At 36.4% G+C, this 144,179-nt stretch overlaps 8 protein-coding genes and 2 pseudogenes across 12 annotated transcripts; 5 read left to right on the top strand and 5 right to left on the bottom strand.

Moving 5' to 3' along the window:
- Window positions 1–33,254: 33,254 nt before the first annotated feature.
- Window positions 33,255–34,064, bottom strand: LOC133799376 (probable sugar phosphate/phosphate translocator At1g12500; annotated as a pseudogene).
- A 526-nt stretch (window positions 34,065–34,590) lies between these two features.
- On the top strand, window positions 34,591–36,188 carry LOC133801939 (purine permease 21-like). Its single transcript, XM_062240168.1, has 2 exons — window positions 34,591–34,705; window positions 34,959–36,188. Exons 1-2 carry the CDS (start codon window positions 34,669–34,671, stop codon window positions 36,113–36,115), a joined length of 1,194 nt encoding a protein of 397 aa, XP_062096152.1. The 5' UTR covers window positions 34,591–34,668; the 3' UTR covers window positions 36,116–36,188.
- Window positions 36,189–48,418: 12,230 nt separating this feature from the next.
- On the bottom strand, window positions 48,419–51,999 carry LOC133799377 (uncharacterized). Its single transcript, XM_062237399.1, has 2 exons — window positions 51,106–51,999; window positions 48,419–49,746 (listed from the first exon to the last, which is right to left on the bottom strand). Exons 1-2 carry the CDS (start codon window positions 51,128–51,130, stop codon window positions 48,419–48,421), a joined length of 1,353 nt encoding a protein of 450 aa, XP_062093383.1. The 5' UTR covers window positions 51,131–51,999.
- Window positions 52,000–53,992: 1,993 nt separating this feature from the next.
- On the bottom strand, window positions 53,993–55,355 carry LOC133799378 (probable sugar phosphate/phosphate translocator At1g12500; annotated as a pseudogene).
- A 506-nt stretch (window positions 55,356–55,861) lies between these two features.
- Window positions 55,862–57,804, top strand: LOC133801940 (purine permease 21-like). Of its 2 annotated transcripts, none has more exons than XM_062240170.1 (2): window positions 55,862–55,976; window positions 56,255–57,804. In XM_062240170.1, the coding sequence occupies exons 1-2, from the start codon at window positions 55,940–55,942 to the stop codon at window positions 57,409–57,411; spliced, it is 1,194 nt and encodes a 397-aa protein (XP_062096154.1). In that variant the 5' UTR covers window positions 55,862–55,939; the 3' UTR covers window positions 57,412–57,804. The 2 variants fall into 2 exon arrangements, with proteins under 2 accessions (XP_062096154.1, XP_062096153.1); XM_062240169.1 differs by lacking the exon at window positions 55,862–55,976 and adding an exon at window positions 55,977–56,088.
- Window positions 57,805–60,248: 2,444 nt separating this feature from the next.
- Window positions 60,249–62,240, top strand: LOC133801941 (probable purine permease 10). Its single transcript, XM_062240172.1, has 2 exons — window positions 60,249–60,423; window positions 60,677–62,240. Exons 1-2 carry the CDS (start codon window positions 60,387–60,389, stop codon window positions 61,831–61,833), a joined length of 1,194 nt encoding a protein of 397 aa, XP_062096156.1. The 5' UTR covers window positions 60,249–60,386; the 3' UTR covers window positions 61,834–62,240.
- Window positions 62,241–65,354: 3,114 nt separating this feature from the next.
- On the bottom strand, window positions 65,355–70,970 carry LOC133800863 (uncharacterized). 4 transcript variants are annotated; one of them, XR_009876643.1, is made up of 8 exons: window positions 70,770–70,970; window positions 69,816–69,956; window positions 69,570–69,709; window positions 68,709–68,855; window positions 68,551–68,610; window positions 68,225–68,438; window positions 67,467–67,576; window positions 65,355–65,842 (listed from the first exon to the last, which is right to left on the bottom strand). XR_009876643.1 is itself a non-coding variant. In XM_062238951.1 (7 exons), exons 2-6 carry the CDS (start codon window positions 69,952–69,954, stop codon window positions 68,262–68,264), a joined length of 663 nt encoding a protein of 220 aa, XP_062094935.1. In that variant the 5' UTR covers window positions 69,955–69,956; window positions 70,770–70,970; the 3' UTR covers window positions 66,931–67,576; window positions 68,225–68,261. The 4 variants fall into 4 exon arrangements, 2 of the variants coding, with proteins under 2 accessions (XP_062094935.1, XP_062094934.1); XR_009876644.1 differs by lacking the exon at window positions 65,355–65,842 and adding an exon at window positions 66,941–67,317; XM_062238951.1 differs by lacking the exon at window positions 65,355–65,842 and having other exon boundaries at window positions 66,931–67,576.
- Window positions 70,971–78,850: 7,880 nt separating this feature from the next.
- On the top strand, window positions 78,851–80,137 carry LOC133799379 (probable purine permease 10). Its single transcript, XM_062237400.1, has 2 exons — window positions 78,851–78,887; window positions 79,008–80,137. Exons 1-2 carry the CDS (start codon window positions 78,851–78,853, stop codon window positions 80,135–80,137), a joined length of 1,167 nt encoding a protein of 388 aa, XP_062093384.1.
- Window positions 80,138–83,970: 3,833 nt separating this feature from the next.
- LOC133802287 (probable starch synthase 4, chloroplastic/amyloplastic) lies at window positions 83,971–102,866 on the top strand. The gene is made up of 17 exons (XM_062240565.1): window positions 83,971–84,203; window positions 86,104–86,287; window positions 86,690–86,857; window positions 88,071–88,152; window positions 88,269–89,334; window positions 89,414–89,465; window positions 90,160–90,282; window positions 90,372–90,447; window positions 90,523–90,707; window positions 90,812–91,006; window positions 91,102–91,173; window positions 100,251–100,460; window positions 100,923–101,048; window positions 101,377–101,526; window positions 101,769–101,830; window positions 102,058–102,133; window positions 102,267–102,866. The coding sequence occupies exons 1-17, from the start codon at window positions 84,064–84,066 to the stop codon at window positions 102,444–102,446; spliced, it is 3,147 nt and encodes a 1,048-aa protein (XP_062096549.1). The 5' UTR covers window positions 83,971–84,063; the 3' UTR covers window positions 102,447–102,866.
- A 272-nt stretch (window positions 102,867–103,138) lies between these two features.
- Window positions 103,139–104,137, bottom strand: LOC133802288 (chlorophyll a-b binding protein of LHCII type 1). Its single transcript, XM_062240566.1, has one exon. It carries the CDS (start codon window positions 104,046–104,048, stop codon window positions 103,251–103,253), a length of 798 nt encoding a protein of 265 aa, XP_062096550.1. The 5' UTR covers window positions 104,049–104,137; the 3' UTR covers window positions 103,139–103,250.
- Window positions 104,138–144,179: the final 40,042 nt, after the last annotated feature.

Consider the following 144,179-nt stretch of genomic DNA (forward strand, 5'->3'; position numbering starts at 1 on the left):
AAGGGAGTGCTATAATGCCTCAATCACTAAGGCCAAGAAGGGTATGTCGAGGAGTGCTTCCTCAGAAGAGTTGCAAATGGCCATTAATGTACAAGCCCAATCAGGTGATGAAGTCACCAAATAGGGTGTTGCCCAAAGGGAGGATAGAGACTTAAATCCTCGCTTTGGGGATTTTGAAGAAGATATAGGACCTGTCGAGGACCTTGAAGAGGTCCAACTTGACGAAGAGTTTCCGACCAGAGTTGTGAAGGTCGGTAAAAATTTAGAAACAACAACCAAATTCGCACTGGTGGAATTTTTTAGAAAGAACCAGGAAGTTTTCGCCTGGTCGCATAAGGACATGGTTGGGATAGATCCTGCGGTAATCAGCCATGTCCTGAACGTTGACAAAATCTTTCCACCCGTGCAACAAAGAGAAGGCTGCTCGATAAAGACAGATCAAAAGCCTTAAAGGAAGAAGTTGAAAAACTGAAGGAGAATGGGTTCATCAGGGTGGCGTTTTATCCATCATGGGTCTCTAATCCAGTATTGGTTCCTAAGCCGAATGGAAAGTGGCGGACCTGCGTGGATTTCACAAACCTTAACAAAGCCTGCCCTAAAGATTGCTTCCCACTCCCAAGGATCGACCAGCTAGTCGATGCAACTGCAGGCCATGAGATCCTCTCCTTCATGGATGCATACTCAGGGTACAATCAGATTAGTATGCATCCCCCTGATGAGGATCACACTAGCTTTCAGACCGATACAGGGATATACTATTACAAAGTAATGCCCTTCAGATTGAAAAATGCTGGTGCGACTTACCAGCGACTAGTTAACCACATGTTTAAGGAGTTAATCGGGATAAACATGGAGATATACGTTGATGACATGCTAGTGAAGTCAAAAAAGGCAGAAGGACATGTGAAGGATTTACAAGAGTGTTTCAATGTTCTGAACAAATACCAGATGAAGCTAAATCCTCTCAAATGTTCCTTCGGAGTAGGATTGGGAAAGTTCTTGGGGTTCATTGTCAATTCGAGAGGAATCGAGGCTAATCCCGAGAAGATCAAGGCCCTGATCGATATGAAATCTCCAATGAAGATCAAGGATGTGCAAAGTTTGACTGGAAGGATTGCCGCGCTCAGTAGATTTATTTCAAAATCAACAGATAAGTGCGTCCTTTTCTTTAATCTACTTAGAGGCAACAAGAAGTTCGAGTGGACTGAAGACTGCGAACAGGCTTTCCAAGCCTTAAAAGCCCACATGGCGCAGCCTCCCATCTTATCAAAACCTGTAGATGGGGAAACTTTGTTCATATACCTGGCGATCACCGAATATGTTGCTAGTGCGATGTTGGTAAGAGAAGAAGAAGGCGTACAAAAGGTGGTATACTATGTGAGCAAGAGGTTGATCGGAGCCGAATTGAGGTATCCTCCCATTGAAAGATTAGCCTATTGTCTAATTTTGGCCTCAAGGAAGTTACGTCCTTACTTCCAAGCCCATCCAATCGGAGTCTTGACTGACCAGCCCCTTCGGCAAGTTTTGCAAAAGCCAAAGGCTGCTGGTCGTCTGTTGAAATGGGCAGTCGAACTTGGGCAGTTCGATATAACATACTCATTGCGAGCAGCAATAAAAGGACAAGTCTTGGCTGACTTCATTGCTGAATTCACTGAACTCCCAGATTACGAGCTGGATGAAAGGCCTAATGCACCTGAGCCTCAAAATGAAGCTCATTTGTGGAAACTATTCACAGACGAATCATCCAACAAATCCCACACAGGAGCAAGAGTGATATTGATAATGCCAGAAGGGCATCGATTTCACTGCGCTATTAGGTTTGATTTCACTGCTTCAAATAACGAAGCTGAATATGAAGCCCTACTCGCTGGATTAAGGTTAGCCAAAGACATGAACAAGTTCTTTGGTTAAAAACGTGCTTCTAGGTGTTATTAATAGGTTAAGGTGGAAAACCAATCAAAAGGAAAGGATATATTTTATTTAAAACATAAAAATGTTCATGGGCCCATAAAAATGTTTACAAGTTATTTACAATGCAAAATGGTCATTACAGTTTGAAAATTTACAACCCGCCGATTTGAGCGGCAAAAATAGGGTAAACCTCCTAGTTCCCCTGAGAACTCCTTGGCCGTGGTGGTCAACCGGCCGCATATGTACACAGCACCACCTAAGCTCTCCACTCAAGGCTGGGTGAGCTTTTCTTTCCCTTTACCTGTACCACATAGCACCCATGAGCCAAAGCCCAGCAAGAAAACATAATAATGCAAGTATATAATATCAAATGATGATCATGATAATCATACAGAGCTTATAGCTCTTAATCAGATGAGTGATTTAACACTTAAGGTTACATTAACCATGAAGGAGCTTATAGCTCTTAATCAGATGAGTGATTTAACACTTGAGGTTCTGGTAAACCATAATGAGTGACTGATGAGCAAGTCACTAGCTTAAACCAATGAGTGACTGATGGGTAAGTCACTAACTTAAATAGATAAGAGACTGTTGGGTAAGTCTCTAGCTTAACAGATGAGTGACTGATGGGTAAGTCACTACGGGGCTCGACACCCATAGCCATGTGACTAAACAGTCACCGGGGCTCGCTGGCCCTGGCTCTAAATGACTAGCCTTTGGCTAGACAAGCGCTTATAGTATTCATCGAACTTGAGGTCGGTCCGGCATTAATGCTCATTCGAGTCATTCAATGCAGATGTCGATTAGATCTAATCTTTATTGGCTTGCGTTAACATGCTAAGGTCGTTCTTGACTTATGAGTCAATCCCATTTGACCAGTGCTCAGTACCACTGCTGAACTTGGCTAATGAGTCACAGCTTCAAAGTTGATACTGACATCATTGCCAATTCTGACTATTTAGTCAGTTCCATACACAAGTGAGCAAGATTTGCTAAGCATTCAATATTCAACCCATGCCCACATTTAAACATTCAACATGCCTCATGAATAACCATGCATGTCACATATGGGGTGCAGTTTTCTTACCTCTGATTCGAGCGAGAATTAGTAAAAGAACGACCCTTGAGAACGATCTGTCTTTAGTTCCTTAGCAGTCACCTAGTCATAACCAAATATGAGATTCCATCAATAAAAAATGAATAACAAAGGTTCCCGAACCAAGACCTAGCCTCTGAGACATCGAATCCCACTAAACTGGTAGTAGGAACGATCCTGAGGCCTAAGATTGAGTTCCCATGATCAAAACATCCATTTGGCCTCAAAAACCCTCAAGAGTCGCGGCCCCAAAACCCTGAGCTGCGGTCCCCAGCCAAAACAAAAACACCAGGGGCAAGCGTCGCGGCGCCCCTTACCCAGTGCCACGGCACGGCCCCCAACACGCACAACCTCCACCGCCCTCAACACCCAACTTGGGCCGCGGCGCCCAAGAACAGGGTCGCGGCCCCCACCCGGGAACCAGCCATAACTCCATTTTCTCACATTTTATTCATCAGGGTAGCGTTTTATCCATCATGGGTCTCTAATCTTGTATTGGTTCCCAAGCCGAATGGCAAGTGGAGAACATGCCTGGATTTCACAGACCTTAACAAAGCCTGCCCTAAAGATTGTTTCCCACTCCCTAGAATCGACCAGCTGGTCGATGCCACTGCAGGGCACGAGATCCTCTCATTCATGGATGCATACTCCGGGTACAATCAGATCAGTATGCATCCACTTGATGAGGATCACACTAGCTTTTGGACTGATACAGGGCTTTACTGTTACAAAGTAATGCCCTTTGGTTTGAAAAACGCTGGTGCGACTTACCAACGACTAGTCAATCGCATGTTCAAGGAGCTGATTGGTACAAACTATTTGGGTTTTATGCCCTAATTAAAACCCAAATTCTTTGTAATCTCATTTTATTATCAATAAAAGAATAGAAATCATTTTTTGACTTGGTCAATCACTTTGCTCACATGTTTTATTTTCATGATTATTTGTTTAATATAAACTTCTATTAAATCCCGAGCATATAGCTAATCTTATTTATAGTGACATAATCACAGTGGAATATAAATATGATTATATGTTCAAAATAAGTTAGTCCTAAGATTAGTCAGTGCACCGGATTTACACTGACTTGCCAATCTACGATATGATCTACTTACAGATTACAATGTTATGTTCTTTCCAGAACATTAGCAAAGTAGATAAGATCGGATGTATATGTTACATTGGACAGGACCGATATTGACAGTTGATAAGATAAGTAAACATACCGTTATTATTTATTCTAGTCATATCATATAGTTGACCATAGGTCAATTCAATCTCAATTCTGAGTGGTTAGTATTCTAACTGATTGTATTATTTGAGTTCTTTGACTTGTTCGTTACCAGCTTACCCTACAGACTAGCCCATACTTACATCTTGGGAACTCGGTAGTATGATTGAGTGGGAGTGTTAATCATAGATATGAACATCTATAGCTTCTGATGAAGAAGTGAAATGATGGTTTCCTTTTAGTTTGGTTCAAGGTGTTCAATGATAGAGATCTCATTTCAGTAATTAAATTAGTTTACTGAAATATCATTTACAAGGAACTAAGTGTTTTAAGGATAAAATACAATGAGGGGTAAAATGGTATTTTAGTCATATCTCATTGTAGACCGTCTATAGAGGATTGAGTGACAATTATGGTTGTAACAATGGATAATTAATAGTGTATCTATATTTGTTATAGAGCGTTCTATGAATTCAAGAGTGCAATTCCAAGTCTATAGTGGAGTCACGATGAATTAATAAGTTAGTAAATTTATTTGTTAGATTTATAATAACTTATTGGAGCTTGATTTCATAGGCCCATGGTCCCCATTGTACCTTGGATAAAATCATCTAGATAGTCTCAATTAATTTATTTAATCATCAATTAGAATTATCAAAGTTGACCAGGTCAATTTTGGATAATTTCACAGAGTTGTGTAATTTTGAGAAGAAAAGAGAAATTATGGCAGATTTATTAATTAAGATAAATTGGTATCTAAATTAATAAATAAGTTTAAATCAAGGTTCAAATTATAAATAATTAATTTGATAAAGGATTTAAATAATTATTTAATTAATTAAATCAATAGAAAATAATACAGGCCTTGATTTTAAGTCCAATGGGCTTATAATCAAATGGGAAATTTCACGGGCCTATAGCCCATGATAATTTCGACCTAAGGCTTCAAAATAGCTGTTATTTTATTGATTTTTTAATTAAATTAAATGGCCTAATTGAGTCTATAAAAGGAGTGCTTAGAGAGAAGATTTAAGAGACGGCAGATAAGTCACAAGTCAGATTTTCTTATAGTTTTATATTCTTTCTAAACACAAGTCCTTTTCTATGCCACTTTGTTATTTTCTCTTCTTCTCTCTATATCAATCTCATGTGTTGAGAATTTCCCACACTAGTCTAGGTGGTTCTAAGGATACATTGGAAGATCGTGAAGAAAATAGAAGATCGGTTCAGTTTCTTGATAATACTCTGCGACAGAAAGGATACAAGAGTTAGAGAAACTGAAGGAAGGACTCTTAATTCCGCTGCGTATACTGTAAGTATTATATTATTTGTTTCTCTTTGAATTCAATTTTAGAAACATGTTTTAGGCTATCTCGTATTAATTTTTTTAATATTAGATATACATGAAAATAAATAAAGATCCTGTATAAGCTTTTTCTAACACAAACATGGAAGTATATGTTGATGACATGCTCGTTAAGTCAAAAAGGGCAGAAGGACATGTAGGGGACTTGCAAGAGTGCTTCAACGTCTTGAATAAATATCAGATGAAGTTGAATCCCCTCAAGTGTTCCCTTGGAGTTGGATCAGAGAAATTCTTGGGATTTATAGTAAACTCACGAGGAATTGAGGCCAATCCCGAGAAGATCAAAGCCTTGGTTGATATGAAATCGCCAACAAAAATCAAGGATGCTCAAAACTTAACCGGAAGAATTGTTGCTCTCAGTAGATTTATTTCCAAATCGACGGACAAATGCATCTCATTTTTTAATCTACTCAGAGGCAACAAGAAGTTCGAATGGACAGAGGCATGCGAGCAGGCTTTTCAAGCTTTAAAGACTCACATGTCGCAGCCACTGATTCTATCGAAGCCGGTTGATAAAGAAACTTTGTCAATTTACTTGGCAATCACGGAATATGCTGCTAGTGTTGTTCTAGGAGAGGAGGAGGGTGTGCAGAAGGTCATCTATTATATAAGCAAAAGGCTAATAGGAGCAGAACTGCGATATCCTCCTATTGAAAAATTAGCCTACTGCCTGATCTTAGCATCCAGAAAGTTGCGACCGTACTTCCAAGCTCACCCGATCACAGTTTTGACCGACCAACCTCTACGACAAGTTCTGCAGAAGCCAAAAGTCGCAGGTCGATTATTGAAATGGGCGGTTGAACTTGGGCAGTTTGATATCTCTTACTTACCACTAGCAGCTGTAAAAGGACAAGCTCTGGCTGACTTCGTTGCAGAGCTCACTTGTCTTCCAGATAGCGAGCAACCATAAGGTGTTATATTATTTTATAATATAATGTAAAATTATATTATATTATAATATAATGTTTTAGATTAAATAAATGTGACAAAGTGTATCACATATTGTAACATATAATAGATAGTTACAATATTTAGATATATGAGATATATCCAAATAATGTAACATATTTGGTGTTACAAATTTGTAACTTCCAAATATTACCCTTTATTGTGTAAAATTGTTGTTACACAATATTGAGATGAATTTCATAAAGCCATATGTGATATAGCTGTTAGAGATATGATTTTAACCCCAATAATGTGTTTTGAGAGTTACAAAATCATTTGGGAGGGTTTGGAACCGTTTGGAAAAACAGCACAATTTTTTGTGCTGAAATTGGTCAGTGGCTGCGGCCTGTGGGACAGAGACCAGTGGCCGCGGCCACCAATGTCTCTGGCCGCGGTCACAGGCCAAAAAATTGACCAATTTTCAGTTTTTTCAATATTTGTTGAACGGCTCAAAAAACTCAAATAACTCCCAAATCTCTTTTTTAATTCCATATTAATCCAATTAAACATTGGTAACAGCCATGGGGTTGGTGGAATTTGAAATTCAAAGGGTGTCTCTAAACTCTATAAATAGGAGCCTATAGCTCACTTGAAAGACACAATTTTTCTATCCACTAGAGCACTTGGCTAGAAACACCTTGAGGCTTGATAATTCTAGAAAGCATTTCCTAAATCTGAGAGAGATCCCTTAGTGCTTGAGTTAGGGGGAAATAAGCTTTTGGACAAAGGTTTCAAACCTTGTTCAAGTTGGTGATCCTCAACACTCTTCACTTTGGTTGTGTGAGTGAGAGTATCTTATTATTTTGTTCTTGTTCTTATTTTCTTCTATTGTTTTTTCTTCATATCATTCTTGTTATATTTACTTGTATCTTTGCTTAAGAGTTGTAATCTCATATACATCCTTCCTTTTACTCCCTCAAGTTTATTTGTATCTTTTTTGTCAAGAGTTGTATTTTCTATTTCAATCCTCTTCTTCTTCTTTCTCTATTTTATTTGTATTTTTGGTTATAGAGTTGTAACACTTTATTTAATCAATCCTTGTCTATTGTAATATTATTGCTTAGAGTTGTAATATTATAATCATTTCCATTGAGGCAAAACAATATTTTCCTAACATTCAAAAGCTTATCCTTTTTGTTTCAATGGAAGGGGAAACCATCAAGATCATGAACCAAAACCTAGTAAGGTTTGATGGATCCAATTTTACTAGGTGGCAAGACAAGGTGAGGTTTCTATTAACCACTCTCAAAATTGCCTACATCCTTGAGTCTTCCTTGGCTCCTCTAGCCGAGCCATCCGACAAAGACACTCCCGAGGAGGTGGAGAAGAGAAGGAAAAGGGAGGAGGAAAATCTTCTTTGCAGGGGTCATATCCTCAACGCCTTATCCGATAGGCTCTATGACCTCTACACCGAGACCAAATCGGCCAAGGAGATTTGGGATGCACTTGAGAAAAATTTCAAGGCTGAAGAGGAAGGTACCAAAAAGTTTTTGATATCTCAATACTTTGATTTCAAATTTTTTGGTGATAAACCTATTCTTCCTCAAATACATGAATTTCAAATTATTGTTAATAAATTGAAAGTGTTAAAGATTGAACTTCCCGAGGCCTTTCAAGTTGGTGCTATAGTGGCTAAATTACCACAAACTTGGAAGAGCTATAGGAAAAGAATCATTCATAAAAATGAGGATTATTCTTTGGAGGAGATCCAAAAGCATATTCGAATTGAAGAGGAATCGATATGTAGAGATAAACTTGTGGAGGGGTTTAATGGAGAGACTTCCAAAGCAAATGTGGTGTCACAACCAAAACATCCCAAAAACAAAGGGAAAAGGGTAATGAGAAACCTTTGGGTCCAAAAACCAACCCAAACAAGTTTAAGGGAGAGAAAGGTCCTTGCTTCGTGTGTGGGAAAAAGGATCACTATGCTAGAGAGTGTAGGCATAGAAAAGACCAACAAGGACCTAAGGTGAATGCAACTCAAGAGGAAAACATAGTTGCTACCCTTAGTGAGGTGAATGCGGTCCAAGGCAAGGTGAAAGGGTGGTGGTATGAAACTTGTGCCACCGTCCATGTCACCTATGACAAATCATTGTTCAAGACCTTTGAAGAGTCAAAGGGCAACCATGAGATACAAATGGGCAATGAGGGAAAATCCAAGGTACTTGGCAAAGGTACTATTGATGTCTACTTCACCTCCGGCAAGAAAGTTACATTAGTGAATGTACTTTATGTTCCCGAAATGAGTAGAAACTTGGTAAGTGGTGATTTTCTTGGCAAGCCCGGCATTAAAGCCGTTTTTGAGTCCGGTAAACTTATACTTACCAAATCAAATGTATTTTTGGGAAAGGGGTACTCTTATGAGGGTATGGTTAAGTTGTGCACCAATGATGTAACTTTCAATGTTATCAATAAAAATGCTAATTCCGCCTATATTTTTTAGTATGATTCATTATTTTTGTGGCATCTTAGACTATCGCATATAGGTTTTTATACCATGAAAAGAGTAGTAAAATGTGGTATGATTGCATGCAATATTAAAAACTATGGTAAATGTGAAACATGTGTTAAGGCGAAAATGATTAAGAAACCCTTTCCTAGTGTAGAAAGATCATCTAATTTACTAGATTTAATCCATAGTGATATTTGTGAATTAAATGGTGTTTTAACTAGAGGTGGTAAAAGGTATTTTCTTACTTTTATAGATGATTTTAGTAGATATGCCTATGTGTTTCTTTTAAAGCATAAATATGAGACTTTTGATGCTTTTAAATTAAATTAGAAGTTGAAAATCAACTAAATAAAAAGATTGAGGTGCTAAGAAGTGATAGAGGAGGAGAGTACTTCTCTAATGAATTCAATACATTTTGTGAAGAAAATGGTATAATTCATGAGTGCACTGCACCTTATACACCACAACACAATGGTGTTGTCGAAAGGAAAAATAGGACTTATCTAGAGATGATAAATTCTATGTTGGTGTTTTCTAAGTTGAACTTCAACTTATGGGGTGAAGCGCTTTTAACCGCTTGTCACATTCTTAATCGAATACCTATGAAGAAAAATGAGATATCTCCATATGAGTTATGGAAAGGAAGAAAACCCAACATAGGGTACTTCAAAGTGTGGGGGTGTCTTGCATATTGCAAGAAAACCGAACCTAATAGAACAAAGTTAGGTTCAAGAACCATAAAGTGTGCTTTTGTTGGTTATGCCAACAATAGTAAAGCTTATAGGCTATTAGACTTAGAGTCCAATATTGTGATTGAATCTACAGAAGTTGAATTCTTTGAGAATATGTTATGTGACAACAATTCTCAAGCTTCAACATCTCTAAAGGAGAATTTGTTATATGAGAACAATTCTCAAGTTTCTACATCCAAAGTTGATTCTCAAGAGGAGAATTCTCAAAAGGATGTAAAGCAACCCATTTGAACCTAGAAGAAGTCAAAGGCTTAAAAATCATAAAAGTCTAGTTGTGGATGAGATAGATTCTTAACGAATTTCATTCTACATGGTAGAAGGAAATAGAGAGGAAGTCATTAGGAAAATTCCTATTGTACTTCTCGTTGAGGATGATTGATGGACCCAAAACGGGTATGTTTTAAATATTTATACTCGCAAGCGCACAATCGTATTTATAGAATAGTTTTCGTGTAAGCACGAGTTCGAACCCAAAGGAGTTGTCTAAAATCAAAAGGAAAACTATTTTAAATCAAAAGTAATAAATTCTAACCTAGCTCCAAAGATTGATGAGTTTTAATATTACGAACATAAAATGAAAGATTGAAAAATAAAGCTATTTAAGAGAATGAAAATAAACCAATTATGATTTGACAATAAGTGTTAAAAGAAAAGATTATTAAGATACTAGAATCCACAAAATGTAAGTTTAATAATTTTTATTAGTATATTGATTCCCAAGTTTTAGTGATAGTTAAAATAATTCAAACTATCATTTTCCAAATAGATTTATAATTTTAAGCACAAATTACTTCTAAAAAGATAGGATTTTTCTTCACTTTTCAAAATTATAATTTAAAAGCATTTAGTGTAAATCAATCTAATGAAATAACAAATAAATCAATGAAAATTATTTATAAGGCAAAACATAATATTTTTGTTCTAAGCATGGATGTGTACAATTTAATGACACATCTTACACAAAGAATATTATGTTTTTGCACTAATGAAGAACAAACTGTAAATATGTTCTAACAATCTAAAATACAAGATATTTAAGATGAAAGAAATATATGAAGAAGAAAAATCCATAAACTTTGTTGCATTACAAGGGAAATCAACATACAACATAAATATTACCTAGTTACAAGTTGTTTCATCGTGATCTTAATAATCTTATGAAAAATATTAGAAGCACATAACTAGAATAGAAATTACAAAATAAATGACATACATACTTGCAAAATGCTCTTGAAAAACCCAAATGGAAGAGAGAATGGTAGAGAGAAAATGGGAGAAAAAAGATGGTAACCAAAAATTAAGCACCCTAAAATGGTCTTGAAACTTCATATTTATAGCCAAAATGAGATTATTAAAATAATCAATTTAAATTAATTAAATTGATTAGTTTAATGAAATAAAATAAATATGGTATGTAGAGGTAAATTATAGGGTGTAATAATGATGTTGTGGTGAAAAATGTGTAGAAGTAGGTAAAAAGTGGCATTTTGAGCATAGGGGACAAATGGTACACTTAGGCAATTTTAGGCTAAAAAATGGGAAAATGTAGCTATTTGGCTGCTGGTGGCAGGCGGCTGGCATGCGCTGGGCTGGTGGATGCTTGGTGCCAAGCGCAGGAGTGGAGAAGTGGGCCTAGCTAGTTGGGCTTCGGAGCTGGGCCTGGGAAGGGAAGATGGGCTGTTGGCATATGTGGCTGAAGAGGGAAAGGTGCAAGGCATTGCTGTGAGGGAGATGCTTGGGGCGTGAGGTGGCAGGAGCTTCATTGATGCTGAAGGCTGGTGGAGTTGAACGTGTTGGGAGAATGCCAAATGGTGAAGGCATCAGCCATGTGATGAAGGCAGCAGCTGAGACAGGTGGCGGCTGGAGAGATGGGTGAAGGAGTGGCAGCTGGACACATGGCGGCAGTGGGAGAGAGGCTTCGTGGGCCTGGGCTTTGGCAGGCTTCCTTGGGCCTAAGAAAAATACCATTTTTCTTGTTATTTTCTTTCAAAACTACCACCTTTCCTTTGATTTCCTTGCTTTTCAAGAGCCACAAATGAAATAATTTTGCTACAAAATAAAGTATAAACTAAATTAAAATTAAATATTTTCATTAATAAAATATATCATATAACTCCCATGAAAACATTAATTAAAATTTAATTTACATAACATTTAATTTCAATAAAATCATATTTTTAGCATTCAAACTAACAATACTAATTTTAAATAATTAAACTACAACATATTATAATAAAATATCTATAAAAACATATAAAAATCTAGAAAACTACACTAAGACTAATAAATTAAAAATTACATAAAAACTTAATAAGTTAATTAAAAACTCAAGAACTAAGCAACAATTAGCATGTAATAATATGGTAAAATAACTCTATTTTGTAGAGTTATCAATGATCCTAAGACTTATAGAGAAGCTATGCAATCGAGAGATAGTGCATTTTGGAAAGAAGCCATCAATATGAGATGGATTCCATTCTTTCCAATAACACTTGGGAATTGGTAGACCTCCCACCGGGGTCTAAGCCAATTGGGTATAAGTGGGTATTTAGGAGAAAATACCACACTGACGGCACTATCCAAACATTTAAAGCTAGATTAGTAGCTAAAGGGTTTAGGCAAAAAGAGGGTATCGATTATTTCGATACCTATGCGCCTGTTGCAAGAACAACTTCTATAACAATTTTGTTCGCTTTAGCTTCTATACACAACTTGTATGTTCATTAAATGGATGTCAAAACGACATTCCTTAATGGTGACCTCAATGAGGAGGTCTATATGGAACAACCCGAATACCAAAATATGAACATAAAGTGTGTAGACTTGTAAAATTCTTATATGGATTGAAACAAGCTCCTAAGCAATGGCATGAGAAATTTGATCAAGCCATCATGTCTAATGGATTTAGACATAACAATGGAGACAAGTGTTTGTATTCCAAAACTTGTAAGGGATATGTGATCATTGTTTGCTTATATGTGGATGACATGGTTATTCTAAGTAATAGCATGAAAGGGATAGATGAAACGAAGAGGTTTCTATCATCAACTTTCAAGATGAAAGATCTTGGAGAAGTTGATACCATACTCGATATCAAAGTAAAGAAACATAGTGGGGGTTTTGCGTTAGGGCAAGCCCACTATGTTGAGAAAGTATTGAACAAATTTAATCATCTCAAGGTTAAAGATGCTAATACTCCATTCGATCATAGTGTAAAACTAGGGAAGAATGAAGGAAGAGCGGTGGCTCAATTGGAGTACGCTAGTGCTGTAGGGAGTCTTATGTACGCTGCCGAGTGTACTAGACCTGATATAGCATTTGCGGTAAGTAAACTTAGTAGGTTTACAAGTAATCCAAGTGTGGATCACTGGAAGTCAATTGGAAGAGTCCTAGGTTATCTTAAGAAAACCAAAGGACTAAGCCTTCACTACTCCAAATTTCCTTCGATTTTAGAAGGATATACAGATGCAAGTTGGATATCCAACTTGGGGACAACTTGTCCACAACTGGTTGGGTATTTACACTTGGTGGAGGTGCAATTTCTTGGGGTTCCAAGAAACAAACCTGTATATCTCATTCCACTATGGAAGCAGAGTTCATAGCTCTAGCTGCTACCGCCAAAGAGGTCGAATGGTTAAGGGATCTGTTGATAGAGATTCCCCTAATCAAAGATAATGTATCTACTATATCGATACATTGTGATAGCCAAGCGACATTGGCTAGAGCATACAGCGGAGTGTATAATAGGAAGTCTAGACACATTAGTCTAAGACATGGATATGTAAGAGAATTGATTCAAAGAGGAGTCATCTCAATATTCTATGTGAGAACAAGTGAAAATCTGGCGGATCCTTTCACTAAGCCACTAACGAGGGATTTAGTGGCTGCATCATCTCGAGGGATGGGACTTAAACTCCCTAAAGAGATTCACGATTGATGGTAACCTATCTTAACACTAGTTATTCAACTAGTGTTAGGTTCAATAGGTAATAACAAGTCAATCAAGTGAATATTAGTTGTACTCAAAACAAGTCCCATCTGAGATATTGAGTACTTGTGTGTTACCAAGCGGAGGGTTAAAACCGAAAGGTTTTTTTTAATAGAGTTCAGTCTTGTGAAGACAAGTATTTTTGGTAACAAAATAATGTAAGAATTCTACCTATATGGACCTAGGGGTGGTGCCGCCTCTCATGAGAATTGGGAGTATTCTCAAGAACGTCCATGAATGGAAAGTGCACATGGCCATTAACGGTGCAAAGCGAGACATAGAGGTCTCAAGTGAACATCACAAAGGTGTGTGTGTTATCACCGATTTTTCATCATGAAAAGATGGTTCAATGCCTAGTGCAACCTAATTTTTGACAAATTTTGTGATAATTACACTATAGTAAAGTTCAAGTTGAAAAACACTTTACTTTATGCACTAATGCAATGACTCCTATAAGAGAGAGTTCTTATTTAATCAAGTGGGGGATATGTTATATTTCAAAATATAATGATTGATTAAATAAGTGTTACAATAGATAAATATTTAATCTTGTGGGGGAATGTTATATTATTTTATAATATAATGTAAAATTATATTATATTATAATATAATGTTTTAGATTAAATAAATGTGACAAAGTGTATCACATATTGTAACATATAATAGATAGTTACAATATTTAGATATATGAGATATATCCAAATAATGTAACATATTTGGTGTTACAAATTTGTAACTTCCAAATATTACCCTTTATTGTGTAAAATTGTTGTTACACAATATTGAGATGAATTTCATAAAGCCATATGTGATATAGCTGTTAGAGATATGATTTTAACCCCAATAATGTGTTTTGGGAGTTACAAAATCATTTGGGAGGGTTTGGAACCGTTTGGAAAAACAGCACAATTTTTTGTGCTGAAATTGGTCAGTGGCCGCGGCGTGTGAGAGAGACCAGTGGCCGCGGCCACCAATGTCTCTGGCCGCGGCCACAGGCCAAAAAAATGACAAATTTTCAGTTTTTTCAATATTTGTTGAACGGCTCAAAAAACTCAAATAACTCCCAAATCTCTTTTTTAATTCCATATTAATCCAATTAAACATTGGTAACAGCCATGGGGTTGGTGGAATTTGAAATTCAAAGGGTGTCTCTAAACTCTATAAATAGGAGCCTATAGCTCACTTGAAAAACACAACGTTTCTATCCACTAGAGCACTTGGCTAGAAACACCTTGAGGCTTGATAATTCTAGAAAGCATTTCCTAAATCTGAGAGAGATCCCTTAGTGCTTGAGTTAGGGGAAAATAAGCTTTTGGACAAAGGTTTCAAACCTTGTTCAAGTTGATGATCCCCAACACTCTTCACTTTGGTTGTGTGAGTGAGAGTATCTTATTATTTTGTTCTTGTTCTTATTTTCTTCTATTGTTTTTTCTTCATATCATTCTTGTTATATTTACTTGTATCTTTGCTTAAGAGTTGTAATCTCATCTACATCTTTCCTTTTACTACCTCAAGTTTATTTGTATCTTTTTTGTCAAGAGTTGTATTTTCTATTTCAATCCTCTTCTTCTTCTTTCTCTATTTTATTTGTATTTTCGGTTATAGAGTTGTAACACTTTATTTAATCAATCCTTGTCTATTGTAATATTATTGCTTAGAGTTGTAATATTATAATCATTTCCATTGAGGCAAAACAATATTTTCCTAACAAAAGGGACAGAAGAGCCTGAACCTCAAAGCCAAACTCCTTCTTGGAAGTTGTTTACAGATGGTTCTTCTAATGAGCACCACACTGGAGTCAGAGTGATTTTGATAACGCCTGAAGGGCATCGATTCCACTACGCAATCAGATTCGACTTCACGGCGTCCAACAATGAAGTTAAATATGAAGCGCTGCTTGCAGGATTACTGTTAGCTAGAGACATGCACATAAAGTCACTTGAAATCTACAGTGACACTCAGTTGGTGGTTAATCAGATCATTGGGGAATATCAGGCTCGAGGTCTAAAGATGGTTGCCTACCTAAATAAAGAAAAATATTTGTTGGCCCAATTTGAGAAGTATACTCTCCAGCAAGTACCTCGCGACCAGAACTCAAACGCTGATGCTTTGGCCAAGTTAGCAAGCGCCAAGGATGTTGACACACTAAATATAGTACTCGTTGAGCGATTTTCCGCACCAAGCATCCAGGTAGAAGAAAACTCTCTGGTGATTCAGGCGGCAGATACTTGGATGGCACCTTACATAGAGTACCTGACACATGGGGTGTTACCGACGGACAGAAACAAAGCCAAGACTCTCCAACAACAAGCTGCTAGGTATATCCTAGTCAATGGGATCCTGTACCGAAGGGGCTATTCAATGCCACTCCTCAGGTGTATTACAAAAGAGAAGGCCAAAGAATTGATGAGAAAGGTCCATGAAGGATTTTGTGGGGACCATGCTGGGGGCAGAGTTTATAAAAAAATATCCTAAGGCACGGATACTTCTGGCCAACAATGAATGAAGATTCGATGGAATTTGTGTGAAGATGCGACGAGTGTCAGAGATTTTCCAAGATTCCGCGAGCAGCCCCTAATGAACTAAAACAAATGCAAAGTCTGTGGCCATTCGTAGTCTGGGGTATAGACCTAATTGGATCTTTGCCTGCAGGGAAAGGCGGCGTCAAGTACGCCGTGGTGGCCGTTGATTACTTCACAAAGTGGGCTGAAGCTGAGCCACTTGCAACCATAACGACCAAGAAAGTACTGGTTTTCGTGGTCAAGAACATCGTGTGTTGCTATGGATTGCCAAGAAAAATTATCTCAGACAACGGCACACAGTTTGATAGTGATCTGTTCACGGATTTTTGCGAGCAGCATGGAATTATCAAAAAATTTCCTTCAGTTGCTCACCCTCAGGCGAACAGACAAGTCGAGGTGGTCAATAAGAAACTAATAGATACTCTGAAGAAAAGACTTGAAGAAACAAAGGGGGCATGGCCAAAGCAATTTCCTGAAGTCCTCTGGTCATACAGAACGTCCCATCGCACAGCGATAGGCCATACCCCATTCTCCTTAGCCTATGGATATGAAGCTATGTTACTAGTTGAATTAGATCCGCCATCGCATCGGAGGATGGCATACAATCAAGGCTCTAACAGCCAATTATTGATGGAATCTTTGGATTTGGTCCATGAGAAGTGCGAGCAAGCCCAGCTCCGAGTGGCAGCTTACCAGCAAAAGGTCACCGGGTATTTCAATTCTAAAGTACGAGAAAGGAAATTTAACGTGGAAGATCTTGTGCTCCAAAGAGTTTTCCTTAACACCCGGCGACCAAGCTGCTGGAGTACTAGGACCGTACCAAATCGAAGAAGTCCTCTATCCAGGCACTTATAAACTTGCTCGCTTAAATTGAAATCTCACCTCGCTATTGGAATGGAGAACACCTGCGCAAGTATTAATTTTACTTTTTACAAGTTTATGAACAAGGGTTAGTCATTTTTATGATTGATCGCTTATAAGTGTAAGGTCATTTTATTGATCACTCGTACAGACACGATTTGTCCATTTATTACGATAAATAAAAGGGACTGTGCGCAGCCAGTAATCTTGCCAAACTATTGTATTTATTACAAGTATTTGCTCAATACGTGTGTTGTTTTGCTATATTTTCATTTTTACAAGTATTTATTCCGAGCAGAAATGTTCGAACAGGTCCTAGTCAAGGCAAGTGACCGAGGACCTAAAGCTCCTCAATCACTTGGGGGGCATATAAGGTACCTAGTAAGCAAAGCATATCAAAAGGTATGTAAACACACGAGCAAAATAAGTGAAAGCATGCTAGGGCACTTAGAGTATTTTTCAAAATTTTGTTATTTTGTTAAATCAAACCAAAGTACTATGCTAAGTTTGGTCATGCGAACAAGTGTTATAATAGAATGCAAATATTATATATTATAATACCAAAAAATGAATCTCTTTACACCGTGAGCAGTTACTTCTCGGATGTAATTGTTTGTTAAAAGGAAAAAACTGCCCATGCAGCAATAACAGTTAAAAATTGTCTTTACATCATGACCCGTAGGTCGTGTATCTCAAAAATAAAAGAAAAAAGCAGATAGAATAATGAGGCGGTCGGAGGGTCCTACGAAGACTCTTGTTGCTACTGGTCAACAATAACTCCAGCGTCTTCCCGGGCGCCCTCAATGCCTGTTGCAAGAGAGATCTCGGGAGACCCTTGAGTATTTTCTTCTTCTAAGCGAACAGCACACCTCGCCAGCTCTGCCTCCCTTATATGATCTGGTAGATACAAAAATTTGGCGTTGGGATTGCACTTCCAAAACATGTAGAAGCATTCAAACGCCGCCCCCTCGTAGTGTTCAAGGTTGCGAGCATTCGCCTCCTCCAGGGCGGCAGTCTCCTTGCGGCTAATCTCTAGCTCTGCTTGCAGCTTGTGGGCTTCCCGATGATTCATAAGCGAGGCCTCTTTGTACTGATCCTTGGAAGCGGTGATCTTGACAATACTTGCTTCTTTCTTCTTCAGCTCCTCTTCGAGGGAGGCAAGTTTAGCCGCAGCCGTTTGCTGCGCCTCGGTGTGTGTTGCCTCGATCACCTTGAGCGCCTCAGAATGCTTCGCTTCAACCTCCTTGAGTTGCTCGACGTGTTGAGCTTCGATAGCCTTAAGCTGCTCAGCATGTTGGGTCTCGGCTGTGCCAAGCTGGTCACTAAGTCTTTTCTCAAACTGGGCAGTTAGTGTCCTCGAGCTCCGCCAGCCAAAACTCATATTGAGAACTCCCTGCGATCAGAAAAAGATAAAGCTGTTAGTAGGAATAAATTGACGAAGAAAATTAGTAAAGTACGGTAAAAACGGCAACTTTTAGCCAACAATTCGTTCAGTGCACGGTTGAAGACCTGGTCGACCGCCAAAGAGCTAGTTTCTTGGATCGCCTCTCGGCTACGATGGTGCTTTGTTATTCTGATAAGCCTGTCTTTGACTTAATTGAGCACCACACTCTTGAGATCTTCTCTCGAGGCTTCTTCTCAGCGACCAGCATGCGTCTGATCGGTGGAAGCTGGAGGAGTGAGGTCGGCAAGAGCCACAGGGGGAGTCTATTCGACTGGAGCTGGGAGATCTTGGTTCACAGGAGTTGGCAGAGTTGTCTCTTTGGCAGGAGCTGGTGGTGGAGTTGTCTCCTTTGTGGGAGTTGGCGCAGGAGGGTCCTCTGTTCGAGTCCTCTTCGCGGAAGGGTTGCTACAGCCTTCCCCAGGCTGGCGCTTGCTGGACTTTTTCTTGCTCGCTGATTTGGCGTACAAGTCAAAGGCTCGGTCAGCAAGCATGTCTACAAAGGAGAAACAAACGAACAGTCAAGCAATACAATAAAAGGAGCTTGCTAAGTTAAGGAAACAAGGGCAAAGAAATTAAAAGTATAATACCTGAGCTATAATTATTGGTCACTACACTATTTACTTTACTAGTGCTACACTCACTCTTTGGCCTGAAGAAGTCTGAATTTAAAGTAGGGGTGTATTTAAAATTCTCATCCCCATCGAATAAGTAACAGGGAATAGGCAGACTATCTAAAAGTGAAAAATCAGTACCGTTCTTATCTGATGATTCAAGAATAGGCTCGGAGGCCTTCTTCTTGCCCTTCCCTAAAGGGACTGAAGCATCAGGTCGCGGGGTGCTGGATGGTTCATTAATGGTCACGTATGTTGCCCTCCTCGTCGGGGGTTGTGACACATCTTGTTGTTGTTTGGGGGCTTATGCGCCAGTGGCACTCCCCGCAGTGGATTCCCTCACATCCTGGTGAGGTGCCAGAAGGCCGACCAGCCTCAGATTGGCCTCTGTGACCAGCTGTTTGATGCTTTTTTCTACGTCGATCATGCTGGCCAAAAGGGCCACCCTTATCTCCATCTCTGGAGTGGGAGCTGGTCGTAACCATGGACCTGAACGGCATAAAAGTTATAATAAACACATGGGAAAGCTAAAAGGAATTTAAGCGACCAGTGAATAAAGAATTTACCTCCTTCAGTGAATGCTAGGTTGTTAGCGACCAGGTCTGTGGTTAAAAAGTACTCCTGCAAGTACTTTCCTACATTGGATTTGTAGGAGGTTTCACTTAGGAAAACGCGAGTTGATTCTTGGTGGCAGAAATAAAAAAAAACCCCATGTTGTTCTGATTGGGGTTAGACTTGAGGTCAAACAAGTAGTTGATCTCATGTGGCATAGGGACAGGCCACTTTTTATGGCTATAGAGGATATAGAAGGCAGAAAGCGTTCTATACCCATTTGGAGTTATTTGAAAGGGAGCGACCCCAAAATAATTGGCCACTCCCTAGAAAAAAGGATGGAGAGGCAAGATTGTTCTTGCCTCGATGTGGTATCTCGACCAAGCGCCGCCAGGCAAGTTTGCCCATTGGTCGATGGTGGGTTTGAATAAAGTTACCTCAGGGAGTCCGTACTTCCTAAGGTAATTGGTGAGCATCCTGGCAGTAATATTGCTAGGGGGTGCAACGTACCACTCAATGTCTGGTCGAAGGACGTCTCGGGGTTTGGCTTGTGTTTGGATTCTTGGCTCAGGTATATTTTCAGCTCGACCGCTGGTCGAAGGAATCTCAGCTCGAGGAGTAGGCTGATTTGCTTGAGGGTTGGTTGATTTCTTTTTCTGGGCGATGGATTTTACTCTACCCATGTTTGACGGACTGGTCGAAGGTCTGTTGGATGGGGTATGGGAAAAAGGAATCCCTGGAATAAGTAGTGACGGTTGTTCTTCGTCCTCGAACAGCTGAGTGAGCAGGTCGTCGTCGATTGGCCTCTCACCTCCCCACGGATCGTGCATGAAAATCTGCGAACAGAGAAGGGGAGATGAGAATCTACAACTCAAAAGATCAAGAGGTGTGAAAAAGCTGGGATAACGTTGCTTGCGTATAAAAGTTAGACTTTTATACGACCAGCAGCATTCTAGCAAAAACACTAAGTTACATACGAGCAGTTTGGAAAACGGATCAAAAAGGAGAAGTAAAAAGTTTTTCGGGAAAAAAAATTTCGACTTTGAAGGGGCAGGAAAAACCCAATTTTTCTACAAGCTTAAAAATCGAATTTTTACTTCGATTTTACGCCATAAATTCATGATCCTAACTACCAAACTGATCCCTAACCCCTACCAAGTATTATTTCAAGCTCAAGTCTACGTGCCCTTTTACCCCAAAACAAATTTTTTCAAGAACAACCAAAAATACTCAGGAACTCAAAATAAAAAATAGAGATAAAACAGATATTGCATGCCATATCAACAACTATAAAAGTTTGAGGAACTTACTTGTATAGAGGAAGGAGTAGAGTTCTGAGACGCTTTGGCTGGGCAGAGGCTTCGTGGATCGTCAAGAACCGTCTGAAATTCTGGGGGTTTTATGGCTTGTTCTTCGGTTTTCTTGAGGTAAAACGTAAAAAGTGAATATTGATTCTGAAGGATTATTTATATTAGTCGATGAGCAGTTACCGAGGTAATCATAAAGGGTAATTTTTCAAGGCATGGGGAAGTGTAGTAGCCGTCAAACCACTTTTGGGAAACCGAAAAGACATGATTAGTTGCCTTTTTCGAGAAGGCATGGATGGCCCTGACAGATTTGATGGGGCATGCGAAGGGTCGGTCTCTTAAGTTTACTTTATGCTGGTCGCAGTAAAATAAACTTGGGGGCAAATGTTTACCCAGAAATGGCTCATGATGACGTGGCAAGGATTTCATTCACGTGGTTGGCACGTGGCAGTTCTGAGTAAGGGGATCATGTTCGGTCATCGACCAGATAATTGTTGGTTTGTTAAGTCTCGTGGTTAAGTGCAACCAGTCTGGTCGCATGCTTCCATTTACTTCCTTTGAGATATGCAATCTTGTAATAATTATATTCATTATATTTTATTTTATTACCTTGATACACTAATCTTAAGTAGAATTAAGGCCCATCGGCTCATGTAACCCCCTTGAGCCTATAAATAAGCATGAGAGGGCTCAAGGAAGGGACTTTTTTTTTAAACTTTTAATATTTGTATTCAGAGAGAAAAGTAAAGTGTGATTATCCACTGAAAGTTGTATTACTCCTAAGGCTTGTGAAACTCAAAAACCTTAGTTATTTGATCACAGTGTTGAGATTCAATATCAATAAGAACACTAAGTGGACGTAGGTCATTACCACCTTGTTGGGGCCGAACCACTATAAATCGCTTGTGTCACTTTCTTCCCATTTGATTCTTTTCTTGATTTCTTTTTCGTTCTTTGTCGTTTATTTGACTCCATATCGTTGGCCAAATCAAGGGTCAGCAGTAGTCTTTTTCACTCTAACGATACACATGCTTCTTATATGGGCATGTAGAGTTGTTTTCACCCCAGTTGTTTTTTTCACGATGATGTTCATTGTAGTTATAACGAATCTCCTGTAAGTTTTCAATAAATTCTGAATAATTTACAGTGCTGAAAACAAAGTTCAAACAGCCGCTTTTACATACGTATAGAAAAAAAAACAAGCACAACTGCAATAAGTTGTTTGAACTATGTTTTCGACATTGTAAATTATTCAAAATTTCTTGAAAACTTGCTGGAAGTTCACTATAACTATAATGAACATCGTCATGAAAAAAAAAGCTGGGTTGAAAATGCCCCCACATAACCATATGGAGAGTGTGTTGTATCGATAGAATAAAAAAGACTACCCTACCAAAGAACTTCCCCATATTATATTATATCATTACAAAATAATAGTGGGTTTGTCAAAATGGCATGTTTTTATAGTGCAATTTGCACTTTGGCTTACTTTACATAGTTTTTAGGTAAATTTTCTCTTTTATTAATGAAACTTTGTAATTACCCCTTTCACTCTTAAAATAAAATAATACTAAAATAAAACAAAAACAATCAAATTATCATCTTCTTTCTTACTCCTCTCACCCACCCATCCTCCCCATCCAGCTGCTACCACCATCTTGCTGTCGACGACCACTGCCCATCACCGACCGCCACCCACGTCTCTCTACAAATATGGCCACCACCTACATTCTCAAATAGTTAAAGGTTAGTTTATATAAGTTTTTCTTAAAAATGAGATTTGATGTCGTTTTCGTACGTAGATTAAAAATGTAAAATGATTATTTTTGTATATTGAATGTATTAGTAAGGAATTAGGATTATTTCTGGAGTTTTATGAAGCTTAAAGCTTGAGAATCTAAAAATACTAATGGTGGCTTTTGCCATTTTCAGGGATAGAGAAACCCATAATTTTTTGACAGCCTGTCTAATTTGTCGACAGTGTGTCTGATATTTCAAACTAGTTGTCTAAATTTCACACCAGTTGTCGTATATTTTCGACCACGGGACTAAATTTTAGACATGTCGAATTTTCAAACAACATGTCATATATTTAGACCATTTGTCGAATTTTTAGATAAGCTGTCGAATTTCTAGATTTTTTTTATTTTCATTTTTTACATATAATTTTTTAATCTAGGTAATAGTAATAATTTATATTTGTTTGTTTGTCGTATTTTTTTTTCCAGATGTCATCAAAAAAACATTGTAATATTATGTGATGGATTGTGGAAAAAGAATGAAGACTGATGGAAATAAATTTCAAATAGCTCGCGATCAAGATCAAGTTTGGTACAACCTAACCTAACTTTTGAGAAGTTAGATGAACATATATATAAAGTTACAAAAATCAATCGCAACCTCTTCGATATAGAATTAACTTACATGATTCATTTATTTTGGACTTGAATGGATATGTAATATTGTGATAATTTTGTGTAATTTTAAATTTTATGCTTTCAATATAATTTTATAAGGAAAAATTCAAACTAGTTATACTTGATTGAAACAAGTTGCATAAATTTTAGACTGCCTGCCGAAAAATATAGACAGGTAGTCGAAAATTTCAGACAAGTGGTCGAATTCTCAGAAAGGGTGTCGAGATATACACATTGGTTTTTTATAAACTTATTTGAAATATATTAATAGGATACAATACTGACGATATGAACTTTTTTATAGCATTATTTGAGTTTTTTTACACATTTTCACATTTTTAGATAGGTTGTTGAAATATGTAGACATGTAATTGAAATACCAAACGAAAATCAATTTAACAATATAAAGTTGATCAAGTTGTTCTAATATTGTAAAAGATACAATTAGTTCAATTTAACAACTAGAAAGTGTTCATTACGATCTAATTTGCCATCTTATATTAAGTTTGATTATGTCACTCATTCATCTTAGTAGTTTGACTAGGATATCCACCACTCAATCCTTAATCATCAAGTGGTGGTTAATTAACAAACTTTTATTTGAAACATGTTAAGTAGGATCCAATAATGACGACATGCACGTTTATATAGTATTACTAGATACAAGCAACGTGCAATATTCACGTTTGCTTAGTTTTATTTATAGAATTTATTAATTATTTTTATTAAATTTATATTAATGTCGTATAAATTTTGAAATAAATATCATATTTTAATTAAATAATTTATTTATTTTTGGTTTAGTATATGTTTGTTGTAGTTTTTGAATTTGGGAGTGACAACAATATATTATATATTATATATTTAATGTAATATTAAATATACGTGAATATTAAATTAGATTTTAAAAAAAAATTGTTGCTAATTCACAGTAGATTATATTATATGTTTAATATGATATTATTCTAATAAGTGAGTTTACTTTAATTAAATTTTATTTAAGTTATAAAACGTATGATTTTATTATTTTTAAATAATTATCATTGTAAAATATCTCAAAAATATCATATTTTAATTTGTTTAATTATTTATTATTTTAAAATAATTATCATTGTAAAATATCTCAAAAATATTCTATTTTAATTTGTTTGATTATTTATTATTTTTAATTAATTATCATTGTAAAATATCTCAAAATATCCTATTTTAATTTTTTAATTATTTATTTTATTTTATTTAAGTTTAAGTGTTTACAAACTACCGTTAAATATTAAAATATTCAATTAAAGTTAATATTAAAAAAATAAAAAACCGTTAAAACCAAGAATTTATGTTATCTACACACTTATTATATAGAAAAGATATGAGCTTTTTTTAGACATTTTCACACTTTTAGATAGGTTGTCGAAATTTTAGACAAGTTGTCGAAATATGTAGACAAGTGTCGAAACTTTCAGACAATTAGTCGAAATACCAAACAATCAAGTGATGGTTGGTTAAGAAAGTTTTATTTTAAACATGTTATTAGGATCTGTTAATGACGCTATGCACATTTATATAACATTATTTGAGCTTTTTTAGACATTTTTTCACACTTTTAGACAGGTTGTCAAAATTTCAGATAATTTGTCGAAATATATAGACAGATAGTCAAAACATTCAAACAAGTAGTCAAAATATCAAATGAATATCAATTTAACAATATAAAGTTGATCTAATGTTGTAAAAGATGCAATTAGATTAATACTCTCATCTAAGAGAAAGAGGGTCCCAAAGGGCTACCTTTTCTCTTAGATGATAGCAAGCCAGCCCTTTGCTCCCTCTATTGATAGATCAAGGGCCCTCCAGCTGTTGTTTCAGTGACTCATCGAGCTCTTGAAACTTTGGGGGGTTCTCCATTAATAATGTTAGAAAAAGTTGGAATTTTCACACATTCCATAATCCGGTAGAATAAAACCCCAGCTTCTTTAAGGCATGGAGCAAAATGACCCTTAATGTTGTGTGAAAGTAAGTAAATGTCCATATTTTTAATTTTGTAGTAAAATAGCATAATCATCTATTTAATATCACATATTACCAAATATACTATTTAACAAATTATTATTTTATTCTAAATATTTTAATATTATGGTATATGCATATTAGTTTTGTTTAATTAGTTTTTATTTTAAAGTTATTTTGATTTTTTTTCGTTTTTTATGAGTTGTTGAATGATATACCATACCACAAAATATATATACTGAGTTGAAAATTAATATACCATCAAAACTTACAAAATTATTACTCAAAAATGTATATACTATGCTAACAAAATTATATACTACCATTAAAATGTATATACCATGATACAAAATTATATACTACCACTATGTATAATAAAATAAAAATTAAATATCTCAAAAAAAAGTATATACTGTACCACAAAAAACATATATACTAATTGGAAAATAATATACCAACAACTTATAAAAAAACTTAAAAAATCAATATAACTTTAAAATAAAAACTAATTAAACAAAACTAATATACATATACTATTATATTAAAGTCATACAGTCATAAATAAATAAATAAATTATAAAAAATGATAATTTAAGTAATCAACAATGTAAAAGGGTCATTTATCTACAATTTTAAAAATAAGAACATTAGCTTCTTGCTCGTTTTATTTTGGGTCATTTCCTATAATTTCTCTTAAATCAATTTAGAAACTATAAAGTGTTCATTACAATCTAATTGGTCATCTTATTATTAATGTTGATTATGACACTCAATCATCTTAGTAGTTTGACTAGGATATCCACCACTCAATATCCTTAATCATCAAGTGGCTTGGTTAACAAAGATTTATTTGAAAAATATTAATTAAGATCCAATAATGACCATATACACCTTTATTTAGCTTTCTTAGAGTATTTAAAAAAAAAAAAACATCAATAGAATCCAATGAGGTTTAACAACTCCATATATTTATAATAAGTAAGTTCTTTATATTATAATAAAAAATTATTTATTAAAAACACTTAATTTTAAATTTATTATATGTATATTTCTAAAAAAAAATTAAGATAAAACTTAAAATTATATATCTTTTACAAGTGTGTCACTAATTCATTGTCAATTATTAAAATATGTGTCACACAATACATAATAATTAAAATAATTAAGTATATATATTAGTGTGACAATTTTAAAATTTTGAATAATTTTGTTAATAGAAATTTACATAATAATACAATTAATTTTATACCAAACTTTTAATCAATTTATCTCTTATACCTCTTCCATTACACGATTTATGAAGTTAATGTCGCGAGCATGAGGTTCACAAAGTAAATGTTGCAATTTGGCCATTCTAGGGCTGTTCATCAAACCGCCCAAACCGCCCGCACCGCACCACACCGCAAAAAAAATGTGGTTTGAAATTCTTCGCGGTGCGGTCGCGGTTTGAATTTTCACTAAACCGCGCGGTGCGGTGCGGTTTGCGGTTTTGAATTATTAAAATGCGGTTCAAACCGCACCGCACCGCATATTATAAAAATACTATTTTTTTATATTTATTTAAGTCTAATATGTTAAAGCCCAACCCAAAGCCCACTAATTTTGGAGCTGGAAGTTGGTGTTTGTTGTGTTTTTATTCTATTGCTGAAAGTATTTTAGTTGTATCTTTCATATTGATGTTGGAATTTAATTAGTCTCAAGTTTGTTCTATGTTGTTTTAGGTGTGTTGTTGAAACTTTATTAAGATTATTGACTTATAGTTGTTGTTGTTGTAACTTTATTAGTCTCAAGTTTGTTGTATTTTCTTAGGTGTTTTGTTGAGCCATTATTAAGATTATTGTATTGTTGAAAGTTTTCTTATTTTTTATTTTCAAGCTTTAGGTGTTGCTGAAATATTAATATGATTATTTATGATAGTTTAATTATTTGGCGGTAGTCCAACCAAACCGCACCACACCGCACCATTTTTTTGCGGGGCGGTTTCTGCGATTTTTTAGTTTCGCGGTGCGGGTGCGGTTTGGAAAATTAGAAAAACTGCATGCACGGGTTGGTTTGAAAAAATGGTCAAAAACCGCACCACCTGCACCGCGTACAGCCCTAGACCATTCACAAAGTCAATGTTTGAAAGTGAGTTTTAAATTGAGGTGGATTCTATATATTACCACTTATAGATTTTTCGTTCTCAAAATTTCTCTAAACAATAATTGTAATATTGAAGATGGGTTTCGTTCATTAAACTAATATAAATATGTGCGTGCATTATTTGTCAAGGAAGTCTCTCCATTAGACTCCTCTACAAGTTTATTGCTACATATCGATTCTTCCTCGATACGAATATTCTTTTGGATTTCCTCCAAATAATAATCCTCATTTTTATGAAGGATTCTTTTCCTATAGCTCCTCCAAGTTGGTGGTAATTTTGCCACTATAGCACCAACTTGAAAAACCTCGGAAAGCTCAATCTTCAAAACTTTCAATTTGTTAACAATTATTTGTAGCTCATGTATTTGAGGAATAATAGATTTATCACCAAAAAACTTGAAATCAATATATTGAGAAATCAAAATCTTTTTGATACATTCATCTTCTGCCTTGAATTTTTCTCAAATGCATCTCATATCTCATTTGCTAACTTGGTCTCAATGTGGAGGTCATAGAGCCTATCAGAAAGAGCGTTGAGGATATGACCCCTACAAAAGAGATTGTCCTCCTCCATCTTCCTTCTTTTCTCCACCACCTCGGGAGTGTCCTTGTCGGATGGCGTATGGAGAGATTCAAGTGTAAACTCTAGGATGTAGGCGATCTTGAGAGTGGTCAAGAGAAACCTCACATTGTCTTGTCACCAAGTGAAATTGGATCAATCAAACCTTCTATTGAAACAAACAATGGGTAAAATTTTGATTGTTAGGAAAATATATATTGCTTCAATGGAAATGGTAAAAATTATTACAACTCCAAACAAAATAATACAAATAAACTAAGATTGATTAAATAAGATTACAACTCTATGATTGAAATTACAAATAAATAAGAGAAGAATTAGAAGAAGAGAATAGAGAAATACAACTCTAAACAAAATATACAAATAAAGTAATAGTGTTTGAAACAAAAGAAATGAAAGGATAACAATTCTAAAAAAGAAATACAAGTAAATATAAAATAAGAAAACAATAGTAGAAAAAATAAAAACAAGAACAAAGAACAAGAAACTCTCACTCACACAACCAAAAATGAAGAGTGTTGGGGATTACCAACTTGAACAAGGTTTAAAACCTTTGTCCAAAAGTTTATTTCCCCCTAACTCAAGTACTAAGGGAACTCTCACAATTTTGGAAATAACTTTCTGGAATTATCAAGCCTATGAGTTTTCTAGCCAAGTGCTCTAATAGATAGAAAAGTTGTATCTTCCAAGTGAGCAATAAGCTCATATTTATAGAGTTTAGAGACACCCTTTGAATTTCAAATTTCACCAACCCTCATGGTTGTTACCAATGATTAATTTGATGTTTATGTAATTAAAAATGAGATTCGTGAGTTATTTGTGTTGTTAGTGTCGTTCAAAAAAGTTGGAAAAACTGAAATTTTGGCAATCAGCCCTCTCTGGCCGCGGACATGGCTCTCTGTCACCCAGGTCGCGGCCACCAGTGCTCCTGGCCGCGGCCACTGGCCAGTTTCAGCACACAAAATTGTGTTATTTTTTCAAATAGTTCCAAATCATTCCCAATTGATTTTGTAACTCTCAAACACATTATTGAGGTTAAAATCAAGTCTTCAACAACCATTTTACTTATGGCTTTAAAAAATTCAACTCAAAATTGTGTAACAACAAATCTATACAATAATGGGCAATATTTGGAAGTTACAAATTTGTAACACCAAATATGTTACATATTTGAATATTCATATCTATCCAAACATTGTAACTCTCTTTTATATGTTAGAATATATGATACTCTTTGTCACATTTATTTAATCTAAAATATTATATTAAAAAATAGGGTTTATACTTTTTTGGACCTTGTGTTTTTTCCCATTACCTGTTTGGACCCTGTATTTTGACAAATTACTTTTTGGACCCTATGTTTTGTAAAATAGTTAAAATAGAACCCTAAACCCGATTTTGGTCAATGCTTTCTCAACTAAAATTACAAATAATTTACCAAATTAACAATTCAGAACAAAAATAAAATTATTCTGCTTAAAAACTGTGTTGTTATATTTAATTTTTTCTTCATCAAAATTGAGTTTATGGTTCTATTTTAATCATTTTACAAAACATAGGATCCAAAAAGTAATAATTTGTCAAAATACAAGGTCTAAACAGATAATGAGACAAAATACAGGGTCCAAAAAAGTATAAATCCTAAAAAATAATATAACAAATGGAAGTATGCACTTGGGTTTGTTTGAACTGTGGGTGGCACTGCATGCATGGTATTGATTGGTTCTCTCCTTAACTTAGTTACTCATGAACAAAATTCTCAAGAAGGAGAGCTTTTCAGTGATCGTGGATGTCTTAGTATTTGAATCACTTGTGGCAACCGTTGCAATTCTTGTGGGACTTTTTGCAAGCAGTGAGTGTTCAACTTTGAGGGAAGAAATGGATGAGTTTGAACTTATCATGGATAGCCATAACATGGCAAGTTTTCTCCATTGGGACAGTGGGTTTAATACTAGAGGTTTCTTCCCTCTTCTCCAATGCATTAAGTGTTTTGGGTTTGCCTATTGTCCCAGTTTTGGCAGTGTTTTCCTTCCATGAAAAGATGGATGGGATCAAGGTTACGTCTTGGTTTTGGCTATTTGGGGCTTTGTTTCATATGCTTATCAGAACTGTCTTGACAATCACAGTTCCAAAATTGACAACCCACTAGGCAATAGTTAATGCAACGCTTCATCTGAGAAAGAGATCAATTGTTAAATTCATGAACTAGATTAGTTTCTAATGTGTATATGTTGATACAAAAGAAGAAGAGAGAAAAATAAAATAAATGATAAGAAGGGTTTGTTACTTACACGCTAAAATCTCTTATAGTACGTAGGGGTCCCACACCGCACCATAATTTGCGGTTTGGAACTCTTCGCGGTGCGATTACGATTTGTATTTTTGCCAAAAAACGCAATGTGATGCGATTTACAGTTTTGAAGTTTATAAGTGCAGTTCAAATCGCACCCACCGCATCGTTATATATATTAATTTTTTTATATATTTTTTTTTCAATTTTACTACATTTAAACTAAATGATACACATTCTACTTCAACTTAAAGATATTATTCCTTAATTAAAATATTTACTTCTACATCACATTTTTTTCTCTGTTATTAGTTTGTTGTATTTTAATTTTATTTGCTAAAAATTTATTAGTTTGTTGTATATTTATTATTTTGTTAAACACGTTTTATTATGAATCTTTATTAATTATAATGTTTAATTGTTAAATTATTTGGCGATTCATATAAACCGTCTACAATGCATCCCATTTTTGCAGTACAATTTATGCGATTTGAAATCTATGTGGTGCAGGTTGCGATTTGAAAAATTGTTCAAACTGCATATACAATGTAGTCCAATAAACTAACAATAAATCACACCATTCACACCACGAACAACTTGGTTTCTAAATGTTTTAAAGTCGGTTGGTCCAATCAAAATTTAGAGTAGTGACATTTGGAAAAGAAAAAAAAGTTAAACTAAATGATGCAAAGTCAAGATACATGTGGATGGAATTTATCCTTCTCGAGAATGAATCTTATTCATCCGTCCAATTAGTGATTGAATTGATCCGTCCAATTAGTGATTGAATTGATAAGATAAACATCAATCATTACAAACCTTAAAATGAAGTTCCAACTACATTAAATATAAACATAAGTACATAAAACAAAACCTAAACTACATTGTCTCTAACCTGGACAAAATTCAAGCTATATTTTGTACATATAGCTTTGGTTTCAGTGTTCTCAGAGTATCTGGTCCATTATGTGTCAGAAATTATATTTTATGTGTCAATAACTATATTTTATGTATCATTTTTAGTAAATGCATTTTTTTGGACGATGTATTTTGTCTCATTACCTGTTTGGATCTTATATTTTAACAAATTTATTTTTTAACCTTGTATTTTGACAAATTCATTTTTAGACCTTATGTTTTGTAAAATAGTTCAAATAGACCCTTAAACCCAATTTTGATGAATTTTTTTTTAATATAACAACACAGTTGTTAGGCAAAATAATTTTATTTTTGTTTTAAATTATTAATTTAGTAAATTATTTGTAATTTTAGCTCAGAAAACTTTGACCAAAATCGAGTTTAGGGTTCTATTTGAACCATTTTATAAAATACAAGGTCCAAAAAGTCATTTGTCAAAACACAGGGTCCAAACAGATAATTGAACAAAACACAGGGTCCGAAAATGTATAAACCCATAAATAAATATATAATTTTCAGAAAATTTCGAATAGTTTACAATACTGAAAACTAGAATCAAAAATGTTTTCCACGCGCATAAAAAAAATTAGTCACGCGTGCAACATGTTTGAACTTAATTTTCAGTACTGTAAACTATTCGGAATTTTCTGAAAATTTGCAAGATGCTCTAAATAGCTACAATATACACAGTCCTACCAAAAAATTGCGCCGAAAATTGTTCACGAGTCGATAACACTGAAAGCCCCACTGGTAGGGCTTAAAGTAAAGCCTACCTGCATCGAATCCAAGCGCATATATAAATATATAATTTTCAGAAAATTCCGAATAGTTTACAATTGTGAAAACTAGGTTCAAACATGTTATTTTCCACGCGCATAAAAAAAAATTAGTCACGCGTACATGTTTGAACTTAGTTTTCGGTACTGTAAACTATTCGAAATTTTCTGAAAATTTGCAGGATGCTCTAAATAACTACAATATACACGGTCCTACAAAAAAATTGTGCCGAAAACTGTTCACGAGTCGAGAACACTGAGAGCCCCACCGGTAGAGCTTAAAGTGAAGCCTTGAACTTAGTTTTCAGTACTGTAAACTATTCTAAATTTTCTGAAAATTTGCAGGATGCTATAAATAGCTACAATATACACGATCTTACAAAAAAATGCGCCAAAAACTGTTCACGAGTCGAGAACACTGAGAGCCCCACCGGTAGAGCTTAAAGTGAACATCCTGCAAATTTTCAGAAAATTCTGAATAATTTACAGTACCGAAAACTAAGTTGAAACATGTTGCATGCGTGACTAATTTTTTTTATGCGCGTGAAAAACATGTTTGAACCTAGTTTTCGGTACTGTAAACTATTCGGAATTTTCTAAAAAGTTGCAGGATGTTCTAAATAGCTACAATATACACGGTCTTACAAAAAAATCGCGCCGAAAACTATTCACAAGTCGAGAACACTGAGAGCTCCACCGATAGAGCTTAAAGTGAAGCCCCTATAGAAAAATTGTCCTAAATATATATTAGGGTTTTTAGCGGCGAAAATACTCAATGTTTTCACAGTGTTCCACTTTTACATCCAATCTTTTTTTTAGCGGTGAATATACCCAAACCCGCTAAAAGCGTCTCTCCGTTACTATCCACTTGTTAACACCGTTAATGGTGCTTATGTGGCATTGACGTGGCCTGACCGAAATAACGTGTCATTGCCACGTGTACAATATAAAATAAAAATTAATTTAAAATTGCAAATAATTATAAATTAAATAAATAAATAACCAAAATTAAAAAATAATTCATAAAAAACGAAACCATTCTTTCCCCATCTTATTTCCTCCCTTGGAACCTTAACAGCCGCCATACCCACCTCCGACCACCATTCTCCGTCGCCATAACCACCAGAGCTCCAAGCCTAGCGTACCCAGGACCCCTCGCCTATCCCCCACAAACCCAAGCTTCATGAGAGCCCACCCCAAAAATCATTGCCTTCCCCAAACCCGCGCCTCCTCTTGAACCCATCTCCATGAACTCCGAGACCCCAAGATCCATCCGCGACTTCGTGCCCAGCACGGGGTTCCTAAAGATTAAGACCGAAACGCAAGCTGCCATCGCTGCCTTGGCGTTCCCGAGCACCTGTAAAGTGAGGGCACTGGTGTGTTTGGTTACCAAGAAATTGGTCAAGTTCACCAAGTAAGCCACCGTCGCATTCCCAATCAACAAGAACACCATAAATGGATCTCCTTTGGCTTTTCAATCATAACACTCGCGGCATTCCCTTCAATGTAAAGGGTAAAAGGAAGCAAAATCATGGCCGCCATGGGAGCCATGTAAAGCAACAAATTCATGGAATGAAGCTTCTCGGAATCAGAAGATAATAACAGACCTTGAACCACTGATTTCAAAGCTCGAGCAGCAGTCGAACTCACACAAGCCAAGAACCCAAATAAGTTAAACTATGGCTCACTGTTACTGGCCAGCACAATCCCAAAAACCACAGGCAAAAGAGCCAAATACACCTCATCCGATTCCTTCTTGCAAGTAATTACGAAAGCAAAAATGGCAATGAAGAACGGCCCCGTAGTCCCAACAACTTGATTAAACGACACCGAAATGTAATGAAGAGAAGTATTACCACAAACGACAGAGAAGTAGAAAATGGTGTCGCCGGAATATCAATCGCTTGGTCAGCAATGGCGGTGGTGGTGTTGTCCAGCCTTGGATTGCTCATACGACGCATCATCCATGACTGTGCCTCCACCATCGCCGTCCCCTCTACCAAGCTTCCTCTCTCTCCCTAAAACTCTCGGATTCGTGCCCAAGGGAGGAAAGAAGATGAGGGAAAAGAAGATGGGGAAAGAATGGTTTCGTTTTTTATGAAATTATTTTTTTAATTTTGGTTATTTATTTGTTTATTTTATAATTATTTGCAATTTTAAATTAATTTTTATTTTATATTGTACACGTGGCAATGACACGTTATTTCGGTCAGGCCACGTCAATGCCACATAAGCACCACTAACGGTGTTAACAAGTGGGTAGTAACAGATAAACGCTTTTAGCGGGTTTGGGTATATTCACCGCCAAAAAAAAAGATTGGGTGTAAAAGTGGAACACTGCGAAAACATTGAGTATTTTCGCCGCTAAAAACCCTATATATTATTGCTTGTTTTCAACTACCATTTTCAATTATTGAATACAATTAAGGCCTCTCTCTCTCCTTCTCTCCCTCTCTCTCTCTCTCCAACCATTGTTTGTAAAGTTTGTTCATCTTTTGACATGGGAGAAGCTCAAGAAGTTCAACTCAGCATCAGGGGTAAGTCTTCTTTGGTTTAACTAAGTTACATGTTTTCATGAAAATGAGAAGATTGAATGGGAAAAGAGAAACATTGTCCCACGTATTGATATCAAACACTGTTTTTTTTAAAGGTTTTGCACTAAAAACTCAATTGAATTATTTACATAAATATAACGTCAAAGGTCTATATATATATATATATTGATAGTAAACAATGACTACTAAAGAAGCACTTGTGTGTATATGCTGATGTATCTGTTATTTTCACCAGCTCAGGAAGCTAATGAAGGAGATTCTCATGGCTTTGCAAATGAATCCAACCAGCCAACTAGTCCTCAAAGTAGAAAACTTACACTTTGGGTTCGAATTGGGATATATTCATTATTTGTTCTCTCTGGCCAAGCAGTAGCAACCTTATTAGGGAGATTGTATTATGAAAGAGGTGGACAGAGTAAATGGCTGGCAACACTTGTTCAGCTAGCAGGCTTTCCAATTCTTCTTCCTTACTATTTCATCCCAATAAAAAGGTTCAAAACCAAAACAAATCACACCACTACTAGTACTACCACTAATTCTATCCAATCAAAAAAACCATCTACCTTACTTGTCACCTCAATTTACTTGGTTCTTGGCCTAATTATAGCAGTAGATTGTTATCTTTACTCTGTTGGTCTTATGTACCTTCCAGTATCAACCTTCTCAATCATATGTGCATCCCAATTGGCCTTCAATGCTTTCTTCTCCTTCTTTTTCAATTCACTGAAGTTCACTCCTTACATAATCAACTCCCTAGTGCTTCTCACCATCTCTTCTGTCCTGCTCGTTTTCGAACCCGGTTCTGAAGAATCCTCTAAAGTCTCAAAAGGGAAGTATGCACTTGGGTTTGTTTGCACTGTGGGTGCCTCTGCAGGGTATGGTTTGGTTCTCTCCTTAACACAGTTTTTCATGAACAAAGTTCTTAAAAAGGAGAGCTTTTCAGTGGTCATGGATGTCATAGTGTTTCAAAATTTTGTTGCAACTGTTGCAACTCTTGTGGGACTTTTTGCAAGCAGTGAGTGGTCAACTTTGAGAGAAGAAATGAATGAGTTTGAACTTGGGAAAGTTTCATATGTAATGACATTATCATGGACAGCCATAGCTTGGCAAGTTTTCTCAATTGGGATAGTGGGTTTAATACTAGAGGTCTCTGCCCTCTTCTCCAATGTCATCGGTGTTTTGGGTTTGCCTATTGTCCCAGTTATGGCTGTGTTTTTCTTCCATGAAAAGATGGATGGGATCAAGGCTATGGCTATGGTTTTGGCTATTTGGGGCTTTGTTTCATATGCTTATCAGAACTATCTTGACAATCACAGTTCCAAGAATGATAATCCAATAAGGAATGGTCAAAGCAATGGTTCACCACAGAGGGTGAAAGAGCTCAATGGTTGAATTAATCAACTAGTTTTTTTTCCTTATAGTTTATATATAATACATATAAAAGAAAAAGAAGATTAGAGGGTTGTTACTTCTTACATGCTAAAATTAACTTTTAGTATCTTACATGAGAGTGTTGCTATTTGACATCTGAAAGTGTCCAACACTACATGAGATGGTACTCCATCATTGGTTAGCGATATCCCATAATACTTATTAAATTCAAATAACTAGAACTCGATATTGGATTGTACCAATAACAGTATGTCAATTCTTTGAGGTGTCTCGTAGCAATTCTTCTTATATGATCCCATTTATGTTTATATAATTGTCTTGTAGTGTGCAATATTAAAATATCAATGTACAATATTCCATTTGAAGGTATATGAATAAGAATCACATTATATTTTTGTCTTCTCTCATTCCACTTAAAGAATGAAAATTTTGTCTACCTCGTCTAGACGGAAACAAGGGCAATTTCTGTTTCCCATACACTTCTTTCCCATCAGAATTTTTATATTATTATCATATAATTGTGGAAAACAATACGTTACTACACTTTTAAATTAAAATATGATAAAATAATATGAAATTACATTTTATGAGTTTTTTTTTATAAAATTTGTAAATATATAGATTTTTTCAAAAGAAAAAAAAGTTATTCTATTGTTTTTTTTTTAAGAATTTTTACTTTTATGAATTTAGTTTCCAATATTTTTGTGTAAAAGTTAATTTATGTCATAGTTTTACTCTTAATCAAGTTTCTCATATTTAGTTAGTTAGCAATTGTGGTTGGCATAAACTAGTGGAGTCCGAGCAGCACTGAACTGTCTACAAAACTCCTTCATGAATGCTTCCTAAGATGTAATGGAATTTGGCTTAAACTTCCAATACCATTCCTGGGCAGTATCCGACAATGTAGTCGGGAAAACTCTACACCGATAATCGTCACTTACGCAGGGCAATTCCATCTGGTCCTCAAATTTCCCAACATGCCTTATGGGTTCTGTCTTTTCTGTATACACTGGCAGCACTGGTGCTTTATATTTTGCCGGCAGCTGCGCTGCTCTAATCCGGGCACAAAATGGGCTGCCACTTTGGTGGTCTATCGCATCCATCCCGGAAGGTCATTTTGACAAACCTTGCACTGCAACTGTTAACATGTCAAGCTGGGCTTGGATGGCTGGTGCAACTGACGAAGTTCATAGGTCTTGACCGCCTGGTCGGGCATTACCATCTGGTGCACTGTCGTCAAGTATTTCTACTTAACTGGCAGGGCAGTTCAGATTTTGCCCCTCGACCAGGACGGTCCTCCTCTTGTTGGTGATAACGTCCCTCAGATCCTTCCGGGAAGCATGCTCTCCTGCCCGATCGAACACCATACTCTTCGATTTTTCAGAGGGCTTACTACGCAGGACTTGCTCTCTCCTACTACGCTGCTGGTCGGGGTGCAGTGGAGGCTTTTCGGTATATCCCGGGCAGTCTTTCCCTCCTTGTGGGTTGTTGTCTTCTTTATCCTTTGACTGGTCGGTGTGATGACTATCAGCCTCGTCACGACCATGCCCATCTTTGAACTGTGAAGTCCTCTTATCTCGAGGAGTCCTGGTCTGATCCTGCATGGGTGGAGTCTTTTTACTACCCAATCGGTGACTCCCTGATCTAGAAGTTTCTGATCGATGGCTCCTGGAGGGGGTTCTAGAGTTCTCCCTTTGCGTCGAGGCAGTTCCGGATCGGACCCCATCATCTTCCCGACCAAGGGGTTACTCCTGCTTATGTCCGGTCCTCGAGAATTGGCTCTGTCAGTGGTCCTCCGACCAGCATTATTATTTCTTGCTCCCTCGGTGGCTGCTTGTGCCGCGACTTGAGCATTGTCTTGGACCAATTGGGTAGCTGCTTCTAGAGCAAGTGTTGCTTGATAAATCTACGATTTAGAGTTATTTTTATATCTTTAAACTTGATTTTTGAACCAAACAAAAGAGTAATGAGTTTTTATTTCTTGTAATTTCGTTCAATTTAGTGTATATGTGTAGTAAGGGACCTTGTGTTCGTATTGTCATATGTTTGAGTAATTTATGTAATTTATTGTATGTGCTAAGCAGGAAAGGAAGCTGAAATAGGTGATCGGGAACTTTGGAATCAAAAAGGGAACAACAAGTCTGAAAAATGCATGTTGATGTTATATCATTGCTGTAACGACTACCACGTAGCAATTGGCAGAGCCCAGGAAGGAAACGTGACTAACTTCCAACTGGATTTAATGAGACATAATAGGCGCTGAGGTGGTCAGAATTTTGTACAACTAAGTCAGCTAGATGGCGTGGCAGAATAGAGGGGCAAGATAGACTTTGACTTTCTAATTAGGGTAAAGCAAGTACCCTAAAAGGAAGGGGGCAGCCGAAAAGAAGGGAGAGACCCATTATTGAAGAAAAAATCCAACCATTTTGAAGAGAAGTACACAGAGAAAAGGGAGGACGAAAATAGAAGAGAGGAGTACCAAAAAGAGGAGAAGAAGGAGACGCACTAAGGGGGACTTGAGCTCACCAACTCATCTCTCTCTCTCTAATCTTTCCCTCTCATTTTGTATTAATTTTCTATCTAGTTTTTCTGCTCAAACTCTATGGAACTTCTACTTTTTGGTTATGTGTTTGTAATTTCAGTTATGAACTAAGTTTTTAAGAGATTTGGGTGGTTATGAACCCTTTGTATGAAGTAATATTTTGAATGCATGGTTAGAGTAATTATATCATTGTTCAATTAAATGTGCTGGAATGTTGATTGAATGTTATGTACTGGCCATATTTAACATTTATTAAGCTGGATCTAACTTGGAAAAGTAAAACCCAGCTGAACCCATTTAATTGATGCAAGAACTTGCCTAGTTTTAGGTAATTTTGAGTAGTGGAATAGGAATATTTTGCTGCCTTGTATAACTGGAGATTTGGTGCTTTGTGAATTGTTTATAACCTGATTTAATGCAGGAATGTGTTGAGGGGGTTATAGATAATATGTTGTAAGTTTTGGGAAAAACTTGCTGGGCATTTATGAAATCTGTTAACTCTGGTATAATTGCTGAACCATTGCTGTAACAACTGGAACGAAACAGAGGGGAATTAACCACCCAGATCCATTTTCTCACATCTGAAATTTACGCAGAATTACTTCATTTGGTCTCTAATTTTTTTGTTTAATTAAATTTGAATATTTACATTTAATTCCAGAATTAATCACCCAATTATTCTCTTGAATGGGTTACTTGATTTTAAATTGTTTTTAGTTGATATTGCGTTTATTTAGTTTAAAAGTCCCTGTGGAGACGAACTTTGATACTTTATCACTGTATTACTTGTTTGTGACTGTGTATACTTGCGCATATTTTAATCGTTAGAATTTTCACAACATTGCTTCATGATGTCTCCGGTCGACTTCCTCCAGTCGTTGTCTGATCTCTTCGCTTATGGCCTCCTTATCGCGCCTTTGTTGCTTTAACGTAGCTCTCTGCCTGGCCATCTCTTCAATGAAAGACTCCTGTCAAGCATTGAATTGCATCATCTCCTCTTGGAAAGCGCCTATTGCTTCTTGGAGTTGTTCAACTTCTGGAGTGGTCTCCTTGAGAAAGACCCTGGGCTCAGTCTTTGGGTTCTGCGGTCCAGGACCTTCTGATCTAGCAGACTCTTTTGACGTGCCTGACTTTTTGGATGCCACATTGGTATTCTTGGGCGCCATCTTGATATGATAATCGTGTGTTTTTCTCTTCAGACTCTCAATGAAAGCACCAAAATTTTGACCACGATTTTGGCCAACGACGAGTAGATGTCAAAATGACAATAAGCCTTTAATAGAAAATACAACACCAATAATTTTATAGTGGTTCAGCCCCAATTTATTAGTAATAGCCTAATCCACTTGGAGTTGTGATATATATATATATATATATCCTACACTTAAGATCAGATGAACTTGAGTCAATTGAGTTTCTTAAGTGTAAGTAGAAAAATACAGAGTTTCTCTCTCTAGAGAATACAAGCTTTCTCTCTCTAAACTCTCTCAGAAAATGCCCCAAGAATGCCCCAAGTAACAATCCCCAGTTCTCAAAACCAAAGAGCTCTTTTCTCTTTCAGAAGAACAGATCCCCAAAATGATGCCATGAGCCATTTATTTATAGGCTCGTGGATCGTACATCAGATATTCCCTTTGACTGGGTCATTGGTTCTTCCAACGGACTTTAATTAATAAAATATAAATAAATCTAAATTACAATAATATAGCTATTATTTTGGAATATCTGAGAGATTCTCGTGGCAGTTGAGAATGATTCGGGTTGAAGCTGTTACTGAGGCTTTATTGAAGTAGACGGTAACTTCTGAGATTCTGATCCGTGTATCGACCAAATCCATCCCCAAAGTGAGTGGTCGGACAAGACAACTTACCAGTCAGCATAGGCAAAAGCACTCCTCTAGCACATCTCTGGTCTAGCATGACACATCTCTGGTCTAGCAAAACAATTGACTAGTCGGCCAAAACAATTGACTGGTCGGCCAAAGCATTTGACTAGTCATTCAAAAATCTTTACCGGTCGGACAAAAATTCTACTTGGTTGGTCAAATCACTCCCAAACCAAATAAATAATTTTCATGACCAATAATATCACAACTCCGAAGAGTCAATACATTTATTGACTATTAATGTGTCATTTACTGACCATGCATTGCCACTTGTCACTTCTGATTGCTACGTCATCGAACTGAAATTTTGGGGATAATAATTATCATTGTAAAATATTTGAAAAATATCATATTTTAATTTGTTTAATTATTTATTATTTTAAAATAATTATCATTGTAAAATATCTGAAAAATATTCTATTTTAATTTGTTTAATTATTTATTATTTTTAATTAATTATTATTGTAAAATATCTCAAAATATCCTATTTTAATTTTTTAATTATTTATTTTATTTTATTTAAGTTTAAATGTTTACAAACCACCGTTAAATATTATAATATTCAATTAAAGTTAATATTAAAAAATAAATAAAAAACTGTTAAAACCAAGAATTTTCGTTATCTACACACTTATTATATAGAAGAGATATGAACTTTTTTAGACATTTTCACACTTTTAAAAAGGTTGTCGAAATTTTAGATAAGTTGTCAAAATATGTAGACAAGTGTCGAAACTTTCAGACAAATAGTCGAAATACCAAACAATCAAGTGATGGTTGGTTAAGAAAGTTTTATTTTAAACATGTTATTAGGATCCATTAATGATGCTATGCACATTTATATAACATTATTTGAGCTTTTTTATACATTTTTTCACACTTTTAGACATGTTGTCAAAATTTCAGATATTTTGTCGAAATATATAGACAGATAGTCGAAACATTCAAACAAGTAGTCAAAATATTAAATTAATATCAATTTAACAATATAAAGTTGATCTAATACCGTAAAAGATGCAATTAGATCAATTTAGAAACTATAAAGTGTTCATTACAATCTAATTTGTCATCTTATTATTAATGTTGATTATGACACTCAATCATCTTAGTAGTTTGACTAAGATATCCAGTACTCAATATCCTTATTCATCAAGTGGGTTGGTTAACAAAGATTTATTTGAAAAATATTAATTAAGATCCAATAATGACCATATACACCTCTATTTAGCTTTCTTAGAGTATTTTTTTTTTTAAAAAAAACATCAATTGAATCCAATGAGGTTTTTACTCCACACCCTATCTTTCACATATAAACATGCCACAGAAGCTAATTGGTTCAGTAAATATAACAACTCCATATATTTATAATAAGTGAGTTCTTTATATTATAATAAAAAATTATTTATTAAAAACACTTAAAATTTTAAATTTATTATATGTATATTTCTAAAAAAAATTTCGATAAAACTTAAAATTATATATCTTTTACAAGTGTGTGACTAATTCATTGTCAATTATTAAAATATGTGTCACACAATACATAATAATTAAAATAATTAAGTGTATATATTAGTGTGACAATTTTAAAATTTTGAATAATTTTGTTAATAATATATTGAGAAATTTACATAATAATACAATTAATTTTATACCAAATTTTTAATCAATTTATCTCTTATACCTCTTCCATTACACGATTTATGAAGTTAATGTCGCGAGCATGACGTTCACAAAGCAAATGTTGCAATTTGGCCATTCACAAAGTCAATGTTTGAAAGTGAGTTTTAAATTGAGGTGGACACTATATATGACCACTTGATAGATTTTTCTTTCTCAAAATTTCTCTAAACAGTAATTGTAATATTGAGGATGGGTTTCGTTCGTTAAACTAATATAAATATGTGCGTGCATTGTTTGTGAAGGAAGTCTTTCCATTAGACTCCTCTGCAAGTTTATCGCTATATATCGATTCTTCCTCGATTCGAATATTCTTTTGGATTTCCTCCAAATAATAATCCGCATTTTTATGAATGATTCTTTTCCTATAGCTCCCCCAAATTGGTAGTAATTTTGCCACTATAGCACCAACTTGAAAGGCATCGGAAAGCTCAATCTTCAAAACTTTCAATTTGTTAACAATTATTTGTAGCTCATGTATTTGAGTAAGAATAGATTTATCACCAAAAAACTTAAAATCAATATATTGATAAATCAAAATCTTTTTGATACCTTCATCTTCCGCCTTGAATTTTTCTCAAATGCATCTCATATATCATTTGCCGACTTGGTCTCATTGTGGAGGTCATAGAGCCTATCGGAAAGAGCGTTGAGGATATGACCCCTACAAACGAGATTGTCCTCCTCCCTCTTCCTTCTTTTCTCCACCACCTCGGGAGTGTCCTTGTCGGATGGCGTTGGGAGAGGTTCAAGTGTGAATTCTAGGATGTAGGCGATCTTGAGAGTGGTCAAGAGAAACCTCACCTTGTTTTGTTACCAAGTGAAATTAGATCCATCAAACCTATCTAACCTCACTAGGTTTTGGTTCATGATTTTGATAGTCTCACCTTCTATTGAAACAAACAATGGGTAAGATTTTGATTGTTAGTAAAATATATATTGCTTCAATGAAAATGGTAAAAACTATTACAACTCCAAACAAAATAATACAAATAAACTAAGATTGATTAAATAAGATTACAACTCTATGACTGAAATTACAAATAAATAAGAGAAGAATTAGAAGAAGAGAATAGAGAAATACAACTCTAAACAAAATATACAAATAAAGTAATAGTGTTTGAAACAAAAAAAATGAAAGGATAACAACTCTAAACAAGAAATACAAGTAAATATAAAAGAAGAAAAGCAATAGTAGAAAAAGTAAAAACAAAAACAAAGAACAAGAAACTCTTACTCACACAACCAAAAGTGAAAAGTGTTGGGGATTACCAACTTGAACAAAGTTTGAAACTTTTATCCAAAAGTTTATTTCCCCTAACTCAAGCACTAAGGGAACTCTCACAATTTTGGAAATAACTTTCTAGAATTATCAAGCCTATGTGTTTTCTAACCAAGTGCTCTAATAGATAGAAAAGTTGTATCTTACAAGTGAGCAAAAAACTCTTATTTATAGAGTTTAAAGGCACCATTTGAATTTTAAATTTCACCAACCCTCATGGTTGTTACTAATGATTAATTTGATGTTTATGGAATTAAAAATGAGATTCGTGAGTTATTTGTGTTGTTAGAGTCGTTTAAAAAAGTTGGAAAAACTAAAATTTTGGCAGTCAGCCCTCTCTGGCCGCGGCCATGGCTCTCTGTCACCCAGGCCGCGGCCACCAGTGCTCCTGGCCGCAGCCACGGGCCAATTTCAACACACAAAATTGTATTGTTTTTCCAAATGGTTCCAAATCATTCCCGGTTGATTTTGTAACTCTCAAACATATTATTGGGTTAAAATCAAGTCTCCAACAACCATTTTACTTATGACTTTAAGAAATTTAACTCAAAATTGTGTAACAACAAATGTATACAATAATAGACAATATTTGGAAGTTACAAATTTATAACACCAAATATGTTACATATTTGTTACATATTTGAATATTCATTTATATATATATATATAAATATTGTAATTTTTATATGTTACAATATGTGACATTCTTTGTCACATTTATTTAATCTAAAATATTATATTATAAAATAATATAACAAATGGAAGTATGCACTTGGGTTTGTTTGCACTGTGGGTGGCACTGCATGGTATGGATTGGTTCTCTCCTTAACTCAGTTACTCATGAACAAAATTCTCAAGGAGAGCTTTTTAGTGATCGTGGATGTCTTAGTATTTGAATCACTTGTGGCAACCGTTGCAATTCTTGTGGGACTTTTTGCAAGCAGTGAGTGTTCAACTTTGAGGGAAGAAATGGATGAGTTTGAACTTATCATGGATAGCCATAACATGGCAAGTTTTCTCCATTGGGACAGCGGGTTTAATACTAGAGGTCTCTTCCCTCTTCTCCAATGCATTAAGTGTTTTGGGCTTGCCTATTGTCCCAGTTTTGGGAGTGTTTTTCTTCCATGAAAAGATGGATGGGATCAAGGTTACGTCTATGGTTTTGGCTATTTGGGGCTTTGTTTCATATGCTTATCTGAACTGTCTGTTAAACATTATCATGGATTATGAGCATTCAATCATTAACTTTATACACACCAACTATCATTACTCATAATCATTAAAGCCAAGATCAAGCATTTATTTAGAGCATCCAAAATACAATAAATGCACATACCTCCCAATCCATCCATGTGAGCCATTTGATTCCAAGAACCACCAACAAGAATCACTACAAAACCACAAGATTAGAGCAATAATCCTAGAGGCACAATGTGGAGCTATCCCCCTTTTTCTTATTACCAATCACCTTAAAACCCCTTAATCACCAAAGACATATATTTATATGTCATACCCTTGTAACCCTAAGGGGTTATTCACTAATAGGGCTTAAGTGGGTTTTATTATGGTATACTATAATTTAATGGGCCAACTATAGTATTAAGGGTGCTCTCATGTGCCTCTAACACATAATTATTTATTAACCATCCCATTATGGTTATAGGAAAATATTAGGCACATAATTAATGATTGTATATTATGGTATTAAACCTATGATTATATTAGTCCATTATAATAATTCCAACATTCTCCCACTTGGACAATATAATCAAACCACCATAACAATGTCTATCATTCCACATAAGGTAATCAAATAAATCATACACAATATCATATCTATAGGGTACATATATTATGTATGAATTGACCTTGAAGACATTCAATTCAAAACAATCATCAACAATCAATCCAAACATGCATGAGGTACAACAAAATTGAGATTATGTGCATTCATCTCGTTTTGTACCTGTCACTTCCATGAACAACAAAATATACGTATAAACATACATATGTAACAACCACAATAAAGAAGTGACTTCATCATCATAATGCATGTTCTTAACAAAACACAAGCCATAAGCAATCCGTACGAAATACTAGCATGTCCAATACAAAATAACAAACTCCCACTGAGCTTAACAAGCTAGGCTCCCAACAATCCCATTCGGGCAACATGTTCTAAAAACACACATATAGGTAAGCCTTTCGTTAGTGGGTCTGCTAACATGCTAGTGGTAGGCGTGTACTCGATAGAAATGAGGGACTCAGCGACTTTCTCTTTAACAAAATAGTACTTTATATCAATATGCTTTGAGCGAGAAGTACTCCTAGTGTTCTTAGAGAAAGCTACTGCTGCAGAATTATCACAATACAATTTCAGCGGCCTCGTGATAGAGTCTACAACATCTAGTGCTGAAATGAAATTCCGCAGCCATATGGCTTGACAAGTAGCCTCATAACACGCCATATACTCTGCCTCCATTGTGGATGAAGCTGTGAGTGTCTGCTTGACACTTTTCCACGATACAGCTCCTCCAGCCATCATATAAATGTAGCCTGAAGTGGACTTTTTATCGTCCACGCATCCCGCATAATCGGCGTCACTGAACCCAACTATATCCAGAGTGTCAGCTCGCCGATAGGTCAACATATGATCCTTGGTACCCTGAAGATACCGCATGACCTTCTTAGCCGCTTTCCAATGGCTAAGTCCGAGATCACTCAAGTACCTACCTAACACGCCGACAACAAAAGCAATATCAGGGCGTGTGCATACTTGAGCATACATAAGGCTACCAACCAGTGACGCATAAGGAACAGCTTTCATTTCATCTCTCTCTTTATCATTTTGTGGACATTGAGCCTTGGAGAACTTGTCACCCTTCACTATCGGTGCTTTCCCAGAAGAACATGAATGCATGTTGAATCTTTTCAAGATCCGATCAATGTAAGTTTTCTGAGACAAACGAAGAATACCATTGGCCCTATCTCGAAGGATTTGAATCCCAAGCACATAAGAAGCTTCGCCAAGGTCTCTCATGTCAAAATGGTTGAACAAGAGTTGTTTTGTCTCAGCCAACAGGTCAGAATTATTAGATGCAAGCAGGATGTCATCAACATACAATACTAAGAAAATGAAACTGCTCTCACTGACCTTCATGTATATACATTGATCCACCACATTCTCCTTGAAACCATTTTGAGTGACAATCATATCAAACTTGAGATACCACTGCCTCGATGCTTGTTTAAGCCCATATATTGACTTCTTGAGTTTGCAAACCATGTGTTCTTTGCCAGACTTCTCAAAACCTACAGGTTGAGTCATGTAAACATCCTCAGATAAGTCTCCATTCAAGAAGGCAGTCCTTACATCCATTTGTTTGAGTTCTAGATCAAAATGAGCAACTATAGCCATAATGATTCGCAACGAATCTTTGGTGGAAACAGGCGAAAAGGTTTCTTTGAAATCAATGCCCTCTCTCTGACTATAGCCTTTAGCCACAAGTCTAGCCTTGTACCTCTCTACTTGCCCATTCGAGTCACGTTTGATCTTATACACCCATTTGCATCCATCTTATACACCCATTTGCATCCGATGGGTCTACAACCTTTGGGTAGCTCAACCAACTCCCAAACTTCATTTTGTGACATAGAATTCAATTCTTCTTTCATTGCATCCACCCACAATGCAGATTTAGGACTATTCACAGCTTCTTGATAAGTAGCTGGCTCAGAATCATCTCCCACATCAAACTCATGCTCCTGCATATAGACAAGATAGTCATCAGGAATAGCAGGCATGCGGGCTCTTTGTGATCTTCTCACCACAACCTCATCTTCCCCCAAATCAAGATTTTCATCCTGTACTGGATCCTGAGGTTCATCATGAGCTTCTATTGGAATTTGTTCAATCACAGGATCATTAGTAGGAGCAGAAGTGGAAGCAACAGGTACAGGGACATAGATACGCTCTTCCCTGAATACAATTTCTCTTGACCCTTGACTTGAACCAAATTCATCTTCGAAATAGACAGCCCTATCTGATTCTATCACCCTGGTGGTGTGAGAAGGACAATAGAACCTAGAACCTCTCGAACCAATAGTGTAGCCTACAAAGCTCCCACTGATAGTTTTCGGATCAAGCTTCTTGGATTGTGGATTATAGGGCCTTACCTCAGCTTTGCATCCCCAAACGTGAAAATGACGCAAACTCGGTTTCTTGCCTGACCACAACTCATATGGCGTCTTTGGAACAGACTTGCTAGGCACTTGATTCAAGATATAAGCAGCAGTCCTTAATGCCTCACCCCATAAAAACTCTGGTAAGCTAGAATGAATTAACATACAACGTACCATGTCAAGAAGTGTGCGATTCCTTCTTTCAGCAATTCCATTCTGCTGGGGTGTCCCTGGCATTGTATATCTTGCATCAATACCACATTCCTGCAAGTATCTGGCAAAAGGCCCGGGGTTCCTTCCAGTTTCATCATAACGCCCATAATACTCTCCACCTCTATCAGAATTGACAGCTTTAATCTTCTTTCCCTTTTGAAGCTCAACATTCGTCTTGAAAATCTTAAAGGCATCTAAAGACTCAGATTTCTCACGAATGAGCTCAACATGACCATATCGGGAAAAATCATCAATGAAGGTGATAAAGTATTTATAGCCGCCCATAGCAGGTGGAACAAAAGGCCCACAAATGTCAGTATGAATAAGCTCCAATACATCTGTGCATCTGTCTGACTTACTCTTTCTAACCTTGGCAGTTAACTTTCCTTTTATACAATCAACACAGGCAGTGAAATCAGAGAAATCGAGATCCTGAAGTACACCATCTTTCACCAATCTCTCCATTCTATCTCTAGAAATATGACCCAAACGTTTATGCCAAAGCATGGAAGATTTCAAATCTCATCTCGCACGTTTAGAACCAACAATAGCATTACGAGAAGAAGAAGAAGAACAAGAGGGAGAAGTAACAGGAACAACATCATGTAAATCAAGCTTATATAAATTTCCACATAAACTTCCATTTCCAACCAACATAGAGTCACGATACAAAGTCAGTTTTCCAATTCCAAAAAGAAGACTATGACCTAGTCTATCCAAAATAGATACAGAAATCAAATTCCTCCTAATAGAGGGCAAATAAGCAACATCATGCAATTCCAAAAAATGTCTTGTATTCAACTGTAGTCTAACAGTCCCAAAAAATTCTATTCTGACTTCAGTATCGTCTCCCATGTATACATACTCCTCCAAACTATTCGGCCTTCTTCGATTTGTCACTGCCTGCAAGGAATTCGTAACATGAATTGTAGCTCCAGTATCTAACCACCACGTATTTGAGGGCACATCAATAATATTGGATTCTAAACAAACCAGCACAAGACATTTACCTTTCCTCTCTAAGTGGGCTTTGAGCTTTCGACAATCGGCTTTCTTATGCCCGAAACATTGACAAAAGTTGCACTTCCCTTTGAAATACTCATTCTTGTGACCAGTTGAAGATGAACTCACTTGTCCATTTCCTTTAGGGTGGTTGCCTTTCTTCTTAGAAGGCCTTTGGTCACTAGAGTTGTTGGAAGTGGACTTTCTCTTTTGAGAATTGCTTGGGTTTGTTACCATGGCGATACTTCTTGCTCTTCCCTTTTTCATGTCCTCTTCTTCCTTGGCAAGACTAGCAGTCATCTCCTCAATGGTCCATTGCTCCTTTTGAGCATTGTAGCTTGATCTGATCGAATCAAACTGAGAGGGAATGGTTTCCATCACAAACCACACCATGTAATCCTCACCAAGATCCAATCCCATACCCTTAAGCTTTTGGTAACAACCCATCAGTTTGTCAATATGAGCTCTAATGTCACCTGTATCGGCATAATTAGTCCGATGGAACAAAGTTAAGCATTCATTTTTCTCATTCTTTGAGAACTTCTTGTACTTCTCCTTGATCGCAGCGAGAAAATCCTTTGCAATTTCAGTTTGAGGAATACTATCACGAATGGACTCATCCATGTGATACCTCATAAGCATCAAACAACAACGATTGGAATGCTCCCAATCCTCATAGGACTTTCTGTCCTTTTCAGTGGCATCAACAGTAGGTTTAGGAGGTGCATCCGTTCTCAAGGCCAAGTCCACTCTCATAAGAGTCAAATTCATCATGAGAGATTCTACCCACTGTTTGTGGTTGGTTCCATTCAGCGTCAACATAGCAGAGGTTCTTGGATTGCTTAAAGCTGAATGAGAAACAAGAGCAATAACCATTAAATGCATGTTGTAACAAAATCATGTCATTTGCGCTCTTTTTCTCATAAATAAATGATCGCAAAATAACAAATGATCATTATGTATGCTAGAGTTCTTAGACAAATTAACAAAATAGAACTCATACACAGGTAAGAACAATCTATTAAATATTATAATCAAATACATTAATTCACTATCGAAAGGATAGATAAATTGTGATTCATAATATTTAATAAATTTTCTTCACCATATTAAGCATCTTTAGTAAGCAATTATCATCGATAGGATAATTAATTACTTATAAGGATCTTAATGTTATTTGGAGGAAAAAACAATACTTAAATAAATTAATATTTAAGTGTTCCTCATTACCAAACAATTTTTCATGCTTATTCTTACGATAGGTAAGAAAATAAGCACTAATCGTTGAAATAAATTACAAAATTTATGCCACAATACTAAAATTAACAACCAAAATATGAATAAAATTCATGCATTAGTATTGTGCATACAAATAGATGGTAGAAAATTAAAAAAGGTGAAAAATGGCCCAAAAAGACCTACGCACGCGCCCCCACGCACCTGAGATTTTTTTTTTTTTTTTTTAAATTAAACAGGTCCGTGCGACATGTCGTTTGACGAAAACGACATGTCGTTTGGATAAACGACGCGCGAGGAGGACTCAGCAAACGACGTGTCGTTCGGGCTGAAAGAAAGAGAACCTCTGATCGTACGACATGTCGTTTTTGCCCGACAGAGGCAAAACGACATGTCATTTTTCTCGTCCCTGTTCAACCAAAAAAGGATTTCTGGGTCCGCGGGTCTGAAACTCGGGTCGACGCGACCCGATTCGTGACCCGGCCGTATCTCCCACCTCCGGCCACCAAAACGGACGCCGTTTGAGGGGTTTTGTTCCATTTTCAATCCTCTATCAATTTCCAATACCCATTTAATTCAAAAAACACAAAATAATAGACAAAAAATTGGTGAATCTGAAATGGGTATCCTCCATTGTTAAACTCCTATATACTCCAATGGAAAATGTAAAAATTGCTCCCAAAACATATATGAACACATTTAAAATGATAAAACTCATATTCACACAACATTAAACATATTAATCCGAAAAGATATCATAAATTTCAGATTTGTGAATATGGGTTTATGAAAAAAAAAATTGAGCTCTAAAATCAATAACTTTGGCTCTCTAATACCAATTGTTAAACATTATCATGGATTATGAGCATTCAATCAATAACTTTATACACACCAACTATCATTACTCATAATCATTAAAGCCAAGATCAAGCATTTATTTAGAGCATCCAAAATACAATAAATGCACATACCTCCCAATCCATCCATGTGAGCCATTTGATTCCAAGAACCACCAACAAGAATCACTACAAAACCACAAGATTAGAGCAATAATCCTAGAGGCACAATGTGGAGCTATCCCCCTTTTTCTTATTACCAATCACCTTAAAACCCCTTAATCACCAAAGACATATATTTATATGTCATACCCTTGTAACCCTAAGGGGTTATTCACTAATAGGGCTTAAGTGGGTTTTATTATGGTATACTATAATTTAATGGGCCAACTATAGTATTAAGGGTGCTCTCATGTGCCTCTAACACATAATTATTTATTAACCATCCCATTATGGTTATAAGAAAATATTAGGCACATAATTAATGATTGTATATTATGGTATTAAACCTATGATTATATTAGTCCATTATAATAATTCCAACACTGTCTTGACAATCACAGTTCCAAAATTGACAACCCACTAGGCAATAGTTAATGCAACGCTTCATCTGAGAAATAGATCAATTGTTAAATTCATGAACTAGATTGGTTTATAATGTGTATATGTAGATACAAAAGAAGAAGAGAGAAAAATAAAATAAATGATAAGAAGGGTTTGTTACTTACACGCTAAAATCTCTTATAGTATGTAGGGGTCCCACACCGCACTATAATTTGTGGTTTGGAACCCTTCGCGGCGCGATTACGATTTGTATTTTTGCCAAAAAGCGCAGTGTGGTGCGATTTACGGTTTTGAAGTTTATAAATGCAGTTCAAACCGCACCCACCACATCGTTATATATATTAATTTTTTTATATATATATTTTTTAATTTTACTACATTTAAACTAAATGATACACATTCTACTTCAACTTAAAGATATTCATCCTTAATTAAAATATTTACTTCTACATCACATTTTTTTCTCTGTTATTAGTTTGTTGTATTTTAATTTTATTTGCTAAAAATTTATTAGTTTGTTGTATATTTATTATTTTGTTAAACACGTTTTATTATGAATATTTATTAATTATAATGTTTAATTGTTAAATTATTTGGCGATTCATATAAACCGTCCATAATGCATCCCATTTTTGCGGTACAATTTATGCAATTTGAGATCTATGTGGTGCAGGTTGCGGTTTGAAAAATTGTTCAAACTGCATATACAATGTAGTCCAATAAACTAACAATAAATCACACCATTCACACCACGAACAACTTGGTTTCTAAATGTTTTAAAGTCGGTTGGTCCAATCAAAATTTAGAGTAGTGACATTTGGAAAAGAAAAAAAAGTTAAACTAAATGATGCAAAGTCAAGATACATGTGGATGGAATTTATCCTTCTCGAGAATGAATCTTATTCATCCGTCCAATTAGTGATTGAATTGATCCGTCCAATTAGTGATTGAATTGATAAGATAAACATCAATCATTACAAACCTTAAAATGAAGTTCCAACTACATTAAATATAAACATAAGTACATAAAACAAAACCTAAACTACATTGTCTCTAACCTGGACAAAATTCAAGCTATATTTTGTACATATAGCTTTGGTTTCAGTGTTCTCAGAGTATCTGGTCCATTATGTGTCAGAAATTATATTTTATGTGTCAATAACTATATTTTATGTATCATTTTTAGTAAAACTACCAAAAACGACACATGAAATATATCTTTTGATACATAAAAGAATGGTACCCGCATCATCGAACACAAGCGCATATATTTTGTCTCATTACCTGTTTGTACCTTGTATTTTAACAAATTTATTTTTAGACTCTATATTTTGACAAATTCATTTTTGGATCTTGTGTTTTGTAAAATTATTCAAATAGACTCTTAAACTCAATTTTGATGAAGAAAAAATTGAATATAACAACACAGTTGTTAGGCAAAATAATTTTATTTTTGTTTTAAATTATTAGTTTGGTGAATTATTTGTAATTTTAGCTCAGAAAACTTTGACCAAAATCGAGTTTAGGGTTCCATTTAAACCATTTTATAAAATACAGGGTCCAAAAAGTTATTTGTCAAAATACAGGGTCCAAACAGATAATTGAACAAAACACAGGGTCCAAAAAGGTATAAACCCATATATAAATATATAATTTTTTAAAAATTCCGAATAGTTTACAATACCGAAAATTAGGATCAAACATTTTTTCCACACGCATAAAAAAAATTAGTCAAGTGTGCAACATGTTTGAACTTAATTTTCAGTACTATAAACTATTCGGAATTTTCTGAAAATTTGCAGGATGTTCTAAATAGCTACAATATACATAGTCCTACCAAAAAATCGCGCCGAAAATTGTCCACGAGTCGGGAACACTGAAAGCCCCACCGGTAGGGCTTAAAGTAAAACCTACCTGCATCGAATCCAAGCGCACATATAAATATATAATTTTCAGAAAATTCCGAATAGTTTACAGTTGTGAAAACTAGGTTCAAACATGTTATTTTCCACGCGCATAAAATAAAATTAGTCACGCGTACAACATGTTTGAACTTAGTTTTCGGTACTGTAAACTATTCGAAATTTTCTGAAAATTTGCAGGATGCTCTAAATAGCTACAATATACACGATCCTACAAAAAAATTGTGCCGAAAACTGTTCACGAGTCGAGAACACTAAGAGCCCCACTGGTAAGGCTTAAAGTGAAGCCTTGAACTTAGTTTTCAGTACTGTAAACTATTCTAAACTTTCTGAAAATTTGCAGGATGCTATAAATAGCTACAATATACACGATCCTACAAAAAAACGTGCCAAAAATTGTTCACGAGTAGAGAACACTGAGAGCCCCACCGGTAGAGCTTAAAGTGAACATCCTGCAAATTTTCAAAAAATTTCGAATAGTTTACAGTATCGAAAACTAAGTTAAAACATGTTGCACGCGTGACTAATTTTTTTTATGCGCGTGAAAAACATGTTTGAACCTAGTTTTCGGTACTGTAAACTATTCGGAATTTTCTAAAAAGTTGCAGGATGTTCTAAATAGCTACAATATACACAGTCTTACAAAAAAATCGCGCCGAAAACTATTCACGAGTCGAGAACACTGAGAGCTCCACCGATAGGGCTTAAAGTGAAGCCCCTATAGAAAAATTGTCCTAAATATATATTAGGGTTTTTAGCGGCGAAAATACTCAATGTTTTCACAGTGTTCCACTTTTACATCAAATCTTTTTTTTAGCGGTGAATATACCCAAACCCGCTAAAAGTGTCTCTCCGTTACTATCCACTTGTTAACATCGTTAATGGTGCTTATGTGGCATTGACGTGACCTGACCGAAATAACGTGTCATTGCCACGCGTACAATATAAAATAAAAATTAATTTAAAATTGCAAATAATTATAAATTAAATAAATAACCAAAATTAAAAAATAATTCATAAAAAACGAAACCATTCTTTCCCCATCTTATTTCCTCCCTTGGAACCTTAGCAACCGCCATACCCACCTCCGACCACCATTCTCCGTCGCCATAACCACCAGAGCTCCAAGCCTAGCGTACCCAAGACCCCTCGCCTATCCCCCACGAACCCAAGCTTCGTGAGAGCCCACCCCAGAAATCATTGCCTTCCCCAAACCCGCGCCTCCTCTTGAACCCATCTCCATGAACTCCGAGACCCCAAGATCCATCCGCGACTTCGTGCCCAGCACGGGGTTCCTAAAGATTAAGACCGAAACGCAAGCCACCATCGCCGCCATCGCCGCCTTGGCGTTCCCGAGCACCTATAAAGTGAGGGCACTAGTGTGTTTGGTTACCAAGAAATTGGTCAAGTTCACCAAGTAAGCCACCGTCGCATTCCCAATCAACAAGAACACCATAAATGGATCTCCTTTGGCTTTTTCAATCGTAACACTCACGACATTCCCTTCAATGTAAAGGGTAAAAGGAAGCAAAATCATGGCTGCCATGGGAGCCATGTAAAGCAACAAATTCATGGAATGAAGCTTCTCGGAATCGGAAGATAATAACAGACCTTGAACCACTGATTTCAAAGCTCGAGCAGCAGTCGAACTCACACAAACCAAGAACCCAAATAAGTTAAACAATGGCTCACTGTTACTGGCCAGCACAATCCCAAAAACCACAGGCAAAAGAGCCAAATACACCTCAGCCGATTCCTTCTTGCAAGTAATTACGAAAGCAAAAATGGCAGTGAAGAACAGCCCCGTAGCCCCAACGGCTTGATTAAACGACACCGGAATGTACGAAGAGAAGTATTACCACAAACGACAAAGAAGCAGAAAATGGTGTCGCCAGAATATCAATCGCTTGGTCTGCAATGGCGGTGGTGGTGTTGTCCAGCCTTGGATTGCTCATACGACGCGTCGTCCATGACTGTGTCTCCACCATCGTCGTCCCCTCTACCAAGCTTCCTCTCTCTCCCTAAAACTCTCGGATTCGTGCCCAGGGAGGAAAGACGATGAGGGAAAAGAAGATGGGGAAAGAATGGTTTCGTTTTTTATGAAATTATTTTTTAATTTTGGTTATTTATTTATTTAATTTATAATTATTTGCAATTTTAAATTAATTTTTATTTTATATTGTACACGTGGCAATGACACGTTATTTCGGTCAGGCCACATCAATGCCACATAAGCACCATTAACGGTGTTAACAAGTGGGCAGTAACGGAGAGACGCTTTTCACCGCCAAAAAAAAAGATTTGGTATAAAAGTGGAACATTGCGAAAACATTGAGTATTTTCGCTGCTAAAAACCCTATATATTATTGCTTGTTTTCAACTACCATTTTCAATTATTGAATACAATTAAGGCCTCTCTCTCTCCTTCTCTCCCTCTCTCTCTCTCTCCAACCATTGTTTGTAAAGTTTGTTCATCTTTTGACATGGGAGAAGCTCAAGAAGTTCAACTCAACATCAGGGGTAAGTCTTCTTTGGTTTAACTAAGTGACATGTTTTCATGAAATGAGAAGATTGAATGGGAAAAGAGAAACTTTGTCCCCACGTAGTGATATCAAACACTGTTTTTCTAAAGGTTATGTACTAAAAACTCAATTGAATTATTTTCATAAATATAACTTCAAAGGTCTCTCTCTCTCTCTCTCTCTCTCTCTATATATATATATATATATTGATAGTAAACAATGATTAATAAAGAAGCACTTATGTGTATATGCTGATGTATCTGTTATCTTCACCAGCTCAGGAAGCTAATGAAGGAGATTCTCATGGCGTTGCAAATGAATCCAACCAGCCAACTAGTCCTCAAAGTAGAAAACTTACACTTTGGGTTCGAATTGGGATATATTCATTATTTGTTCTCTCTGGCCAAGCAGTAGCAACCTTATTAGGGAGATTGTATTATGAAAGAGGTGGACAGAGTAAATGGCTGGCAACACTTGTTCAGCTAGCAGGCTTTCCAATTCTTCTTCCTTACTATTTCATCCCAATAAAAAGGTTCAAAACCAAAACAAATCACACCACTACTAGTACTACCACTAATTCTATCCAATCAAAAAAACCATCTACCTTACTTGTCACCTCAATTTACTTAGTTCTTGGCCTAATGGTAGCAGCAGCTTGTTATCTTTACTCTGTTGGTCTTATGTACCTTCCAGTATCAACCTACTCAATCATATGTGCATCCCAATTGGGCTTTAATGCTTTCTTCTCCTTCTTTCTCAACTCACAGAAATTCACTCCTTACATAATCAACTCCCTAGTACTTCTCACCATCTCTTCTGTTCTGCTCGTTTTCGAACCCAATTCTGAAGAATCTTCTAAAGTCTCAAAAGGGAAGTATGCACTTGGGTTTGTTTGCACTGTGGGTGCCTCTGCAGGGTATGGTTTGATTCTCCCCTTAACACAGTTTTTCATGAACAAAGTTCTTAAAAAGGAGAGCTTTTCAGTGGTCATGGATGTCATAGTGTTTCAATCACTCGTTGCAACTGTTGCAATTCTTGTGGGACTTTTTGCAAGCAGTGAGTGGTCAACTTTGAGAGAAGAAATGAATGAGTTTGAACTTGGGAAAGTTTCATATGTAATGACATTATCATGGACAGCCATAGCTTGGCAAGTTTTATCCATTGGGATAGTGGGTTTAATACTAGAGGTCTCTGCCCTCTTCTCCAATGTCATCGGTGTTTTGGGTTTGCCTATTGTCCCGGTTATGGCTGTGTTTTTCTTCCATGAAAAGATGGATGGGATCAAGGCTATGGCTATGGTTTTGGCTATTTGGGGCTTTGTTTCATATGCTTATCAGAACTATCTTGACAATCACAGTTCCAAGAATGATAATCCAATAAGGAATAGTCAAAGCAATGGTTCACCAGAGAGGGTGAAAGAGCTCAATGGTTGAATTAATCAACTAGTTTTTTTTTTCTTATAGTTTATATATAATACATATAAAAGAAAAAAAGATTAGAGGGTTGTTCCATGCTAAAATTTACTTTTAGTATCTTATATGAGAGTGTTGCTATTTGACATCTTAAGGTGTCCAACACTACATGAAATGGTACTCCATGATTGGTTAGCGATATCACATAATACTTATTAAATTCAAATAAGTAGAACCCGATATTGGATTGCACCAATAACAATATGTCAACTCTTTGAGGTGCCTCGTAGCAATTCTTCTTATATGATCCCATTTATGTTTATATAATTGTCTTGTAGTGTGCAATATTAAAATATCAATGTACAATATTCCATTTGAAGGTATATGAATAAAAATCACATTATATTTTTGTCTTCTCTCATTCCACTCAAAGAATGAAAATTTTGTCACCCTCGCCTAGACGGAGACAAGGGCAATTTCTGTTTCCCATATACTTCTTTCCCATCAGAATTTTTATATTATTGTCATATGATTGTGGAAACCAATACGTTACTACACTTCATATAAAAACTTAAATTAAAATATGATAAAATAATAAGAACTTACAATTTATATGGTTTTTTTTTATAAAATTTGTAAATATATGAATTTTTTCAACAAAAAAAAATTATTCTATTATTTTTTTTTTAAGAATTTTCACTTTTATGGATTTAGTTTCTCATATTTTTGTGTAAAAACTAATTTATGTTAATTAAGTTTCTCTTATTTAGTTAATTAGCAATTGTATTTCTCATACTTTGTTTTTTTTCTTTGATAAATTTTCTCGTACAAATTAGAAAAAATATAATCTGATATTTTTGCAGTAATAACATAAAAATCATATTTATGAAAAATCTCCACAAAATATTTTATTATTTTCAAAATATTTTAAGTACGAATAAACTAGAGAGGTGAATGGATATTTAACATATGTCTACTTATAAAATATTTATGGGTGATTAATTTTGATATATATATATATATATGCAATGGTAAAAATCAATGGAGTTCTTATTTATTTTTATTGTTTTGAGTAAATGTACCTGAACTATGTAATTCTAAAATTTTAAATTAATTACTATAAATTTATTGAAGCATATAGGTTTTTTTACTAGGCTTCTCACCTAATTATATGACATTTGAATATTAGAAAACTATAACAATTTTTACTTAATTATTACGTAGGTATCCAAAAAGGACTCAAACCTCAAATTTTGTAGAAGCATATCACAAGCATGACCATTTAAGCCGTCCTCTCTTAGTTGAAGCTTGTAGGTTCAAAATTCTATGTTACACACTTAATATGTGATAATGTGTTGTGACAAACATTGTCACATAATATAAGCAAAATAATTCATTTTATAGTCAAAATAACAATATGTTACAACTTAGTTTCTAAATATTTTGAGGCCGGTTGGTCCAATCAAAATTCAGAGTAGTGAGAATTGGAAAAAAAGTCAATATATATGAGGTGGATTGAATTTATCCTGCTCGAGGATGAATCTTATTCATCTGTCCAATTAGTGATTGAATTGATAAGATAAACATTAATCATTAGAAGCCTTAAGATGAAGTTCTAAGAGCACTCCAATGAAGTAGTTACAATATCTAATTTTTTATAATATAGGAAAAAAATTGTTAAATAGTCTTCTAATGGGTGATGCAAACTTATATTTGTTTACCTAAATAAATAGTATTTCTCTATATGTATTGAAACACTATTTAAGGTATAAATATTTTATTATTTTTTTATAAGTTTTTGTATATATATGAGTGTGATACTATTATATTTAATTATTTTATTTTTTAAAATAAATAAAATATTTTTAAAAAAATATAATATTTAAATGATGTAAAGAAAAAATAGAGAAGCTAATATATAGTATAATGTAAAAATTTGAGGTAAATTATAAAAAAATATGTTTTTGTGATATATTTTGTAATACACTCTATAATATTTAGCTAAAACTTATAAAAACATATTTCATCAGCTCATTTAGACATATATTTATAATAGCTATACACAAATTCCAATTAATCTATATCTACATTTACATAATATTTACATATCATTTATATAATATTTTAATATTATTATTTTTCTTTATAAGTTTTCTCTCTCATTTAGTATATATATTTATTATTTCTTTTTTCTTTTTCAAGTATTTTATTTTACTTTAATTAATAAAATATGTTTAAAGATATAATATTTAAATGATATAGAAAAATATATAGAAAAGCTGATATATGGTATAATATAAAACTTAAAAATAAAATAGAAAAATATGTGTTTTAATAATGTATTTTAAAGGATTGAGTAAAGCATCCGTTGGAAGTGCTCTAACTACATTAAATCTAAACATAAGTACATAAAACAAAACCTAAACTACATAATAGAAATTGTCTCTAAACAGGACAAAATTCAAAGCCTATATTTTGTACATATAGCTTTGATTTCAGTGTTTTTAGAGTATAAGTCTATTATGTGTCAAAAATTATATTTTATGTATCATTTTTAGTAAATGCATCAGTAGCAATTAATGCTACCAAAAACGACACATAAAATATAACTTTTGATCCATAAAAGAATGGTACCTGCATCGAATCCAAGCGCATATATATAAATATATATTATTGCTTGTTTTCAACTACCATTTTCAATTATTGAATAATCAATCATATTAAAATAACAAGATAACAAAATGTGGTGATCATTAATTTTGGCCAACCTTGCATCACTCTATAAGATCTTTCTTTCAAGCAATTCGATAATGATAATGATATACTGAAATATTTAATGCAATCTACATCTGTAGCAGTACCTATTACCTAACACAATTAAGGCCTCTCTCTCTCCCTCCTTCTCTCCTTCTCTCCCTCTCTCCCTCTCTCTCTCTCCCTCTCTCTCTCTCTCCCTCTCTTCAACCCTTGTTTGTAAAGTTTGTTCATCTTTTGACATGGGAGAAGCTCAAGAAGTTCAACTCAGCATCAGGGGTAAGTCTTCTATGGTTTAACTAAGTGACATGTTTTCATGAAAATGAGAAGATTGAATGGGAAAAGAGAAACTTTGTCCCCACGTATTGATATCAAACACTGTTTTTCTAAAGGTTTTGCACTAAAATCTCAATTGAATTATTTACATAAATATAACTGCAAAGGTCTATATGTATATATATATATATTGATAGTAAACAATGATTACTAAAGAAGCACTTATGTGTATATGCTATGTTGTTATCTTCACCAGCTCAGGAAGCTAATGAAGGCGATTCTCATGGCGTTGCAAATGAATCCAACCAGCCAACTAGTCCTCAAAGTAGAAAACTTACACTTTGGATTCGAATTGGGATATATTCATTATTTGTTCTCTCTGGCCAAGCAGTAGCAACCTTATTAGGGAGATTGTATTATGAAGGAGGTGGACAAAGTAAATGGATGGCAACACTAGTTCAGCTAGCAGGCTTTCCAATTCTTCTTCCTTACTATTTCATCACAACAAAAAGGTACAAAACCAAAACAAATCACTTCGCTACTAGTACTACCACTAATTCTATCCAATCAAAAAAACCATCTACCTTACTTGTCACCTCAATTTACTTGGTTCTTGGCCTAATTATAGCAGCAGATTGTTATCTTTACTCTGTTGGTCTCATGTACCTTCCAGTATCAACCTACTCAATCATATGTGCATCCCAATTGGCCTTCAATGCTTTCTTCTCCTTCTTTCTCAACTCACAAAAGTTCACTCCTTACATAATCAACTCCCTAGTACTTCTCACCATCTCTTCTGTTCTGCTCGTTTTCGAACCCAATTCTGAAGAATCTTCTAAAGTCTCAAAAGGGAAGTATGCACTTGGGTTTGTTTGCACTGTGGGTGCCTCTGCAGGGTATGGTTTGGTTCTCTCCTTAACACAGTTTTTGATGAACAAAGTTCTTAAAAAGGAGAGTTTTTCAGTGGTCATGGATGTCATAGTGTTTCAATCACTTGTTGCATCTGTTGCAATTCTTGTGGGACTTTTTGCAAGCAGTGAGTGGTCAACTTTGAGAGAAGAAATGAATGAGTTTGAACTTGGGAAAGTTTCATATGTAATGACATTATCATGGACAGCCATAGGATGGCAAGTTTTCTCCATTGGGGTAGTGGGTTTAATACTAGAGGTCTCTTCCCTCTTCTCCAATGTCATCAGTGTTTTGGGTTTGCCTATTGTCCCAGTTATGGCTGTGTTTTTCTTCCATGAAAAGATGGATGGGATCAAGGCTATGGCTATGATTTTGGCTATTTGGGGCTTTGTTTCATATGCTTATCAGAACTATCTTGACAATCACAGTTCCAAGAATGATAATTCAATAAGGAATGGTCAAAGCAATGGCTCACCACAGAGGGTGAAAGAGCTCAATGGTTGAATTAATCAACTAGGTTTTTTTTTCTTATAGTTTATATATAATACATATAAAAGAAAAAGGAAGATTAGAGGGTTGTTAATTGTTACATGCTAAAATTTAGTTTTAGTATCTTATATGGCAGTGTTGCTATCTGGCAAAGTGCCCAACAACACATGAAGTGATACCCGTGATTGGTTAGCGATAACTTATAATATTTATTAAATTCAAATAAGTGGGACTCAATATTGGATTGCACCAATAATAATATATCAACTCTTGTGGTGTTGATATCCCCTAGCAATTCTCCTTATATGGTACCCATTTACATTTAGGTTTATATAATTGTCTTGTAGTGTGCAATATTAAAATATTAATGTACAATATTCCATTTGAAGGTAATTGAATAAAAATCACTGGGATTATATTTTTGTCTTCTTTCTCATTCCACTTAAAGAATGAAAATTTTGTCCGCCTCGTCTAGACGGAGACAAGGGCAATTTCTGTTTCCCATTAGAATTTTTATATTATTATCAAATATGATTGTGAAAAACAATATGTTACTACACTTCATATAAAAACTTAAATTAAATATGATAAAATAAGAAGAAATTACATTTTAAAGATCGTAAATGTATGGCTTTTTTTCAAAAAAAAAAAAATGTTATTCTATCGTTTTTTTTTAAGAATTTTTATTTTATAAATTTAGTTTTCCACATTTTTTTATAAAAGTTAGTTTATGTCATAGTTTTACTCTTAATTAAGTTTCTCATATTTAGTTAGTTAACAATTGTATTTCTCATTGTAGTGGACAAAATCTGTATACTTGATAAATAATAGTCCAACAAGCAGTCAGTCAGCCCAATAAACTATCTAACTAGTCAATAAGGCCCAAGCCCATGTAAAATAGGTTCGCATATACAAAGTACTATCCAAATACCCAAAACCATACCCAGACCCGAATTCGGATACACTCAGTCAGCCAGGGACCTTGAAACAGTCAAGGCTCCCATCACGTTCGCCAAGAATCTCGGAACGAAACCACTTGGAGCGAGTCAAACGAATCAGAAAGACAGAGGAGGACGGAACGAAAAGGAGGACAATAAATAAGACCATCAGAAAAGGCATCAGAGAATCACTTAATTTTCTTTACTCTCTAATTGAAACGAAGGCTACTCTATTTCTGAGCAATCCAGTCAAGCAAGACTAAATTAGTCAGTCTGATTGGACCTGACCTAGTCGCTTGACCCCTCCATCATCGCCACCGTCACTCTGACCATTTTACGACTCCTCCATCCATCATTATTTCGATTATTTATATCTTAATTTTATTGCTTTCTATTAGCTCTCATTACAACCCGACTGACTTGAGCGTCGGAGTCCCTTTGGCTGACACCCCACCGGTACTCCCAATTGAACTCTCGTCTCTCTTCTCTTTGTTCTTGACAGGTTGCTGGTGCCCATCTAATCAATTGTAGGAAATCACCTCTACACTCATACTTTTTTTTTTTTTCTTTAATAAGTTTTCTCATATAAATTAAGAAAAGTATAATACTTGCATTAATAGCATAAAAGTCATATTTATGAAAAATTCCCACAAACCACTTGTTAGTTTTTTTTTTTTTTTTTTGAGTAAATGTTACTGTATTTCAACTATGTAATTCTAAAATTTTAAATTAATTACTATAAATTTATTGAAGCATATAGGTTTTTTTACTAGGCTTCTCACCTATTTCTATGACATTTGAATATTAGAAAACTATAACAATTTTTAAGTAATTATTATGTATGTATCCAAAAAGGACTCATAGGGTTGTGCAAAAGTTTTTGCAAACCGCCTAACTCGAATAAATAGCACAAACCAAACCGAAAAAAATACAACACGAATAATCCGACAAAAACTCAAACCACCCAATTATTATATTGGGCGGTTTGAGAATTATACCAACCCGCCTAAATAACCTGAATAAACTGATTAAGATTTTCTTTTCATTTATATATACATATATTATGCATATTATTACATATATTATATATAATATTAAATATTATTTTAAAAATTTTAACAATGAATTTAGAATAATATTTTCAAATTTCAATTTAAAATAATATGTCTGAGTTTGTTGAATCTAATTATTTGAACATTTTTTTTTAAAAAAAAACTTAAGATTGGTTTGGGCAAATTAGCCCGACCAAACCGCCTAAAACATTGGACAAGCTAAACTTTATTTTTTTTTAGATGAGTTAGAGTTAGATTTTTGTAATCCGATTTTTACATTGGGTAGATTAAAATATATTATAACCCGACCAAACTGACCAATGAACACCCCTAAGGACTCAAACCTCAAATTTTGTAGAAGCATATCACAAGCATGACCATTTAAGCCCTTCTTCTCTTAGTTGAAGCTTAATTGTAGGTTCACAACTCTATGTTACACAGTTAATATGTGATAATGTGTTGTGACAAACATTGTCACATAATATAAGCAAAATAATTCATTTTATAGTCAAATGATCTAATTATTTAAATATAAATTGTTTACCCATGATTAGGATTTATATTTGAAAATTAAATGAGATTCTTAAGTAAATTAATTAAAATACAACAATGTAGACTACACATATCTCCCTTAGCTGCAAGAAGATGTACTATTGTCTACATTTGAAAAATAAATAAATAATACTTGAGACTCAATTTGTTTCCCTCAAAAATACACTACAACGATGTGCATGCTAAGGTTGTTTAAAAAAGTTTGCAAGCAGATCATTTTTCTAACCTGACCATTTATTACCTAGGCAAGTTGGAAATGGATGACAATCCACCCAATTAAGTTTTATATATATATATATATATATATATATATACTAGTGTAAGGCTCGTGCCTAAGGTACGAGCAACCCGCTGACATTGTTACTTTTTCTTTTGTGTTTTGCTCCTTGCCAGAAGACTCAAAATAATTTCAAAATGAATGAGTAAAAAAATATATTTGCGTTTTGTATTTTTGTACGTGAAGAAAGTAAATAATAATATAAACAAATAGTTCATAATTAATAATTAGTTACTCTCGGGCTTGAAAATTGAATTAAATCAATTACTTATTGAATTTAAGTTTTTTATTATTATTATGTATTTTTCCACTCCTCTAGTTGTCTGACCATTTTTTTTGTTTAATAAATTCATAGTCTGTGAAAAGATAATTTGGTTGTAAATTAATATTTTTCTAAATATTTCATGAGACTATTTACAACTTCACAAATAGTTTACTAATTTGGCGGAAATAAAATACCTCATTCTCTCATTAAAAAGATAATGATGACTACATTGGAAATCAATAAATTATAGATATAATTATTCTTAAAAACTCCAATGATGTGTAAAGTAAAACTTAAATGAGGAGAGTCAATAGAAAATACAACTAGCACAGTTATTACATTAATACAGACAATTTATTTAAATGATGAAAAAAAACACATTTTTATTACATAATTTTTAAAAATTAATATTACAAAATAAACCTCAATACAAAATAAGAGAAGAAAGGGAATAAAGATAGAAATATTCGAATAAATTTTACTGAGTAATTAATTTAAGAGAAAACAAAAGTATACAATGATAGTATAAAAACATTACATGATGGATGATGGTTCTCCATAAGAAAAAAAAAATCTTGACAAGACAAGAAAAGGTAACAAAAAATATAACAAGTAAATAAGATTAATAGTAAAAGATAAGTATCAAATTTTTATTTATTCAATAAAAAACAAAATAATGTAATACATAATATCTATACGTGTGATGATTTTATGATTAAAGAAATATAAAAAAACAAAATAAGTAAAAAATCAAAAAAGAAGGATGTGCAATTTATCACAAAAGATTTTGGTCTTGAAAATTCTATTGAACAAGCCCAAACCTAGGTTTATATGGATGTAGCAACTAATTATTTTGGCAGCAAAAGCCTAATTGAAGCTATGACCTCGGCATTATTATTTTTTAAATATATATAACACGTGGTGGATGGTGTGTCAATTTCTGCAACAAAAAAAAAAAAGTAAGACTGAAGTAGGAAGAACCAGGTGGAAACATTATAAGGACGGTGAGATGAGAAGTACATGGTTAATGAGATATATAATAAACAAAATAAAATATAGTGTTAAATTACAATAAACTCCCTAGAAGAAGATGAAATGAAGGGTATAAAAGTAAACCAAGTAGGGAAGTAGTATATGTAAGATAAGTAAGTGTACAAGTAATAATTATTTAATAATAAAATTGTTTAATAATATATATTTCTTACTATATATATAACTGTTTAATAAGAAAAGACAAAACAAAATGACTGGGGATGAAACGTGTAATAGTGAAAAAAAAGAAAAACAGCAATGTAATCAGCTAAGAGTGAGTAACTCACTACCAAACAAAAAAAAATAACTCAAAAAATTATCCGTGCATATATATATATAGTATAGATATATATATATATATAAATAATTTATAAACTTAATTTAATTTTCTTTCTTGAAAGAAAAAAGTAAAATGCTAAAATTCTTAAAAGTATTTATTTTCTCCTCTCCTCATTTTGTATTGAATTTGAAAATAAAAGATGTTAATTACAAATTTAGATTCTAAGGAAAAAAAAAGATATAGACAAATTGAGCCCACCCACCCAACCGGTTCGAATTTAGATACAAGATTGGAACTTGGTGCAAAATAACCATTAATAATGTGTAAAAGTAAGTAAATGTACATATTTTTAATTTTGTAGTAAAATAGCCTAACTACTTTTTTAATATTACATATTACCAAATATGTCAATTAGCAAATTACTATTATATTCTAAATATTTTAATATTATGGTATATATATACTAGTTTTATTTAATTAGTTTTTATTTTGAAATTATTTTGATTTTTTCGTTTTTTATAAGTTGTTAAATGATATACCATACCACAAAATACATATATTGAGTTAAAAAATAATATACCAACAAAACTTACAAAATCATTACTAAAAAATGTATATACTATGCTAACAAAATTATATATTATCTTAAAATATATATATCATAATACAAAATTATATACTACCATTATGTATAATAAGATCAAAATTAAATATCATTAAAAAAAATTGATATACCATACCACAAAAAATATATACACTAATTGAAAAATAATATACCAACAATCCATAAAAAAAAACTTAAAAAATCAATATAACTTTAAAATAAAAATTAATTAAACAAAACTAATATACATATATCACTGTATTAAAGTTAGACGCTCCTAAATAAATAAATGATAGAAAAGAGCAATTTAGGTAATCAACTGTATAAACGGGTCGTTTTTCTACAATTTTTTAAATGGGACATTAGCTTCTTGATGTCATTGTTTTTTGACATTTACTATAATTTCTCTACAAAATTTGGTGGATTGGGTGGGTTGCTCTGCAAACTCAACTATGGGATTGGACAAGTAAATTGTCCCCCAACCCAACTGATGAACAGCCTAGTAAATACACATTGAAATATCAAAACAAACAAACTACTATTTTACTTCAAATAGTTTGCCAACCTTATATTTTGTCATCCTTTTTCTTTTTTTAACGAGTCACAAGATAGCTTAATAGTGGAGGAGTAATGAGCTTAGGTTCGTACCTAGAACTTTGTTATTTTCTTCTATTGGGCACCGAGTGTGCAGAATATAATATCGACCAAAAATTATTTCGTTTTTTACCAGCTCAGGAAGCTGATGAAGAAAACCCAGCCTGGTCAAACAAATGTGGTTAGTAGCAACACTATTGTATTAAGACAAAATGGGAAAGAGAAAAATGGATGGGATCATTGATGCAGCTTGCTTGTAGGCTTGCCAATCTTGCTTTCATTCCTTGATATTTCATAAAATGTTACAATAATGCAAAACCAAGTAGTACAAATAGACCCAAAAACCAAACTCAAGTAACCCAATGGGGTACCTCAAACAGTTAAGGCATATGGTTTGCTCCCAAAAAATCTGATATTCGTGTCCCTTTTAAATACCTATATAGCAAGTTGCTATAGTTTCTTGGTCCCAAAATATTGTAAAGTTAGGCAGGGAACCAACTTCTTTTTATAAAAAAAAAAATTAAATAAAAAAAACCTAGCAGTACAGTAGACCCTATTGAGGCTGTCAATGACACTTCATATTGATGCAATAACTAGAGTCATTAAGGCCCTTTTCTCTCTTTCACCAATCAAATTCTAAGTGGTCCTTTTCATATCTTTTGCACATGACAAGTGATTCTTTTGATAATTCCTATTGTCGGTACATGCATATTATAGTCTATTTACATTTACTCTATGCAAGAAATAAAGTTTCTCAATGGGTGAAAATTTAATGTGTGTAAATCTTTATGTGAGAGAAAGAACTTGAAAACCTTCGAGTAGCTTAGCAGAATCAAAATTTTGATCACACTACATCAGACATCCAACATAGTGAGCTCGAGGGTATTTTCTTTGCAACTGTGGCCATTGCACAAAGAACTGATCAGAAATGTGTAACTTGTAAAGAATCAAGCCACTGAGAGATAGCCTTTGCACTCTCGCTATACTTTCAACATAAAAAATAGATGACCATCTAATCCCAATGATCTGCACACAAGATTTTTTAAATAAAGAAACTTCAATATCAACTCAATAGGTGAATTTCGGGGTTTACTGCAGCATTCAAAAAAGAAAAAGGCAAAAAGGAGAATCTGTAGACCTTGAATAAGAAGGCAATTATGCAAAGAGGAATGCAAGTCCCGGGACCATTGCAGAGGATCTATGATTACCAAAATGTTATTAATGAATGGTTTTTAGTCAGAATTGCAGTGGCAAAATTTATTGAGAAACTTCAAAGAGTGAATTTAGAAGTAGTACCACTTCAGGTCTAATTTTAATCATTAGCCAGAGTGCATGAGCAATTGCCAGTAAAGTTGTCCAAATAGAGGTTATATATGATTGGCCAACTTCCCTACTTCGATAGATTTGCATAAACTGAGAAGTCTCTGCCACCTTATCTCTAGTCTGCATTAAATAAATAAGTCTGAGAGGAAACTTACATGGATAAACCATCAGATGTCAAAGAATGGCAAAACTACTCCAACTCTCAATGTCAGACAAGTTAAAGTAGAACCCTAACTATACGTGCACTTAACGAGAATATGCAATCCTCTACCAAAAAGAGAAAGAAAGAAGAAGAAAAGAAAACTCCAACTTCCCAGCTCTTAAGAGCAACAAATGTTCTCAAAGGTGATAACCGTTGAACAAAAAAATCACTACAATGATGATCAACAAACTTCATTACGCTTTGAGTACCTAACATTGACACACTAAAGGGTAGAATCCTCAAATATTATTTTAATCCCTCCTGACAACTGATTCCCCTTCAAGTGAAAAGGGAAAATAATTTGTGATAGCATCACAGAACTTATCAATTAACCATAATACTAATGCAGTTCTGATCTACTGCTAATAATGCAGATAAATATGGCATGCTATTAACTAGAATACATTTTCATTGATATAGAAGCCCAAAAGGAGCACAGACATTCACAAGGATTCCTACCCACCTAAGGCAAAGCTAAGGTCACCTTTTCATACGTGTGTCAAAACAACATTAGTCAGCACAACCAATATAACTCGTTTGTAGAAAAACTTTCCACGACCACATGCAGGGCAAAGAAACAGCCACACACCAAAATAAATTTCTAAAAAAGTATATAATGTTTAGGAATCAACCTCGTTAACTAAGGAGTCCTCAAACGAGCGAGCTTTTTGGAGACTCATATTGTCAGTAGCAGCTGCAATATAGAATCTTGGATGGAACCTGTCCTTTTGCAACACAGCTAAAAGGTTCAGCATCTCAGCAGTGTGACCTCCTAAGAAAAATAAAACCCCACACTTTGATTGAATATCCAACATCCATGAAAGAAAATTACCATCGTCAGAACCAACTTTCAAAACACCACCTAATGTTGAACTCACCTGAACCTAAGACAATCAGGGTACTGACTGGTTCACTGCGTTTTCCTTTCAAAGGTTTACCACTTCGGCATATCACGTAAATGACACGTATCAGCACAACACTGATCGTTAAAAGACTGACAGCCACTACCAACGACATGGCTGCAAAAAAGTAATAATAATAATGAATAAATAAATTCTGTGAAATTTACCCAAAAAGCTAAAACAAAGCATGAGAACTAGCCCAAATGAAATTCAAGAAAATTGGGATGAGAAAATTTACAAGGAGGGAAAATTTGACTCGTGGTGGTGCTTAGGGTTTTCTATAAAGAATAGTACAATCAAAATTTGAATATACTGGCCTTGATTTGATGAATTCAAATTAAACATTTTGTTCGCCAAAATTCCTAATTGCTAAGAATTTAATTACCAAAAAAATTCAGTGGCAGAATGCCTAAAAATGACAATGATTAGTCTAATAATTATCAAAAATAAATATAAATATAAATAAGCACCTCACATTAGAGATGAAATCATTCATATTGGCTAGAACTCCACTCAAATCACGAAGAATGGCAATTAGTTTATCATAATTTCTCTCACTGATGAACATAACAGGTTATAATTAACAATAAGACACATTCAAATTAATAAGCAAAACTAACCAGAGCATAACATACTATTTCAAAACTTTCAGATTTCAGCAATAATTCAATGACAGAGCAACATAATGATACAATCGGAAGAGAACAGGAAAACAAAATTCACAGATTAAGTGAAAATTCAGAAAGTAAACCTGTGACAGAGCAATCTCACAGAGCCACTACCACAATAATGTCGATTATTTCAAAAAATTCAGAACAAAATTTCGGTTACTAGTAACAAACAAATTAAAATTTCAGATCACATTTCAGTTATTAGTGATAAACATATTAAAATTTTCAGATCAAAATTTCACAAGAAACAGATTATTACCGTGAGGTGGCTGCTGAGATTCCGAGCAAGGGACGGAGGAGCTGGCGAGTCGCCGTCGACGTAGCTGCAGGCGTGCAGCTGAGAGTGTCGCCGTCGGCCGAGATCGATGAGCGAGAGGGGTCGAGAGCTGAGGAGAGAGAGAGAGGTGCAGAAATGTTCGAAAATTTATCCTTAATAATATTTTTGCAGAATTGAATTGAAATTATCATAATTTTATTACTTTTTCCATTTTAATTTTGTTTTCAGACCATATCCGTGTTGAGCTTATTGTGATATTGGTGTAAAATAAATAAATAATTACTCAAATTATATTTTATATATTTTTTTAAAATTTTATTATGTATTTTATTAAATGGAATATACAAATAGTATGTGAAATCACTATAAAAAAGTAGTATGTTAAACTTAATACCAAATTATCAGTACTTCTTTTTTTTTTTAAAACCATTTTTATAAATCAATAATCATCACCAATACATTGTTCAATAATATTATAAGATAAACGACCATAATCATCCAGAAAACTAATCTTTGTTAGAGATGTCAATTTAACCTGCGGGATAGGATCTCCGTAGGGACCCGCCCCTAATGGGCCGGGAATGGGAAACATCACTCCCGTCTCAAACTCGCTCCTTTTATATTGTAATTTATATTTTTAATATAAATATTATTAAAAATATATAATATAATAATTTATATAAAAATATATATTTATTAATGGTATAATTGATTGTGTTTCTAATTATTTTATATTAAAAAGTATTGATTATTTTAATTTATTTTATCAATTTTAGAAAAAAAAATTAAACATTTTTATTAAACGGGTACCCGATTGAGCCCCGACCCCGAGACAGGGCAGGGACGGGGGAGCCATCCCCGACTACGCCCCGCTTACATCTCTAATCTTTGTCAAGGAATGGGTCACTTTGTCCCTTCGCAAGGTATAAAATGACAAGAACCAATTTAGTAAATATTCATTAAGTGTTGGATATCCCAACAATAACATCATCTATAAAACAGTTCCCACGAGTTCAAATAGCACGAATAGCATTGAGGCAATCACTCTCGAAGGAATGGATGAAAAACCATTCACGGTGGCACCATTTAAGTGCTTCCAAGATCGCCATCAATTCAGTAGTAAGAGGGACTTGGTTTGAGCAAATATGGGAAGTGAAGCAATGACCCACAGGTCACTTATCATCCCATATGACTGCCCCAAAACCCAACAATCTTCGATGTGCACAGACAGCAACATCGACGTTCATTTTGAGCAATGAACGATCAAAAGGTTTCCAAATACTGCCCATAGGGGCCTGTTCCATTATGTTGGCTGGCAACGCTGGAGAAGTTTGGGTTTGATCAACTGCTTGACCAAAAGAAACCAAATTATTAATACTAATAGTCGCGTTTTATACTAAAAAGGGAAAATAACTAAAAAGAAGTAAGTTAAACTTGATTTTGGCACCTAAAAAAATATATTCATTTGGGTCGACATATTTTCATATTTTTCTATATGATTAAATTGTAACCATCAATTATAAATAATTAAGTAATTACAATATTTATTAAAAAAAACTTGTACATATGTTGGCTTATATTATAACAACTTTGATTGTTAATGTCTCTTGATAATCACTATTACAAAAATCTTTTTTTCCATCATCGAGTTGCGTTGAACAAAAGCGTATGATCAATTCTGTAAAAATTGTTGAGACGAGTAATGTTAGGGACACACTCATGTTGCACACTCAAAATACATAATGATGTAGCATGTATCTTAAATCACACATTAAAATAGCACTGGGAAAGAATCCGAGAGAGTAGAGAAAGAAAGTGGGAAACAAATGACAAGGTTATTTTTTGAACTAGGAAAATACTAGGATGAAATGTGTATATATATATAGTGGGGATGATATTTTTGATGTAGTACCTTATTTAATGTATCAATCAATAGTCAAATTTCCCTTTGGGTGTGCAAAATGATTGTTCTTGTTGAGACTCTTTTGGTAAAAGGGCTTGGCTCAATTAAAATCTCATTTTTACCCACAGCTTATTATTACAGGGTGCCATAGGGTCAATTAGTTTAAATAAAAACAAAAACCCAATAATAAAGCCCAAATTGACCTAATTTAAAGAGATTAGGATCCCTAATTATTAACCTTCTCTCACTCATACAATACCCAACCGCACTGACTGAGCTATAGGTGGCCATGCCCCTGAAGCATGCCATTGTTTATGGCTGATTATAATGAGAAATCTATATTTGGCATCATTTTTGTTGTCTTAATTTAAAAAATGTCTTAATCTTAACTTAAAATATAATGTTGTTTCTACCTTTTTTGCAAATAATATAACATTATATTACCTTTTTCTATCTTTTTTTTTTATTTCTTCTCCACAACTTTAAAATTAGACTTCTGCTACACTGTTGGTTGTTTGGGCTCAAGAGTAATATCATATCGACCTACTCTTCAAGGTGATCATTTTGATATGCAGGAAACAAATGTTTTCTCATCATCACCGAAATCAAAAGTAATCATTTGGTTGCTTACAATACCAACCAAATACTGATTAGTTGCCATTTTACAAAAAACTTTATTTTAGTTAATTAACTCCAAACTTATTTTTTGGAAATTAGTTGATTGTTTATATTATGTATGAAAAGTAACTTTGTAGCTACTTTTTAATTTATTTCAGTAAAATTTAAATCAAAGAGTCCAAAAAATATGCATTATTTTTCTTGGGATGAGTTTTTTGCCGGCATAGGAGAATCCTTTTTTGTTGTGTTTAAAAAGTTACCAAAAAGTGTTTTCATATTTTACATTTAAAAACAACTTTAAAGCTATTTTAGAAACATTTCAAGTAAATTCTTAAAATATATTTTTTAGGATACTATTTGGTAACTTTTAAATAAAACATGAAAGTACTCTTTTTGGTAACTCATTAAGTTAGTTAATTGCTTTAAATTTGTGTCATACCAAAAAATTTAGTCATATATCAAAAGTTAATCAATTGGTACCTTAAATGATTATAAAAGCAACAAAAATTTAGGGTCTGTTTGGCTTTGTTTTCTGTTTTCAAAGTTGTGTTCTCAGAGTTGAGAACAGAAAACAGTTTTTGTAGTTTTTAAAAAACAAGAGTTGTTTGGTTAATGTTTTCTAAAAACAATTTTTTAGTTTTTTTTTAATTCTTAAATAAAAAATCAACAAATATATTTACAAAGATAAAAATCTTTTAAAAGTTTGTAATAAATAATGAGATAAAATAATTTGAAAGAAAAATGATGAAAAATAAGGAGTGAGAAAGTAAGGAGAGAAAATTTGAAGAAATAGAAATTGAGAAGAGAGAAATTGATCGATGCAAGAAAAAATAAGAGAGAATGTAATGAGAAAGAAAGTGAAGAAAGAGAGGAAATGGCGAGAGAGAAAAAATGACGAGAGAGAAAATAAAGAAATATTAAGTTATGAGAGAGAAAGTGAGGATATAGTAAATGATGCAAGAGAAAATAAGGAGATAGAAAATGATGAAAAAGAAAATAACAAGAGAGAAAGTGAAGAGAGAAAATGTAAGGAGAGAGAAAGTGATGAGAGAGAAAGTGATGAGAGAGAAAATAAGGAGAGAGAAAGTGATGAGAGAGAAAGTGAAGAGAGAGAAACTAATGAGAGAGAAAATGATATGACAATAAATTATGTTAGATAATAATAATTAAAAAAGTTATGTGAGAAAAAAAATATATAGACAAAAAAAATTTGAGAACAACAGAAAACAACTTTTTGTTGTTCTCAAAATTTTCTGCTTTTTGTAACTTTGTTTTTAAAAATTGTTTTATGAAAACAACGTCAAACACCCCAACTTGTTTTCAAAAAACAGTTTTTAGCTTTTAAAAACAAAAAACAGTTTTTTAGTTAAGGAGCCAATCACCCTCTTAGTTTTTAAAAGTAACTATGTGGTATTAAAATAATATAATTTTTTAATAAGTTATTCATGGTAACTTGGAATTATAGGAATAAATTTTTATACTATATAATAACTAATTAGTTTCTAAAATAAGTTCCGAATATTACCAAAATGTATATTAAACAATAAGATACATAATATAACATAAAAATAATCAATTAGTATATTAAAATATCTACAAATAAATTTTGGAAGCAACCAAAAAATATATGAAAGGGCCGACCCTGAATGGTATTAGGTAGGCCCTAAGAAAAAAATAAGTATTAGGGACCCTTTTGTAGGAAATTTCTAAAAACTTATAGGTATTTTTCAATATAATTTTTTTTAAAATGGGCCCTTGGGCTAAGGGGGTCAAAGGCGTAGGTCTAGCCCGCCTTAGCTCAGGGCTGGCTCTGTATATGATATAATAGGGATAATTTGATAAGTACCTATTTTTAAGATTAGTTAACTAAAATTAGTCATTAAATAAATTCAGTTAAATTTTACCCATTATTATAATGACATTTCTCACATTACCTTTACTTAAAAACATATAACTCACTAATGTCTAAATGGTATAATTGGTAGTATCAAATAAATATTGGGTATAAAATTAATATTTTTTTAAAATGGCTAAAAATTAAATGACATTTCTAAATCTGGACACTTTGTGTAATTTGCATGATATAATATGATCTAAAAATACAGCATTATATATATATATATAAATATACAAAAGTAATCAATTAGTTTCTTATCTATATCTTAAGCAATCAATGTGTAACTTTTTACAACCTAGAAAAACAAAAAATTCAGGAAGTAGTATTTCCCAATATATTTTTTTCAAATTTCAGCATATCCTCTAATGTGGTTTGGTATATGTGTAAATAAATTGCTTTAAGTTATTTTTGGAATTAGTTTTCATTTTTAAGATATTTGTCTAAATTTCCCAAGTATCATTGGTACAATTTATAATTTAAAAAAAATTAATTTTAAAATTAAAATAATAATAAACATTATAATAAAGTATTTTTTTTTTAAAAAAATATTCTTTTTCTTTTTTCTTTACCTTTCTTCTTCTATTGTTATTTCCCTCATTTTAGAAACAAGAAATGAGTCAGTTGACCCCAACTTCTTTCTGAAATTGCACAAGCACTTCTGGCGACTGCCACAGGATTGACACAACAAAAAAGAGGTGGCATGGTGACATGGGCTTCGTGATAACACCCAAATTTTTTTTTTTTACAACAATAATACCTTTCATCACCATTTTCAGTGCGTTTGTTAATACTTAATCTTCACGATTGACATATGTGCACATGTGGCTCAATCTGATTGGTTTAATGTATTTTATTTATAACGTATGCTTATAAATGTTTTTAAAATATAATATTTATTCAAAACTACAATAAATTAAAATAAAAATCTAAAACAAATAAAAATTATTTGTTTTTTTAAAATAATGTATCTCATTTGAAATATATGTGATTAGTTAAAAAAAATTCTTATGTCATATGTAATATTTTTGTGCAAATATCATTACTTACTACTTTGTGTGCATCCCTAGTATTGACGTGACGTTGGAGAAATACACACTATTGTGTTAAACCAAACATAAAAATAATAAAGTTTCACTTTAATAAATTTGCGTGATTTAAAACACATGTTATATTAATAGAGAATTGTTAAGGAGCATTAGTGGTGCCCAACAACACAATGAGGTGACATTCTGTTATTGTTGTAATCCAATATCGGGTCCCACTTATTTGAATTTAATAAGTATTATGAGTTATCGCTAATCAATCATAATGTGTCACTTCATGTGGTGTTAAGTACTTTAAGATACCAAATAACAACACTCATATTAATATGTGTCTAGCCTAGCTTTACTCGTAAGCTTGGAGATATCCAATACTTGTCTCTAGCATGAAAAGAAGAAACAAATGAGTGGAGATCACTCTATAAGATCAGAAATTCGAAAGAGTTATTATGGTTGTAGAGTAAACAAAAAGACGAGGAGAAGAATGCCAAGCATTAAAAACAAACATGTTTTGAGCCCCCAAATTACACATAGTACAACAAAAAATCACTCTTCAGTATATAAGTACTTTTTTTATAAGAAAAAAACACACAAATATCTTGAAAACTCTATAAATTTAATTTAGGTTATTAGAAACTAGAGATCCAGACATTGTGGATAAATGAACAAGACCAAAAAAGCATAGATAGTGATATCAACCTTACATTAAGTAGTAAGCACATGCCAATATATGTTACAATGTATTTTAATTTGCTTCTTTTTTTTTTTTTAAAAAAAAGTTACAATTTACTTCTATTTTTGTTTAAATTTTATTTGCATAATTTTTTATACTTTTTATATTATAATTTATATGATATATGCTTTCTTTAATTTTAAATGATATTAAAAAATGCATATAAATATTCAGAATATATGATATTATAAACTTAATATTTTGAGTTGATTATATTGTAACTATTTATTTTAAGATATTTTTTAAATCTAATAAAAAATTATGCATACATATATAATCAATAATATAAAAAATGAAATAAAGAATTTAATTTAGATATTTTAAGCAAAGTAATTTTTTAAAATAATTAATTAATTATTAACTTTAATAAAAAAATAACAAAATTCGTTATGTTTAAAAGGGCATATTATATTGTTAATGAAAAAAAGACATCATATAGATTTATAGAGTACTTTAGAAATTAGACCATGATAATTGTGTAGATAACGGAAATTCTTAGTTTTAACCATTTTTTATTTTTTTAATGTTAACTTTAACGGAATATTCTTATATATAACAGAATATTCTTATATTTAGCGGTAGTTTGTAAATACTTAAATTTATAAATAATTAAAAAAAATTAAAATATGATATTTTTGAGATATTTTACAATAATAATTATTTAAATATAATAAATAATTAAACAAATTAAAATAAGATATTTTTGAGATATTTTACAATGATAACTATTTAAAAATAATAATAATTAAAAAATTAAAAAAAAGATATTTTTGAGATATTTTACAATAATAATTATTTAAAAATAATAAAATCATACGTTTTTTTAACTTAAATAAAATTTAATTAAACGTAAACTTACTTATTAGAATAATATCATATTAAACATATAATATAATCTATTATTAATTAGCAACAAATTACTTTTTTTTTTTAAACTAGCAATAAACTTAAATTTAAAATCTGTGTATAATATTTAATATTACATTAAACATATAATCTTGTTGTCACTCCTAAATTCAAAAACTAGAACAAACATAAACTTAAACAAAAATAAATAAATTATTTAAAGGATATTTATTTAAAATTTATATGACATTAATATAAATTTAATAATAATAATTAATAAATTCTATAAATAAAACTAAGTAAGCGTGTATATTGCACGTTGCTTGTATCTAGTATATATATATAAGTGCACGGTTACTATTTATGGATGATTACTTTAATCTTAACTATTGAATTAAGATCAATAATTCATATTTATAGTTGTTAATTAATATTTCTTAAAATAAATTTTGATTTTTTCAAATTCGTGGAAGGGTTACCTTATAAAAAACGTGTATTTATTATAGCTAGTGTTTTTTATTAGTTGAAAACAATATTAATTATGGCAAAAAAAAAATTTTAATTCAAAATTAATGTTGAAAAATAATATTTACCTAGTAACTATTAAGAAATCTTCTATATATATTCTAAATAGAGTCTGGTTCATGTTTCAATTCATGGCCTTTCTATTAAAGTACCATTACATCAGTTTTCCTTTTATTATTCACTAGTTTTATTATGTTAATTTATTTTTCAAGTAGTCTTTTTCACCAAACCAAAATATTTTTGTACTTCTCTTATTTGTTTGTGCTAAATGAGTTTATTAATGACTAATTAATTACACAATTAACATAATGTACCATCAAACATAATATTATAAGATATTTCTTCAGCTGCCGTTGAAACAATAAAGAATCATATTAGAAGACAAGGAGTAAGTCACAAATCAGCATATTTAGCCATCTTATAACTAAGTTTCCAAGAACTTAGCAACAATGCCATATTTTTAAAAAGGTTACACATCAAACCTTTTCTCTTAAAAAAAACATGGAAAAAGATGATCATCTGAAATTCAAAATCATGGGTAAGTCTCATAATCTCATATCTAATTTATAGCTATATGTTTAGTATTTTTTTTTCTTAAAGGAAAGATATTTCTAGAATGGTTACTCATGGCGATCATCAAATCTGCAAACTTTTTCAGCTAAGGAAGCAAATTCTATTGGCTCTACAAGTAACAACGAGTACGAATCGATACCAAGTTCTAGAGGTAGGGACTATTTTCAGTGGCTTAGGGTGATTTTCTATGCTTTTCTTCTCATCTCAGGCCAAGCAGCAGCAATGCTATTAGGAAGATTGTATTTTGCCAAAGGTGGAAATAGTAATTGGATGGCAACACTTGTTCAACTAGCTGGATTTCCAATCCTCCTTCCTTACTATTGCTTTGCAGGGCGAAAGAGCGAAATTATAAGCACTTTCAGCAGCTCATCACCAACATCATCTCTAGTTCTTGTACTAGTTTGTGTCTTTCTTGGCATAGTTTTAGTCGCGGATTGTTTCTTGTATTCAATTGGCCTTTCTTACCTTCCAATCTCTACGTATTCCCTCATTTCGGCTTCTCAATTGGCATTCAACGCCTTTTTCTCCTTCTTTCTCAACTCGCAAAAGTTCACTCCTTTTATTGTCAATTCTCTTGTGTTGCTTACCATCTCTTCTGTTCTCCTCATCTTCAACGTCGATCCTGAAGAAGGCGCGCATGGTGTCTCCTCCAAAGGAAAGTATGTGATCGGATTCATTTGCACGGTGGCTGCATCCGCTGTGTATGGCTTGTTGCTCTCTTTGACACAATTTGTTATCAAAAAAGTACTAAAGAGGGAAACTTTCTCCATCGTCATGAATATCACAATCTTGGAATCATTACTAGCGACGAGTGTTTCTCTTCTGGGACTTTTTGCAAGCAGCGAATGGAAAAATTTGGGAAATGAAATGTATGCATTTCGGTTAGGGAAAGTGTCCTATGTCATGACATTGGTTGGGACAGCTATATCATGGCAAGCTTTTTTCATTGGGACAATAGGATTGATTCTTGAGGTGTCTTCACTCTTTTCTAATGCCATTAGTGTTTTGGGCTTGCCAATGGTTCCAATCCTAGCTGTGTTTTTCTTCAATGAAAAAATGTATGGAGTGAAGGTGATTTCATTGGTATTGGCCATTTGGGGCTTCATTTCATATGTTTATCAAGACTATGTTGACAGTTACAATTCAAAAGCACCTAGTGAAAATGCAAATGGAGAAATTAGAGCTTCTCAAGAGGAATATTCTAACATTGCTTGATTGAAATTTGGTTATGTATTTTGTGCATGTATTGACAACTTTTTCTTTGTATAAAAATGATCTTTAATGGAAGGTTACTACATGTTTGGTTTTTTTTTTTCATTTCTTGATTGTTTTGGCTTTTAGACAAAATGAATTATCATTCAAAAATGTTTTTTTTTTGCAACTGCTATTAGTTTGTAAGTAATTTCTCACTATTAGTTCGCAATGATTAGTTATTATATTTTGTCATTGTTAATTCTATAACTAATAAGTTATAAAATTTCTCTTACTATGCATTTGTCAATTTGTATATAATTTCTCTTCTATATAAAAAATGTGTAGATAACGATTTTTTTTTTATTTTAACGGTTTGTTTTGTTAACTTAAATAGAATATTCTAAATATTTAACGGAATACACTTTTAAAACTAATTAAAAATATATATTTATTAATTAAATTAATAAAAATTTAAATTAAGTTTAAATGTTATAAAATATGATTACTATAATAATATGTAATTCAAGACTATATATTTAATAATTATATTAATATAAATATAAATGTTATAAAATATTATTATGATAATAATATATAATCTTAATTTTTTACTAATTATATTAATATAAATTTAAATATTATTATTATAATAATATTTAATACAAGATCAGATATTTAATACTTATATTAATATAAATTTAAATATTATAAAATATCATTATAATTATAATATATAATACATAATCTTAATTTTTATTAAAAAATTATCATTGTTTAAAAATATTATCATATTATATATATATATTTTTTAAATTAGAAATAATGTTTTAGTTTAATTTTTCATTTAATATATTTATATCAATATTTTATATATAATATTTTTATATATTTAAAATTCTATGACAATGATACAAATTTATATGACAATTTAATAAAAATAATTAATAAATTCTATAAATAAAATTAATAAAATATACCAAATGTGCAATGAACGTGATTGTATCTAGCATAAATAGACGTGCAACAAATTTAACATGCATTTATTCACTTAAGACTTGCATTTATGTCCTTTTGGTTAGAGACTTGATTTTTTTATGTGTATTTTGTTGCTGGTAAAAATTTATCTGGTAAAAATTTAAATAGGTAGTTCAGATTTTTATGATAACTTTTAAGTGTAAATGTATGCCGCACTAACTAACTTCTTCATCACAATGTTATTATGACTATCTCTTTTTTGATTGGATAGATTTGATTTCTTAGTTTAATTACAATGAAATGATTTTATCTTTTATGTATATACACTTATTTTTTGCACTTACAAAAGTTATAATTTAAAAAAGATTATATGGACAATGTTTGATGTAATAACAAACTTCTCCTGAGTTTTAGAGATATTTTAAATTATGGTACTGAGAATAAAATTTAAATAATTTATTTTTAAAAATTTTCAAATAATTTATGATATAAGTACAATTTACTATTTTGAACTATGTTTTTTACACTATAAATTATTTGAAATTTTCTAAAAACTAGAGAGATGTATACTATAATAATAATGTATACCGTCATATAAAAAATTTGAGATTATAATTTTTTTGTGTACCGAAAAAGCAGTGACGGAGCCAATAATTTGAGTGAGGGCTAGAGTAAGGTTTGCAAGAACTTTTAGTGATGAAATTTGGTCAGTTTTAAGTATTTTTTTCATTTAAAATAAATAAATATTTTAACTAACACATAAGAATGTTAGCTCCAAGCTATGCCAGTTTTTATCTCACAACAAAGACATAGTTTCACACCTTTTCTCTCCAATTTTTCAAAAAAAATTATTTAAATAAAGAAGTAAAGAACAAATCAGCTACACTATAAGTCAGTAAGCTATATATATATCATAAATGGATGTTTTTTTTTCAAAAATCACCGGATTGGAATAAAATATATATCTTGTACATGTACAAAACAAAAACAAAAACAAAAATGTAGAAAAAATAAAATAAAATATAGAATCTTTGTTATAGCATTGGTGGAGTTAAATATGTTAGAATCATAATTGTTTGTCTCCTAACTATATGTAATTGTTTGTTTATTAAAAAGTTTCTCAGCCAAGAATAGTTCTGTCACTAAAAAAAGATGTCCCTACTAATAGGAGCAAATATGATTATAAATTTTGGGATTAACAATCTTTTTAAGATTCTATTTTATGGTAGGGTTGGTACTTACATAAAAAAAAAATATATCTTTGTAAAATAAGTAACCACAAAATTTTAAGGGACACATATGGCAATGCTCTAAAATAGTATCATATTATTGTTGGTGTAAATTATTAGTAACTTAGTATCAATTCTCGTATATTTTAATTTAAAATAGAATAAGTAAATTCTAATACTAAATTGTTTATTAAAAATAAATATTTGTGGTAAAAATATCAATATTTACCGAATATAATATTTGAATACTCAAGTTTTTTTTATGGGAAAAGTACCAAAGTTGTTAAAATGTAGCACTTAAATATCCAAACTTTTTTTTTGCGGCAAAAATACTCAAAATTGTTAAAACGTGTACCTTTACTACCAAATAGTTATAAAAGATGAATATAAATGTATTTTAAGTTATTAAAATTATTAAAGTTATTTAAAAATATATAACTATAACCTAAATTAATTCTAAATTTTAAAAAATAATTTATTTAATAAAAAAATATTTTTGATTGAAAATAGTTAAAAGAAAAACCAATAACTAAAAAATTATTAAAAGAGAAAAAAATTATTGAAAAACGTTAATATAATAAAAATAATATTTATTTATTATTTTCATTAAATAAAATTATTATTTAATTTATGCTATTTTTTATATTTTTATATAAATTCAATGTTTTTTATAACTTTAAATACATTTGTATTAATTTTGTTTCACTATTTGGATAGTAAATGTGCAACATTTTAACAATTTTGGGTATTTTTGAAGATTCGAGTATTTCAATGCTACATTTTAATAATTTTGAGTATTTTTTCGTACAAAATTTTTTGTGTATTTAAATCTTACATTCGGTAAACAGTGAGTATTTTTGCCGCAAATAACTCTATTAAAAATAATTGAAAATAAAATATTTTATAAAAAGGTTCTTATTAATTTAATGTAGAGTGTAAATAAATATATTTTTGGGTAATAGTGCATGGCTTAACCTTAATGAGGTGATTAAATATTAATGAAGTAATAATGTGCTCTAGATTCTACGAACAAGAAAAACTTAGGGCCCGTTATGCAATCATTTTTTAAATGGTTTTCTGTTTATTAAAATAAAAAATTGATAATAAAAGATAAAAATATGTTCGGTTAAATTGTTTTAGTTTTTTATTTTTTAAAAACTTAATTAAAATTTCATAAAATATGAAAACAACTTTTGGATGTTTTTAATTTTTTCTCCTCTCCTCTTTACAAAAATTTTCTTTTATTTAAAAAACATGTTTTTATTTTCAAAAATAAAAAAAATGAAAAATAAAAAACTTATTTTTATTTTCTTGATTAAAGAAACAAAAACACAAAACTTTTGCCAAACAGCCCCTAAATAAATATATATAATTATTATTTTTTTAAAACATTGCTTGGAGTTTAAGGTGGTGTTTGGGTGAGAATCAATTCTCACAGTCCCCAAAACCAATTTATGTTAAAGTAACCAAACGGACCTTAATCTTAATCAACACCATCATCATGTGACTTGATACCGGTTCACGCATTCTCCGCCGTCCGATTTAGATAATTTAATTTTTATTTTTATTTTATTTTTGAAGGGACGTTGTACAGTTTCAACAACATCATGCACTTTTTCTTTTCTTTTTCATATTTATTTATTAATTTAATCGAAGAGTCGTTCGGGCGAGAAGTAACGAGTTCAAAAGAGTTTCTCTCTCTATAATCCTTAGAGAGAGAGAGAGAGAGGGAGATTGGAAACAATGGCGGTGAGACTGTCAACTCTGTTCTTAAACCAGGGATTGAGTGGACTCAGCTGCAACCACTCTAATGCCCGTCTCACTTTGTCTTCTTCCTATCGATTATTTCCTGCTTCTTGTAAAATGCGACAACGTAATCCCAGGTAATCTCACTTTATTGTTATGGTTGATTTCATCGAGTTATTGATGGAGTTGAATTGAGTGAGTCGATTGTTTTGTTAGATTGTGATTGGCTCTAGAAAGTGAAAACTGGAATGAATGGTTCTGCTTACTCGCTACAGAGTTGAATTGAATGAGTTGATTGATGGTTTTGTAAGATTGTGATTATGGTTCTAGAATGTGAAAACTATCTGGAATGAATGGTTCTACAATTTCCACTTACTGAGTTATTGAGCAGAGTTGAATCGAATGAGTTAATTGATGGTTTTGTTAGATTGTGATTGCGGTCCTAGAAAGTGAAAGCTGGAATAAGCGGTTCCAATCACTGAGTTCTTCAACAGAGATTAAATGAATCATGTAGTAGTTATTTTGGTTGCTTGAGGAGATTGAAGAGTGGTTTTGTGATAATGTTTTGAGTTGAATGGAATAAGTTGATGGTTTTGTTAGATTATGATTATGGGCCTATAAGAAAGTGAAAATGGAATGAATGGTTCCACTTACTGAGCTCCTGAATAGATTTTAAATAAATTATATGGTAGCTATTTGGGTTGCTTGAAGAGATTGAAGAATGATTTGTGTTCATCTTTTGAGTTTAATGGAATGGGTTGATGGTATTGCTCGATTGTGATTATCGTCCTAGAAGAAAGTGAAAATGGAATGAGTGGTTCCACTCAGTAAGTTCTTGAACAGAGTTCAAATAAATCATACAGTAGTTGTTTGGGTTTCTTGAAGAGATTATGCTATGTCTCTAGAAGACAATATCAAATGAAAGTAGAGTACTCACTGAGGTAATGCTAATAGTTTTTTGGGTTTTGAAACAAAGAAGAGTGATTTTCGTTCAATCTTAAAATGAGAAAAGGGCTGTCAGATTATGGTTTGATATAGAAAGTGGAACTAGGGTGAATGGTTATACTCACTGAAGTAATACTAATAGTTATTGCTTCAAGAGATAGAAAGTGAGTTTGTTTTATTCTTTTAATAAGAAAAATGGTGAATTATTAGAATAAAGGGTGTTGGATTATGGTTCATAGATAGGAAATGAAATCAGAATGAATGGTTGCTCAGACTTATTAAATTCTCTTAGGTTATTGGTTTTGGAATTTCAGTTTTCTGCAAATTTTGAAGTTTGAACGACCTTTGCTTCTTAAGCTTTGTATAATTTCCTTCTGTGCTTTGTTTGATTAGCTTCAGGTGTGATAAAATCTGTTTATTTGGTTTCTTTAATTATAGCGTGTGGCCAGAATACTATCAGGATGAGATGAATAGGAAGGCAGGGAAATGAAAACTCCCAATAAAATTATGGTTCTTTACTGCCTGTTGTCTTGTAATTAGAAGGTCAAATTGTAAAAATTCAACTCGAGTTTTTTGCATTTAGGCCCACTTGCATTGCTATTTGAATGCTTGTATTGATTTTATGCAGAGGTGAAGAAAATGAGACCAAGCATGTAAAATGTATTCATTGCTGATGCTGTGTCAGTACATTTGCTTCTTCTATGTGCCTATTCTCTGAATCCGAATAATTATCTATCCCATTAGTCATCACTTTTGAGTTTGTCTATGTTCTTGAGAAAACAAGAGTAATTGGCTCAAATTTTGGTCCGTTATCAAGTTTTCTTGTATTCTGACTATCATTTCAAAGTGTTTCTGTTTTCTGAATGACTGAATGAAAACAGAAATGCCCTAACATGGATTTTTTTTTTCAAAGTGTTTCTGTTTTCTGTTTTTTTTTTAATTAATAATTTGTTTACTCTTTGATAGCGACATTGTTGCATATTGGTTGTGAACTTGTGACTGCCCAAAACTTCTGTTAGTTTGTGTTATACGTGGCTAGAATGTTCTACACATGATCTTTTATCTATCTAAGAAGTTTATTCAAATTTGCAGTACACCAAATAAGAGACAGCAGTCTAAAAAAGCTTCTCACGAGCCTTTAATAAGTGGAGATTCTGACCAAGATTCCGACATTGCTTCAACAGCTAGTGTTCCAATTTTGAATCAGGAAAGCGTTTCTATTGATGATGCACAAGATTTGAACGGTGCAATTGTCACTAATGAAACAAAATCTATGGTAAACTGCTTTACCTGAATTTTACAATGTGAATGCAAATTTGTCTTCATAATCGCTTTTAGTAGTTTTTTCAGTCTTTCATAGATTTTATTGTTTCCTTATTACTTTTGATCTTATATGAAAAGGAAATTTAGTAGCGTTGATTATTAAATGTTGAATCAGGAAAGCATTTCTAATGATGATGTACCCAATAATGATGATGCAAAAGATTTGAGCGGTGTAATTGTCACTAATGAGACAAAATTTTCAGTATTCTGCTTTACCCAAAATTTTACAATGAATACAAATATGTATCCATAATCATTTTTAGTGGAGGGTTTTTTTTAAAGTCCTTAATTGATTTTGTTTTTGCTGAGTTATTTTATGTTCTCATTTAACATTGATTATAAAATTTTGAACCAGGAAAGCATTGTGAATGATGATGCAGCCAATAGCATAGAAATGAAGCGCAATGATGTAGCCGATACCATAGAAATGAAGCACAATGATGCAGCCAATACCATAGAAATGAAGCATGATGAAGCAAAAGATCTGAGCGGTCTAATTGCTTCTGATGAATTAAAATCTTTGGTATTGCCTTTGCCCTGATTTATACAATGTGATTACAAATATACATTTAGAATCACTTTTACTATGTAATATATTCTATGCAAAGACCGATCTTTGTTTCTTAACCTTTTAAGTCTTTTATTGCTTTCATTTTTTATGGACTGCTCATCATCCGTTGCTTCATTGGTAATTCTTTTCTTAACCACTCAGTCTTTGTTTCATTAAAAGGAAAGAAATTTTTTTATCCATTTTTATTTCATATGAAGGAAATTAATTGCATTTCTTAAATTTCTTCTGAGTGGCTGAGCCTGAATATTGGGTATTTGAGTCATTATAGGAACATGCAAAGTGATGCACGTGCAATATTGAGCTACATTTTGTTAAAATATTGTTTATTTGATTAAAAATGTAACTAAATTAGTGTATCCATCCAGAGAGATTGTCTTGTACTTTTAAAGTGGATCATTTGTTTTCCTGAGCAAATTTTTTTAATCTCAGGAGAAGAATCGACAAGTTGTTGGAAGAGAGATTTTCTCTTCCTTGACATCAGTATATGTGTGTGTGTGGGGTTGATAGTCATAGAATAAAGTGTATTTTAAGTGGGAAAGTGGAATAGGATAATGTCTTATAAGTACACATGTACACAAAATTTGAATAAAATTATTATGTAAAGGAATAGGGGTGCCCTCAAAAATATCTTCTGAGGACCAACAATGATGATGCTATCCTAAAGGAGTATGATATGAGGAGAGGTGATTGATGCCAAATAGAGAGTTATATGGTGATCTTAGATTTGAGATTAAGAAGAACATTCCCTGGAGATTTAAATTCTAGTAATTATTTAAAACATATTATTATATATTAGTTTTCTTTGTTAATTGGTAATGATTTTCTGACTTCCTCGCTTATCTTTGATGCCTGTTTTGTGGTTTGGAATCTTCTTTTGAATATTAAAACTTCTAGCATGCCCATTTTAGTTTGAATAGTCTTTTGTTTTTTGATCTATTGAGGGACAGGGAGATTGTTTTGTAATTTAGTGTCATTGTCTTGAGTGTGGGATTTTAACTGGATTGTACTTTTTAAGTAATGTGATATAGTCTCTGGTTCTAACTAAAAAAGTAATAATAAAGAGCTTGCACATACTGTAAGCTTCCAGCAGTTTCTTCTTCTTTGACCAAAATTAGTTTTCTTTAAATTATTGTCTCCTGTCATTTGACTAGTCTTTGTCTTTTAGGTTCTCAATGTGGATGAAGCAGAGACGGTGTCGGATATTAAACTTGAAGATTTGATAGGAATGATAAAAAATGCAGAGAAAAGTAGGATATATTCTGCTGTCTTATGTAGCTTCATTTTAGATCTTTCTCTTTTAGCTTTATGCTTTTCCATAAACATAACCAAGAAATGTTTTCATTTATATTTTTTCTTGACATAGACATCCTTCTTCTCAACCAAGCTCGGATTCGAGCACTTGAGGAGCTTGAAAAAATTGTTGCTGAGAAGGCGGAGTTGCAAGGAGAGATCAATAGCTTAGAATTGAGATTGGCGGAAACTGATGCACGAATTAAAGTAGCTACCCAAGAAAAGGTACATGTGGAACTCTTGGGAGACCAGTTACAGGAGCTTCGAGACTCCCTCACTCGTAAGGATGGTGGTGAGAATCTGAATGACAGATTAAGTGAAATCTCTCTGTCACATGAAAGTAGCATGACCAATCTTACTGTGGAGCTTGAATCATTGAGGTCAGAAAATCTCTCTCTGAAGAATGATTTAGAAAAACTTAAAGAAGAACTTGGTCATGTAAAGAGTACTGACGAGCGTGTTATGATGCTGGAAACTGAACGTGCCTCTTTGGAGTCTTCTCTGAGAGAGATAGAATCTAAATTGTCAGTTTCACAGGAAGATGTATCAAAGCTTTCTACTTTAAAAGTTGAATACAATGATTTGGTGGAGAAAGTAGAAAACTTGCAAGTACTGCTTGATAAGGCAACCAAACAAGCAGACCTGGCCATCACAGTATTACAGCAAAATCAGGAGCTTCGAAAGAAGGTCGATAAGTTAGAAGAATCTCTTGAAGAAGCCAATGTCTATAAGCTGTCATCAGAAAAAATGCAGCAGTATAATGATTTGATGCAACAAAAGATTAAGATGATGGAGGATCGGCTTCAAAAGTCTGATGATGAGATACATTCTTATATTCAATTATATCAAGAATCTATTCAGGAATTTCAAGATACACTTAGTAGTCTGAAAGAGGAAAGCAAGAAAAGGACACTTGATGAACCTGTTGATGATATGCCTTGGGAATTTTGGAGCCGCTTATTGCTTATGATTGATGGTTGGTTGCTAGAAAAGAAAATATCATCAAATGATGCAACTCTCTTGAGGGAAATGGTGTGGAAGAGGGATGGCCGAATATGCAATGCATATATGGCTTGCAAGGAAAAGAATGAACGAGAAGCCCTGAGTACATTTCTCAGGCTGACTTCATCACCAACAAGGTATATCATCATATTTTAGTTGTAGATTACATAGATATTTCACTTGCAGTTGTTTAATCGTTCATTTATTTTTCTTTAGTCCAGGATTACATGTCATTCATATTGCAGCAGAGATGGCACCAGTAGCTAAGGTGAGTTCAGCTTAGTTTTTGTCTTTTCGTTGTTTCTCTCAGGTTTACATTTCTATGCCTTGTCAATCTTCTTGTTGCATTTACCTGAAACCCTGAACATAGTGATCACATTTTGAGTCTATCCATAATTATTCTTTACCCACTGGTACCTGTAGTGTGGTGTATGCACAAGTAGTGTACACGCTTCTTTATTCCCAGATTCGTGTATGCACAAGGATGTTTTCAGTGTGATGCGATAGGCTTGGCTTCATTTTTAGGTGTATGAGTTTTGTGACATCTATTGTCTTAGTATTGCTTCTAGATTGCAGACAATGTGATTTTTTCTGGTCTTCCATTTCTTCTATTTTCATTAGTTCTTCTTGGTACATTCATGTACAGGGATTGGGTTATATCTGCTTTATCAGTTAAAGTGATCTTGTTGTTCATTTACTTAATATGGGATTTTAACAAGCACAATGGTGGCATGTATTTAACTTTAAATGGCTCTGCTGTTTGTCATTTTAACTTTTATTAAAACTTATTATAGACCTTACATGAGATATTTTCTTTTTATTACTTAAAGACAACAAATGTAACTGCTTAATTATCAACTTTTATTCAACCCACATAACTTATCTACTTAAATATATAATATCAGTTTTCTTTCTTGATTTTATCTCTAATAAGTAAGTGTTATTTAATATTTATTTTACAGGTTGGTGGTTTGGGTGATGTTGTGGCTGGTCTTGGTAAATCACTTCAAAAGAAGGGGCACCTTGTGGAGATTGTTCTCCCCAAATATGACTGCGTAAAATATGAACTGATTCGTGACTTAAGAGTGAGTTTGTTATTTTATACTTAGGGCATATTGTCTAAAAACCTGGTTTCATGAAATGTTATTTATTTAGTAACCATCAACTTGTACAGGAACTAGATACAGTGGTAGAGTCATACTTTGATGGTCGACTATACAAAAACAAAGTTTGGGTTGGCACTGTTGAAGGTTAAGAAATTTAAAACTCAACTTTAGACAGTATTTTTTGGTGTACATCATTCTCACTGTTACTTTGTTTCACAGGTCTTCCCGTTTACTTTATTGACCCTCTTCATCCTGATAAATTCTTTTCAAGAGGAGAATTTTATGGAGAGCGTGATGATTTCAAACGTTTTTCCTTCTTCAGCCGAGCCGCACTTGAGTTGCTTCTTCAAGCTGGCAAGAAACCAGACATAATTCATTGCCATGATTGGCAGACAGCTTTTGTTGTATGGATTGTTTACATCTGCAATTTGTTCTTGTCTCTTCAAAATTTGATATTGTTTTTTACTTCTCTTAATGTAACTAATAAACATCATTGTTGCTTTCTTAGGCTCCTTTATATTGGGATCTATATGCTCCAAAGGGATTGAATTCAGCAAGAATATGTTTTACTTGCCACAACTTTGAGTACCAAGGGAATGCACCTGCTTCTGAATTGGCATCTTGTGGTCTTGATGTCCATCAGCTTAATAGGCCGGATAGAATGCAGGACAACTCATCACATGATAGGGTGAATCCCGTAAAGGTACCGAAATTATGGATTTGTATGTTATCAATCACATTCATCTAGAAGCAAACTTTTCTGAACCTTTTGTTTTAACTTTTTATAATGTTTTGCAGGGTGCAATTGTCTTTTCTAACATTGTCACAACAGTATCACCTACCTATGCACAGGAGGTTCGGACTGCTGAGGTATAATCTTTCAATATAGTTGATGGGTGCTTCATATCGACTTCTGCGCATTTATCTTATTTTTTGCGTTTTATTATAATGGATAAATTAGAGAAAAAAAATGCTCTGTTCTCTTCCCTCGTTTGAGTGAGTGTCAGGCTTGTGTATGATGGTTTCCCATGGTCCTTACGGTCATGGGAGGGCAAGGAAGAGAGATTACCATAACCCCACTAGTTAGGGGAAGGAAAAACTCCTTTTCCACACTGAAATTGGACGAAATGGTGGTTCTGTTATTGATAATTCTAGTTATGCTTTCAGATGTTATTAGAGTTTCAAAATAGAACATAAGGTGTTCATGTTGACCATTTCCAATGATGGAGTGGCTGTTCGCTTGTGCGACCGAACAAGGTTGTCAGGGTATGAGATTACGTTGACCTTGGATGGTGCAAGGTGGTTGATTGAAGAGATCCGGAGTTTGTTGTCATTGAAGGATGGGAATAAGAAGGGCTTTAAGCGTTTTTTCAGAAATAACACTGGGAATGTGTTCATCGAATGCTTTAGGTATATAAGAGGCGTCTTTCTCAAAGTTTCCACACTGAAAAATAATGTTTTGAGAAGTGTTACTCTACCTAATGAGGCTGGGAATCGAGTTGGAAGGAGTTGACTAATTGTCTAGATCATAGATGTCAGACATGACAGGACTACGTAGAGGAGAATTCCTCTACATAACAAGGTCTCCAAGAAATCTTGGGTCTCTGTAGTAACCAGGAAGGGTGAGGGTGAGGGTGAGGGTGACATTAGTCATACGAACCTTGATAGTCATGAGTTATCAAGTAAGAAGGGCCATGCTATTCTATTGATGCGGAATGATAGCCAGTTTTCTTGGAAAGTTATTCTTGAAGGCATACAACGGGAAGTAGGAGTTGATGTCAAGATGTCTTATTTGTATGATGATAGAGCTTTTCTCTAGTGTCCTACTGTAGCTATGCAAAAAGCTTTGATCTCTAAAGGAGTGGTGTTTATTCCTGACGTTACAAATATATCTATTGTCCCTTGAAGTTGGAGTCGGCAGTCGGCAATCGGAAGTCGGAAGAGAAGAAAGTCAGTTGTCATCATAATTGGATCGGTGTTGATGGTATTTCTTTGAATATTTGGAATATCCATGTGTTAAGGGTTATAGGGGCTCTATGTGGAGGGCTGATGGATGTGGACAAATGGTCTTTAGAGATGAAAGATGTATCTCATGCTCGTTTGAGGTTATTTGGAGACTTTAAAGGATTTATTCCGGCGTCCATCACTTTGCCATATGATGGAAACTTTATTACTTTAAGATTATTCAAGTTGAGAGAGCAGAATATTCACCCCAAGAGTTGTCCCATTAGTGGCAATGGTAGTATATGGGTTAGGAAGCAGGCAGAGAATTGTCCCAACTCTGTCGAAAAGGAGGCAGTGATGAATTAATTACTTTAGAGAATGCACCCGTTGAGGGAGGTCCAAAACTCTTTAAAGGAAAATTGAAAAAAATTAAACCGAAAGGTAAGATAGCATTCTTCAACCCGAAAATCAGCAGCTGGTCCGACTACAAACAGCCCTAGAAAAGGCCCAACTCTGAGAATTACAATGGTAGACAATAGTGATGATGACCAAACGAAGCTGAAGGTTTATTCCAGGAACAAAAATAGAAAAACCTTTGGAAGGAGAAGTATCTTGAGAGAGGTGCAAGAAGATTGGGCGGAGTGGAGGGATAACCTTGAAAATCATTCTGCAATCGAAGAGATGGTGGAAGAGGAAGTTCATCGTTTGAGTGATAGGCTACCTATTACGTATGTTTACGCTAAGATGAGTAGGAGGCCTTGAGATAGGCTAGCAACAGCTGATTGTGGTTTTGGGGAATGGTTAGGAGTTAGTTAGGGGAGGTTAGCTTGGTTGTGCGACAGGTACACGTTATTACCAATAGGGGTAGGGATATAAGGGAGTGTGTAAGGTAATTTGAGGTAGGAATTGGTAGGGTTGTAACCCAAGTGGGGGGGAATAGGCTCTCGAATCCCTGGATAATCAATACAAACTTTATTTTCTTCTCTCTTGTCTTCTCTATTTTCTTTGTTGGCTGTTTGGAATACTAACTTGGCAGGACCACTCTACCAAGTGGTATCAGAGACTTCGATCACCATGGGACCAAAGAAGGCTACTCAGTTGGAGGTTTTGGAAGAACGGGTCGAAGCTATCCACTCGGAAGTTCACCGTCAATTGCAGGAGTTTCGCTCAGAGTTGCAACAATTTCCCACGGAGATGGAGGTGCTAAAAACTGAGGTGCAGAGGTTACCTGCAATGGAGAAGAAAATGGACTTCGTGGTGACTCATCTGGCTCAATTGATGCAAGCTTCGGGGAAGCCGAATACAGAGACCACTGCCATGGACGCCGATTGGCAACGGCGGGCTTTGGACGGGGAAAATTCTTCAGCTCCGAAACCAATCTCACCTGGAACATTCCAACGCATCGCAGCTGACTTGTACTGGCGAGGTATGCGAAAAGATATACAGAAATTTGTTGCTGAATGCTCCATTTGCCAGCAGAATAAGTATTTGGCACAGTCCCCAGCTGGTTTATTGCAGCCATTACCTATTCCTGAGCAGGTTTGGGAAGATATCTCTATGGACTTCATTGAGGGGCAGCCAACTTCGAATGGGTTTGACTCTATTTTTGTGGTGGTAGACCGATTGAGCAAGTATGGTCATTTCATACCTCTTCGACATCCATATTCTGCAGTCATTGTGGCGACAGTTTTTGTGCGAGAGGTGGTGAGGCTTCATGGCATACCCTGCTCAATTGTATCAGACCGAGACAAGATTTTCCTCAATCTATTTTGGAAGGAACTCTTCCGTTTGCAAGGTACAGCCTTGAAGAAGAGCACAGCGTACCACCCTCAGTCTGATGGGCAAACCGAGGTGGTTAACCGCTGTTTGGAGACTTATCTTCGTTGTTTTGTTGGATCAAAACCTACTCAATGGGCCAAGTGGCTGCCTTGGGCGGAGTTTTGGTATAATACTTCGTTTCACTCATCCGCGGGGATGACTCCGTTTCGTGCACTTTATCATAGAGACCCTCCTCCATTGCTTCGGTTTGAGCCAACAAGCACTAGGGTCTCGGCAGTAGAGCAGAACCTTCGAGCCAGAGATGATGTTTTAGTATTGCAGAATTTACACAGGGCCCAGCAAAAGATGATGGTTCAAGCAGGTCGGAAGCGTCAGGATGTGCACTTTGAAGTTGGAGATTTGATCTATGTTAAATTGCGACCTTATCGTCAACGCTCTGTCGCCAAACGCATCAATGAAAAGTTGTCTCCACGATTCTTTGGCCCGTTTCCTGTGTTGGAATGAATTGGAGCAGCAGCATATCTCCTCCAGCTCCCTCCGGATGCAACAAAACACCTTGTTTTTCACGTTTCATTGCTGCGTGCTACCCTTGGTCCAAATCAGCAAGCCACGACTTTGCCACTTGGGTTGACATCGGATTTGGAATGGTTATTGGTGTCGGAAGCGGTGTTGGAGTGAGGCCAGGAACCCATAAAGAAGCACCTCAGGCATTGATTTAGTTGGAGAATTTGCGTGAGTTTGAAGCAACTTGGGGAGGATTTTCATGTGATACGGGAGCAATTTCCAGATTCCCACCTTGAGGACAAGGTGAAACTTTTGGTAGGCGGTATTGATAGGCCACCTATTACGTATGTTTACGCTAGGAGGAGTAGGAGGCCTTAAGATAGGCTAGCAGTAGCTGATTGTGGTTTTGGGGAATGGTTAGGAGTTAGTTAGGGGAGTTTAGCTTGGTTGTGCGACAGGTACACGTTAGTACCAATAGGGGTAGGGATATAAGGGAGTGTGTAAGCTGATTTGAGGTAGGAAGGAGTTGGTAGGGTTGTAACCCAAGTGGGAGGGACTAGGCTCTTGAATCCCTGGATAATCAATCCAGACATTATTTTCTTTATTGGCTGTTTGGAATACTAACTTGGCAGGAAAACTCTACCATTGAGCTCAGAAAGTAGTGGGTCAGATCTTGAGGGATAGGGATTTTGAGTTCTATCTCAATGGAGTCAGTCTCTTACTAAACATGGATATTGAACAATGTGTGGTAGAGAAGAGCCAGGGTAGTATTTATACCAAGGAGGACGAATTCTGGGAGGAGGATAACCAAGTAGCTTTGCCAAAGGATGAGAAAATCAAATGGTCAGAAATAGAGAGTTGGACAAATAAGGTTCTTCAAGTTAATAAAAGACCTGAGGTCAAGGGGACGAAAAAGAGGGGAAGTAGGAAGCTAAAAAATTTGGCCTTTAACATCAATTATGATCAGAATAGGACAAAGAAGGGGAAGAAAGCAGTGACTCAATGAAGATAATGTCGTGGAATATTAGAGGAACTGGTAGTTCTTCCAAGAGGAGAGCTATTAAAGAGGTGGTGTGTAAGTTTAGTCTAGATATTGTTGTGCTGAAAGAAATAAGAGAGATAGTATAGACCGAATTTTTGTCGGTAGTGTTTGGAAGTCTAGATTTAAACAATGGGTGAGTCTCCCTTCCTTAGGAAGATCTGGATGTATTGTGGTGATTTGGGATTCCAGGAGGATTAAAGTGACTGAGTCAATGGTTGGGGAACACTCGATCTCTATTAAAATTGAGGACAATGCAGAAAGTTGGTGGTTTTTTGGGGTATATAGTCCTAGTAGCACATGGATGGGATCAGTTTTGGGACGAGCTGGCTGGTTTGAGCAGTTTGTGTGAGGAAGGTTGGTGGGAGGTGATTTTAATGTCGTTAGGAATACTCACGAGAAATTTAATAGCAACACTACCACTAGAAGTATGAGAATGTTCAATGAGTTAATTAGGGAGCTTGTTTTACAAGACTTGAGATTGAATAATGGCCAATTTACTTGGTCTATTTTCAGGGAGTTTCTTATTTGCAACAGGTTGGACAGATTTTTTATTAGTCCATGGTGGGGAGGTCGTTTCCTCTTTGTTCGTCAATCCATGGAAGTTCAAGCTATCTCTGATCATTGCCCAGTTTTGATCGATACTTCTCCTAAGTGGGGGTCCTTCCCCTTTTAGAATCAACAACATATGGCTGAGTCATAAACCGTTTAAAAAGGAGTTTAAAAAATGGTGGACATAAAGCAAAGTTAATGGCTAGGAAGGGTACAAATTCATGAGGAGGCTCGGAGCTGTTAAGAACAAGGTAAAACAGTGGAGTTATCATGAATTGGGAAGGCAAGCGGCTACTAAACAAGCGATTGAGCATAGAATTCAGGAGTTAGATGACGAAGAGCATGGGAGTGGGTGGAATCAGATCCTTAGAGAGGAGAGGGAGAGGTTAAAAGGAGAGTGGGTGCATCTCATTCTTGAGGAGGAAAGGGCTATTAGGAGAAGATCTAAGTTTCATTGGGCTAAGGATGGCGATGGCAATACTCGCCTGTTTCATAATTTGATGAATGCGAGATTTGCAAAAAATTACATTTCTAAGATTGAGTGTGACAATGGCTCAATAGTGGAAGAAGATCTTGAAATCGAAAGAGAAGTGGTCAAGTATTATGAAGATTTATACAGGTCTGCTCATCAGTCTTTCATGGGTTTTGAGGGGCTTGAGTGGGGCGGCTTATCCCAAGTTATTTTCGACGGGTTGGAGAGACCTTTTGCGGAGGAAGAGAATAAACAAGCTGTCTTTCAATTCGACAATGACAGCCAGTGGGCCTGATGGTTTCAAGATGGCTGTTTATAAGGAAAATTGGGAGGTGATTAAATAGGACTTGATAAAAGTCTTAGTTGAATTTGAAGAGAATGGAGTGATTAATAAAGACACCAAGAAAACTTACATATGTCTCATTCCTAAGTAGATAAATTTGTGCAAGGTTAAAGACTTTAGATCCATTAGCTTGGTCATAAGCCTGTACAAAATAATTTCTAAAGTCTTGTCCATGAGATTGAGAGAGGTGCTACTAGAGACGATTTCTGAAACTCAAAGCGCTTTTGTGGCTGGTCGTCAAATCATGGACGTCGCATTGGTAGCTAACGAAGTAGTAGATGAGTATAGGTGCATGAAAAAGAGAGGAGTGATTTTCAAAGTGAATTTTGAAAAAGCTTACGATTTCGTTGAATGGAAGTTCTTAGAGTTCGTTCTTGAAAAGAAAAATTTTGGTAGAAAATGGAGGAAATGGATAATGGGCTGCCTTAAATCGGTCTCCTTCTTCATTTTTATCAATGGGAAACCGAGAGGCAAGATTGTCGGGTCTAGGGGGTTAAGACAAGGCAACCCTCTATCTCCCTTTCTCTTTACCTTAGTGGTGGATGTTTTGGGGAGATTGATGAGCAAAGCTAGAAGCGCAAATTTGTTCCATGGTTTTGTGGTGGGAAATGATAAAGTAGAAGCCGCACATCTGCAATTCGCAGACAACACTTTGTTTTTTGTCGAAGCAAACACCCAGTTTCTGGATAGGCTCATTCAGATTCTAAAAGCCTTTGCTGCCTTTTCCTGGCCTCAAAATTAATCTGAGTAAGAGTAGTCTGCTGGGTATTAATGTGGAGGAAAACTGGCTGCATTCTGAAGCTGATTCTTTGGGTTATGTTGTGGGAGATTGGTCGGGTTTGCCTCTTGGAGATAATGAGTTCGGAGTCTCATGGTGTATCCCTTCCTCTTGTTCACAATTGTTCTTGTGTCAACTAGAGGGAGGGAAGAGAATGGCTCGTTTATGGCAGAGTATCATGTTGGCCACTTTTTGGGTTATTTGGTTGGAGAGAAATAGTAGGATCTTTGAAGAGTCCTCTTGTTCTGTGGATTCTCTTTGGGATAAAGTTAGATTTTGGGTTGCTACGTGGGTGTATAGATCAAAAGGTTTTGAGGGAGTTTTCTTTTTGGACCTTTGTAGGGAGTGGGTGTATTTGTGGTCGTAATCTTTCTGGGTCACGTTTTTTCCCAGGCTATGTATTTTTCTTCATTTTTGTTACCACGGTATTCCTCCGCCAAAAGAGAGGGTTCTCAATGTTATTGAGAGGAGGTCTCTTTTGACCTCTGTTTCTTTTTCAAAAAAAAAAAAAAAATTCAAGGAAGATCAGTTGTTGGGAACCTGTGATTAGAAAGGTGTTTAAGCGACTGGAAGGCTGGACGAATGCCCATTTACTACTTGTCTCTGTTTAGAATGCCTGGCCATGTAACAGAGATTTTGGAGAGAACTATTAGGAATTTCCTTTGGGAAGGAGGAGAGTTAGGGAAGGGAGATCACTTAATCTCTTGGGAAGTAGTTTGCCGTACGAAAAACAAAGGTAATTTGGGTGTTGGAAATCTGTGGTTGAGAAACTCTTCGCTTCTGATGAAATGGCTGTGGAGATTTCCCCTCGAACAAGGTTCTCTTTGGTGTAGGGTGATCAAAAGTAAGTACGGGATGCATATCAACGGGTGGGATACTAATAAGAGCTCTAGAGGGACACATAGAAGTTTGTGGAAGGGTATAGCCCTTTTGTACGAGGACTTCTCGCAACTTGTTTCTTTCAAGGTAGGTGATGGTAGCCGGATTCGCTTCTGGGAGGACACTTGGGTTGGTGAGCAGCCTTTAAGTGAGTCCTTCACTGGGCTAGCTAGGTTATGTGATAAAATGACAGCATTGTATATCCCATTTTGTGGCAGAATACACAACTCCAGTGAATTGGAATCTACACTTATGTAAAAATCTTAGAGATAGAGAACTAATCGATTTGGTTGGTCTCTTAGATATTCTGGACACAGGCCGCCCCTGTCAATTGCTCGAGGACTGCAGGATTTGGAAAGGGGACTTCTCAGGGCTGTTTTCTTGTAAGTCTGCCTTTACTGCCCTTAGAGAGGATGATGCCACCCCTTCCCCTATTTGGTCAAATACCCTTTGGAGGGCTCACGTTCCACCAAAAGTTAGAATCTTTTTGTGGTTGCTGTTGTGGGGGAGGCTTAATGTGCACGAAGTGCTTCTTCAAAAGAAGAAACCTTTTATGTCCATCTCTCTGGGCTGGTGTGTGTTGTGCCAGAAAGCTAGTGAAAATGTCAGCCACCTCTTCCTTCATTGTGAGCTTGTTTTAAACTTGTGGTATAGACTCCTTGATAAGTTTAGGCTGAGCTGGGGAATCCCTCACTCTTGCGCAAAATTACTGCTATTCCATGTCAGCAGGAGCAAGGAAAGGACAAATTCTCTGGACTACCGCGGTGGCCGCAGTATTCTGGGGTATTTGACTGGAGAGGAATAAAAGGATTTTTGAGGAATAGAGCAGTGATATGAATGGTTTGTGGGATAAGATTAGGCTATGGGTTGCTTTGTGGGTAAACAAAGTTAAGGGTTTCAAAGGGATTCCCTTCTCTTGTTTTCTTAGAGACTGGAACTTAGTTCCGTAATGTTTTTTTGTTGTGTTTTGGTTCAGTGTGTTTATGTTATTGCCCTTGGTGGGATTCTCTTGTAACCATGGTATTCCTCCATCAAAAGTGAGGCTCTTAATAAATTTTGGGAGCAGACCACTTTTGGCCAGATAGCAACTTGTGGCTTTTAGATCTTTTAGATGATGTTAGATTGCCTAGAGATATTTTATTAAGAGAACAACTTAACAGGGGAACATCTGATGCTCATTTTTCCAAATAAAATTATTCAGCATTAAGCATTTGGATGCAAATAGATGATGACTAAGATGCAAAATAAACCTCTACAAATTTAATATATATTTTTTGGTTAAGCGTGATTTTCTGTATATCATCCATCTTGATAGGAAAGGAACATTCGGAGCACTTTTCCTTTTCTTTTTGTGTTGGGAACTGACTTGGTTGAATTCAAGAGAGATTTTTCCTATGTTTTACTTTTCTTAAAATAAAATAATAATAAATAAGTAAAAGATTTAAAGAAAATTGCTACTGGATTTTATTAACTTCAATAGTAAATTAGAATAATTTATACCTGATTAAATGATTTGATGCTATAGTTGTTCTTTTGATGTACAATATAAAACTAGCTGAATAAGCATCAATCTTTGCCGTGTATATCAATGTATGTCTAGTTTTATAACAGAAAAGAAGGAAAATGTCGTTTTAATAGTTTACCATATGATTTGCAGGGTGGTCATGGTCTACATTCAACACTTAATTTCCATACCAAAAAGTTCATCGGGGTTCTGAATGGAATTGATACTGATGCATGGAATCCAGCTACTGATGATTTTATTAAAGTACAGTTCAGTGTAAATGATCTTCATGGAAAAGCAGAAAACAAAGAAGCTTTAAGAAAGATGTTGGGTCTTTCTTCGGCCGATCCGAGAAGGCCTTTGGTAATTATATTTTTAGAAGCCTCACAACATTAGCTAATTGCATTGTGCCATTGCCCTAAATGTTCAGGATTGACATCCTTTTTACTACCCTTTTCTCCTTTTTTATCTTCATTCATTGCCTTCCCATGGAATATCTATTTTTCTTAACTTTCTCAAGTTGACGTAAGTAACAATTGATTCTCAAGCTTCTGTTGATGGTTGCTGTTTTTTCCAACCTTACAGGAACAGCCTTGAATCCCTTATAGATATGATTTCGTTTTTATATTTTTCTTTAGCTCAAGGTTTATGAATTTAAGTAATAGTTATACATCTGCTTTACACGAAGGCCATCTTTTAAAAAAATTAGCATCAGTTAACATATCATTTTCATGGTCATCATTAGTATTATTACTAAGGATAGTTAATGGGCGTTGTTAAATGCTATCTGAAACCCTATATTATATATATTCTTTTATTATTTAGGTGGGTAGCATCACAAGGTTGGTTCCTCAGAAAGGTGTACATCTTATCAGACATGCGATATATAGGACACTAGAGCTGGGAGGACAATTTGTATTACTTGGTTCAAGCCCAGTACCACATATTCAGGTGGTTCTCTTCTCTTCTCTCTAATTAAGTATGTTTCACTCATTTGTACTTTCAAATAACGACTATACCCAGAATATTATCAAGTAGATAAATTCTTTGTCAGGATGTTTATTTTGATTTAAAATCAGGATTCAGGACAGTGCCAAAAACAGCAAATTTACTTGCAATTTCTTAATTGAGAACATCTTCATTGCAAGTACTCAGTAGCATCAAAGAAATCAGAAGAATTGGAACAATAAAAATGTTTCCAATAAGTTATTTTCACTCAAAACCTGTTTTGTTTTTTGACAAGTTATTTTCATTTATATGCTTGTTTTCTTCTCTGTAGAGGGAATTTGAGGGCATTGCAAACCAATTTCAGAATCATGATCATATTCGGTTAATACTGAAGTATGATGAGTCTCTTTCACATTCCATCTATGCCGCTTCTGACATGTTTATTATCCCCTCTCTCTTTGAGCCTTGTGGCCTTACACAGGTAAATATGCTTCCCTTCCCATGAATTTTTTCCCTTCAAATTAGGGAAGCAAATGACTTGATCAAAATTAGTTGACAAATGGAAACTGCAAATCTAATTTGAACTAGTGTCGAAACTCTTCACAATATTCACTTCAACTGTCTATACTTTTTCATCAATGGCTTGAATGTACCCATTTTGTTTCTATATACATATACATGTGTTTGCATTAAATTTTATACATATCGATGTTTTCTGTGCAGATGATAGCAATGAGATATGGTTCTATACCTATTGTAAGAAAAACCGGTGGTCTACATGATAGGTTTGTACCCAATGCCTTGACCTTCATTAAGAGAGTGGACGAGTTTTAAAAAATGAATTGTGCCTTTAGAAAATCTTTTTTAAGGAGTGAATGTCTAAACCGTTACTAAAAATAAAAATGTGCTTTTACTTCTCTTTACAATCTAAAATTCAAATATTAAAGTTATGCCAAACGAGTCCTGATTATTATTGCATAATATAGACTTCTGATTTGTTCTCATCCTGCAGTGTCTTTGATGTTGATGATGATACCATACCTCTCCGATTTCGAAATGGATTTACATTTTTGAATCCTGATGAACAGGTAAAATTGATGGAATGTTTCCACTTGTATTATCATCCAACACCTGCCTACAAAATTTTGTCATTTCTTGAGATTTAATTTCTTTGAGATCTTTAATCTATTGACATGTTTTACTTCATCATTGCAATGACAGGGAGTGAACAATGCATTAGAGCGCGCATTAAAACACTACAACAACAACCGCGAGGGATGGCAGCAACTCGTTCAGAGTGTCATGAACTTGGATTTCAGCTGGGATTCATCAGCGTCTCAGTATGAAGAACTCTATTCCAAGGCTGTGGCTAGAGCAAAGACGCTGATAAATCGTTCTTAAGCTTACTTGAAAAAGGCGACTCATCTGCCTCTCTATGAAACACAATTTTTTTGATTTGGCTGACAAACGTTGCTTTGCTATGCTACTTCATCGATCCGGCTACCGAGCACAATAACAGCTTCAGATGAAACTTTTAAGGCTTGAAGCTGCATCAATGGATGTCCATGTCCTTCATGCTTTAACCCTTCACCAAACTTTTCATTCTTTATATAGACAATTCATTTCGTTCATATAAATAGTACCACAGTTGTATATCAAGGCTTTCTTTTTTATTTTATTTTTTTGTCTTTTGAATTTTCTTTAGTTTATATTTAGCTATTTGCAATATCACATGTATATGTTTCGAGTCATACAGAAATCAGTGTAAGGAATCTTGTAATTGGTTTATACTCTCAACAAATTAGTTATTGTATTATAAAACTTATGAGCATTTTTTTAATCATAATTGTATGTTTCTGTTTTATCCTTTTAATTTTCTGTTATATTATTTATTGTACAGAATATTGAAACTGGCCATTCCTAACCCCAAATATGTATCTAACAATTCTTCTAAGTGGAACCAATCGCCACAATTTTTTTGTATTTTTATTAAATATTTTTCTCTCATTCTTGACATCTTTAAATAAATTAATTCGTTGATAATACATTAAAAAATGTGAAAGTAAAACGAGACTAAATATTAGCACACAAAATTCACAATACGCTCTTAATTCATTGATTCTCAACACATTTACAGCATCACCAAACAAAGAAAAGATAACCCATACATTATCAAATATGAACAATAACAACTCCCTAAACTCTTCACTTTCCGGGGACGAAGTTGGTGGCGTATGACCAGGCATTGTTGTTGACTGGGTCAGCAAGGTGGTCAGCCAAGTTCTCCAAAGGACCCTTTCCAGTGACAATGGCCTGAACAAAGAATCCAAACATGGAGAACATAGCCAACCTACCATTCTTGAGCTCCTTAACCTTGAGCTCAGCAAATGCCTCTGGGTCATCAGCCAGGCCCAATGGGTCAAAGCTGCCACCTGGGTAGATTGGGTCAGTCACCTCACCAAGAGGCCCACCAGCAATACGGTAACCCTCAACAGCTCCCATCAAGATCACTTGGGTGGCCCAAATGGCCAAGATGCTCTGTGCATGGACCAAGCTTGGGTTCCCCAAGTAGTCAAGCCCTCCCTCGCTGAAGATCTGTGACCCAGCCTTGAACCACACAGCCTCACCAAACTTCACGCCGTTCCTGGACAGCAGCTCTGGGAAGACACAGCCCAAGGCTCCAAGCATGGCCCATCTGCTGTGGATGACCTCCAGCTCACGGTTCTTGGCAAAGGTTTCTGGGTCGGCTGAAAGCCCAGCAGTGTCCCAACCATAGTCACCAGGGAACTCACCAGTCAAGTAGCTTGGGGGCTCACCAGAGAACGGGCCCAAGTACTTAACTCTGTCTGGGCCGTACCATGGGCTTCCGGATGACACCTGCTTCGAGGCGGATTTCCTCATGCTGACACGTCCCCCACCGGAGATTTTGTTGGCGGTCGGCGCCAGCTCGACGGCCTTTCCGGCGAAAGCCGGGGAGGAGAGAGCCATGGTGGAGGCAGACATGGTTGAGAGTTTGAAAACAAAGTAAGAGCTTCACCAAATGTGTTTGTTGTAGGGGGTTGGATATGTGAGCAAGTGTTGGAATGAGAAACTTTGGTAAATTTTGTCACATATTAATATGGGTGGTGTTGGTGCATGATAGTAATGTTCCTTATCTTATGGTATCTTTATCTTCATTCTCATTGGACTCTCAAGATTTTTGGTTTTGTTTTTGGATGCCTATATGGCTTTCTCTCCTCCACCAACTTCTTAGATTCATTTATGAGACTCCAACCAATCATTGCTCTCCACGTATACAGCTTTAGGATTACACTCATCACATAGTTATCTCATTCTTTTACTTTTTTTAACAATATTTTTTTGGCCTTGGTATAGAACTTTTGTGAAACAACTATCCATGCACGATAGACAGATAGAATATCACCATCATACTATGCAATATAGGGTTCAAACTAGTTTTTCCAAGGACAATATTACTCCTCTTTCTTTGCATGTGTTTTTTTTATTATGAAAATTAATGAACGATGTGATTGATGTCCACGTGGCACAATGCATGGAGAGTATATGAAAGAATATATATATATATATATTAATATTAATATATAAACTAGGTGCAAGAAGGGACGAACCAGCATGTCAAATTAAGGGAGGCCAATGTGCAAAAAAAAAATTAAGGGGGGCCAAAATAGAATTTTTTTTTTAAATTTAAGAAAAAAATAGAAAGAAAATCAATATAATTTATAAATTGATGTACATGAACATTTATTTTAATTTATTATGTAATTACATAAGGCATATTATTTATACACATACGACACTTACATATATATATATAAAGTATTTATAATATTTTTTATTATTTAATATGAATATATATATAAGTTAGATTAAGTAATAAAAAAATAACATGTTTTCTTTTTAAAAATTATGTATTATATATTATTATTATTATTATTATTATAATAATAATATTTTATAATATGTGAATTCATATTAATATAATTACTAAATATTTATTCTATCAAAAATTTATAAAATTAAGATTATATATTATTATAATAATATTTAAATTTAAATTAATATAATTATTAAATATATAGTTTTGTATATTATTAAATATCTTGTCTTGTATTATATATTATTATAATAATGTTATTTTATAACATTTAAATTTAAATTTTTATTAATATAATTGTTGTCCGTATTTTCACTTCCGGACACGTGGCAGTTAATAGTTATTAGTAATGAGGTAAGTCGCGAGGTACTCGGAATGCAACCTCTCTGGGGAGCCTTGTTCGGACGAGTCATGGACATCTCCGATGCCTGTTTTCGGGGCGAGGGTTCCTTGAAGCCACCTACTGGACCAGCTGGTAAGCCGTGAATGTCTCTGAGTGAGGTCACCCTCCGAGGTTCGTCCTCAGGGGTGGGACCTCTCCAGGTGAGGCCACATCCAAAGGAGCTCTCTTCCCTCACTCGTCCCCTAGGTCTATGATTTCAGTTCTCGAATCTAGGATAGCCACCAAATGTTAGTAACTGTAATTCCGGGCCACCCGACGATCATCTGACATCTTTTGATGAACCTTGATTAGTGGTGTCGAGTTTGTACACTCAACAATCGGTATTCCCACAACGCCACCTGACATGGGCAAAAGGAATGTCGATGTGAAGTTTCTTGAATACCTCGAGAAATTTAGAAAACTACTTGTCAATATTCACCTTTGAGGATATGGTATTTTTGGTGTAGGCTCCACTGTTATAGGCTTGTCTTTCCTTTTCTTCTGAAGATCTTTAGTAACCTTCTCTTGCTCTGGGCTAGCTACTTGTTGATCCCGTGCCTTCTCCACTTCATCTTGAGCTGTAGGCCCCTCATACTTGATACCACTCCTCAAAGTGATCGCTTGACATTGCTCCTTGGGATTTACCACAGTGGATCTCGGTAAATTCTTATGAGCCCTATTTGACATTAACTTCACTAGCTGGCCTATTTGTGTCTCCAAATTCTTTATTGAAGACATTGTCTCTGTCATGAATTGGTTCAACTGGTCAGGATGTGTTGTTGATGGGTTCACTGGATGGTGTGGTGGTGGTTGGGATGGGCGAGGATCATAGTAGGGTCTAGGGTTAAGCCCATATGTTGGTTGGTGAGGTGGGTACTGAAGCAGATTCTGAAGGTATGGTGGTTGTACTCCTTGGTTGTTTTTCCAAGACATGTTAGGGTGGTTTCTCCAAGCTATGGTATATGACATGGAATATGGATTGTTGGATGGTCTTGGAAAATTACCTATAGCATGAGCCTGCTCCAACGACATGTTATTTACAACAAATGGGCAACTGGCAGTAATTGGGCATTGCTCATGAGGATGAAGACCTCCACAAATCTCACAGCCATAAGCGTTCTGTACATGCATCGCCTGAGCGGATATGTTGTTTTGTTTTAGTTGCTTGGTCAAAGATGAAACGTGCACAGTAAGCAGAGCAATAGGGTCAACTTCTAAAACTCCTGCCACTTTCTTGTGTTTCACGCTCTGTAGGCCAATTATAATTATTCATGGCCATTTCCTCTAACAGGTCGTAGGCCTCATTAGAATTTTTGTTCATAAATGCTCCATCCGTTGCTGCATCAATTATGGTCCTTGTAACACCCTACTTCCGTAGAGCTGTTACCATGTGATTTATAAATGTGCCATTAGCTCGTTAGTCGGGGTTTTAGGTTAAAAAAGTGATTGAATAAAAATAAAGACTCATTTAATAACATTAAGTACAAAAGTTGGTCTTTCATTGAAATTCATAAAAATGTTACATCGGGATCACAAACACTGTATTGAAATACTTTTACAATCCAAAGGTACAGTATAGTTGTCCTAAGCGACCAAACCGAATGTTTACCACGTGTTCCTTAAAATAATCCATAAACGTGGTGCCCAGGTAGGCCAAACATGTACACACCGCTCATTGCCCTCCAACTCATGGTTGTTTGACCCAATTTCCTTGCTTTTACCTGCACCACAGAGCACCCGTGAGTCGAGGCCCAGCAAGAGAACTTCAAGCACAACATGCAATAATAATGTATCCCAACAAAACATACTCAATCAGAGCAACAAACAAATACTAGATCCTACTAGCATGCACAACGACATAGCATTAGAACAACTCAAAAGCACAATGGCATAACAACCTAATGGTACAGCAGTACAATAACCCAATACAGTAAGATAACACGACAACATAATAATACAACAGTATATTAACACAGCAGCTCAATACTACAACAGCGTATAACAAAACAGCTGACAGGCTAAACACATAGCGTCCATGCCGTCCCAGGCACTTTACCAGGCCCTGGGTTCATGGTCTCCACCGAGAGGATGACTCCATCATCCTACGAGGGTCTCGCCCTAACGGCCTGTACTCCGCGTGCTCAACGCCGTTCCCGGCCCCTTGCCACTCCAGGCTCTTACTGATCCCGGTTCTTGCCGCTCCTGGCTCTTGCCGCTTTCGGCTATTGTCGATCAATCACAATCACATGTTTGACATAACAATTATAAGCAACACATACATCATACACACCATATAGCTCTACGGGTACAAACAGTTCTCTTACCTGTGTCCCAAGCTATCTGAGCACCGCAATCCCTAACATAGTCCTCTATCACGAGCCTCGTTGAAAACCTAGTCACAACATGTTCATAATATCCATTCATCAAATTATAATCCAATAAATAGCCTCGGAACATAAATCTAGCCTTAGGGACCTTGGATTTACCCAACTGGGTAGTAGAAACCATCCCGAGCCTTAACATTTGAGTTCCCGAGTTAAAAGCCTTCAAAACGTCAAAATTCTGTATTTGGGTCGCGGCTCAGCCCCCCTTAAAGGTCGTGGCGCGCCCCAAGTCAGATGCAAAATGCCTTTCTGCTGAGAGACACGGGCCGCGACTTCTAAACCTTGCACTGCGACGCTTGGGCAATTTTTCGAAGTCCCCTTGCCTATAAACTAAAGCGGGCCGCGGCGCTTGATGAACAAGGTCGCGGCTCAAGCCCGAAACCCAGAAATTCCCCTGTGTTTTCTCAAGCCAATTCCTCTGAAATCAACCCAAATCAATACCTAAAGTCAGAATTTAGTCCCAAACCACTCATACCAAACTCAAAGCAGCACATAAGCTTAAAGAAACTAAACAATAACCTTCTATAACTTAAATTTCATCATCTAAGGTTCCAATCCCCAAAACCCCAATCAAAGCATAGAAACTCAACATAAAACCAGTTCTAGTTCTTACCTTTGTGATAGTTTCGGCCTGAACTATTTCCTTAACTCCTCAAGCTTGCACTCACCAATCTTCAGCAGAAATCCTCAAGAATTCTCCAAAATTCCCAAGCTCCCAAGTGAGAGAAATGAGAACCGACTGAGAGAGAGAGAGAGAGAGCAGAGAAAGACTATATGTTTTTGCTTCTTCTTTCTTTTCCTTTCTAGAATGTATTAGAGACTAAGTGTAACCCCAGCTGCCTAAGACCCAAAATACCCTTCAATCCATTCTAAACCCTTTAATGCCACCAAGAGCAATTTTGTCAATTGTCAAATCTCGCCAATTCCTCGAATGTTCCCGTAAATCCCTATTTAATCCCGACATGTCCAAATCATAGCTAAATTATTACCCATTACTCGATAAACCACGAACACGTATAACATTCCCAAAATACCCCTAGGCTCCTCCCGTGCCGAGTATTTGACCCCGTTGTGACTTTCTATCTAAACTGCTCCCTAAGATAGTCTCAGATCGTGCATCATAAATATATCACCACTCACTCGTGCTATCAATCACAATATACACAAATATTGCATTTATGCCCTCAATGGGCTAAAAATTACAAGTATGCCCCTAATAGCCAAATGGGTCCCACATGCATTTTTAATTCGCCTAAACATGCATTTCTAATCACATAACATCAAATTCACATATTAACGTAATTAAATCAATTATTTCCCTTCAAGAACGCTAATTAAGGCCCTAAGCCTTATTAGCAAATTTGGGACGCTACAACCATCCCCTCCTTATCAAAATTTTGTCCTCGAAATTTATTCACACACCTCGGAACACTAATCCCACAAACCTGACTATAACCCCAGAATCAGGTCCTTTGCTTGGTCACTACTTGCAACATTCTCACAAGAATAATAGTCTTAATCTGTAAGACTTCCTCTCTTTTATCCATAATTCCACTGGCTTTTCCTTACACAGTAAGTTCCACTAAATTTCCAGGGTCTCCTTACCCAATCAGGGGTTGTACTTGTAACCCCTTTTGTGACGCCCTACACCACTATGGCTGCTTCCTGGAATGATGACTGGCCCTACAAACCAACACGAGTCTTTCCAGCGTGTTTTGTCCTCACTCGCACACTTCCTGGAGAAACTTCCCAGGAGGTCACCCATCCCTAGATTACTCCAGGCCAAGCACGCTTACCCATGGAGTTCTCAAGTGATGGGCTACCGAAAAGAAGATGCACCTTCTTGGTATAGGTAGTACCTATCAATCCATTTAAGCCATCTTCAACTGTGTAGTCTCATACCTACACAGTCTTAGAATCATTACACTTAACCTTCCCCAGGCGGTGTGGGATTGCACAGCTTACCCGATCTTTCCCCTTACGGATCACGGGATTCTAACTGTCACACCTTTCTTCAACATTGGCACCAGGAACATCTCGTAAGCCTCTACCCGTACTGGGGTAAGGCCAAACTATAGGCCCCTAGCCTAATCCCTATTAGGATCTCACAAACCTAAGTCAATTCCCCTTTCCTTCCTGAACTATTGTATATTGTTAGTTCATAATACACGGAGGACATAAAGTTCTCAATCTCGGAACTCCTCGTTCCCATATCTAAACTTGCGAACTCGTATGTCCTTGTAATAACGCAGGCACTCCTGCCCTCAACGTTCCTAATAATTTAATTGGTCCTTTGAGCCATTTTTGAACTAGGGTACAAAGTGTAGTCTCAGCACCCATTCAACTTCCTGGATGTAATAACTGTAAGGGGTAATTTAAGGTTCATCCCACATCTTCCCCTCAATGCCAATATCCTTCGGATCACTCATCTGATCCGCATAACTTAACTCATTTATTCCAAAGTAGTAGGATTCTTAACCTTTCCTATAAGATCCTCTTTTTGTGTTTCACTGTTCATTCACAAAAATATATTTGCCAATTATCAATTGCAAGTTCCAAATCAAACTTAGTCATTACTTCATTCTGACCGTGGTTAACTAGCATGACAACTTGCCACCCACTGTGAGGTGCAAATTACTCTTTTAGTTACACACGACACACCTTAAATCATAACATACTGCACCGAAACTCCACATTCTAAGCAAGGACGATGTCTCTCGCATCGTTCTCCTGTACCAGTCCATACATACAATCTCTAATACTGTGACATGTGAATCAATCTTTATACCAACTTCTAAAAATCTGGTACACAACCATCTATTCAAATCAACTTTATGTTCCCATGTTACCTCAGTCAGTATGGATGTTGTGACGCCTCACAACACTATGGCTGCTTTCTGGAATGACTACTGGCCCTACAAACCAACACGAGTCTTTCCAGTGTGCTTTGTCCTCACTCGCACACTTCCTAGGAAAACTTCCCAAGAGGTCACCCATCCTTAGATTACTCCAGGCCAAGCACGCTTAACTTTGGAGTTCTCAAGTGATGGGCTATCGAAAAGAAGATGCATCTTCTTGATATAGGTAGTACCCATCAATCCATTTAAGCCCTCTTCAACTGTGTAGTCCCATACCTACACAGTCTTAGAATCATCACACTTTACCTTCCCCAGGCGGTGTGGGATTGCACAGCTTACCTGATCTTTCCCCTTACAGATCACGGGATTCTGACTGTCACAATTGTAACGCCCTGGTTACCCCAGAGCAGTTACGGTGATCGGTGAACCGAAAATTGGACCCGCTACCCGAGTCCTTTGATTAAAAACGTGCTCTAAGTGTTATTAACAGATTAAGGTGGAAAACCAATAAAAAGGAAATGATATATTTTATTAAGTATATAAACTGCTCATGAGCTAATCAAAACATTTACAAGTTATTTACAACTCAAGATGGCCACTACTGTTTCAAATTTACAACCTCGCCGGCCTAAGCGGCAAAAATAGGGTAGACACCCTAGTTCCTCTGAGAACTCCTTGGCCGTTGTGGTCAAGCGACCGCATATGTACACATCACCACCTAAGCTCCCCACTCAAGGCTGGGTGAGCTTTTCCTTCCCTTTACCTGCACCACATAGCACCCATGAGCCAAGGCCCAGCAAGAAAACACAATAAGGCATGATATAATATCAACAATGATCATAATAATCACTCAGGACTATCAGACCAACCAAATAGGTGACAATCGCAAAAGTCACTAAGATGGGGACAGTTTCCCTTCAGCCATATGATGATAGGGTCACCAGGGCTTAACAGATAAGTGAACCTTTCACTAGCTTAAACAAGATAGGTGCATGGTGATTAGTCACCAACATAACCTTCCTCATGACTCTAGAGTCATAACTATGGAACATCGTTCCCTAGCCATGTGACAGACAGTCACCTGGGCCCTTGGCCCTGGCTCTCCATAACTAGTCTTAGACTAGCCAAGCACTTATAAGTTTCATCGACCTTAGGGTCGGTCCAGCATTAATGCCCCATATGAGTCATTCAACGCCGATATCGATTAGATCTAATCTTCATTCGGCCCTGCGTTCAAGACGCTTATGCCAGTTCTGATTCTTAGGTCAATGTCCCTGACTAGTCAGTACCATATACAAGTAAACAACATTCCCTAACATTTAATATTCAATCCATGTCCACATTTATCAATCAACATGCCTCAATAACAACCACACATGTCATATATACACAGGGTGCAGTTTTCTTACCTCAGGTTCGAGCGAGAAATATAATAAGAACGACCCTTGAGAACGATCAACCTTTTTGTTCCTTAACGGTCACCTGGTCATAACCAATTATGGGATTCCATCAATAAAGTGAATAACAAAGGGTTCCCAAACCCAAACCTAGCCTCCAAGACATTGAATCCTAGTAAACCGGGTAGTAGGATTGATCCTGAGGCCTAAGGCTTGAATCCTCAAGCCAAAAACTCATTTCTGGCCAAAAATGCCTCTAAGGGCCGCGACCCTCCCTAGCCGCGCCGTGGCCCTCCCCTCAGATAGACGCGGCTCTTCCCCAGCATGCACCGTGGGCCGCGGCTCACCCTAGCCGTGCCGCGTCTCTTTTCTGCAATTCAGCAAAAACCAGATTTCCTCCCCTACGTTTTTCCTTGAAACCAACCTTCTAAACCAATCCCAAACCTTACCAAAACATCAAATTCAACCCCTAAACCTCACCTACATCACCCCTTACCGAAACCCAATCAATCATACACAAAAAATCCCATTGATTCCAACTATCCACATCAAAATCTATAAGCTGAAAACTAAAAGAAAAACAAAGTAACACTTGGAATTCATGGACAATTTCTTACCTTCAGCTGATTTTGAATCCTCCTTAGTAGATGAACTAATTTTATAACCTCCAGGCTTTGATTTCCTAGCTTGATTCTTCAATTTGGGACCAAAAACTTCAAAGGAAGAAAGAGGAAAGGTGATGTATGGGAAGAAGAAGCCTTGCTCTATTTTTTTTGTTCTGTTTTGTTTTGTTTCTACAGCCAACCTAAACCATGTATATCCTAAATCAAATGACCCTAATGCTCCTAGGTCATTTAAAGCTTCTAAAGTCTCCCTGAGGGAAAATTTGTCATTTCTAACCTATCTCATTAATCATAATTAACGCTCTCCAATTCTCGCTATTCTCAATAATCTCAAACACCAATAATTCAAATCCCGTTACCCTTTAATTCCCAGTAACGCTCTAATCATTAAAATCACCCCGAAACTCACCTCAAGCCCCGAGCCTAAACCTGTTATGACCAAATCGATATTTTATATTCTAATATCGTCTTATGCCGAATAATTCGAACAAATCCACATTATAATATGGCCTCACAATCAATCACAAGCATGCACCCAAAATATACAATTATGCCCCCAATGGGCCAAATCACCAAAAATGTCCCTGTTAAGAAATGTGGACCTTAATGCATGCATTTAACATTATATTATAATATAATTCACATAAACATGCATATAATCATTTAATGGCATAATTAAACAAGTATGGCCTTCCCGGCCTACTAATCCCGCTTTTAAACCACATCAGAGAATTCGGGGCATTATAGATGTGTTCGAAGATGCCTCATGTAGTAGTCTATGTGTCCCTCTAGTTTCACTATGCTTTTTGCCCCTAAGGCGTTCCTTTAGTAATTTCCTTATGGTTTCCATCTTAATTACCCTATACATGATCCCATTACTTCCCATAACATGACCTTGAACATCTTCTAGAGAAATCAACACTTGTGCCTCTTGGAACCTTACCTGTAACCCTGTTTCCTTAGCCTTGGTACTACCAATAAAGGTGTATTCGTGTTCTGCTTCTAGCTGGGAGTGGTCTGAAACATCCTTGATCAATTTGAATATGACTCATCAACATCATCCCCGTACTCTCTGCTTAACGAACTTACTCGGGCCGTTGAAGAATTGGTCAGTTTAAAATCCTTTACCAATAATCCATCATAGCCTACCTAGTGTAAGAGGAAATTCTTGAAACGTTTCTTGTCTTGATCCTCATCTAGGTAATTCTTGAAAACATTGTCCTATCCTTGCAATCGAGTAATGAAGCCTTTATTCTAGGCAATGGATACATATCCCTAACAATTCCTTGACTACCTACATGCGATACATATCCTCGTAGACTTGGCCCTTTTCTTGTCAAACTGTATTGGCGTATCCCATGATAAGATGCTTCGCCTGATCAACCCTCAAGTCAAACACCTCTTCAACTGAAGCTTAATTCTTCCCGCTGAACTAGTGTCATTCTTCATAATGTCCCAGATATCACTTCTATCTCTACCTTAATCTCGTTGCACGCTTAACTCCCTAAATACGACAATTATCCCATCGAATCCTCACGCACCAATCTGGAACTGTAATGCCCTGAAATTCCCAATGCGGTTTAATGGCTGGATTAGTAGGCCGGGAGGGCCATAGCTGTTTAATTATGCCATTAAATGATTATGTGCCTGTTTATGTGAATTATATTATAATATGATGTTATATGCATGCATGTGGCTCCACATTTGATTATTAGGGTGTTTTGGTAATTTGGCCCATTAAGGGCATATTTGTGTATTTTGGTGCATATTGTGAATCATGGATGAGATCTCATTATTATGGAGATATATTCGAGCTATTTGGCATGAGACGGTCTTATATTATAAATTAGCGGTTTTTTCATAACGGGGTCATTTATTAGGATATTGAGTAATAAGAATGTTATTTGATGACAAATTGGGAGTTATTGAGATCAGGAGGAAATTCTGGAAGTTTGGCTATAATGTCCCCGGGGGTGTTTTCGGGACCCCGAGCACTAGGTTTTATTTGAGGCTACTTAAGCTTGAAGTAGCTTGTCAGATAGAACTGTACGTTAGAAAATACTTTCTCTCTTCCTGTTAGTTCATTTTACCATTCGAGGCATTTTCAAAGAAATCTTGAGTTCTAGGAGTCGGAATCAAGTGAGGATCGAGGCATAGCGATCCTAGGAAATATTAGAAGCTTCTTGACCGAATGATTTGACAAGAAACAACCCAATCAAAGGTAATCTAAGTTTTAAGTTTTGAGTTTTTAGAGTTTCTAAGCTTCGAAGTGGATTTTGTGAATCGTTGAGTTTTTGGTTCGTTTGAGCCTCGGGATTTGATGGTTTTGGATCATTGGGAAGTTTGGGAACTTTGATTTTTGGATTTGGAAGTGTTTAGGAATGTGTTCTGGAAGGTTTGAAATGAAGGAAATCGGGTTCATGGCTGGTTCTGGGTGGGGGGCTGCGACCCTGTTCTTGGGCGCCGCGTCCCTGAGTATGGGGCGCCGTGGTCCTTGCTTCTGTTTTGGTTGGGAGGCTGCGGCTCAAGGTGCTAGGGCCATGGCTCTTAGGTAGTTTTGAGCTCGTTTGAGTGTTTTAACCTTGGGAACTTGGTTTTAGGCCTCGAGATTGTTCCTACTACCCGGATTAGTGGGGATTGATGTTCCGGAGGCTAGATCTTGGTTTGGGTACCCTTATTGTTCATTTTATTGATGGTGTCCCATATTTGGTTATGACTGGGTGACCGCTAAAGGGCTAAAAGTCAGATCGTTCTCAAGGGTCGTTCTTTTATTCATTCTCGCTCGAATCAGAGGTAAGAAAACTTCACCCCATATGTGACATGCATGATTATTCATGAGGCATGTTGGATGTGTAAATGTGGACATGGATTGATTATTGAATGCTTAGCAAATCTTGCTCACTTGTGCATGGCACTGACTAATTAGTCAGAATTGGCAAAGGTGTCAGCACCAACTGTGAAGCTATGACTCATTAGTCAAGTTCGGCAGTGGCACTAGGCACTGGTCACACAGTGCTGACTCATAAGTCAGGAATGGCCTTAGCGTGTTCAACGCAAGCCAACAAAGATTAGATCTAATCAACATCTACATTGAATGACTCAGAAGAGCGATAATGCCAGATCGACCTCAAGTTCAATGAAAACTAAAAGCGCTTGTGTGACTTACCCATCAGTCACTCATCTGTTTAAGCTAGTGACTTATCCAGCAGTCACTCATCTGTTTAAACCTAGTGACTTACCCAGCAGTCACTCATTTGTTTAAGTTAGTGACTTGCTTGTCAGTCACTCAGTATGGTTTACCAGAACCTCAACTATTGAATCACTCATCTGATTAGAGCTGTAAGCTCATTCATGGTTATTGTAAACACAAAGTGATATTTACTCATCTGTTCAGAGCTATAAGTTCTGTATGATTATTATGATCATCATTTGATATTGTATGTTTGCTATATTTTGTTTTCTCGCTGGGCTTTGGCTCATGGGTGCTATGTGGTGCAGGTAAAGGGAAAGAAAAGCTTATCCAGCCTTGAGTGGAGAGCTTAGGTGGTGTTGTGTACATATGCGGCCACTTGACCACCACGGCCAAGGAGTTCTCAGAGGAGCTAGGGGGTTTACCCTATTTTGCCGCTTAAGTTGGTGGGTTTGTAAATTTGAAACAGTAATGACCATTTTGAGTTGTAAATAAACTGTAAATGTTTTTGATGGGCCCATGAACAGTTTTATGTATTAAATCAAATATATCATTTTCTTTTGATTGGTTTTCCACCTTAGCCTGTTAATAATACCTAGAAGCACGTTTTTAACCAAAGAACTCAGGTAGCGAGTTAAATTTCTGGTTCACCGTTCATCGTAACTGTTCTGGGGTAACCAGGGAGTTATAACTTGGTATCAAAGCGTGCCAAGGTTAGGGTTCCTGTAGACTAGCTGGGCATGTACACGCATCACAGAAGTCAAGCTCGACTCATGGTTTGGTAACTATTTATGTAGTTATATGTATAACTGCTTAAATATAGTATATATGTTTTACCTGTATGCATGAGACACCATGTTAAACCTGTGCCCTGAATAATACATTCTCAGCAACTGTGTGCTAAGTAGTACTGAAATTGTTGGAACATACTCATCAGTATTGTTCATTGTGAATTATTATCTGATACATGTTATATGCTAAATGCTAGAATTATGTATCCAATTGTATATTTGTGCGACTATGGAGTATGCTAATTTTCTGCTTGTTCTTGGACCGTAAGACAATAAGAGGTTTAGTTATTACTACCTAACTGACCGTATTGATCATTGTTTCAGCAATGTATAAGCTAATAAGAATGAATCCAGGGCAGACAGATATGTCAGCTTGCCAGAGTGAACAAGGCCAAAATAATAACAATCAAGGTCAAGAAAATGACCAAGGACAGATTCCACAGCCAGCTCCTGTAAACTGGCAGCAAATAATTAGTGATCTGCAGGTAACAGTGTTGAGACAGGGGGAAAAACTTCGTCTCCTGAGACAATAACAAGCACCTGCAGTGGCCAGTGTATCAAGGGCACCTCCTGTGTCGGTGCCAGTAGCTGAGCAGCTGCTTGAGGTTGGAAATAAATGGGAGCCTCTTTACGAAAGGTTCAGGAAGCAACAACCTCCAGTATTTGAGGGCAGTGCAGATCCTGCCAAGGCAGAGTAATGGATGAGTATGATTACCACCATCCTTGATTTTATGGGGATGACTGGTAATGAGAGGGTGGCCTGTGCCACTTATATGTTTTGGGAGGATGCCCGAATCTGGTGGGAGGCTATTACCCAGACCAAAAATGTTAATGCCCTGAGTTGGGAAGAGTTTCAGACTCTGTTTAACGAAAAATATTATAATGATGCTATTAGGGCAGCAAAAGCTGAGGAATTCATTAGGCTACTTCAGGGAAGTTTGTCAGTCACTGAGTATACCTTAAAGTTTGATCGTTTGGCGAAATTTTCCATGGAGCTAGTGCCCACTAATGGGACCAGAAGAGAGAGATTTCTGCAAGGGCTACAGCCCAGATTAGCCCGTGATGTACGTATTACCACTGTGGCTGGGGTTACTACCTATGCACAGGTGGTTAATAAGGCACTCACAGTTGAGAGTGCAGAGAACAAGATCTGGCGAGATAGTGCAGCCAGAAAAGAGTTCAGGAGGACAGGTCCTCCATTTGTGAGTTATGGTAGGGGTGTAGGCCCCAGTGATCAGAAGAGGAAGGTTCCTGACACCTTCCCAGTTCCAGGTCCTGATAGGTGACCCCGTGGTATTTCAATGGGTCATCAAGGTGATAGTGAAGCCTGGAAGACTAGTCTTGAGTGCCCTAGATGCAAGCGGCGTCATTTGGGAGAGTGTAGGGCAAAGGCCTGCTACTTGTGTGGAGCAGTAGGTCATTTTAAGAAGGATTGCTCTAAGGCAAGAAAAGAAGAACCCAGGAAAGCGGACAGTTCGGCCCCAGCTTAAGTGTTTGCATTGACACAAGCAGAAGCTGAGGCTTCTCTCTCAGTTGTTACAGGTTATCTTCTTAGTGCTGGAACCCCTTATAATGTTTTGATTGATTCTGGTGCTACACATTCTTTTGTTGCTAGTAGTATTATTGATAGACTGTGTATATGTAACGCCCTGGTTACCCCAGAACAGTTACGGTGATCGGTGAACCGGAAATTTGACTCGGTACCCGAGTCCTTTGGTTGAAAACGTGCTCTAAGTGTTGTTAACAGGTTAAGGTGAAAAACCAATAAAAAGGAAATGGTATATTTCATTAAGTATATAACTGCTCATGAGCAAATCAAAACATTTACAAGTTATATACAACTCAGAAGGGCCACTACTGTTTCAAATTTACAACCCAACCGGCCTAAGCGGCAAAAATAGGGTTCGAGCGGCTGCATATGTACACATCACCACCTAAGCTCTCCACTCAAGGCTGGATAAGCTTTTCTTTCCCTTTACCTGCACCACATAGCACCCATGAGCCAAAGCCCAGCGAGAAAACATAATATAGCAAACATACAATATCAAATGATGATCATAATAATCATACAGAACTTATAGCTCTGAACTTAGACACCCTAGTTCCTCTAAGAACTCCTTGGCCGTGGTGATCAAGCGGCTGCATATGTAGACATCACCACCTAAGCTCTCCACTCAAGGCTGGGTGAGCTTTTCTTTCCCTTTACCTACACCACATAGCACCCATGAGCCAAGGCCCAGCAAGAAAACACAATATAGCATGATATAATATCAACAATGATCACAATAATCATTTAGGACTATTAGTCCAAATCAGATAGGTGACAGTCGCAAAAGTCACTAAGATGGGGACAGTTCCTTTCAGTCACTAAGATGTAGTTTTAAATCATTCATACAACATACAACATATGCATATCATACAATCACTATAGTAGACAACTCATGTCTAATAAGATAATCCATAAGATCTAAACACATATACGACCATGCCGTCCCAGAAGCATTACCAAAGCCTGGGATCTCGGTCTACACCGTAAGGATATCCCATGTATCCATTGGGGTCTCACCCTAACCACAAGCACTCCATGTGCTAAGTGGTATTCCCGGCCCCACTGCCGTTCTCGGCCTTCACCGTTCTCGGCCTTTCGCCGTTCCTGGCTCCTTTGTCGTTCATTCTGCTATTACCACATATAGCATTCTCAAACAACAATCAAACATATAATAATTCATTTAAAACTACATCCTAGCAGTAATATAATCTAGGGTCGTGCCCTGCAACAACACTATGGGCCCACGCCCTGCTCTACGGGTGTTACAGTCTTCTTACCTGTATCTCGAGCTTTCCGATGCACCAAGGCCACAAGCACGGTCCTCTATCACGAGCCTCTCCAAAGTCCTAGTCACAACACATATAAAACACTTTTAATACTAACCAATCCCAAAACCACTTCCCAGGACCAATCCCGCACTCTCGGGACCTCTAATTCCCTAAAACAATGCATTGGAACCATCCCCCAAGTCCCCGGGTAAAAGCCCTAAAAATGCAATTTTGGCTGTCAAAAATGGCCTAGGGCCGCGGCACTCCCTTCAAGGGCCGCGATGCCCAGTGGCCTTCCCCTAATCCTGATGCATGCTTGCACCGTGGCACCAAAGAACAGGGTCGCGACGCTCCTACGCGAACCCAGATTTCTGGGTTTTCCCCTGCGTTTTTCCCGAGCTTAAACCACTCCAAATCATCCCAAACAAGTACCTAAGCCCCAAAATAAATTCAAAACCCCAAATGAACCCTTTAACAGCCTATAAACATCATAAACAAACTCAATTACACAATCACACCTAGAAATCTACTCTTGAGTTCAAATTTTAGAAACCTAAACCATGGCTTCTAAGACTTAAACCATAGCTTGAAAAATATAAACCTTGCTTCCAAAATCTTAAACCACATCAGACACAAAATGTAAACATATTAGAACTCTTACCTCAATCAAGAGTTCAACTTTGAGCTGCTCTTCCCAATCAAATCCCAAGCTCAAACCACAACCTCATGCTGAACCTAACCTCAATTTATCCCAAAGGTTACCAAACAAAGCACATAACTCAGTTCCAATTCCATGATACTCTTAGCTAAATCCCACAACACATACATAGAATTTACTTACCTCAATTCACTGAGTAATCCTCCAAGTTCCCTTAGCTTAAGTTCTCTTCTTGATCCCAAGTGGTTTGCCCTTAGTTTTCCCTTTCCTCCTCTAGGTTTCCTTTCAATTTCAGCAAGAACAAGATAATTCCTAAGTGTAAAACGTGGATGACTCTTTTCCCTCAGCTGAAGGTTCTTTATCTTGCCAAATTACTATCCTATCCTCCCATAGTTATCCTCTCCTAACTAAACCTCAAGGGCACTCTTGTCCTTTCACCTATATTACAATTCTACCATTTCTTCCACCTAAACTTGTTGCTCTCAGTGGTTACTAACGGTTACACAAGTTACCAAATTACCAGTTACCATTAATGTAATGCCTCGGATTCCCTATTATGGTTTAATGGCTGGATTAGTAGGCCGGGAGGACCATAACTGTTTAATTATGCTATTAAATGTGTTTATGCATGTTTATGAGAATTATATTATAATATGATGTTAAATGCATGCATGTGAGTCCACATTTGTTTACAGGGGTATTTTGGTAATTTGGCCCGTTGAGGGTATAATTGAATATTTGTTTGCGTGCTTATGATATATTGTGAGACCACATTATAATGTGGATTGGTTCGAGTATTTCGACATGAGATGATCTTTAAACATGATTTAATGGTTTGGTCATAACAGGTTTGAGCTCGGGGCTCGGGGTGAGTCTCGGGGTGATATTAGTGGTTATAGACTTACCAGGGATTTTAGGGTAACGGGATATGAATTATTGATGTTTGAGGATATTGAGATTAGCGGGAATTGGGAAGCGTTAATTATGATTAACGGGTTAAGCGAGAAGTACCAATTTTACCCCTAGAATAGCTTGAGAAGCTTTGGGTGACACAAGGGCAATTTGGTCATTTTAGGGGTGGATATATGTGACTTAAGTGGCTATAGAAGGTGGTAGATTTAAACAGAACAAAACAAAGACACTTCCTCATCCTTCCCGTACACAATTTCCTCCCTTATCTCCTTTGAGGTTTTGAGCTCTAGGTGTGGATTCAACCAAGGGAAAACTTAAAGGCTGGGTTGGTGCACTTGATTTAGCTTGTGTGGGAGGTTCAAAATAGGTTTCAAGGTGAGTTTTGGTCATTTATCACAGCTGGTGCTCTGTTTTACTTTTAGTTTTCAGTTCATGATCTTAATGTGGGAAGTGAGAATCAAAGGAAGTTTTTGTGTTGGTTTGATTGGGATTTGATGAGGGTGAGCTATGGGTGTTGTTTGGGGGTTTAATTAAATGTTTGGAGGAGGTTTAAAGATGGTTTGAGGGACTGATTTGAGAGGAAAGAACACAGGGGAAAAACTGGGTTCGTGTGTGGTCAGTTGCTGGTCTGGGCTGGGCGCCGCGGCGCAGCAGGGGAGCGCCGCGGCCCTTGGCGTTTGGCAGAGGGGAGCCCTCTCTGTTTGAGGGCGCGCCGCGGTGCAGAAGGGGAGGGCCGCGGCCCTTAAGGTCATTTTTGCCAAAATGTGATTTTTAGCTTGGGGATTCAAACCTTAGGCCTCGGGGTTGGACCTAGTACCCGGTTGGGTAGTATTTGATGTCTCGGGGGCTGGGATTTGGTTTGGGAACCCTCAGTTATCATTTTTATTAATGAATCCTATAATTTGGTTATGACCAGGTGACCGTCAAGGAATTTAAAGGTTGATCGTTCTCAGGGGTCGTTCATATAATAATTCTCACTCGAACCAGAGGTAAGAAAACAGTGTATGAATACAGCTGCACCCTGTATAGGTATATGATATGCATGGTTTGATATTGAGGCATGTTGGTTAATATATGTGGACATGGATTGCATATTATGTGCTGGTGATCGCTGATTACTTGTTTATGGTACTGACTAGTCAGGGACCGACTCTAAAGTCGATGACCACGCATTGAATAGCTCCATGGCATTAATGTGGGACCGACCCTAAGGTTGAAGAACTTATAAGCGCTTGCCTGGTCTACGACCAGATGTCTATAGCCAAGGTATATGACCCCGGTGACCATTTTTCACATGGCTAGGGGACGTTGTCCATAGCTTCGACTCTAGAGTCGAGAGGAAGGTTATGTTGGTGACCAATCACCATACACCTGTCCTGATCAAACTTATGAAAGAACTTCTTACCAGTTAAGCCCTGGTGACTCTATCGTCACATGGCTAGAGGGAGCGATGCTCACTATTGTGACTTTTGGCTATTGTCACCTATTCGCTTGGACTGATAGTCCTGAGTGGTTACTATGACCGTTGTTGATATTATATCATCCTTTATTGTGTTTTCTTGCTGGGCTTTGGCTCATGGGTGCTTTGTGGTGCAGGTAAAGGGAAAGAGAAGCTTACCCAACCCTGAGTGGAGAGCTTGGGCGATGTTGTGTACATACAGGGCCGCTTGACCGCCACGATCAAGGAGTTCTCAGAGGGACTAGGGGTTTACCCTATTTTTGCCGCTTAGGCCGTAGGGGACTGTAAATTTGAAACAATAGAGACTCTTTTGTATTATGAACTATTTGTAAACATTTTGAAAGGCTCAAGAGCATTTTATTTACTTAATGGAATATATCCTTTCCTTTTTACTGGTTTTCACCTTAACCTGATAATAGCACTTAGATCACGTTTTTTTAACCAAAGGACTCGGGTAGCGAGTCAAATTTCCGATTCACTGTTCACCGTAACTGTTATGGGGTAACCAGGGCGTTACAATTAACTCACAAGAACTCAATTTACAAAATCCCCAAAATACCCCTAGGCTCCTCCCGAGTCGGGTATTTAATCCTGTTGTGACTTTTAAACTAATTAGCTCCCTAGGACCGTCTCGGCACGTGCATCACACTGACATCACCACACTCATGTGGTACAAATCACATAACACATTTATCATATTTATGCCCTCAGCGGGCTAAAATTACTAATTTACCCCTAGCATACAAACGGGGTCCACATGCATATTTATACCACCTAAACATGCACTCTAATCACATATTCATTTAAATTCACATGTATTATCATATTAATTCACTTATTGCCCTCCAGGCATACTAATCAAGGTCCCAAACCTTATTAGCAACTTGGGGTGTTACAAAAACCCTCAAAACTTATGGTTCGAACGAACCGAAAACTCAACAATTTACAAAATCTAATTTAAAGCTTAAAAACTCGAAAAAATCAAAACTTAAACTTTGATTACCTTCGATTGGGTTGTTTTCTGTCAAATCCTTTGGTTAAGAAGCTTCTAATCTTTCCTAGGATCGCTATGCCTCGATCCTCGCTTTATTTCGACTCCTAGAACTCGAGATTTCTTCAAAAAGGCTCGAACGGTAAAATGAACTAACGAAAGGGAGAACGAGAGGTTTTCTAACGTACGTTCTATGATAAGCTACTGCAAGCTTAAGTAACCTCAAATAAAACCTAGTGCTCGGGGTCCCAAAAACACCCCCAGGACATTATAGTCAAAACCTCTTAAATTTCCTCCTGATCTCAAATATTTCCAATTTATCATCAAATAAACATTCCTATTACCCCAAAATTGACCCTGTTATGAAAAATCGCTAATCCATTATATATGACCATCTCATGCCGAATAGCTCGAATATATCTCCATAATAATGGAATCCCATTCACAGATCACATTATGCACCCAAATTCACAAATATACCCTTTAAGGGCCAAATTATCAAAATATCATAATATTCAAATGTGGACCCACATGCACACATATAACATCATATCATAATATAATTCACATATACATGCATATTATCAATTAATGGCATAATTAAGCAAGTATGGCCCTCCCGGCCTACTATTCCCGCCATTAAACCGCATCGGAGAATTCGGGGCATTACAGTATACCCTGTGATTTGTATGCTGTGGGGTTTGGAACTTTGTTACCCACTGGAGAGTTAGTGGTATCCAGGAGATGGGTCAGATCTTTGCCAGTGACAGTGGAGGGCAGAGAGTTATCAGTGGATTTGATAGAGTTGGTTATGACTGACTTCGATATGATATTGGGTATGGATTGGTTGGCGAAGTATGGGGAAACCATTGATTGTAGGAGGAAGATGGTCACCTTTGAGCCTGAAGGTGATGATCCTTTTGTGTTTGTTGGTACTGTGCATGGACCTCGCATACCTATGATTTTTGTATTGAGGGCTAGGGATCTATTGCAAGGAGGTTGCATTGGCTTCTTGGCCAATGTGGTTGATACCACTCAGGTTATGCCAGTGAGACCAGACTTGTTTGTGAATTTCTGGATGTGTTTCCAAAAGATTTGCCAGGGTTGCCACCACATAGAGAGATAGAGTTTGTGATAGAACTGGCACCAGGAACAGAGCCAGTGTCTAGAGCACCTTACAGAATGGCCCCAGCTGAGTTAAAAGAATTAAAGGAACAGTCTTCAAGAACTGTTAGACTTGGGTTTTATTAGACCTAGTTTCTCACATTGGGGTGCGCCAGTTTTGTTTGTGAAAAAGAATGATGTTTCTCTGAGGATGTGCATTGATTATAGAGAACTGAATAAGTTGACAATTAAGAACAAGTATCCTTTGCTAAGGATAGATGATTTGTTTGATCAGTTGCAAGGAAAGACGGTATTCTCAAAGATCGACCTTCGTTTTGGTTATCATCAGTTGAGGGTCAAGGAGGGAGATATACTGAAGACTGCTTTTCGTACCAGGTATGGGCATTATGAGTTCTTAGTTATGTCATTTGGATTGACTAATGCCCCTGCTACTTTTATGGATCTGATGAACAGAGTGTTTAAGGATTATCTGGACCAGTTTGTGATTGTCTTCATCGATGATATTCTGGTATATTCTCAGTCTGAGTTAGAGCATGAGCAGCATCTGAGGTTGGTTCTACAGAGACTAAGGGAACACAGATTGTTTGCAAAGTTCAAGAAATGTGAGTTCTGGTTATCTCAGGTATCCTTTCTTGGGCATATTGTCAGTAAGGAGGGGATTAAGGTAGATCCAGCGAAGATTGAGGTGGTCAAAGATTGACCAAGGCCAAAGAATGCTTTCGAGGTTAGAAGTTTCCTTGGATTGGCAGGTTATTATAGGCGTTTCATGGAAGGTTTCTCAAAGATTGCTCCTTCATTGACTGAGCTGCACGCAAGAGTCAGAAATTTGTGTGGTCAGATAAGTGTGAGAACAACTTCCAGGAACTGAAGCAGAGATTGATTACAACTCCGATTCTGAGTCTCCCGACAAATCAGAAGAAGTTTGTCATTTATTGTGATGCTTCTCATCAGGGTTTGGGTTGTGTTCTGATGCAGTCAGAAAAGGTAATTGCCTATGCCTCTTGTCAGTTGAAGGAGTATGAAAAGAGATATCTCACTCATGATTTAGAGTTGGCGGCTGTGGTATTTGCTTTAAAGATATGGAGGCATTATCTTTATAGAGAGAAGTGTGAGATCTATACAGACCACAAGAGCTTGAAATACTTCTTCACCCAGAAAGACTTGAATATGAGACAAAGGCGTTGGCTGGAGTTAGTAAAAGATTATGATTGTGAGATTTTGTATCATCCAGGAAAGGCCAATGTGGTAGCTGACGCTTTAAGCTGGAAGGGTCCGAGACATATTTATGGTATGAGGCTGATAGCCAGAAAGTTAGTAGATGATATGACCAGAGCTGGTATAGAGTTGCTGGTGGGCCAGTTGGCAAATATTACGCTACAGTCTACACTGTTGGAGAGAATCAAGGAGGGTCAGTTGAGTGATCCACAGCTGATCAAGATCAGAGAGGATGTTTTGGCTGGAGCATCTAGAGATTATACAGTGTCTGAGTTAGGCTTGTTGAGATACAAGGGGAAGATATGTGTTCCGTTAGACACTGCTTTGAGGCGAGAGATTCTGGATTAATCCCATACTACACTTTACTCTTTGCATCCAAGCACCACGAAGATGTACCAGGATTTGAGATCGTTGTACTGGTGGCCAAGGATGAAGAGAGATGTAGTAGAATATGTGGCTAAGTGCTTGACATGTCAGCAAGTCAAGGCTGAGCATCAGAGGCCGGCAGGGTTATTGCAGCCTCTCGATATCCCAGCATGGAAGTGGGAATACATCACAATAGATTTCATGGTGGGCTTACCCAGGACTGTTGGTCAGCATGATTCTATTTGGGTGATAGTGGATCGCTACACCAAGTCAGCTCACTTCTTGCCAGTGAGGACTACTTATACAGTTGATCAGTATGCAGATCTCTATGTGAGAGAGATTGTGCGCCTTCATGGAGCGTCAAGGTCGATCGTGTCGGGTTGGGACCCCACTTTTACTTCCAAGTTCTGGGGGAGTTTACAGAAGACCATGGGGACACAATTGAAGTTCAGTACTGCTTATCATCCTCAGACAGATGGGAAATCTGAGAGGACGATCCATATATTAGAGGACATGCTGCGAGCATGTGTGTTGGACTTTGGTGGATCTTGGAGTAAGTATCTACCTTTGATAAAGTTCTCCTACAACAACAGTTATCAGTCTACCATTGGAGTTGCACCTTATGAGATGATGTATTGTAGGAAGTGCAGATCTTCCATTAATTGCGATGGGATAGGTGAAAGGAGATACTTGGGTCCTGAGGCAGTTCAGAGGACCAATGAGGCCATTGAAAGGATTAGAGCTCGGATGCTCGCTTCTTAAAGTAGACAAAAAAGCTATGCAGATCCCAAGCGCAGGAACGTGGAGTTCCAAGTGGGAGACTATGTATTCCTTAGAGTCTCGCCATGGAAAGGGGTGAGAAGGTTTGGGAAGAAGGGCAAGCTGAACTCTAGGTTTGTAGGTCCATTTGAGATCCTGGAAATGATTAGACAGGTGGCTTATAGGCTGGCTTTGCCACTGGTGTTGTCGGCCATGCATAATGTGTTTCATGTTTCAGCTCTTCAGAGGTATGTATCTAATGTGAATCATATTTTGAGGTATGAATATTTGGAGCTTGAGGCAGATCTCTCATTTGAGGAGCAGCCAGTTCAGTTACTTGACAGAAAGAACAAGGTCCTTAGAAATAAGATGATACCTTTGGTTAAGGTATTGTGGAGGAACATCAAGGTCGAGGAAGCGACCTGGGAGCTGGAGTCAGATATGCAGAGTGAGTATCCCGAGCTGTTCAGGTAAATTTTGAGGATGAAATTCCTGTAAGGAGGGGATAGTTGTAATGCCCCGAAATCCCCAATGCGGTTTAATGGCTGGATTAGTAGGTCGGGAGGGCCATAACTGTTTAATTATGCTATTAAATGATTATGTGAATTATATTATAATATGATGCTATATGCATGCATGTGGGTCCACATTTGATTATTAGGGTGTTTTGGTAATTTGGCCCGTTGAGGGCATATTTGTGTATTTTGGTGTATATTGTGAATTATGGATGAGATCCCATTATTATGGAGATATATTCGAGCTATTCGGCATGAGACGGTCTTATATTATAAATTAACAGTTTTTTCATAACGGGGTCATTTATTAGGATATTGAGTAATAAGAATGTTATTTGATGACAAATTGGGAGTTATTGAGATCAGGAGGAAATTCTGGAAGTTTGGCTATAATGTCCCCAGGGGTGTTTTCGGGACCCCGAGCACTAGGTTTTATTTGAGGCTACTTAAGCTTGAAGTAGCTTGTCAGATAGAACTGTACTTTAGAAAATACTTTCTCTCTTCCTGTTAGTTCATTTTACCATTCGAGGCATTTTCAAAGAAATCTTAAGTTCTAGGAGTCGGAATCAAGTGAGGATCGAGGCATAGCGATCCTAGGAAAGATTAGAAGCTTCTTGACCGAATGATTTGACAAGAAACAACCCAATCAAAGGTAATCTAAGTTTTAAGTTTTGAGTTTTTAGAGTTTCTAAGCTTCGAAGTGGATTTTGTGAATCGTTGAGTTTTTGGTTCGTTTGAGCCTCGGGATTTGATGGTTTTGGATCATTGGGAAGTTTGGGAACTTTGATTTTTGGATTTGGAAGTGTTTAGGAATGTGTTCTGGAAGGTTTGAAATGAAGGAAATCGGGTTCATGGCTGGTTCTGGGTGGGGGGCTGCGACCCTGTTCTTGGGCGCCGCGGCCCAAGCTCAAAGAAGCAGCTGTAAGGTTTTGGCCTTGCTGGGCGCCTCGGCCCTGAGTATGGGGCGTCGCGGCCCTTGCTGCTGGTGTGGCTGGGAGGCTGCGACTCAAGGTGCTAGGGTCGCGGCTCTTGGGTAGTTTTTAGCTCGTTTGAGTGTTTTGACCTCGGGAACTTGGTTTTAGGCCTCAGGATTGTTCATACTACCCAGATTAGTGGGGATTGATGTCCCGGAGGCTAGATCTTGGTTTGGGAACCCTTGTTGTTCATTTTATTGATGGTGTCCCATATTTGGTTATGACTAGGTGACCGCTAAAGGGCTAAAAGTCAGATCGTTCTCAAGGGTTGTTCTTTTATTCATTCGCGCTCGAATCAGAGGTAAGAAAATTGCACCCCATAGTGACATGCATGGTTATTCATGAGGCATGATGGATGTGTAAATGTGAACATAGATTGATTATTGAATGCTTAGCAAATCTTGCTCACTTGTGCATGATACTGACTAATTAGTCAGAATTAACAAAGGTGTCAGCACCAACTGTGAAGTTGTGACTCATTAGTTAAGTTCGGCAGTGGCACTAGGCACTAGTCACACAGTGCTGACTCATAAGTCAGGAACGGCCTTAGCGTGTTCAACGCAAGCCAACAAAGATTAGATCTAATCGACATCTGCATTAAATGACTCAGAAGAGCAATAATGCCGGACCGACCTCAAGTTTGATGAAAACTAAAAGCGCTTGTGTGACTTACCCATCAGTCACTCATCTGTTTAAGCTAGTGACTTACCCAGCAGTCACTCATTTGTTTAAGCTAGTGACTTACCCAACAGTCACTCATTTGTTTAAGTTAGTGACTTGCTTGTTAGTCACTCAGTATGGTTTACCAGAACCTCAACAGTTGAATCACTCATTTGATTAGAGTTGTAAGCTCATTCATGATTATTGTAAACACAAAGTGATATTCACTCATCTGTTCAGAGCTATAAGTTCTGTATGATTATTATGATCATCATTTGATATTATATGTTTGCTATATTATGTTTTCTTGCTGGGTTTTGGCTCATGGGTGCTATGTGGTGCAGGTAAAGGGAAAGAAAAGCTCATCCAGCCTTGAATGGAGAGCTTAGGTGGTGCTATGTACATATGCGGCCGCTTTACCACCACGCCCAAGGAGTTCTCAGAGGAACTAGGGGGTTTACCCTATTTTTGCCGCTTAGGTTGGCGGGTTTGTAAATTTGAAACAGTAATGACCATTTTGAGTTGTAAATAACTTGTAAATATTTTTGATGGGCCCATGAACAGTTTTATGTATTAAATAAAATATATCATTTTCTTTTGATTGATTTTCCACCTTAGCCTGTTAATAATACCTAGAAGCACGTTTTTAACCAAAGAACTCGGGTAGCAAGTTAAATTTCCGGTTCACCGTAACTGTTCTGGGGTAACCAGGGTGTTACAGGAACCTTACCATCCAATCCGGTATTCATCTAGTCTAACTGATATAACCTCAGTGGTATCTTCCTCAATAGCTAGGCACCCTGCAATTGCAACCGGGTCTTTTCCTTTTAAACTCAGAAGTCACAATCTTATGTTTCAATCCATGGTTGTCCCTTATTTGACTGGAAAATCCACACTCAAGATCACCTCGTATACATCATAGAACCAGCTCAATTAATTACTACCAATTTTCCAGGTAGATACTAAAATTTTAAGCTCCATGGCACAACAACCATATTACATGCGCCACCAATCGATGTCTCCCCCAAGAGATACGTAGCACCCAAATTCAATCATCTCACTTTATAAATGGAACAAGAACTAAAAAGTCAACCGGTCACCTTCGATGGGCTAACCTCAGGCTCTTACCACCTCGAGACGATCACTCGAACTGGAATAGAGTTATCTGTATTCTTTAGTTCTTTTGTCTTTATCTTCGGGCAATTTTCCTTGATGTGCTCTACCATCCTTCACCGATAACATGCCTTCGTTTGGCATTCTCCCATATGACGTCTCATGTGCCTAGCGCATACCATGTAACCCCTCCAGACCTCACCGTCGTCCTAATGACTGCCCTAAGCACTATGAAATATCTTGTTAGGACCAGGAGTAATAGAACCATCAGAGGTCTTTCTTTCCTGGTTACTGGGTCTCCGCCCTTACCTGCTCCCGCAAATGAGGATACCTTTGCCCGAGTTTTCTGCCCAACGACACTCTTACTTCATTTCTCAACTCTTGTGTCCTCTATAATAAGGGTCTTCCCTACTGCCCAAGCGTAGGTGACAATCTCCAATACTAGAGCGATCCTAACACTCTGACCATCCCAGGGTTCAATCCTCGAGTGGATCACTTCTTCCAGCCACATCCGCTGGTACCAAACCAAATGCACATTTGGTCGATCTACAAAGCTAACTAACACACTCTGTCACTATCATACTATTCTAAACCGAGTTCATAAACTCCTCGGTCTTTGCAACTCAACCGCGTCACCATAGTGCCTCTCATTGAACCATTATCTGAGTTTCCTTCCAACCCACCATGACAATATTCTGAGTCTAGGATACAACTTCCCACCATGTTCGGGCATCCTCCCGCAACACATACGTGGCACAAGCCACTCTATCATTTCCTTTCACTCTCATATAGCCGAAGACGAAGCTAACCATGCCTGTTTACTATTCAACTTTAAATAGGTCCAAGCCTCCCTCAGAGACTGGAGGTTAACACTTCTATAATATTTCATATAGTAATTCCCATATATTTCCACTGTTAGGTTAAGTCGTAATTGGTGCCATTATTGTCAACCCTCACATGGCAGTGTTCCCTGACGGAACCCACTATCTTAATCACCTAATCTCTTCCTCTTGCCTTTACAATCATGTCTGTATGTCAGCAAACACCTGCCACCAATCTCAGGTCCGACGGACGAATTTGGCCTCAACTGCCATCATTCACACTGCCTGATCCAATTGACTGCCTCAGATACAAAACTTCCAAATCTATCTGCAGCCAAATACCTGGCCTACCAGCACTGATACTTTAATACAGTGTTAAACCATAGCAAGGCCAATCAACACAATAGCCATATAATTCACATACTACGATACAAAACCATAATACTCGTGCACAAATCATCAAACCTCCTTCCCACAAAACACATACATATTCATCATGCTCCCTATTCTAGCAGATAAGGCAACTCACATAAGCAATTAAACAAATATTGCATTTAATACCAACCCTAAGTAGAGCTTGTCTCTAGTAGCGAGCGTACATGTTCGATCAATCTCCAGGAACCATAAACCTTGGTACGCTCTGATACCAAATTGTAACTCCCTACTTCCTTAGAGTCGTTACCATGTGATTTATAAATGTGTCATTAGCTCGCTAATCGAGGTTTTAGGTTAAAAAGTGTGATTGAATAAAAATAAAGACTCATTAATAAACATTAAGTACAAAAGTTGGTCTTTCGTTGAAATTCGTAAAAATGTTACATCGAGATCCCAAACATTGTATTGAAATACTTTTATAATCGAAAGGTATAGTATAGTCGTCCTAAGCGACAAAACCAAACGTTTGCCACGTGTTCCTTAAAATAATCCCCAGACGTGGTGGCCAGGTAGGCCAAACATGTACACACTGCTCAAGGCCCTCCAACTCATGGTTGTTCGACCTAATTCCCTTGCTCTTACCTGCACCACAGAGCACCCGTGAGCCGAGGCCCAGCAAGAGAACTTCAAGCACAACATGCAATAATAATATATTCCAACAAAACATACTCAATCAGAATAACAAACAAATACCAGATCCTACTAGCATGCACAATGACACAACATTAGAACAACTCAAAAGCACAATGGCATAACAGCCTAACAATACAGCAGTACAATAACCCAATACACTAAGATAACACGACAACATAATAACACAACAACTCAATACTACAAAAGTGTATAACAAAACAGCCGACATGCTAAACACATAGCAGTCATGCCGTCCTAGGCGCTTTACCAAGCCCTGGGTTCACGATCTCCACTGAGAGGATAAATCCAGCATCCTAGGAGGGTCTCGCCCTAACAACCTGCAATCCGCGTGCTCAACGCAGTTCCTGGCCCCTTTCCACTCTCGTCTTTGTACTCTGCATGCTCAACCCCGCTCCCGACTCTTTCCTCTCCCGGCTCTTGCTGATCAATCACAACCACAAGTTTGGCATAATAGTTATAAGCAACACATACAACATGGCACACCATATAGCTCTACAGGTACAAACAGTTCTCTTACCTATGTCCCAAGCTATCTAGGCACCACAATCCCTTACACAGTCCTCTATCACGAGCCTCGTTGAAAACCTAGTCACAACATGTTCATAATAGCCATTCATCAAAATCTAATCCAATAAATAGCCTCGGGACATAAATCTAGCCTCAGGGACCTTGGATTTTACCCAACTGGGTTGTAGAAACATTCCTGAGCCTTAACGTTTAAGTTCACAAGCTAAAATCCTTCAAAATGCCAAAATTCTGTATTTGGGCCGCGACTCAGCCCCCCTTAAGGGTCGTGGTGCGCCCCAAGTCAGAGGTAAAATGCCTATCTGCTGAGAGACACGGGCCACGGTGCCTAAACCTTGTGCTGCAGCCCTTGGGAAATTTTTTGAAGTCCCCTGGCCTATAAACTCAAGCGATCCACGGTGCCTAATGAACAAGGTCGCGGCTCGAGCCCAAAACCCAGAAATTCCCTTATGTTTTCTCTAGCCAATTCCTCTGAAATCAACCCAAATCAATACCTAAATCTAGAATTCAGTCCCAAACCATTCATACCAAACTCAGAGCAGCACATAAGCTTAAATAAACTAAACAATAACCTTCTATAACTTAAATTCCATCATCTAAGGTTCCAATCCCCAAAACCCCAATCAAAGCATAGAAACTCAACAGAAAATCAGTTCTAGTTCTTACCTTTGTGATAGTTTCAGCCTGAACTATTCCCTTAACTCCTCACGCTTGCACTCCACCAATCTTCAGGACAAATCCTCAAGATTTCTCCAAAATTCCCAAGCTCCCAAGTGAGAAAAATGAGAACCGAATGAAAGAGAAAGTTGAGAGAGACTATCTATTTTTGCTACTTCTTTCTTTTCATTTCTAGAATGTATTAGAGACTAAGTGTAACCCCAGCTACCTAAGAACCAAAATACCTAAAATACACTTGAATCCATTCTAAACCCTTTAATGCCACCAAGGGCAATTTTGTCAATTGCCAAATCTCGCCAATTCCTCGAGTGTTCCCGTAAATCCCTATTTAATCCTGACATGTCCAAATCATAGCTAAATTACTACCCATTACTCGATAAACCCCGAACACGTATAACATTCCCAAAATACCCCTAGGCTCCTCCCGTGCCGAGTATTTGACCCCGTTGTGACTTTCTAGCTAAACTGTTCCCTAGGACCGTCTCGGATCGTGCATCATAAATATATCACCATTCACTCGTAGTATCAATCACAATATACACACATATTACATTTATGCCCTCAACAGGCTAAAAATTACAACTATGCCCCTAAGAGCCAAATGGGGCCCACATGCATTTTTAATTCGCCTAAACATGCATTTCTAATCACATAATCATCAAATTCACATATTAACGTAATTAAATCAATTATTGCCCTCCAGGCACGCTAATCAAGGCCCTAAGCCTTATTAGCAAATTTGGGACGCTACAGTCCTGGTGTTGCCCCCCAAACCATGTGTAAAAAGTGTGCACCAACATCCATTTCTCTATCTCGTGATGTTGGCACTTTCGAAGCAACTCCTTAAACCTTTCACAAACATCATATAATGATTCTCGCTCAAATTGACATAAATTATTTATTTCACCTCTAATTTGGGCTGATTTAGTGGGGGGATAATACTTAGCGAGGAATTTTGGGCAAGGTCCTCCCATGTCAAAATGGAGTTGGCTTGCAGCGAAATCAACCAACTTTTAGCTCTGTCTCTCAAAGAAAACGGGAATAATCTTAAATGGATTGCATCATTACTTTCTCCTTTCATTTTGAAAGTAGCACATAACTCCAAAAAGTTAGTAATATGGAGATTCAAATCCTTATTAGGTAGCCCCCCAAACTGAATAAAATTCTGAACCATTTGGATAATCGAAGGCTTGATCTCAACATTATTTGCCTCGACAGTAGGTGGACGAATGCTAGAGTGTATCCTTGTAACAGTAAGGAGTACATAGTCCCTCAGTGGTGGGTTTGCCTCAGTTGCAGCGTTACCGTGATTCAGAATGTTGTTGGCAACATTATTAACGTTCTGCGCCATTCTTTCTAGTCTTTTATGTTTTTTTTTTTTTTTTTTGCAGGTCTTCTCAATCTCAGGATCAACAGACACTAGTGTATTCGAACCCTGACGTCGCATAAACTAGATCACCTGAAATTGAGAAATTTAAAAGCAACTCAAATTAGAAAACGTTAGAATAAAACCAAAGTATAACGAAAACACAATTAATTTTGATATTCGATATTAGTCCCCGGAAACGGCGCCAAAAACTTAATCGGTAAAATATGCATGCAAGTGTACGTGGTCGTGTCAAGTAATAAATTTCGTAAGAACAGATATCATCCCACATAGACTATTTACCAATTACCAATAATCACTTTTCACTTTCTATTCGATGATTAAAATTGAAATGGATAATTATAAATTATGAACAAAATTTAAATAAATGTAAATAGAACAGTAAATCAAAAGATAAAATCAATAACAAAAAGCCTAGGGAATTAATTTCATAAACTTTTCATTCTATTAATTTTACTAATCTGTTCTAAATATCTTCTTCCTATTCTAATAGCAGGTTAACAAAAATCGACTCCTATTCTTTTTCAAGATATAATATCTCAACCTATATGCAAGTTTTCTACATCTCTGTGATAAACTCAAACATATAACAGGTATTAAGAATGATAACATAATTGCTACACAAGTCATACAGGTACTTTTGTCCAATATGTAACCTATGTCTATATAACGATAACATATTACATTCGCATCTTTCGAGTTTTGAATCGAAATCATAAAACAAGCAAATAGTGATCAAGTATTTTCTAGCATTAGGCAAACATCAAATAAATTAGAATAAAGAAGAAGTATCAATAGAACATCATAATAAAATTAAATCAAAATTCAAGCGACTACAATAACCCCTAGATAGAGGATTTAGTTCATATCAAACATGACTAAAACAACAAAATAACTATTCATATTCATAAAATTTAAAAGCTAGAAGAAGAAATATAAAATATAAAATTGTAGAAAAATAATGTCTCAAAATCCAAATGGCTCTCAAATTCGTAATAAAAAAAATCTAACCTCATCCTTTTTTTAAAAACCTAAAGTCTGAACTTATATATAATAAAAGAAAAATTGAATTCCTCTTTGTTGGCAAGGCGGGTTGCGACTTGGCCTTTCTTAAGTCACAGCCCGTGTCTTTTCTAAGGCGTTTCAGCATTCATCAGGGCCTTTAGGCGCCGCGACTCTCTTCAGCCAGGTCGTGGCCTGCGTCTTCATGCGCCTCCTGGAATTGTCTCTATTTCCTCTAGCATTGCGGCCCTCTTGACCAAGTCACGACCCTAAAACTCTCAGCAGATTAGGCAGCCTCTGACTTTGCTGAGTCATGACTTGCTTGACCAAGTCGTGGCCCTAATTCATCGTATGCTCAATTTTCACCTTTCCGCTATTTTCTCTACCTCAAATCGTCTGGACTTCCCTCAAATGATAAAATCTAATGCCAAATGATTACAAATATCATAAAATTTCCCATTTTTGTCCACCAACTTCGCTCATTTCCATTCAATCCCGCGATTCATAGCAAAAACCTAAAAACAAAACAAACAAAAGCATAATACCGTACAAAACTCACAATTTTATTCGAAAATAAGACTAAAACACATTCTAAAACTACCCTAAACTAGACTTATTACTCGTGGACTAAAGTTATTTTATAACCTGAACTACGTAAGACCTTGTGTCTTTCCTTGTTTATCCTTTAATGTCTCAAATTAAGGCAATCAACAATAATTATGAAATATCTAGTATTGTATTAAATATTATTTTAAAATATCATTCTTATACTGATATTTAATATAAGACTACATATATAATAATTATATTAATATAAATTCAAATTTAAAAATGATAAAATATCATTATTATAATAATATATAATACAAGACTAAATATTTACTAATTATATTATTATAAATTTAAATGTTATAAAATATTATTATGATAATAATATATAATCCTAATATTTTACTAGTTATATTAATATGAATTAAATATTATAAAATATTCTTATTATAATAATATTTAATACTTATATCAATATAAATTTAAATATTATAAAATATCAATATAATAATATATAATACATAATCTTAATTTTTATTAAAAAATATATTATATTATATATATTTAAAAAAAATCATAAATAGTATTTTGGTTTAATTTTTTTACTTGATATATTTATATCAATATTTTATATATAATATTGTTTATTTATTTAAAATTTATATCACAATAATACAAATTTAATAAAAAACAATTAATAAATTCTATATATAAAACTAATTAAACCTACATTTGTGTCATATTGATATGTATGATTCAGCCACGTAATTGTATATATTGCTTTCCTTAGTAAATGAAAATAATAATAGAAGTATTAGTTCCTTAACATGCATATATACAAATGTTAAAAAGTTTATACATGATATTGTGGGAAAAATATGACGAAATTAATGTTAGAGAATATATACTATTGCTCAATGAAATTATGGAAAAACCAAATGTTATCCAGATTTCCGGATAGCGTTTAGATGGATAGCCTCGGGGAAGCAGAATTGTCAAAGTCTTTCACGGAGGGTGACCAGGGCTCGCGGATGGACAGAAAGGCTTCGCCTCTCCCGTTTAGTGTCTAGCACACTCTTTCAAGCAACCGCGACCCAGAAGCTCGTCAATTCTCCCGGACTCCCGAAGGGATATCCTTCGGGGAAGGTCCTTCCAGGAGAAGCTATTCAGGTTACCTTCGCGGATCCAGTTCCGTGCCTCGCACGGAAGAAGACCAAGCGGTCGAGTCACGGAGGAGGCATAGTTGGAATGATACTCACCTGACACAGGATCCCGCCTGACACGCCTGACAGGTCGAGGCCGCACACATCCCAGCACGCCTAAAAGTGCCTTTTCGCCTACTGTTCCGCTGACGGCCTGGAAAAGACAGCTGCCTTTTTACATTCCCCATATTTTCATGTAATTATACCTACGTAGAGCCTTGTAGCCATGCTACTACAGTAATTGTATCCCCTATTTACGACTGGTGTAATTAAGACTCAGGGGGGCAGAGTAAAACCCTAATCCAAAACCCTAGCTATAAAGACCCCCTCATTTTATAATAGGGGGGGGGGGGGGGGGGGCAACAAATGAGAGAGGAAGAACTCTGCCAAAATCTCTCTAGCTTCTTCAAGGGAACCCGAGAGAAAAACTGTGAGTTTGTGAGGTTCTCGTACACCAGCCATTTTACTGTAATTCTCTGCAAGTATAATAACATTGACTCGTGGACTAGGGCTCGTTAACGCCTGAACCACGTAAAAAACCTGTTTGTCTATCTATATTTATGCACTTCTACAGTTCTTATCTTTTTATTATTTTGTTTGTATTCGTTTCCGAAAAACTCGGTAAACATTTTGGTGCTTTCATTGAGAGCTGTAAGGAGTTGTTAGTCAGCTCTTTTTCTGTGTACGTTTTTTGTATTCACTCCGTACTGAAAAGATGGTGACTACGAGAAAATCCGCGATTGACAAGAATGCGAGGGTCAACCCCGATACTATGATGGAAGATGCGGTACAAAACGAACCCTCGGCAGCCCAGACCGAAGGAGAAAGTGTTGACCCAAACTCTTAAGTCTCCTTGTTTTGATGATTAACAAATATTTGATTATTATTTGTTACTAATGATTTGTTGATTTTGTAGCAAAAACTAAAGTGAATTAGCACTTCAAAGTCAAAATTATGACCAAGGGCAAAATGGTCATTTTACCAAGTTTTCCGGAAACGACCCGAAATGGACTTCAAGACTCAAGAAACTCAAGATAAAGGTTTAACTTCATTTCTTAGTCTTGTAAAGTGATTGCAAGTATACTTTAAGTCATAAGTATAGAATTTGGCTCACTCACGCACTAAAAAATGGTGATTTTTTAAAATGAGAAATAATTATCCTAAATTCACTTTTAAGAAAATACATCCCGATACGGTCGTAACGCAATTGGAATTTTTGAAATCGAATAAACGAGCTAAAAGTTATAAAGAATTGAAAAATGGGAAAATAGGCTTAAAACTGATTTTGCTCTCTGTTTGCCATCCGGAATTCCGGATGGGCAACCGGAATTCCAGTTGCTTCCAACCGGAATTCCGGTTCCCTCATCCGGACTTCCGGTTCGCGGCAGACAGCTTCGAAAATTGATCCCTAACGGTTATAAACGGCTAATTTTTTCCCAAACTCTATATAAACTCGTTTTTCACTCAAAGTTGGAGGTTGGCTGAGCATTTATTACATATACCAAACCAAATCCATTGATTTCAAAGAGCTTTCAAAGTTTAACTCATCCAAACACATATTCACACACTTGAGCCAAAATTTGTATTTATTTCTTCTAAGTGTGCTTGCTAATCACTCTAGGTTTCTCATTGTATTATCATACTTCTAGAGTGATTTTTGCTTGTAATATCAAACACATTCCCATATTGAGATTGAGGTGAGGTTGGCACCAGTTTTGTAAACAACCCGGTTAGAGTGAGATTGGCACTTCAACAATCCGAAAAAGAGGTTGATAGTCCTTGGTGGTGGAAAACTATTGTAAGAGGTTTGGAAATACCTTGGTGAAAAATTCCCGGTTGTAAGGGTTAGTCAAGCCCACTAACTTGGCTCGATAGTTGAACTCAAAGCTAGGTCCTTAGCTTTGAAGACCAAGGACGTAGGTGGCTTAGTTCTACCGAACCTTGTAAAATTCGAGAGTTTGCGATTTCTTAACCTTCAACTATTTACATTACAAGTTTAACTATTTGCTATATCTATTTGATTGCCATATTATTTGCTTATACTTGATAAATTTGATTTATTGCATAATTTGGCATATTAAGATTTAAATTTCCGAAATTAGTTTAAATTTCCAATTCACCCCCCCTCTTGGAAACATATCTTGGGTTAACAGAAAGTATACACGACTCGGACTACCAAGGTGAAGACCCGACATCCCGCCAGGATCGGGTCAGTACTAAAGATACGACATACTTAGAAAACGAAGAAGAGTATGTCCGAGACGGTTACTACAAAGACGGCTGCAACTACGAGAAGGATCCAGAACTGGTCCAAGTAGCCGATGAACTGGTGGCCACTAAGGCCAAGCTTGCTGAGCAGGAGCGCGTCTCTGAAAAAATGCAGCGCATGATGGAGCGCCTCCAAAGCAAGTTCGGAGATCTAGGTGACTCGGACGAGGAAGACCCGGAACCATGTATTCGGAGGATCGCGGAAACGCCCCTCCCGGAGAACTTCAAAATGCCTCATATAGAATTATATGAGGGGAGGACAGACCCGCGCACCCATCTAGCCAAATACAACAAGATGATGCAAGTGGCGCGCGTCAGTGAGGATGCCAAATGCATGTGCTTCTCACTCACCCTTACCAAGTCCGCGGAGGACTGGTGGAAAAGATTAGCTCCCGGATCCATCCACAGTTGGAAGGAGCTACAGTCCGCATTCAGGAGGCAGTTCATTGCTGCCCGGGACCACGACATGGAGGTGGGTTCCTTCACCAACATCAAGCAGCTACCCAATGAGAGCCTCAAAGCTTTCATTCAAAGAATGATGGAAGCTGCTGCTAAGACCAAGGTCAGCGATGACATGAAGCTGATCGCCCTTCAATCAGGGCTTACCGTCGGCTCCCTGCTATGGGGAGAAATGCAAAGGGGACGAGCAGAAACTCTGTCCGAATTCATGTCAAAAGCTCAGGGAATCATCAACCTTGAGGATGCCTACCAACAGGCCTTTGGAGTTCCCCCAGCTCTGACGCCCTCCGTGACTGCACCGAGCTTTGCTTCGCAAGCTCCCGCACCAGCCCTCACGCTTCCAGGAGCCCAGTTCACTCCAAGCGTGTATGGGCCTTCCGCGTCTGCTCAGACGCCGAGTCAAACCCATTTCTCTGGGTACGGAGCTGTACAAACCGGATGTAGTATCGCTCCCGGCCCGTCGCAACCGCAAGCGGAAGACCCAGAACAAAATCTGAGCCAATCGCGGAATAAACGAGGCGGAAGAAACTCCAACCGGAGGGACCATTCAAAGAAACCTCGGAAGAACTATGAGCCCAAGTTCACGGAGTACACTAGTTTGATAGACTCACGAGAGAATGTCTATCGGGAAACCTGTAATATGGTTAACTACAGGAAGCCCCCGAAAGTGTCTCACGGAGGAAGGCGTCCGCGAGACTCCAATAAGAGGTGTGAGTTCCATGGAGACGTGGGGCACACCACAAACGAATGCCTTCAGCTGAAGGATGAGATCGAGTCCCTGGCAAGAGCGGGACACCTCGGTCAATGGGTGAGGATACCCATAATCTATCCCGGACAGGGAGTAGTTCACGGAGCTGCGTACTCTCCGGGACAGAGGGGGACCGCTAGCGCTCCTGGAGCCGGTCACCCCCAAGCTCCTGGATCTCAGTTCCCAGCGCTTCCTGCTCCGACCTCTCCGGCACCCATTGCCATGTTGACTCCAGGACCCGGAAACCCATATCCGCCTGGCCTTGCTCCGCCACCCGTTGACGGACACGTAGCCACCATTTCCGGAGGACCGCACCTTGCCGGAAGCACCCGCAACTCCCAGAAAAGGTACTTGAGGGAGTTAGAACCAACCGGGGAGATGTGCGCCTTGGTTCAGTCACCTGCTCAGCGTCCCCGAATGATGGATCTTCCCATCACCTTCACGGAAGATGACGCCCGACATGTGCACTTCCCCCACAACGATCCCCTCGTCGTGGAAGCCCAGATCGCCAATAAGAAGGTGTCACGGATCCTAGTCGATAATGGAAGCTCTGTAAACATCCTCTTCAAAGCTGCCTTCCACGCGATTGGATTAACCGAGACAGATCTGACCCCATGCCCTATCCAGCTTCAGGGGTTCAATGGGGATGCACTCATGCCCTTAGGCAAAATTCAACTTCCAGTCACCCTCAGAGGAGACCACGACGCTTGTGCCTTCAAACACTGCACATTCGTGGTGGTCGACTGCCCCACGGCGTATAATGCCATCCTAGGCCGACCGGTCCTAATCGATTTTGGGGCCATAACCTCGATACGCCACTTATGCTTGAAGTTTCCATGCGACAACGGGCGTATCGGCACCCTCCGGGGAGACCAACGAAGTGCACGGAGCTGTTATAACGTCTCCATCCGATCCGTCTACACGGTTCAGGAGGCGATTATTGCCGCTCCTTTGGCGGAGGATTTACCAGAAACTGAGGGTTCCCAAGGGGCATACGTTGACGAACTCGACCCTAGAGTGGGGGTCGAGAGGGCGATAGAGCCGATGGAGGAAGTCGAAGAGGTGATCCTCAACTCGGGAGATCCCACCAAAGTCATTCAGGTGGGGAAAAACCTTCCATCGGCCATTCGAGAAAAGATCGTGGCCACTGTGAAGAATAATCAGGATATCCTGGCATGGTGCCACGCTGATATGACGGGGATTAATCCTAATGTTGCGTGCCACACACTCAACATAAACCCATCTGCAACTCCAGTTCGCCAAAAGAGGAGGCCGTTAGACCCAGTGAGGGCCGAAGCAGTCAAAGCTGAAGTGGACAAGCTGATGTCCATAGGCTTTCTCCAGGAGTCACTCTATCCCGTGTGGTTGGCCAACCCGGTTCTGGTCCTGAAACCCAATGGGTCCTGGAGAATGTGTATTGACTTCACGGACCTGAACAAAGCCTGCCCAAAAGACTGTTTTCCTCTTCCGCGAATCGATCAGATGGTAGACGCTACTTCCGGGTATGAACTCTTATCCTTCATGGATGCATACTCTGGATACAACCAGATCAAGATGCATGTCGCGGACCAGGAACACACCAGCTTCCTCACGGACAAGGGTGTCTACTGTTACGTGGTCATGCCTTTCGGTTTGAAGAATGCTGGGGCGACATACCAGCGTCTAGTAAACAAGATGTTCAAGGACCAGCTGGGGAGGAACATGGAGGTGTATGTAGACGACATGTTGGTGAAATCCAAGACCTCCGGGGACCACAGTGACGACCTTGAGGAAGCTTTCGCCGTGATCCGAAAGTACGGAATGAAACTGAATCCGAAGAAATGTACTTTCGGGGTCTCGTCTAGGAAGTTCCTCGGTTTCATTGTCAGCTCCCGCGGAGTGGAGGCCAACCCTGAGAAAATTAAGGCGTTCATAGATATGCCTTCTCCCCGAAAGCATAAGGATGTCCAAAGCGTTACCGGAAGGATGGCTGCTCTCAGCCGCTTCGTATCTAAGGCCACTGACAAATGTGTCCCCTTCTTCAATGTGTTGCGAGGAAACAAGAGGTTCGAGTGGACCCCCGAATGCGAAGCAGCCTTCCAACACCTCAAGGAACATCTAACTCGAGCTCCCATTCTTTCCAAACCTGTCGAAGGAGAGGCGTTGTTCTTGTACTTAGCTGTGACAAAGCATGCCGTAAGTGCCGCTCTCGTCCGGGAAGACGGCCGTCTCCAACTCCCTGTGTATTACGTGAGCAAGAGGTTACTGGACGCCGAGTCCAGATATTCAATGATCGAGAAACTCTCCCTCTGCTTGCTAATCGCTTCGCGGAAGCTAAGGCCCTATTTCCAGGCGCACACCATCAGAGTACTCACCAACCACCCTCTCCGGCAAGTCTTGCAGAAGCCCGAGTCTTCTGGCAGATTACTTAAATGGGCCATGGAACTGAGCCAGTTTGACATCCACTACCAGCCACGTGTTTCCATAAAAGGCCAAGCTCTCGCGGACTTTATTGTGGAATGCTCAGGAATGAATGACCTCCCGGAAGATCCTGTCCCGGAACTTCCCACATGGAAGGTCTATGTAGACGGAGCCTCAAATGAAAAAGGAGCTGGAGCAGGGGTTTTCCTAATTTCTCCCCAAGGACATCAGCTCCAGAGCGCCATCCGTTTCACGTTCCCAGCATCCAACAACGAGGCAGAACACAAAGCCATGCTAGCTGGATTACAACTGGCCAGAGAAGTCGGAGCCCAAAAAATCGAAGTATACAGCGACTCCCTACTTGTGGTAAACCAAATATCCGGAGAATACCAGACGAAAGGCGAAAAAATGGCTGCCTACGTGTCTCTCTCCCGCGGCCTCCTGCAGCATTTCAAAGGCTACCAAATCCGCCAGGTCCCCGGGACCAGAATTCACTCGCGGACACACTGGCCAAGCTTGCAACAGACCCGGAGATTGAACAATATGGCCTAGTGCCCATCGGGCACTTAGAAGCACCTAGTACTGAGACACAGAGGGTAAATGCCATCATCGACCATTCCCATTCCTGGATAGGACCCATCCTCAGATTTCTCACCACCGGAGAGCTCCCCACTGATAAAGCTGACGCAAGAAAGCTCCAATATCAAGCTCCCCGATACGTGGTTATGGATGGAAAGCTTTACCACAGGGGGTTGTCCATACCCTTCCTTAGGTGTGTTGCCGGAACCGAAATCAGCACCATCATCCATGAGATTCACGGAGGCTTCTGTGGCGACCATACCTCCGGGCTGAGCCTCTCCAAAAAGATCCTTCGTCAAGGATACTTCTGGCCCACCATGAAGAAGGATTGTGTGGATTATGT

Source organism: Humulus lupulus, chromosome 9, assembly GCF_963169125.1.
Source record: "Humulus lupulus chromosome 9, drHumLupu1.1, whole genome shotgun sequence".
Lineage (NCBI taxonomy): Eukaryota > Viridiplantae > Streptophyta > Magnoliopsida > Rosales > Cannabaceae > Humulus > Humulus lupulus.

Bases quoted from the DNA above. Each gene is read 5' to 3' on its own strand.
- LOC133799379 (XM_062237400.1), top strand. From the start codon at position 78,851: ATGGAAAAAGATGATCATCTGAAATTCAAAATCATGG. The intron at 78,888-79,007 runs GTAAGTCTCATA...AAACTTTTTCAG, and splicing joins TCTGAAATTCAAAATCATGG to CTAAGGAAGCAAATTCTATT.
- LOC133799377 (XM_062237399.1), bottom strand. From the start codon at position 51,130: ATGGCTCACATGGATGGATTGGGAG. The intron at 49,747-51,105 runs GTATGTGCATTT...TTTCTCATTCAG, and splicing joins TCACATGGATGGATTGGGAG to CTTTAAGCAATCCAAGAACC.
- LOC133801941 (XM_062240172.1), top strand. From the start codon at position 60,387: ATGGGAGAAGCTCAAGAAGTTCAACTCAGCATCAGGG. The intron at 60,424-60,676 runs GTAAGTCTTCTA...TATCTTCACCAG, and splicing joins AGTTCAACTCAGCATCAGGG to CTCAGGAAGCTAATGAAGGC.
- LOC133802287 (XM_062240565.1), top strand. From the start codon at position 84,064: ATGGCGGTGAGACTGTCAACTCTGTTCTTAAACCAGGGATTGAGTGGA. The intron at 89,335-89,413 runs GTATATCATCAT...ATTTTTCTTTAG, and splicing joins CTGACTTCATCACCAACAAG to TCCAGGATTACATGTCATTC. The intron at 102,134-102,266 runs GTAAAATTGATG...TTGCAATGACAG, and splicing joins TTTTGAATCCTGATGAACAG to GGAGTGAACAATGCATTAGA.
- LOC133801939 (XM_062240168.1), top strand. From the start codon at position 34,669: ATGGGAGAAGCTCAAGAAGTTCAACTCAGCATCAGGG. The intron at 34,706-34,958 runs GTAAGTCTTCTT...TATTTTCACCAG, and splicing joins AGTTCAACTCAGCATCAGGG to CTCAGGAAGCTAATGAAGGA.
- LOC133800863 (XM_062238951.1), bottom strand. From the start codon at position 69,954: ATGTCGTTGGTAGTGGCTGTCAGTCTTTTAACGATCAGTGTTGTGCTG. The intron at 68,856-69,569 runs GTTGATTCCTAA...TATTTAATGCAG, and splicing joins AGGACTCCTTAGTTAACGAG to ACTAGAGATAAGGTGGCAGA. The intron at 68,439-68,550 runs GTCTACAGATTC...TCTTGTGTGCAG, and splicing joins TAATTGCCTTCTTATTCAAG to ATCATTGGGATTAGATGGTC.
- LOC133801940 (XM_062240169.1), top strand. From the start codon at position 56,019: ATGAGAAGATTGAATGGGAAAAGAGAAACTTTGTCCCCACGTAGTGAT. The intron at 56,089-56,254 runs GTTATGTACTAA...TATCTTCACCAG, and splicing joins CAAACACTGTTTTTCTAAAG to CTCAGGAAGCTAATGAAGGA.
- LOC133802288 (XM_062240566.1), bottom strand. From the start codon at position 104,048: ATGTCTGCCTCCACCATGGCTCTCTCCTCCCCGGCTTTCGCCGGAAAG.